This window comes from Rhea pennata, chromosome 2 (assembly GCF_028389875.1).
Source record: "Rhea pennata isolate bPtePen1 chromosome 2, bPtePen1.pri, whole genome shotgun sequence".
Taxonomy (NCBI): Eukaryota; Metazoa; Chordata; class Aves; order Rheiformes; family Rheidae; genus Rhea; species Rhea pennata.
This window is the reverse complement of record NC_084664.1, coordinates 122,752,534-122,896,712: the sequence shown is the minus strand read 5'-3', so window position 1 is coordinate 122,896,712 and position 144,179 is coordinate 122,752,534. Positions and strand designations below refer to the sequence as shown.

The following is a 144,179-nucleotide window of genomic DNA, read 5'->3' as shown; positions in this document are numbered from 1 at the left end:
ATAAGATAAATAATACATACTGGACTATTTCAGTCCTCTGGTCCCTCCACATTTGATGTCATAAGGTAACAGAAACTTTACAGATGTGAAACTGTGTAATGGAAGTGAACAAACCTGCCCCCATGCCAGTAATGTGGAAGTACATGGGACCAAATTTTTGTAACATTCTTTTGTTATCCCCAGCTCATGGGCAAAAATTTCATCTGTTATAAGGTGACACAGTTCCATAAAGTTCCATAATGAGATGCCAGGATAGATCTGTCTTCCTACCCATAAATCATTCCTTTGTTAATAGGAATTATTAATATTAGAAATATTAATATTAAATATTGAGACTTATTAATTCAGGACACAGATTTCACTTATTTTAGTCTTTCCATGAGCACAAGGTCACATTCTCATTGAATTTGCATGTTTTGGAATTATTCAGAGATTAAGGATATCTTTTTTGGGGGGCTTCTAATTTAAAGTAAATATTGTTTCCATTTAGAGAAAGAACTGTTACTTTGAGAGACTGAAAACCAAGGGAAGGAGAAGAGCTCTTTTAATTAGTAGACAGAATTAGCAAGAAATAAATGGACATAAATGGATGACAAAAATTTAGGTTGGAAATTAGATGACTCCTACATGATAGAGAAGTGGGGTTCTTGAGTAATTTTTCAATCAGAGTTTGTGGACAGAAATTCAATATCTTAGAATAGCGTTTCATCAGTTAATGAAAGGGATTATCAGATGTGGTATTCTGGGATTAAAGAGATCCCTTTTAATCTTATGCTTAGTGAATAGGAAAAGGAAAAATGCATTTGGTGGAGTTAACCATCATATCTAGACACCTTCTTATAGAGTTTTCTTTTATATAGGAAGATGCATTGATACAATCTTCAGCTCTTTGAAATAGCAGTTCGGAAAAAATCCATTATGCCTCCCAAAGCACAGGAGCCCCGTCACGTCAGGGGAAAGTCGTCCTTGTAGAAATGAATGAAACATAAAGGCACTTGGTTCATTTTTGCAATTGCTTGGCATTCAGGCATGTAAAGCTCTGTGGTGTCTCTCTGTCATGACTTTTAGACAAAAAAATAAAAAAAAAAGGCAGTTTTGTGGTCACAGGTCTTCCCTCTACGCCTCAGCCAGGAGCTCTTCTCTGGGGCCAAGGAGATGCCGCGCAGGTGTGTCACGTCGCGTCTTGTGTATGTTGCTGGGGCCTCATCCCATGCATCCCCATCGGACGTCCGGGGAAGGCTGGTGGAGAAGAGAAAGACGCATACAGGAGGGCCTCGATGCAGACCAGGCTAATGTCAGTTTTGTTCCTGGGCTGTTTTGGGGACAGAACCGTGTTCCTCATCCTTGTATCAAATCTTAATGTTTGGTCTGAAGTCCAAGGAAGCCCCGGAAGTTCTTTCCTCAACCCCATGGAAGGATTTGTAGCACAGGGACTGAAATTTGCATCTGATCTGGCATCACTGTTATACAGATAAGCATTTGCATGTCATATTTTTAGCCAGTATTGAAAAGTCTCAGAACTTTTGGTGGCGTATGAATCAGTTACTGCCTCAAATTCTACAGAGAAATAAATTAACTTGGATTTTTGAATTGATTTTTTTTTCTTTCCTCTTGTTTATTCTTTTTTAACTCGCCTAATTTCTTTAATTTTATTGGATTAATAAACATGAGAGATTGATATTAGTTGGTAATAAACTACATTTTCTTAAGCACAGCCAGACAAATAAATCTAGTGGTAAAACAGAATTTAACTTAAGGCTGAGATTGTAAGTGCATAAGTAAGTGGTCTGCAGATAACTTAAAACAGTACTGTCTGGATATATTAAATTACTCTTGCAGTGGATGAATTGAAGAAAATCCAATGTAAAAGACAAAGGCAATACTAGCATTTTTGCAAGAAATATGTTTACAGATGACCTCAAATTGTAGTAAAAAAACCATATAGTTGCAACAACAAAGACATTAAAACTACTCATTAATCCCCATTAAAGAGTATCTTTCATTAAGAATTGTTAAATTTGATGATATCTATTGGAATTAAAGTTGGCAGTAAAATTATCGATGCTTTTCATTATTTCAGAGTTAGCCTTACAAGTCCTAAAGCTCCAAGAATTGTTAAGAACCTTCTCCAGAGTCAAAAAAAAAAAAAAAAAAAAAAGATAACTATCGAACAAAATCTTTGAATTATTTCAAAATTCCAGGAAAGATGTGAAATAACAGAGTAGTTTGAGATAAATTTGTTTTTGTTCTTCATAATCCTGATAAAGCATATAAAGCTCCTTCTTCCTGATTTCAACAAAGAATTCAACATAGGCAAAAATGCTCAGCTGAGTAAAAAGTGATTTTAATATACAGGGAAACAGCCAAAGAAAGAAGGGAGAAAATATTTTTTAATAAATAAAATATAATATCCTAAAATATAATATCCATATAAGAATAATATCTAATAAAATATAATACCTAAAAAAAACCTTCATAAATTATTGTAGTCAGTCTGGAGAAAAGGAAAAAAAGTTTAAAAAATATATTTTTCATAACTTTTGCATCAGAGAATCAAAACACTTACTGCTAGTTTCCTGCTTTGAAAACATCTCCAAAGTGTAGAGAAGAATATGGGATTAAATTCAGTGACATGAAGCCCTGGCACGCTCCCTGTTTAAGGATCATCGATCGTATAAGGAGGAGGTGCACAACAGTGCAATAACAAAGAGTATCTCAAGGGAAGTGGAACATTTGTCTTTGATGGGAAAAGGAAGAAAATAACATGAAATTTTGACAGGTAACAGAGAAGGCAGTGCTTTTAAAAACCTGCCTGGAGAGCAGACTCACTCTTCCATTTTCTCTGTGACTTGTGAAAGAGGTCTGATACTTTAGGAGGCTGAAAGTCCTGCTGCCTCTGACGCTGCTGAGCCCAGGGAATTAGTGGCCCCCTATGAACCTATTAAGATCACAAGCGAAGGTAAATAAAGCAACACACATTTATGCGGTGGAAAAAAAAGTAATGAAGGCAGCATTAGGTGTTAGTGCGTTCGGCATGGATTCCTGCAAAACAGCTAGCTGGAGTGAGCTGGTGCCAGGGGTTATCGATGCAGCACGGGCCGTCTCAAGGACAAGGCTTGTCAAGTGGGAGCTGCAGTGGGGTAGCAAAGTCTGTGTTGTGGATAAAATAGATCACGCCACAGGACTGACTGTTAGAAAATTATCAGAATCCCTTCCCGAGAATACAGAAAAAGCTGGAATAGAGAATTCCCTATATCTCACTTGTTCCGGGGACTTCATAGTGAACTTCAGGCTGTCTTTACAAAGGGAGCACAGCTGTTTGATGCACAGGTACTGTTACAGGAAGCTCCAGGGCAAAATAGCAAATAGGGCAAAATAGATCAGATTAATTTAAGCCCTTGTGACCCCTCTGCACCACACATCAGATGAAGTGTAGCAGTGTGTTAGCCACGACAGGGGCTGTAGGCTGCAGAGGGATGGCTACTAGGCACGTTCTCATCCCTGCAGTCCCTTGTGGGGTCATGGACCACTGGGAATATGTACGATTACCAGGTAAAATCTCATTTGCCCAGAAATGTCTATGTGATAGCAATTGCTTTCTTCTGCTGAAAACAATGTAGGAAATGTGCCAAAGCATTTGCATGATGCAGTGATGAGTGATTTAGCATCATGTGTGGAACTGGGCTGTGTTTCCTACTACTGACTGGCTGTCTCGGCTGCCCGTCCTGCCCTTGGCTGTGTCTGGAGGGTGCCTTGAAGACAGGAAGGCTCACTGTGCAGCCCACAGCTGGCATGACGGTCATCGCACTTCTCCCACGAAGTCAGCAAAAGGCAGCTCTGAGAAGGGAGTCTATTGCCAGTAGATTTAAATTTGTGAGATCAGGGCCCACACTTCCATTGGGCAAAGAGTTGCGTCAGGCAAATTGAAAAGGTCTGAAAATTGAATCTAATGAATCTAATTAACCATTCAGGTGAAATGCAAGAATGCGCTTTGAGCATGGATACCAGCTATATTTTGATGTAGCCAATGCTCTGGTTTACAAATTTTGCCCTCCTATGTTATCTATAGGTTGGCCTCAGTTGCCTGAAGCTGTAAATAACCCTTGTGGAGCCTGCACTACACACTTGCAGACTTTCTTTTAATGTGCTTTCTCCTTCCTTTTCTCTGGGACTTGCTCACTGCCCTGCTCCTGACTTGACTATCTACATGTAAATGTAATTACTCTACAATAAATATATGCAACAGAAATTACTACAGTTTTGTTTCTTTCCCCCTCCTTTTCCCCTTCCTTCTTTCCTAGTGTTGTTTGTGGGTTCCCTATACATGTTACGTGTGGTTTTCTGGCTGTTGTTAACTTAGTTGTCCATGCTTCTTGCAAATCCTTGGCAAGATGTGAACCTCAACATTTAAGTGCTTTGAAATAAATTTTATAATATACCAAATACTGTTTTTAAAGTATTTCATTTGAAACATATACACAAATATTTGTGCTTTTGGCACTGACAAGGTGATACTCTCAGATTTTGCAGAATAGACTGAAACAATGCTACTGGCTTAGAAGAAGCGACATCATTTTCCTGTATCTCATTACCTGGTTAAAAAAAAGCAAAAAATCCCTCCCTGAAACCAGCTTCATGTTTTGGCTTTGCTGTCACTGGGTGCTTATTCTGAAAGCACCCTTGCAGGATGTTCTTAAATAAGATTAAGAACAAATGTTACTATCTGGTCTACACTATGATTTGCAGTGGTGCGTGGTAACCAACAGCTGCTAAAACATGACCAGACTTATCAAGATGATCACATTCACTCTAGTGAAAGGGTGCTCTTGAAAATACCAAGCTTTACCTGAAGCTAAGATTGAAACTAAAGTAGAAGCACAGGCCTGAACAAATACTGGAACAAAAATGAGCTCTGGAACCAGCTTTAAAAGTCTTGTAGGCTAGGAAGCTCTCGCAATGTTCTAGCTGCTTGCTTTTAGCAATAAAAGCTGCAAGATTTTTTTTAGCAAAAAAAGGCTTTTATTAGAAAATACGCATAGATCTTATCCTCAGTACTGCCTCCTCCCCCCTTTTTTTTTTGAGTAAGAAAAGAAAGGGAAAACACATTTTTAAAATGTCTATTTTAAAATATTTAGCCAAGAGGTTTCAAACCAGTGTATGTTCGCTACAGCCCTTTAAAAATATTAAGGACATACATTTTAAGATCATGCAATTAATAAAAGATCTTCACTACTCATAGCTATGATTTTATGCTTGCCTTTCAGATTTAGAAAAAGACCCTCTGTGTGTCTGGGATTTGAGGGATAAAGCCACATTTTGCAGGAGTTCCAGAAGACAAAGTCTCTTTCTCAGAAGAAGTCCTGAGTGTGGTCCTGCCTGTCCGTCATTTCTAATTGCTTTTGTTGGCAACCAAGAGAGATAAGAGCAACCCAGCCGGCTCAGCCCTGCAACGGTCCCCAAGTAAAGGACCCTGCAAGCTGCGTATTCAGAGGAGGTTTGTTGTGACTAATGCAAACTGATAGTCCTTGCAATGGGATGTCACAGCCTGGAGGCCATTTGAGGCCTGTTGTTTCGAGTGAGTCTGTGGAAAGCTGCATGGAGATCTGTTAATATTCCCTTTCTGGAAGAGAAAATACACGCTGGCAATAATGAGTGTGGAAAAATTCTGTCACAGTGTCCATGTGTATTTCAAACACATAGATCAGGGTTGAAAATAATCTGTGCTTTTCTCTCTCTCTCTCTCTCTCTCTTTTTTTTTTTTTTTTTTTTTTTGAGTTTGTTTAGGTAGCTAAATAATAAATAAGACTGCAGACCTCGAGCTTTTGTGTTAGGACACGCGGAGTGCTTTCAGTGACACTGCTTGCTACAGCAGAGGCTGGAATAGTGTGAACTTCCCTTCTGCTGTATGCCTCATGTTTTTTAGGGTGGTTATTTATTCATCGCCGTCTCCTTTATCTCATACCTAACTTTTCCTCTGACTTGCCCTTGGTATTTCTTCTGATGCCTTTTTTCCTCCCTTGATATTGTTCTTCCTAAAGAACTCGTAATATGAAAAATAAACCATTACCAAATGTATAACCTCCTCATGAATTAATGACCTTTCCATTAGATGCTGCCCGCAGTTTTCATGCCTGTTGTCCTGATTTGTTCCAAACATTATCCTGAGATTCCCAGCTGGGAATTGAAGGAGGAGACTTTCCTTTGCTTGCTCCCTCCCTCTCCCCGCTCCTCCTTCTCCACTTTTCAAATGTCAGATGTGATTACGTTGTCCTAAGAAAAAAAAATCGAGCTCCACTAGACACCACAGAAGTGACAGTTGTGTGGGGGTGGTGGGAAGCAGTCGCATTGAGAGTGACCTAGTGGCTTTTGTGTGCCCAGAGACCCGAGCAGGCTCATAGCCCACGCCGCAAGTGCTGGTGGTAAGAGGATGCTGACAATAATAAATCTCCACTGTGCGTGATGGCGATCTTGCTGCGGAGCAGCCAGGGGATCTGCGGCATTGCTCGAGGGCCAGCAGCACCTCGGGAGTCCTGCTGCAGTGAAGTGCTTCGTTGGCAATAGGAAGCCTAACATTTACCAGCCTGAAAATACAATTTGAAAGAAGAAGAAGACCATAGGTGGATATACGAGACTGAGGGGACAAGGAGAGGAAGCTACAGAGAAGGAATCAGGCTCTGTCTAGTGAGACTTTGCAGGCATACCCATGAATAGGGATACTTAGTAAAAATATCATATCCAATATGGGTTTTTAGCAGAGTGGGAGAAATGATAAGGTACTGAAGTATTCTTGTAGACCAGCACTGTGTTTCTACAACAAAGTTGGTAATGGACACGTGGTTATCAAGAGAAAACCTTCCTAGAGCCCCAGCCCTAGACCTTCCCAGCTTGGAGCGCTCTGCGAGAAGACATGCTAGAGACGTAGGGGACTCGGGGAACTTGGACTCTGCGTCCTCCTCCCGCCCCTCCGTTGGACTGGGCGCTGCTATGTTCGCTCAAGCGCACAAGCACCTGGGAACGAAACAGTCTGGGAAGTCCGGCCCTCTTGAAATGGCTGAAATGGCTCTTAAATATGGGCTTTTGAACTTATATTTAGTCATCCAAATGTGTTTGTTCGAATATAAATAAAAAGAAAATACAAGTTGAATTTGCAGTCAAAATGGTGGTTGTTTGGAAAATGCTATATACAAATATAATATTAACTCTCCCATAAATCAAACTAGCTTCTTTTCATGTCCTCACTTCCTCCAAAAAAAAAAATCCTAGTTTTCAAAGGAGTTTTCTCACAAGAGTTGGTAAAATCAGTGGAAGAGGGAGGTACTTAATTCACTTGGAAATAGGTCGGTATGTATATTATAAAAATAAATTCAGTGAATGTTTATGGATTTACATCCTTTGCGGTTTCCTTGCTACATTTGCCTTTCAGAAGTCTCCATTGTTCTTGCTGATGTAAACAACGCCAGGTCACGCAGGTCTTCGTCTCCGCAAGAGAAGTAGAGCTGATAGTTTGGAAAATCTTAGACTGTCAAAAATTGGAATAATAATATGTGGCTGGGGAATAACTAAATGATCTAGGAAATAAATGTACAGATAGAATAACTTAAGTTGAAATGATGTTTGTATTTCAAAAAAAAGCTTTCTTTAAAGATCTTAGAAACAAGATTTGGCAATTTCAACTACTGGGCAGAGTTAGCTGATCCTTGACTTTGTTTTAATTTAGTTTGCTAAATTAGTGATCACGCTACTAGAAAGCAGAGTTCATAATTGAATAAAGATTCTTAGACTAGAGGATTTAGGGTAGAGGAAGGTATGTTGGTGACTATTTCAGTGTTAAATCTCTTTAAAACCTTTCTTTGGTAAATGGCCATGGAGAGAAGCAATGCTTTTTAGAAATTTTTATCTGAAATTGTCAGTGGAAGAGTTAGCCTTTTAAGCAAAAATATAAAAAAGAGAGAGAACTGAAACTTTATGGCTAAAGATAAAGAAGGGAAATGGCAATGCTGCCATGACACTTCAGGGGAATTACAGCCCCTGCCTCAGGTGCATGGTCTCAGCAACGGGCTGAGGTCCCCGGTGGGACAGGGTCTCCTGGGGTACCTTGGGGTACTTGCTGGCTGAGCTCTGAGGCTGGAAACTCGCCTGCACAGCACCGCAGTGATATTTCAGGTAAAATCATCCATCCAAGGCCCTATTTACTGATTTATTTTCCTTGGTTTTGCCCTGCAAGAATGGAATGCACAAAAAGTGGCAGAAATGAAGTGAGTTAAGAAGATGTGCACATGTGTTAATGAGCAAATAAAGATCATGCAAATAGCGATGCATTTAGGTTACAATTGTATTTTACCATTCCGCAATATTTATCTTCCAAATTCATAGTTTCAGAATAAGTCTTACGTTACGCAGAATGAACTAAACCATCACTCATTATAGAAGTATTTCTCTTAAACATTCAGTAAGAAGCTACCAATTTGGCTGTGATGGTTATTACATAGATACAAAAAGAAGCCGGGTTATAAATTCATCTCTATGAATAATCACTTATTTCCTATATTTTCTTTCAAAATAAATGTTTTGCCACTTAACTGTGAATGACACATACTTTTTTTTTTCAGTAATTTGCTATTTTGGTTAAGTGTTACTTACCCAGTGTTTCTCAAAAGTGTTTTGGTATGACTGTATTTGTTACAGATGCTAAGAATATAAGTAATTCAAGATGATTGAATTACGGAGTTATTGTAACCATACTGTAAATGTCACTGTGACAGAATAACAAATTTTAAATTAATGAGCCATAGACATCTGTTAGTTTCTGAACTGTTACCATTATTTTATTGCAATGAAGTGATTCTCATTTTTCCATACCATTTTTAGGTTGTTTCTGTGCCATATGGGCATCTTTTTAGATACTTGGGGAAAAGTTAGAATAGAGTCACTTTCACGCACAAAATCTGAATTTGAATGAATTCTTTGATCTCCTTTTACTCTTAATGTGCATTAGGTATGGTCCATGCACACTGCGGCAGGGCCGAAACTGGGCAAGACTTTTATCTGTATGTTATGTAAGGCACCGATTCTTGTTATATGCTTGTGAAAATGTTTTATGTCTCCCTCTGTAACTCATTTGCTCACAAAATGTCAACAGTGTCTGCTTCAGATGTAACAGAGACTGTATTTTAGCGCCAGGTCATGGTGCCTTCATGTTGGAGTTGGCTGGGCCAGCTCCTCCTTCAATACAGGACAGAAGAGGAAGTCGACAAAATAAGTGAATATCCCTTTCACCTTTGCAGGAGGTCAGTGTTGTAGTTAGGATTAATGCTGCCAGGAGTGCTCTTACCCTCCAGTTTTTAACAGCACATTAGCACTGGTTTAGATTATGCTGAAAGTAACTGCTGCAGCCCAGCAGCCCAGTGCCATGAAGAGGTGAGTACAAGAAGCTCCTTCTTTTTTGATTGATGGAAAACTGTAGAAAAGATGCTCCTAGCCAGAGTCTCAGCTGCTCTTAGGAAGCATGGACTGACATGGGTCTACCTACACCAGCTGAGCTCTCACTTCTTGTCCTCACTGATTAGCTCTTCCAATGGAAATCTCCTCCTCTCAGTAAAGGCGGATGATGTGGCAGTGGTTCATTGCCACCTTTGCTGTGATGGCAGCGGCAGTGACTGCATGTGGGACTGGAGAGGGGCTCAAGGCAGAAAGGGCCGTCACCCACCAGGTGCTCCCTGTGCGCCAGAATCATAGAATTCGTAAGGTTAGAAGGGACCTCTGGAAGTCATCTAGTCCAACCCTCAAATGAGTGGCCCATATAGGGATCGAATCTACAACCTTGGCATTATTAGCACCATGCTCTAACCAGCTGAGCTAAACCTAACCCCAGGCTGTGAGGGTACTGATCAGGGTGCTGCTTCAGCGCAAACGCAGGGGCATCCTGCTTGCCTGGCAGCCCCGCAGGTCAGTGTCAGTGGGGCAGGTGCACACGAGGGTCTCAGCTTTTCTCCTGGGCTGTGCAATGGTCACACAAGATGTGCAAGCCAGGCTTGCCGTTGTACTTGTGTTTTTCTTGAATTTATTGGATTCGCATGAAGACATTTTCTCTTACTTCTCCTATATTTTTAGCCTAAGTAGACCATACTTACTTTTTCTCATGCAGAAATGTACTTGTTAGAATGCTAATTTAATACATTCAGCTCATCAATGATTTCCAGCTCTCTGATTCATATGATGGAATCAAATTCCGCTGGAGTAAGTGAACTGCGAAGCATAACCTTCTCTCTGCAGCATGTATCTTTAGGCATTAGAATGATACTGAAACAAAAACAAGTGTAAGCCCCCACTGTGAAAGGGGAGGAAGCCAAGCATGTTTTTGCTGAACTGACAAGCTTGGGAAGTCAAGAGACAACTTAATTGAACAATTGGTTCACGGACTGGGTGAAGTCTTAAGTTACACAAAAGGCAAAGCTATCAATTATTTTTTAAAAAAGAATGGTATTTCTTGCAGCAGAAACAGCATGTAGTAATTAGGGGTTGGGTTTTCGTGCTTTCACAGTTCAAGGGAAGGACTAGACTCTAATTCCAATTGACACGGCATAAATTAATTGTACGTTCTCACAATATAGCTTCAGAAATTTTTTGTAGCTTACATTTCACTTTGTGTTTTTCATAGTTTATAAAGAACAGTTAAAAAATGGCTGTCTCACATTAGGCAAATAAAATTTTTAATTCCTCCACCCCTTTCCTCCCTGTGGTTGTTTTTCTTCTGTTTGCTTCTCATTGGCCTCCTTCATGGCTTGTAGGCAGGTTGCGAACGAACAGAGCAGATAAGCCTCCGACAGAGCTAACATGAAGCAGCTGTAGTCAAATGATTAGCACTGCTGCAGGAGTGACACTGCCTTGAAAAACAAGGCAGTAAGACCCCACAGAAAAAGGCAGGGAATAAAAGAGGAGGAAGGTATGGAAAGGGAAATGGAAACTTGACTTCTGCTCTTCCACTGGTCCTCTGAGCTTTTGCAAATTACTTCATTTCTCTCTGTCTCTCCTATATGTTTATCTATCTCTTGTCTTTCTACTGGCTTTACAAACTGGGCAATTTGAGTGTTAAATCTTACGAACTATGAACTTGCCTTCCAAACTACAGGAAAGCCTCCATTTTTCCTGAAACTTATCTACTCTCTGTCTGCTCTGAGCTATAGCCAACAGTGTCTAAGGTTGAAAAGAAATCCTATCATTCTACTCTGCTTAGCTCTATTTATGCCTCTATTTATAAAGGCGTCAAAGAGGTCTGTTACACTTTTTTTTTTTTTTTTTTTTTTTGATTTTTGCACCCTAGAATTTTCCCAGTGGTAGTGCAGATTCTATAGAGTGAATTTAAATTTACTGAAAATGATCCTGCTTTGGCTATTGCAGACCCCTTGAAAGCCCTTGGTTGTTTGTGTACAAGCTAAAAAGTGAGCACTCTTAGGGGAGTTCACAGCCTTGCTAATACCAGGAGCCCCACACTGAAGGGGAAACTCAAGGTTTGCCTCTTTACATCTTGCCATAAATACAAAGTGAGATATCGTTCCTCTTTCTCCTTTGGACTGTACTCTGATGATGCTATCTAAATAGTAATATTTGCAAGTTTGTGAACTTAAATGAGACAGAGCAGAAATATATATACATATAACTGAAGTCTTGATATTTACAGCAAATCCAAAATCTACTTTTCTATTGTTACATTCTTCTGTGTTTCAAAACTTCACCAGTTACCAGGAATGATGAGAGGAGACAGAAAGACCAAATAGAGCTTGACACGTTTGTCTAATTAATAGCAGGTAACTTCTTATCAGTTAGTCAAAAAACATTTTGAATTTGGGATGTAGAGACTCCATAAACAATCAATTTATGCTGTAAAGGGAGCTTGCTGGTGAGACCTCACTAGGATGTGTCCCGTTCAATATATTCCTAAATTATGAGGAAATGGAGAAAACAGCAGTGATCTTACAAATGACACAGAATTATCCAGGGTACTCTAAAATTGATTGCAAAGACCTGCAGAAAGCTCTTGCGATAATGAGAGATTAAAAAGGCTCTTGTGCTCAGTGTTGATGAGCACAAAATATACACGTGGAGGAAAAGGATGTATTTCTTTATCTAATCTGTATTACCTGCTAGAAAGACAGATTTGAGGAGCTGCTGTCATCTTGAAAAACATCAGCTCAGGGTTCAGTAGTGATGCGAGAGATATGAACATGAGTGGGAGGATTGGAAGAAGTCTCCAGAGACAAGGTTGTCTTCACTAATAATATTACTATACAGAACTCTTTTTTTTCTTTTTTTTTTTTTTTTGCTTGCATCTGTGAAAGTTTTTTTTTTTTTTAAAAGTGGAAATCATTTGTATATTCTTCAGCTCAGGAGTTCTGAAATCAGAAGACTAAAGTAAAACATTATTGTGATTGCCCCCTGAAATGTTACTAGAAGTTTGATTTTTATTAACATATTGAATCTGAAATCTCTAGATTAAAATAAAGTGGTACTTAATGTTTTGATAAATTTTAAAACAAAAAATATTTCCATGTTGTTTTTTTTAGAATAGAGAGATAGGAGATTTCAGCCTTAAAAGTAAACCATAATCTTTCTCAAAGGTTTTGGGGCAGTTTTTTTGTTGTTGTTGTTTTATCCTCTACATTTTTTCTTAAATGTTGAGCTTGATCTTGAAGCTACTTTGGTTTTTGCTCATTTGCTGACTTTGAGAGTTTTGCTTCATGTCTTGCCAAAAATAAGCCAATGAGACTAAGAAATGAATACAGCATTTGGCATTTTAATTATTGGTAGGAAGTTATCAGACATGAATACAATGCATGGAGAAAGCTGACTCCAGGATGCACTCCTCGTTGTTTATGTGAGAGTTACGCTGGTGTGACAGCAAAATATGAGCTGAGATGTGGTTTCCATCTTTTAGAAACATATTAAATGTTCTTTTTAGCTGTTTAAATTAGCTTTATTCCGGTTATATAGCCTGTGAGCTGAAAGTTTGGATTTACATTGTAGAACTGGCATCTTTAGATATTCAAAATGTGTGAGTTCACGATACTTGGAAGTAGACTAAAATCCTGGGTTTTTTTTTTGCTTTCAGGAATCTCTTGATCTTGAAAAAATGCTACATTTGCTATCTTTTCTCTGCAACTACAGGAGACAAAGGCTTTTCTTTATGCATTTAAATAGCATAGGAGTCGAAGACTTGCTGTCTAGTCGTAGCAGTTATGAGTGAAATAGTTGTAAAGATGAAATATCCCCAGAAGAGGGGATTGGAAGGTTGACATTTAGTTACCGCTAAAGAAAGGGTGAAGTCCAAAGTGTTACCACAAGGCCACAGTTGTGAGGTTGACATGAGGTTTGATGCCTGGACTTCTCCAGCCATCTCCATACAACGTGTGGAGCACAAACTCCCAGAGTCACAGCACTTATTGCTCCATTAGCTGTCATGACTCCGGCACGCTCTCTAGCCATCCTTCTGTAAATTAAAAGCTCATTAGCAGCAAAATCCATGACATATAACTACAGAAAATTATGTAAAATTTATGTGATAAAAATATAATAGTAGTAATCAAGGATGTGGATCTTTCTCCTCAATACTGTTTACTCAGCTGCTGTGCTCAAGAGAAACGCACGCTTTCACTTCACTATGGACTTTTTCAGAGGGATTGACTGGCTTGAAATACAAACATCTGGTCCCAGCTTTGACGTTTGCAAACAGTGAAGGAAAAGAGGCTCATCCAGAGTATTTCAGCCATCCCAAAAGAGGTGCCCTGACTATATGGAGTGAGTTTCTGGTTTCCTCTCTTCTATTGCCTGCATCTCCCAAAGGAGCCCTGACACCATACCTGGCCATGACTTTGTGGGCTGTGGTGCCATGGACAGTCTGGCTGCTACTGAATAGCTACTTCAAGTCAGGGCTGCCTTTCTCTGGTTTTGGGGATGCAAGGATGTGTTATCACCTTGAGAGTCTGGCTTTTGGAAAAAGCCTCCATTTCTGTTGAATGGTACCCATTAGTTCCTAGAAAGCCTGTAACAGGCAGATACTTGTGTCTAATCTTTTTCCTAGTCAACAGAGCTCCACACACAATTTGCAGAGAAAATGTAAATAGACAGAGGTAGTAACTTATGTTACAAAAGTAATTGTAAAATTTAACTCCCACTGCCTTCAGAAATCTTAACTACAGTCGTCTTTCTCAGTAAAGTTTAGTGATGCATACGGTGTGCACCTAGAAATCGACCTGACTTCAGTTCACTTTTCCTAATGTCGTTCACTCTGTAGCCTTTCCTGCTGGCTGGGTGTTGTCTTTGGGATATCTCAAGAGCGTTGTTAGGAGTCTTAATGTGATACTGCCAAACCCAGCGTAGCAGCCAGTGATCGGATGGGTCCCAGAGTGTTAAGGTGACGTATCTGATCACGCTGCTGTAAAGCAGGAGCTTGTATACAGGCTGTCCCACTTATACTGCTCTTTTGATTCAACCATAAAACTTCCAAAATGGCTTTGGAAGAGGGCTGTGGTAAAATGGGCCATTCGATGATTGTGTTCACAGTCACGCTTGTAGGGTGCGACTGTGTTTTCCATAGAGTGTCTGTCTAGTTGGAGTAATTTTGGTAGAGGTTTCACCGTAAATTTCTATTTTAAAACACAGTACTTACAAAGGAAACTAAAAATGTATAGCTTTGAAAAACTTACTTATTTTGAGAATGTGCTGTATCTTTCTTAAAAAAAAAAAATAGTACTGCAGGCCTAGAAAAAGGTTCAATATAAATACTTAGCAGAAGTCTGCCAAACAGGCTACTTTCCCGATGCCGGTTAACAATACTGATGTTAAATTCATTTCTCTGGTGCTATTTTTGCCTGAAAGCACCAGATTTGTGTTACTGAGATTCTGAATCCGCTTAGTTCCATGATTAACTACTGAAACCCCATGGCGTGCTGCTGGATCAGGACTCTGTGTCTTCATGCAGGTTGGCTAAACAGAGAGGAACAGCGTGCTGTGCTTTATGGGAAGAATGCATCTGTGATTTGGACACACAAAAAATAACTCACATTGTGTATTCAGCACTGAATTACTTATGAGACCGATTTATATGAGATTTCTGTCTTTATCTGGCTCTCTCTTACGCCTATCACTTAAATACACCCACTTCTACCATGAAATGCATCAACAGCTTGAAAGCTCGCAGCATCCTACATAACAGTTTATGTCAGAAAGTAAAGAATATCATTCTAAGTTGAAACTGCTGTGAGAATATCACTAATGCTACATAGAGAGAAATTTTGGCTAACACGTTGGAATTAACGCTCCTCATTTTGGGAGAAGCGTCATGAGATCTATATTGATCACAACTGTCAGACTTCAGTTAGGAATGATTGAGACTTCATAACTTCATCATCTGTTTCCCCTTCTTCCTACACAGTATTTTCATTTAAAATAAGATGTGAACATCTGAAATATTTTGTTGAGTTTTTGACTTTTTGAATTGCGTAGAATAATTTAAGGAAGATAGAAAGTGTTAAGCTCATTAGGGGAAAGAAAATTTCTAAAAGCACAAGCTCAGAATTCTGGATCAACATTTTGCCAAATTTATTTAACACGGTTCTGGCACAAGGACCAGAATAGGTGATATACGTGATCTTTCACTGAGGACTTCCTTTCTACAGTACCGTGCAACCTGTTGAAAAAGCATCATTCTAAAATCAGCCCCTTTGTAAACCTGACTTTAGCACAGGCCTGCTTATTAGACTATGTCTAATCTCTCCTTAATCATGGAGAGAATCATTTTGAAACTTGCATTGCTTGAGTGTTTGTTTCAGTGAATTTGAAGCAATTCCATCTGAAATGTGAGAATATTCACGCATTTTTAACATGACCAACGTCTTTCAGGCAAGACTCTTTGAACAGCATGCCTATTGAGGTACAGGAATTTTTATCACTGGAGAGTTTTGGGGCTCAGCAGGCCTCTGCTGGGAGCAGCACAGGCACTGCTGATACAGCACATGTGGACCTCTTGAGCTTACCCCTAGAGATCCTTTGCAAACTGTTTTTTATATCTTTTTTTATAAGGTACCATGATGGCATGACTTTGCTTAGCTTGCAGATAGTAGCTTTGAACTGAACCTATCCAGAATTTCTGGAAGAAATCTCTGTTTGTGTACAGGGGAGCTAGATGTGAAAACAGCCAGTGCCAGGAGTTTGATTATGTTCAACCCTTTTAGAGGATGGGGCTTGGGGGAGCATATTAGGTTATGACAAAAACTCATAATCCTCCAGGATAATATCATGTGGAATGGATAAAAGCAATATCCTCAGAAAGAGCTTACCTTGGAGATGGTCATTCATATAGCTAAAATTTGCTACTTTATTAATGTAGCAGTACTTTTGTTTACTGCACGTCAATACAAATGACTTCCTACTAAATAATTAATGTATAGAGAGATTGTACTTCTTGAGCTGACACTGGAACATCCTAAATTACATTCAGATTGGTTAGCCTGGTTCTCATTTAGGAGGAGATCAGATGGATATTAACTTAGATGTGAATATATATTTGATGAGATGGTCATCATGAAAATGGTAAGATTTTTTCTTTTTTAAAAAAAGCCCTCTGCTCTTAGGATGTACGTTACAGGCAGTGTAGTCAGTTATAAAGATTGGATCAATTCTGAAGGAAGTGAATCTGTATATTTGTTACAGAGTGATTCTGTGCGGTTTTTTTTTATGCCGTCACTTGCTAAATACTACTTGGTTAAACCAGACTGATCATCACTCTCTTTTATGCTTGCAGAATAAACTGAGATACATGCTTCTTTCCTACTGAATATATATTTGGAATGGCCTATGGAATTTCTCATTTTAAATTATGCTAATATATTGGAAACATATAACCCTGAGACATCAGAAAATAGCCTGTACTTTACACACTTTTGTGGTCATCATCTGAATCATTCAAAGCTATGCAGGTATATTTTAAGAACCAGAATATAGAGTATACAAGTTGGTCTTTGAATGTTAAACTTGGCTCAAGCAGTTACAGTATTTTTTGTGTGTTCTAAACCTGTACTGGTTATTCGCAAGTAGACTTAAGATCTTTTAGGATTCTCTTGTCACTTTGGATCAGCCAATGATGCAATTTCTCATCTCAGTAATGGAGGTGCAACTTCTCTGAAGTCCTTAATAGCCTTAGGAGAGCTATCTGGGGTGTTCAGTATTAATGAAGGAATGAATTAGTGGTTTTAGTGAACAGATTTTTCCCAGTACTGGACAATTATTTTGCTGAAGGCTATCAGACTGCATCATTTTCTTTTCTTTCTTGCCATACCTATGTTGGTGCTAATGAAGTCTAAGTCATTATAACTCTGCATAAGCAGAAGCAATTGTCAGAACATACAAGCAGATCACTCGAGCAAAAAAACTACTCATACAATACTCGAATTATAGCTTCAGTGAGCCAATAAAATTTATGATCTCCTTAACTTGCTTTTTTTTTTTTTTTTTTTTTAAAGGTTCTTGTTAACTACTCAGTTAATATAAAACATAGCCTTAAGCAAATGAGTTTTGGCTTCCAGCTCTCAAGTCAAACATCTGTCCATACCTTCAAAAGATGTTAGCTGCTTATCTACTGTTCTTCATAGTAAGATTGCAAGTATGTCAATCCTAAAATACCTTTGTAATACACGACTAAAATTTACCATTATGAAGTTCTGTTGTAATACTAGGATAAAGATGTATGTACAAAATATCTAAATGGGAAACCATCTTGAGGCAACCTTAACAGAACATGTTGACAAAAGCGCAACGGGCACGCTGGTCTTTTCAAAGGCCTTCCTCAGTAAAGCTCTTTAGCTTAATATTAGTTCTTGTGATTGATGTGGTTTGTGTGTGTGTTTTGATAGTAAGAGTGGAACAGGATATAAGACCTGCTCTTTGCAGGAGTCAACATGACAGTTATTTGGAAAAACCACTCTGAGGAGGTAAGGGGCTCTCTGGGAAGAGGGCCTTTGGAAAGGAGCTCCAGTACCTTTCTGTAATGTAGGACTTGTTTACTGGCAAGTTTTTGTGTTCAGAGTGGCATAAAGGAAGTGTCTGAACGAGAGGTGGGGAACATAAAACATCTGTATGGATACCTTGTCATCCTGAAGTGGTCAGGTGGACTTCAGGTGGACATTGCTTTTGATGTTCCCACCGTGTCTGCTCAGGGAATGAATTCAGTCAATTTACTTGCATCTGAACTAAAGACTTGGAAAGATTTGACCTTAAATTGTTCTTGCCTGGCAAGCTGGACTTGGAGGTTAGCTGGAGGGCTCCATTAACACTACAGCATCTGCTAAATTAAATTTAACTTCACTGAAAAATGTTGAGGTCTAGGAGGGGGGAAAAAAAAGTCTGAAACAGGATCAAGAGGAAAACTCTTTTTGTGAGGGGAAAGTGGAAATTTCCACAGCCTGTTACATCAGAAATGCCAAACAGGTCCTGGAGTGGGAACAGGGTGGGTGTTTCTGAAGTGACTGCTCACTCCTCAGCATGGCCCCACGTGCGCACCGAGGGGGCTGCAGACACTCGTCTGCTTTCTGCTCCTACACCGTGCTTTGGCTTTGCTCGGTAACCTTTTTACAACAGAAAATCTAGCAAGGGTCTCCTACCACCACCGTTACTTCTGAGGTGGGAAGCTGTGTTACCAGAATGCTTGGGGATACCTCTTGGTGCAGAGACCTGAGCGATTTCATGACACCAATGAGTTCAGCTGCTTTCTGTAGTCTTTCCGGCAGAAGATGCTTGGGTTTGGAAACAACAATGCCAGTTTGCTTAGCTCACCAGCTTTGCTCCGTTCCCTGTCCCTGTCTTGGGACTCCATCTGCCTCCCTAATTTCCTGTTTGTGTGCTCTTCGGAGCTGATCGTTCAACCTGCCCCAGCCATCCCCACTGGGAATGTTCCTCCGCGTCATGGCCTTGCTTTCCTTCCTTGCTGCAGCTTTCCAAGACGTGCAGATTTGGGGACTGTTTCCTGCGAGTCTCCCATCCTTCTTGCTCTAGAGATAACGTCTGAAACGCAGACAAACTGGCAAAGTTTCTTAACCAGAAAGGAATAAAGTAAATTCACATTTGAAAGAAAAAGTTGCTTCTCCAAATAGACCAACGACAATAACAAAGAAATAAATATCATTTACTTGTATGCTCTACAGGTGAGGCATATGCTGTACAAAATGAAAGTCTGGCTGCCTGCTTAGCAGAGCTTCCAACAGTAGTGAACTTCCAGTATGGTCTTCCCACCAAAGCTCTGCATCTGCAAATCCATGTTTTATGTATGGTTCGGCAGCTTAGCAAGCAACTGGGCGTTTTTTTTGCCGTATTTTCTTTCTTTTTTTAATTATATTTTGTGCTAGCTGTAAGCATGCAGCTTGTCACATTTCATGAGAACTATACTGCTTTGTATCAAAAATTATGCATTTTTGATACCCAAATTTTATTTTCAAAAGCTGGTTAAGTACACAAATGATTGTATCTACACTCCAAAAGCTAGCCTTTAACATAGAGGGAGTTAATGAGTCAAATAAGAGGCATTTCTATCTACCAATATTCATCCTTCTCTTTTTAAAATTCGTGCAAGGCTGTTATGAGGGTAAAAATTTACTGTTGTTTGAATGTTGGTTAGTAATAGCTGACAGCACCTCATTTTAGGTGTCTTATCATTATTAATACACCAGATAGTCACTGTAATGGCATTGATCAAAATAAATTCATCAAGTGTTCCTATCTTACATGCTTTAACTGGAATTTCATTGTGATTTAGCACAGCCAATGTATTCATTTGAGCCAAAGTACTGCTAATACCAGAGTTAAAATAATTCTCTTTATGCCTGAGCTCTGGGATATTAGTTGCACCGGTCTCTTCAAAGTTGCACAGTCCTGAACTAAATATCCCAAAATGTTGAAGAACTTCAAAGGAGCATAATACTCATGTAATCCAACAAGTATTAAGTCTCCTCTCCCTGAAAAGAGAATCATTTACGTAACTAATTAATTTGCCATAGTAAATAATCCGCTGACATTTACAATAAGCATCCCTATTGGAGGTTAAAATAAATATTATATTGCACATAAAACTATAAATAGCAAGAATTTTGATGCCAGGCGCAGTTTCAGAATACTATGGAAAATAGATGAGTGCTGGCTGCGTGGAATAAATTTGTACGTCTCAGAAACATGAGCATGTGAGCAGCGCAGCCACCTCCAAAAGTAACTGCAAACCAGAACTGCTTAGTGCATTCCCGTTATTCAGACGGGGCCACAGGTCAGTGTATCCTATGTCTAGGTCAAGTGAAGCGGCTAATCTAAATATATATATATACATATTTATATATGTATAAAATAATATATATTTTGTTAGCTGTAGCTTGTCTCACCTGGAGGGTGTCTCAGTGTGACATCTAAATGGAAAGGCTGAAGAACAGGGTGGGTGTCTGGAGCCACCCCTTGCTCCGCGGAAGGGGTTGGAGAGCTCTCCAGGGGGATGGAGGCACGGATGGGGAATGGGGTAGTTTGGGCCTTTCCAGGCAGGGCTGTTGTGTAATTTTGGTTGCTGTCACATGTGCTGATCTAGCTGGCCTGTGCACCCAAAGCTGCCCATCATTCCCCCTTCCCCCAGCAAAGGTTATGAAAACCCTCGCTTGACTGGTTGAATTGCTCAGATATAATCTCATCAATTATGTTCATGTTCTCTGTGCCCAAATTCCAAATATTTGAATGTTCAAGTGTAACATAGCTTTGTGTGTGTGTGTATAAGAAAATGTATATATATGAATACATTTATTTATTAAGCCACAAGTACCGATCATGCATGTGAGTCCAAACTTGCTGTAGCCCTGAGTGTGGACACAGTGTCCCACATGGCGCAAGAAATATCCCCCCCACTGCTGCTCTTCCACCTCACTATCATGTGTGGCAGTGATCTGAGGATTTAGGGCTATTGCTTTTATATTCTGCTCATGAAACAAGGAAACTTGCAATTTATCTTGCACATCATCATCTTACTCTTTTTTCAGACTCGTACTTCTTGTTATGGAATATACCATTTCTTTAATGCTGGTTTTACACTGCTTAAACAGGTAATTCGTTCTTTGTTTCATCTGTGGATTTAATTAATGCTATCATGATTACACTGGTTTTGCACAAAATCCATAGAAATGATGGAATTTCATTTTATGATTACTCACAGTGGCTGAAGAGCTCCTACACATAAAATCAAATGATCCTTCCACTAAAACTCTTTGGCCACATGCAATGAGTGAAGGAAGGGAAATGGAAGGATAAAGATTGTTGTCTTGGCACATGGGAGGTTGTTCATCTTTTACTTTTTGCAAGAAGATACCTTTGCTTAGTTGAAACGGTTATAGTAGCAAACCGTTTGGGGACTGAGATACGGATTTTGGATAGCTGAGTAATGAATAGAAATCCTTGTGTTTTCCTTTCTTCTACACAACTATCTGGTACAATTTATTATCTTGCAAGGCTAAATATCTCAATGGAGTTAAAAAAAAAAAAATTTGGAATAGTCTATGCGCCGGTGGCCCTGACCCACCATGTGTGCGTGACGATGCATTCCCCGCACTCATCAGAAACATTAGGCACCCCTCTCCTTCAGGGAGGGGGAAGAATCCGTGAGTTAGATCTGGTCTGACAGCACAACATGCCCCAAGCTGCCAGGATCTACCCATCGGTGGGCAACACCTGCTTCCAGGCACCTCTTCTCGGCAGTCTTTAGGCCTCTCCTTTCAGTGGAATATAGGTCCTTTTGCAAATGCTTTCCCAGATTTGTAATCAGGATGGCTTTGGTTTCTACTTCAAAGATGAGCAGCCCGGCGCTTACTGCGGTGCTGGCCCAGGATCAGGGGTCCTACAAAAGCCTACCTGCATCCTGCTGAGTATTTAGGAACAGGTTTATTAGAGGCAAATGTATTCAGGCACAGGTCCAAAGGCAGTGAAATAGCAACATTTGAGAAATTTCACTCCACTGCTATTAATATTTCATACCTCATGTATGATCTTACTCTAATGCTGCATGTTAATAAAATGAATGTACATACATCTGTAAATGCCACTTGAAATATTTCATGGGCTCAGAGAGAAGCTTTTGTTTAGCCCCCGGTTATAATAAGATGGTCTAAAGAACAGGAAGCACTAACGCAGCCTGGAGGTTCATGCCATGCTAGCTATTTCAAGCCAAATGTTGTTCTCAAGCACCTGGCAAGTACAATTCATTCATTTTCCCAACGTCAGTGGCCAGCCAGCTCCTCAGGACGTTCCCTCCCAACACAGGGATACTCGATAGGCGCAATCAGGCCGATTCTGGCCGCCAGCCTTGTTCCCAATCACGTGGGCAGACCGTAAGGATGGAAGAGCATCTTGCTTCCGGTTTTTGTCTTGCCAGTGGTGACTTTTTCTCATCTCCTTGATGTTTATTTTATTTTGCTATTAGTATTTCACGGTATTTCAACAGGGCTTTGATCGCTGCATGTTTGGAATACTGAAAATGCTCCGTAGGTAGTCAGACACAACTGTCTTCTGCTATAATATGCAGAATATTAACGGTATGCTATAGTCACCTAGCTTCTAAGGGGGCTGGGGAGAGAGAGCGCGCGCACGGGTATGCACAGCTGTGGGAAACTGGTATGCGTGCGCATCTGACGCGTGCGCCGTTATTCACCCCTGCCTGTTCCAGGACAAAGTGCTGCAAATCTGCGCGTTCGCGGAGGGAGCGTCGGCGCGAGGAGCCCTCGCCTGGGAGCGGCTCAGCGAGAAAGGCAGCTCTGCTTTACCACCTCGCCGGGCCGCAGTCTCCTGCTTCTGAGATGCGGGTCACAAACTCTGCACCGTGAAGCTCGTATGCGCAGTTGGCCGAGAGCCGTATTTTCACTGGAATACTGACCTGAAAGAAGCGTTGTCAGCCACACAGAGGGTGTTTGATGATTTTCAGTAGGTTATTTGTGTGGAGCCTGTCTAGACAGTCCTTTAGTGCAAGCCTGGCTTCAGGGGATGTAATATGACCATTTACAAATAATTTTTGAAGTTTTTCCATTAATAAATGCAGTCTAAGGGCTCTTGTCACTTCCACTAAAAATAAATTCAAATAATGATTCTTTTTATGCCCTGAAATACTTTTTCTTCACTGTTTTCAGTACCTCTCATTTTAGCTTGAAGAATGTTGAGATGAACGAACTCAGGGTTTTCACATGTCAGATGATTTACTAATACTTATATGACGAAAGTGCTCTTTTCCTTTTTCTGTTTTTTTTGTTTACTTGTTTACAAGATGGCATCTCCCATATTTGTATGCTAAAGAACAGTTCATATCCATGCAGCTGTCCACTCTGGATTTGCATGAGTCACTCCAGACTTTCAATTTAAACAATTATTAAAAACTTTCTGATGCCTAAGAGAAACGAATGTTTGTAGAAAGTGTCCATTAGTGGTAGACTTTGCAGTTGGATGTATGCTCTACGCATCCAATGTTTTCACCTATCTGCCAGCAATGGAAGAGGGAAGTGCTCAGTCTTCTGGCAGAGGCGAAGCTCCCACGTCCATGCTGCTTCTCTGAAATGTCTCCAGGCTGCTGGCTGAGAGAAATGGCCACGCTTACTGTGTGGCAGGATACGGTAGAATTGCAGCATCTTTCTGCCCAAGGAGAAAGGAAGCTGGACAACATTAGGGGTGGGGGTATGTGCGTAAACAACCCCCACTTCCACATAGTTTAATAGATGATTTTTGTCTGCATGTACGGGGAGCACAGGCTCACACATGAAACTTAGTTGACACACTGGACTATGCTTTTGAAGAGGAGCCACAAATTTTGTAGTGTAGTGTGTATTTGCAGTTGGCTGGAACGTGGAACTGGAAAGGGTGGTTTTCAGTCAGTTTGTATCTCCAATCGTTTGAAAAAAAAATAAGGTAACAAGTCTCCAGGAGCATCTTGGATGGAAAAACGAATTCTCAAATGTGTGTGGCTGCTCACACAGCATTTTGGGGTCCTGGCATAAACTGAGCAGCACTCAGGTAAGTCAGAGGAGAGTGAGAAGTCTGGTTTATTTGGAAGGAGTCCTTGGCTAAGAGCTATCCTTGATCCTGGATTTGTTCATCTTTAGGGAAAAGCTCATCTTCTCTCAGCTTTGCCAGGCAGGAGACAGGCTGAAAGGTGCATGGTCTGAGAAAGGATGCTAATGTTTTGGACAACTGGGCGGTATATAATCACATGTTTTACCGATGATGTGTTATGTATTGTAGCCACTTACTTTGTCTGTGTTAACATTTGTACTACTATACAGTGTGGAGTAGCATTCTGCATGTAAAAATCCCCCCATGAAATAGATGGCTTCATCATAAGGGGACCACAATGATTACCAGTGTATATGGCCATTAGGTGCTGATAGAGCATTCGAGTTTACTCTTTGGCTGTGAGTCATCTCCCCCTGAGGAAGCTGCATGGAAATAACACTTAACGAGGATGATAAAGACAGTAGAGATAAGAGTGAAGAATCTGAAGGCAATATTTTTGTAGCAAGCAGATGATAGAATGTATTTCCAAATGTTACATAATCTTTCGTGTGACTCACAACAACACAGTCTATAGAGCATATGTAACATTTGGTACAGAAGGGACTAGTAAATACCAACAGCATTTTTTTGTAGTCTTAGATGTTCACAGAGAAGCAAATCTGTGGCTTTGCGTTAATGTTCTCTCAGATGAGGAGCTTGATTATATGATGATGATTATACAATTAATTCTTACTTGTGTGTTTTATCATATCTTTATTAAATAGCAAGAAAATCTCATTGTATGTTTTCCTTACAGCAGTTCTCTGCAATCAGTCAATAAAATCTACCGCTGCTGTGTGTTTGCATTATTGACTTCTTTCTGAGTGCAACTCAAGTTAAAGCCTGCTATAACAGCAAGATGTTATTTTCTGCGGGTTCTGGAAACATATTTTCCTGAGCGTATAATAAAGAGAGGCTTCCTGACAACTTCAGTTATTCTCACAATTTAAAAATTGTATCAAATTCCATTGAATATCTTCAGCTGAGAAAATGAAGGAGATGGACATGCATGATGACTTTGAAAACCTGGAACTTGGTGTTGCTTCTTGTACTCTTCTGGCTCCTAAGTCATCTCTGTTGTGCTTCACCGTGGTGTCCTTCAGGACCTCCTGAAGGACTTTCTGTTGCATACCATCCCAGACCCTCTCCTTGTTTGCGCTCCTCCTTGCACTTACTCCTACTTCAGTTTATTATTTGCCATTTTGGTCAATTATTCCCTCTAATATGTACGTTCAATTCCTCATAGTCTTCTTGTCCCTTAACTGCTCAGATTTTCTTCTTGCTACCATATGTCTCGTCCTGACATCCTCCTACCTTATTATTATTTTTGCAGTATGCCCTCCTTTTGGTTTCTCTCCCCTCCTGCCCAATATCTCCATGTTTGCATAAAGAACGCGTCACTCTACAGGCCCTTGGCTGCCTTCCCAGCGCAGCTGCCTGATGTCCATATTCTTCAGAGCTGTCAGAGAATCAGGGAAAACAGGCAGCATGGGACGCTTGGAGACCTTTCAGTCTATAATGTTGTCCTGAGTAAAAACATGCTACACCTGAAATTCTACACTTTCCCTTGTCATCTATTTCAAAACTATTTTCCCTACAGTTAGAAGACTTTTCTTCATGCCTAACTTGGCCCTCAATTTTCATGCAGTTAAGTCCATCTGTTTTTCTTATCCCCTGTGGGCACAGAAAACAGCTTTCTAGAGCAGCTGTTTATGTACTTGAAGATGGTTACTTCCCAATATTCTACCCTCTTAATATTCTTACGTAACAAACTTCCCTAGTTTCTTATGTCGGATATTCTCTATTTTCTTCCAAATTTTCTCTCCACAAATGATCCCCCCCCACCTGTCCAGATCCTCCTCTCCGTTTTCCCTTGCCCTCCCCTTTCCTTGCTCTCCCCTTCTTTTACTTTCAACACGTCCATGCTTCCTTGCCCAAACCACCCTGTTGCAGTCCTTCTGACAATGCCTCCTCTGCTGCACACCATGTGCTGGCTTACTGTAATCAATGTCAGGAATGGATGGAAGTCATCTAGTGCGATGTAAATTTCTTTGGATTACTCTGCTCTTTACATAATGTCTTTTTTAGCCCTAGCCCCTGCAAAATGCCGTTGATGCTCTTCTGTCGTCGCTGTTTCCATGGTAGCGGAGCCCATCCTTTTATCACTTTCTAATCAGTGGCCTAAACAAAATCTAGAACTGCCGTAATTAAAATGTAAGACAGCATACAATATTTTTGAAGACTGGGTGGTATCAGATGATAAAAAGTACTTTGCAGTTAAAATGGGTAAGTAATTAAGCACCATTATCTTAAATTATGACACTTACAAAGGTATGCTGTGGAACATACCCTGAATATAGCAGAATTGCAATGTTAAATACAGTTAACGACACTGTTCCTGAAGTACAGAACGTAATGGTTTAATTAACCCAGAGTCACTGCAGACTGATTTTTAACTTTTCATTTTTTTTTCTTCCTTAAAAACACTTCAAGGATTTTTAGCTTTGTCTTTGGAATCAAATTTGGATTTGGATTCTCAACCGAGATTTCACACTTGGCGCCTGAACCTCTAATAGCTAATCCAAAATCCAGATCTAAATTCTTGCAACCTCTGGCATATTTGCAGGCCAAAATCAACATTTTAATTGGCTGAAGTTTTCATGTAATTCTTGATTTCCTCCTGCCCCTTTCCCTCCCCCCTCCCCAATAGCTTTGACTAGTAACTGTGACTCTAGCTGGAAAATGTTTCAACTTAGATCATTAAGTGTAGACGAAGGACTTGAAATACAGGCACCCTTTTAAAAAGATTTTGGCCAAGATCTGTCTTTTTGGGCCTAACAAAGTCTCTCAGCCAAGCTCCTTTTCAGTGATTTGTACTATTTGTAAATTCAGGAAACGTGTATTTTCTTTCAAATTCATATATTCATCTCAAAGGAATGCAGGTATTATCATGGACTATGATACAAATTATTATTGTGAAATAGAAGATCTGAAATAATACTTTGTGATTATCCTCTGCATTTTCTTCCAATTTGGATAAATCAGCAAAAAGTAACAGCAGTCAAAACTTATAGGTTAAATCCTATAATTCTTTTTTTTTTTTTTGCATTTATTGTTCCCTATTTAATTAACATTGAAGTTACTTTTTATAAAAGTAAAACCTAGCCCTTGTCTACATATTTATGTCTCAATTTTCATAGAGCTGATTAATCTGTATAAAACATGAAAGCAGACATATCAATGATCAAGTCAGCAAGCAAGAATGAATTTGCAGCATCAGATATATTTTATTATTTCCTGCAAAAAAATCACGTTTGCATATTAAGTCTCAAACAATCATTGTAACTATATAGTTGCAACAAATCAAGTCTATCAAGAGGACTCCTTAGTCCTCTGTGCTGAAAATCAGCTTCAGCTCTATGCCCAGTCTTTTTCACAATACTAACACAGATATTTGTAGCGAAGGTCATAACCCAGATGATTTCAGATTTTTATTTTCCTCAAAGATGACATATTATGTTTGCTACTACCAATTACATTAGAAATCTCTGAGTACAGAGGTTTCAGGCATTTTCTTTTCTCTTCAACTGAATTTAAAACACTGACAGTAAGTATACATTTGAAATTAGGATATAGTTGCATAAAACAGCATCAATAATGTGCAGAAAACTAGACCAAATGAAAATTGTGACATGATGTAATTCAATGTAAGAGAAACTGCAACAGAAAAAACTTTCATAGCCATACTGAGATAAACCCATCACTTTTAATTTTATGTGCCTACTAGAAAAAAACATAAGTAACTGCTGGAAATGGCTGGGAGTGTGGGGACAGGTATGTGTGTGTGAAAGGGGACTGAGCTGAATTTCCTAAGGGGGGGGCAGGAGGTAAATGAAAAAAAAAAAAAAAAAAAAGAAAAATAGTGAAAGCACAAAAAAATATACAACCAAATCATTCTGTTGGTGATTAGGCTAATCCTGTTCTTTTCATCACTAAGAAAAAAATTCAAAACTTTCCTCTTGGAGAAATGGCACTCACTATATTGCCAATTTCTACCTACATTCTCCTAGATAACCAGTCTCAAGTTATGTGAAATGTATCAGAGAATGAGGAAACAGTACATTATAAAAGTTTCTCTTCATGTTCTCTTCATTTGCTGTTTACTGAATTATATTCTTACAGGAGAAGAGCACTGTATAAATAATTTTAAAAATTGACATGTATCTGAAAGGCAAGTTTCAATCATATGTCATTGAATCCCTGTTTTCAAACTTAATCTTCCTTTCTTCTTGTTTTGGAACACAAATTCATCAGATTCCATGTTCTTTTTGTTCTTTGCTTTTCTATTTAATGGAAAGGTAAAACAGAGGACTATATATGCTAAAACCCCATGATGGCAGACCTTTTTTTCAGACTTTGGCATCTTCTCATCATTTGTTTGCTGTTCTTCTATGTACATGATATATGCATACTGCTTAATCAGGTAATTGGAATTGCCCAAGAAAGAAGATCTCAAATTAAAAGATGAGAACTCGTTGCCTATTGGCATCTGTGGGCAAATAAAAAGCTGCCCCTGGAGAAAATACTGAGGCTGGAAAACATTTTCTTACACTGAAGTGGGCTAAAATTTTCCATGCTAGAGCAAATCTTGGTGCAAGAAGTTGCACTGTGTGACCATGTTTTGTCTTATATTAGGCATAGCAGGTGCTTTCCCAGGTTAACCCATTTGTATGCTTCCAACTGAAGGAAATGTAAGCCGACAGTAAAAACATTTCACAGGAATAACGTCCATCTGCTTTCATAAAACACTGAAAGATCGTTGTTTTTCTATGTAAATCTTTTGAGACTTATGAGCACTAGTAGGCAGGGAAAGATGTCAAACTTAAATGATTGTAAGATTTTTTTTTTCTTCTATTTCTGGGCAAATCCTTACTTGTTACTTTTAAGATTTATATATGCCTGAATACATTATCACATTCATAGAACTGAAGAAATACTTCTTGTTAACTATAATCTTCTGTCTTCAAGTACGGAATTAATATGGATCAAAAAATGTCAGAGGAAAAAACGTAGCTCAGTGATCTCAATTTTAAATGTTCTGGCATTATAGTTATCTCTACTTATTCTTGAAAAATTATTTTTCTCTATTTGAAACATCAAAAATTTCTTTAGCTACTGGGTTATTGTGCAGGAACAAAAATCCTTAAAATTAAGCTTCATGCTGACAGAATTATTTAAAAATAACTGCTCCTAAAAATCTTAGCACTACTTACATATCAGATAGGAACTACTGGGAACACTTTTCTCCTTTCTAACTAAACATTAGGATTTTAGTACAGTTGGTTAGTAATCTGAGCAGAAGTCATCAAAAATAAAATTCTATTCTGATTTACTAGCTCAGCAAATGGGGTGGCTTTACAACAGTCGTAGTGGTGAATTTTGTGTGTGTAGAATATTGGCTCACAATCTTCATGTTAATTTTGAACCTATGAAGACTTGAGAAGGTCTATAAAAGTTGTTGATTCACTAACAAAAGTGTTCATGGACAAATCACTTAGTGACTGATTAAAAGAAGATTGATGATTAAACCACCCTTTCTGTAGATAATATTTTTAAAAGACGGAAAACCCCTATATAGAAGACACACAAGAAAACTTTATATATTTTATCTTTTTTATACTTCTGTTGAATGCAATAACTCACAATGATTTAAAAGAGGCCAGCACTTCACTAATTCTCTTGGTTTCATTTCTCATTTGTTGAATTTGGTAGATTTGTTTTTCCACGGGGAAAAAATAAACTGGAAAAACTAGTCTGAAACTCTATTAATAACCAACTTATTTTTATTAGAGCAAATACAGTTGTGAAAACTGTACATTATACATTTTGGGTTCAAGAACTATAAATAGAGAAACTTATAGATAAAGAGTTCATTCTTTGACAGCAATAAACTTTAAATAGACAAAATGACATTATTAAGTACATTGGCAGGCTTCATTGTGCTGTCCAAAATGTAGTGTACAGTATAACAACCAATTATAAATAGCCTTTCATGTAAAATACAGCTGTGCACATTTTAGAAAAATACCAACAATTTGTTTGAGCTTTGTTTTTAAAAAAGCTTATAAATCATACATATTTATAAATGGTACTAACATGCTTACTTAAATTTATAAAGATTTTCATAAGCTTTGTTACCCATTATTTCCAGAGCATAAAGTATTTTAAATAAACATTTAGTAGGAATTAAATATGTCAGTTACAAAATTATCTCTCCACGACAAGGAGATGGGGTGATTTCAGTATTGGATGGAACACTTTGTCCATTATGTCAAGGCTTACACAGTTACTTTTAAAATTTTTCTTATTTAAAAATTACTTTCCTATATTTAAAACAGAATTTTAATTTTTTTAAAAATAAATATACAGGTTTTATTTTCATTTGCTCTCTTTCTGCTTTCTTCTTTATCCACACTGGTCAAAACACAGGATTCTCAACATACTTCTGTAAAAAACACCATGGCGTTACTGCCCTGCTTGGAGCTGTTTGGCTACACAATATTCAGTCCACACCTATATTACTTCACTATGCTGCATGAAGAGGCAGCTAATGTAGTTATTAAGAATGTTGCCCATTAAACCATGCAAAAACTTACAAAGTTTACAAACAGGTTCAAAAACTATATTGTATGAAATATTTTCTAACAGAGAAAAAAATAACCATAATACAAGCCCTTTGCTTTTCGTAGTTTTAAATTAAAATATTTACTTTCCAAATGATCACACCACATATACTTTAAGTAAATAAGCATGCTTTTGATTAATATAGGGTACATTAATTACAGTGAAATGACACATAAAAGAAACATGATCACATCATCTTAACAAAGGGCTGTGAAACTACTTAAGACAAACTTTCTAAATGAAAACTTTTGAGGCTTTTTTAATGCTGAGGTAAAATTATAAATGGACTTTAAAGACACTGAAGGCATAAAATTGATAAACAGTCACTTAACAGTTCTAAATGCTCTACCTGAATGTATTCAACACAAATCTAGTATTTTAATATTATGATAATTTATTATGAGCATTAGCTAGCTTAGCTGTCATGGCATTAATTTGCACTCAGACAAGACTTTATTTTAACTGCTGGCAAAATATCTCAGTGATGAAACATAGTAATTCAAATCACCAATTACCACAGCACCAGACTTTTGGAAAAACAAACAAACAAAAAAACAAACCCCAACCAAACATGCAAACCCTGTATCTTGTCTGTCCTAGATTATTCTGGTATTACACTTCCTCTTTATAATGTGCTGATCCTGCCTTATGATCCTTATTCTTTTATTACAAAAAATTTTGATGCCAATGGCACAAGCATTTGAGGGCTTTTAGGAAGGTATCAATTGTTTTAAATTTTGCGGTCACAGTGTATTACTTACTAAACCTTAAATTTAAAAGACTCTTGAGATTTAGGAAAATGAATTTAAGAACTGTATCTTTGAATGAAAAATATAGAGCAATGACTTTATTTTCTGCTTCTGCTGTGAGGCAGAACCAGTACTTTCTCCAGGTTGGCCTACATACTATGTTACGGCTATACATCAAATTTCATAAACAGCGAATGAACAGAATCATGCACAGGCAAATGAAATTCAATCTCCCCGAACACTGCAGGAGATGTTAAAAGCAGCAGGTAATGGAATAAGACTGGTGACTGATGCTACTAACTATTTCTTCTAATGAGATAGGAGTGAACGCTGGAATCACTTCCACAGCAACAGAATCCTCTGACCACATTCCTCTGGCAGTCGCTTTCCCATCTCCCCACTAAAAACATCAGACGGTAAAATAGTAAGGCAGCTGTTAGCTTCCATCAACAAAAAGTGCAGCTCCGAACATTTCCAGTTTAGTCACACTCTGCTGGAACAGATGGAGAAGCCAACGCACTTCACTGGCGGGGCTGCTTCAGCAGATTACTCTGTGCGTTTTCCAGGGCTGCTTGCTTCAGCTTTCAGAAGACCCCAAAGCCACAAGCCAGCAGCAGAGAACTGAGCAGGCCCCTGGCTGAATTTTCCAAGTTTCATCTTTCTTGCGTCCCATCCTAATTGCAAGCCTCCTTCCCTGTGTCTGAGTCTGACTGGTGCCATTTAAAAGGCGGATGACACAACTGCAGGGAACTGTGGGCTAACACCACTAGTTGTCATGACTTCACTGAAGGGTCAAAACAGTTACATAATTAAATAACTATGTTGAATCACATTCAGGCATAGCTAAAATTAAAGTAGGGAACATTAAAAGTATGCAAATAAATCTTTATAATTTGAGGTGGGGAGTCTTAAACTGAGGTGGATATAGTGACTTTATATGAAACAAGATCTTTCTTACCTTTCCTAATTCCAATCAAGTTAGAAAATGGACAAAAAGAATTGCTAGACCAATATTCAACAGCATTACCAGGGCAATCATAACTGAGTTAGGGCCCTGAAAATGAAATAAAATAAAGATGTCAAAATGAATGCAATCCTCCATACAGTGCACAACAATGAATAGGATCTGACCTTACCATCTTTACTATTTTTGGATCTTGCTCTGAAAGAGTACATAAATATTAAAGATACAAATTCTGCTCCTGATAAACAAGAAACTTAGCCATTATTCTTTGTGTGCTGGTGTGCCAAATATCATCTCTGCAAAAAATGAGTTGGATAAATACAGGTGTGAGCATATTATTGTGCTGTTCTTAATCACATTGAGATAAACTGTTTGATAAATACAACTGTACGAATGAAAACCAACCATCAAAATATAAACATCAGCTTAAACCCAACCATAACAAAAAAAAAAGAACTACTTTTAGAAAGCTGGAGGGCTGCTCATCATCGTTACATAGGTTCCTTCTCTGCTTCCACCATCTTTCAAAACAGAATAAGGATTTTGCCCGATCATATCTTGTATGCAGCTAAATTGAAAATTGAACATGCAGTTGTCAGTGTTCTCACTGGAAAGCCATCTTTTGATAACCAAAGGGTTATCTGATAGTTACTTCTACACTAATATCCACAGAAATGTTTCCATTAAAGATTAAAAACTTGTTTTGATTTACTTTCAAACCTGCTGGTAATAAATCCTTACCTTACAGAGCTAATTTGTCAAGAAATGAAAAGTCATAGTATTCATTCCCTTCCTAGCTAGAGCTAAATTTAGAGAACTAGCTCTTAATCATTACTTAATTTTTAGTCTTTCTGTGAAGCCAGAGAACAAACATTTTAATTTTTTAAGTCCTTTTGGAATTTTTTATAACATGGATGCTTCCTGATGAATGACTTGAAATAAGGCACTGAACCGATAGGAATTCTCAATTCTTCTGCCCTCTTTTAACATCTTTGATTTATTATGACATATTTCCACAGAGATTTGTATATGCTTATATATTGAAGTGCATATTTACTGTAAGTTGAAAAGAAGAACTCCACACTTAGGCAATACTTTTCTAAATCATAAAAAATAACCACGAAAAATCTATGCAGAAAACTATACTCTGAGCTAGTTAAAGATGACTAGTTTCTGTAAGAAGGAATATATTTTATTAGAAATTATACACTGTTTTTTCACTTTCTGTAAGAGGCATACTTTGTAAAAGTTCATTATGCTTAATGAGATTGGTATATTAGCTATATAATTACTGGAATGAGAAAATACAAGAACTTGCTATTATGAATTTTAAGAGTATTTTAATGGGGAAGCTACTGAATAGTATTTGTCATTATTATATCACATGATCTAATCCAGAAACAGCCCCATGAAACACTTTCTTCCAAAACATGCCTTTACACAGCAATTAAGATGATGAGCTGCTAAGTTCTTGATTAAGTCTCAAAATATGTTCTGTTCAAGAACCAGTCACAAAATATGCTCTGTCAAGCACTGCTTAAAACTTAGGGGAGTCTAAATCCAATTGCTACCTCTATTTCAGGCCACAGAGTTTCCCTGGCATCTCTTCAGAGATACCTGTAAATATTCTGAGGAACTAGATGTTGAAGTTCAAACAGTAAGATTATCAGGATGCTACTCAAACTTTGACATAGTGGTAATGGTATTAGCAGCAACATTTGCTTTTGTTTAGTAGTAGCATGTCTAAAATATTCACTGGGTAATTGAGGACTAGGACTTCATGTCACCTTAGTCAGAGGGACTGTGAATGCCAGTTCCCATTTACTAGTGCTATGTTTTAACCACCAGGTCACAGAAGTGAAGTAGAACCATATTCCTTCCTTCCTTATTGCATGCAAGCTGCTATGCACCAAGAGATATGAGGCACTTGGGGAAAGATAGAGGCATACAAAAGAGAGCATAGTTCCACGTATGGTTACGCTTCTGACCACAGAATGGGAAGTAACTCAGCTGTAGTAGTGCGTCTGTTTCTTTTTGCTACAGTTGTAATTTTGCTAGCTTGAATACCTCTATGCTTTTCTATCGTGAAGGAAATCTAAATTCCCATCAACAAATTCAGAACTCATGATTCTCACCAACTTAATTTGAAAACTATGAGATCTATGCATGACACCCATACAGAAGACTTTGAGTAACAAATATGTTTTACTTGGAACAACAGGTAATTCGAGAATCTCTAAGTTTTTCAATCTTGGAATGTCAGCATTAAATTTATACCCTTACAATGTATTCCATTTAATCACTTTTTCTTTTGCAATCCCTCTGCCCTAAACTCGCATGATAAACATCAATAGTACATACATATCAATATTACATATCTTTTAACAGAGAGGATAGTACTGTGATTAAAGTATTGAGATCTGGATCCAACATCTGTTTCTGTGTGACCACAACCAGGTCAATAGATCCTTATAGTTTAGCATCCCACCTACGGATCTGACAAGTACATTGGGCCAGGATTTGCAAGGAACTATAAGGGAGATCAGTTCTTTACACTAGTATAATTCAGTTGGATTTGGGTGTCTAATGCTAGTATAATTCAGCTGGATTTGGGTGTCTAATGTCTCATATCTTCGAAAATAATCATGGAAATCAAGTTGGTTTACTCCTATTGGATGAAAATTTGGAGCTAGTGGGAGTTACTCCACAGAGTTCAGCTGAGCCAGGAACTTATTAATTATCTGAAATACATCCTAGCAGCATCCTGATAGTTGCGACTCAGCTTTTGGCTGAATGGCAAATTGGGACTACAACTCAAACAGCTCAAAATAGAACCTTCTGATATACTAAAAAATGATCCAACAACATTTGTAGAACACATGGTTATTAGACTATGAACCATTACCTATTCTGTAGACACCTATGAAATGAATATTTAATGCTTTAAGACAAATTACGATAAGTAAGACTTTAGTGTCCTGCAAGGGCTTAAAATAGCAAAAGCCAAATTTAGTCCAAACAGTCCAAGAGTGACCAGAGCAGGTGCAGTAAAAAGCTGTAGCAGAAAAACTCTAGTCTTAAAAACTATTCTTCCAACCTCTAGTAAACCAACCCCATATGTAGCTAAAATATAAACATATGATCAGGTTTTAATTTGGGAGGGAAAAAAGTTATTTCCTAAAATGTAGTGCCAGGAAATATGATGACTAGTCTCACAGAAATATGATGACTAGTCTTATAATCCCCTTGCATTAGGAATGTTCACCAAGTTTAGCATAAAGTTTTTGCACAGAGGTTTTGCAGGATCAGACTAATACTGATCTATTTTTCTAGCATCATGGTAATAATATCCCATACTAACTGGAAAGAGATGATAGTAGAAGCATACTACATGCAACAGTACTAGAAGCACAATGCAACAATTTTAGACACAGGCAGAAAACCGGCTAAACATTCTGTATGGCTTAATGCTTGACCTGCAAAAAAAACCCTGATGATATAACATAACACCAGTGCCTGTGCAGTACCTGACCTAAGGCAAGACATCAGACAAGTAAATGTGTACTTATGGACATATGCTACAACATTATTTTTTCAGCTGCGATTCAATCCTACTTTTTACTCTAATCCAAGATAACCTCAAATTATCTCCCATTCACGATGGAACATGCAAGTTGCCAGTGGGGTCTAGAGGCTGCTAACAAGCAAATAGAAATAGTTAGTACTGGATTGTGCTAAGTGTCTCTATGCATTCCTTATATTGCAGTAAATACAAGATAATTTGAAGATGCCTAATGCTAAGTGAAAAAAGGATGATTTATCTCACATTTACTAGGGTAACTGCCTACGTGCAAAGAGCTATTTTGGAGCAGCTGACAAACAGCGACTGTTATACTGCCTTTATGCATGTTTTCACCTTCATGAAACTATGACAGGTCCCTATGGATCTTTCTTACGAACACTGAAATGATTCCAAACTTTTTATTTTTGAACAGTTGTTTGTGTATGCATTATAGCAAATAAGAGAAATACATATATTTTCTGTGCAGTGTAGGCTTAAGTATTTGCTGATGCTTTTCAAGTATAATGACAGAAATAGGGATACTTAGACAATGAATACTCTTATCACTAACTTATTGTGTGAACATTTTTCAACTACATTCTTATGGATGTAGAAGACTTACAGAAAATACGAAACCTCCATTTTATTACTGTAATAGCTGTTGAAGACTTTTCCACAATTAAAGTTGTTCAATGTTCCTAATGTAAATTCAAATATAAGGGTGCGTTTCATTCAGACGTGAGAAATAGTTTTGAATTAGAAGAAAGAACTAAAAATAATATGTTATGTATCTGTTTTCTTAATGTATTCTCACTGGAAATCAAGAAAAAGCACAGCACAGTTTTATACAGCAGTTTCAGATAATCTAATGAAATGCTCATAGATGTTATATATCAATTTTTTGCATTCCAAAATTATGCTCTCTTACTCCCTTTCCATGCTTTTTCCTAACATTTTTTTTTAATTTTAAACCTCTATGAAAGATCAGACAGATTTACTTTCAAAACTACAATAAAAATATTTTTCAGGATGAATATAAAGCAATTAAAATTAGAGGCTAAAACAATAGAATTCCTTAATATAGCCCTAGAATTCTGAAATCTCCTAACACTCAGTACTGTTTAGGATAAAAAAAAAAAAAATACATTAAATAGATTTCTCTTCAATTATTGTGCAGTCTTAACTTAGTCACGGGGTAACTCCAACTTCCTATTGACCTCAGTCCAGGAGTATTTCAGAACATGCTACTGTTTTTCTGAATTTGAAAGGCGATACTGAAAATTAAAAAGAATAATCTTCAGGCAGTGTTAACAGTCATTCTGTACGAAGTCCTTCCTTCTATGTGCTAGGCCAGTAGGCCACTCTTTAATGCTTTAATCATTTTAGGATGTTAAATACGCAAGCATGTAGAAAATTTATTCTATCAGAAAAATATACAGACATCTAGAGAAAAAATATATGAAAAAAATACATACATCTACATATCTCTTAAAATGCCCTTATAGTAAGAATGAGTTTCTAAGATCTAACTTCCTTCCTTCTGATGTGCTGATAAAAAGAGAATGCAATTAGCGTGCTCCAAAGGAAGCACAGGGACCATTCCAGATGACCTGTCATAGCAGTAAACAAGCAGTAGCTGACGTACAGTTACTTATTACTCCTCTACCTATCCTGAAAAGAGGCTACAAGCTCAGGGTTCATACTGATTGTTCTGGAAGGCCAGTTCACTGCTGTTTAGGTGCCCTACCTGGTTTGTTAAGACACAGACTCCCCTGCTCCCAACCACGATTCAGTTTGGATGGAATGTAGGAATAACAGGGAAAGTTTCTCCCCACTTACTTCCATCAGAGCTGAATAAAAATTCCAATTTAGACCAAAATTATGTGTGTGATCACTTGACATTTACAAGCCTGGCAGCTTTGTGTTACCCAAGGTAGAATTAACTTATATCTGTGAGGTTTGAAAGGTTAAAGGGCTGATATCAGCTGTAATACAGATCTGCAGATTTGAAAACTATTGTCAACAATAGTCTGATCTGCACATAAAACTTCCCTGAGTATATTCCTGCTGAACTACAGGGTACCATTTTGGAAAAATGTTCATTATCAAACTACTCCGGAATGGCTCCTATAAAAACTGATGTTACATTAACCGATCTCATTATAACAGCTTCAAACAAGACTTTTAACCTAAAGTTATCCAACTTTAACTTTCAGTTACTAGTTCTTCTTATACATTTGCCTGTTAGCTTGAGAAATTATTTTATCAAGTGTATTTACAGAATGTGTTTTAATGTGTCAAACAGATTTTGTGTGTTGAACCTCCGTTGAACCTGAAGATACATTCTAGTCCTTCTTGTAGCTCTTTGGAACTTTCTCTTAAGGTTTTTTTTTTTTCTCTTTAAATGTCCTATTCGATTTATGGACATTATATTTTATTCCAGAAGTGGTAGCACCAGTGCCAAAAACAGATAAAATAGATTACCATGCACTCCTGGCAAATCTAAGTTTTATATTAACTCTTCTGCTGGCAGCAGCAGACTGGGAACCCACGTTCAGTCGCCTCTCTTGTCTCTTGATCCACCATCCTCTTCCGGTTCCCATCCTGCATGTTCAGGGTGCATTAACTGTGTTTCAGTATATGAGCTTAATTTAGCTGTGCTGAAACATGGATAATTATACTTCCATGCTTCTTAACAAGTGACTTGGATCAGTCTGTATTGGTGATCTGTTGTCTTCATTATTTATCAATCTCCGTGTTTCTCTGTCTTTCTGCAAACTTTATGGGTAACACTTTTAAGTCTTTTTCCATGTGACTAATAAGCATGTCAGTAACATAGCACTATAGAATTAGTCTAAAAGGACCACATCGGAATAATACCAAATTACTGATGTTTTTCCTTTTATTTTTGAGCATGATGGGTCAGCCTTTAACAATGATTTTAATGTGACATCTGGCCTTTGCATTACTCTAGATCCCTTGTCAAAATAAATAGCTATGTATAAGCAAATAAAATAACCTTCTTCACCTGATTTCCTCTGTCATCTAAAGATGCAAAGCTAGTTTGACAAGATTTATCTTTTATAACACACATTGGATGGAACTTTTTATAGTTCTTTATTTTTAAATTCTTTATTAATGAAGTTTGGTATCAGTTGTTCAACTGTTTCACTTGAGGTCAGTGCTACAGGGATTAGAGCTAGTGGGATCTCATTAATAGGGTCATATTTTTATTCCATCTAAATAATAACACATTATTATTTTTTTCCTGGAGTACCAAAAATGTTTCAGAGAAACAATGCTTATTAAAAAAAGAAACATTATCAAATTATCTAGACCTCCTGATTTGCTAGAGGTTAACTCTAGGATCTACAACTAATATTTTCCTGAGTTTCTCTTGGCCTGGAAGTAATTTTGACATCATCAGACCTGGCTTTTTTTCTAGCATAGAAGAGGAATGCTTATTAGTTGTTTCTCCTTTTTTTCCAAGACTACTGATAATTCTGATATTTCTAAGTAATAACGAGATTGAGATTCACAGTGATCTGAATGAACAGCTTTAAATTTCCTTCTCTATTTCCTGACAAAAAAGGAAAACATTTTTTCCCTGCTATTGTAACAACCTAACATTCTTAGAAGTAAATATTCTAAATCAGTATATATTTTGATGCAAAAACACTTGCTTTCAAAGCCCAATGTTAATACAGAGAAGTAGAAAATGAAAATAGGAGAATATTTGGATTAGGTCAGACTAAAGGCCAGAGTCCTGCCTCCAGCAGCAGTCAAATATAGACATTCAGGGAAGAGAATGAGATCAGAGTAAGTGTATACAGTGATACTTCTCTCTGAATACTCTTCAGCCTCCAAAAATTATTGCTTAAGAACTTCCTGAGCTGTAGAGGTGGTATCTTTGTATTCATAGCTCTGAAAGGACTTTTTTACTTAAATACATCTTTTCACCTCTGCAGTCCAAACACACTTCTGGCATTCACAACATTTGTGGATAGGCTCTCCACAGGTATTTGTTTTCCCTTTGGTATTTTTGGTTTGAATCTGATGCTTGCTAGCTTCATTTGATGTTCCCTAGTTCTTGTATTGGGAAAAAGAGAGAACAGCCACCCCCTGGTCATGCTTTCTGGGCTGCTCAGTTTTAGAGAGCTCTGTCACATGTTCATGCAGTTGTCTCTGTTGCAGAGAGAAGGCTCTTTACTAACTAAATTACTTCTTTTTCAGAGTCTGCTCTTTGACCTTGCTTAACCTTCAAGTGACCTTGGAAAAGGCTTTTAATTAATTTTAATATACATTTAAACAACCAGAAATATAAATGGCATTTCCTCGGTGAATCAGAAGATAACTAGAGGACAACACATTACATTTAAAGCTAATCTTTAATAAAAACTTGTATAAAGTCTGTATTGATGTCATCTTACAGCTCCTCCCCCAGTACATATCTACAACATAACTCATGTGTCAAGCCAGGGTGTTTGGCCTGTGACATTCACTGGCCTAAAGTTCTAAAAATGCCATGCATGCTGATTGGGCTAGAATATACTATATCATTTTAACTGAATCACTCATCGTTATCAGCAATTTTCATGCTTTTCAAAATTATCTTTCCTTAGGCACATGAATAATAGTCCCTGCGTTGATTCCATTTACATTCAAGTTGTACTTGTTATGTATATGCAAGTTATAAAGCTCCTGATGACAGCTATCAGGGAATCCCTATGGCCCTTTAAACAGCAATGGGGAAAAAACTTAAATTTTATTTTTAATTGGATTTTTGGAAGGAAAATAATGATAACTTCTATTTTGGATGGAAATAACTGCAGTTATTTCTATATCATTACATCACTTCTGTATCATTACAGGAGCCTAGCTGTTAAACTACTATTATTGCCCACTTATCCACTGAAGTACAACAAACATTGTTTTGAGGAAAAAACGAGCATGTGTGTGTATGTATATGTATACATATATACATATATTTTTATATATTATATATAAATATATATACGCATATATATTTATATATTCATATCTACACACACACATATATATACATATGCTAATACACTTCGGAGGGGTGTATAATAGTCTTGTCCTTATAGATACAATAAGGATTTGTATTTCAAAAGTCTGACAATATCTGGCTACCAACGTCCCTTCCTCATATTAAGAAAGGATAATACTAAAGACAGGAATGTTTGTTTTTCGCTCCAGTTCAGTGAAGTGGGTTCTCTCTAGCAGACCACAATCAGATGAAATTTGGATGGAGGTATGAGCTGTGCCTTTCTATCGGTTGCAAAGCTTGACAATAGGAGGCAAAAAGGCATTGAAAGTGAAAAGGTTTCTTGTAGTACTTACCGAGCTGTTTTCCACTTCATTTTCCACTGGTGAAAGAGATGTATTATTAGCTGGGTTCTTTGGTGCAGTAAATTCTGTTTTCTTAATTTTTGTGTCAGATTTGTTTTCTTTGGCATCTGGCTTACCCCCAGATCTGGCAGGACTTGGCTTCTGTGAGGGTGGTATTCGTGCAAGTGCTGATGGTGATGGGTTGGCATATTCATCTTCTTCCCTGAGCTCCTGTGGAAGCACTGCTGGATTCATTTTTACATAATAACCATGGTAGTGATCATGCAGCTCCCCATTTTCTGGGCTGATGGGATTGTGATGGGCTGAAAACTTTGGCTGATGTTTCACAGCTATTTCCTCCTTCACTGGTGCTTTTGAATATAAAGGCTTGTTAATGGTGGGTGTTACACTCTCAGTGGCTAAAAGCTTTTTTTCTTGACTAAGTCTTGCCCCAGAAGTGGAGCTTTGCCTTTTCAGATGTTTTGAAGGGGAAGGCTCAGAAGAAAGAGGAGGACTATGCCTTGGACTTGCTTCTGGGGTCCGGGGGGGTGTAGTACCTTTTCGATAAAAGTGAGGTGACTCTTTTGGGGTAGGTGGTTTTTCCTGGACTTTTTCTTCAGATTTTTCTTTCATCTCCACTCCTTCTTGAAATTTTTGTTTGATATAATCAGGGCCTGAAAATAGTGTAATAAAAAAATTATAATTAAAAATAAGTAAGATTTAACAGTAAAATTATTGCATTAGGATGTCAGACTGGTCCAGCCTGCTAACATGGCGAGAGAGGGTAACAAAAATTCACGAACATTATGCTGATTTTTTTCAAATTCACTCAATAGTTGAAGTAACTTTAATTTTTAGTATTTGTTGGCACGCTTACTTTGGTTTGATTGCTTTGTCTTTCTCAGCTTTGCAAAGGGTCATAGTATAAAAATTGTCTCTGAATGAAGTATGAGTGAATGAAGACTCATTTAGCATAAGTATGTCATTATTTTTTCTTCTGAGAGGTGTGCTCTGCTTAATCATTGCATTTTATTTAACTTCCACCATCTGATTGGCAAAGAATTATTTAATAATCAGAATGAAATCTCACTTCTGCCCTTATAATCTGCAGGGAATAGGCCTTGAATCACTTTTTTTACTCCTAAATGCATGGTCAGCCTGTCTTATATGCATACTTGCAAGCCTTATATTCTCAGATGCTGACTTTGTCTTTCTAATTCAAACACTTGGCATACAAAAACTTAAGTTAACTACTCTCATCTATAATGCAATCCTGCTTAGAAACTGGAAAGACAGACATATTCTCTCACATTCACTAGGGAAATACTTATAGAGAAACAACAGTATGAAGACCATCTTTCCCAAAATCCTGGCTAGACACCCGGGAGCACATTGACAATTACTGAGGACTCAGTTACCAGGATGCATTTTAACACAGTTCTTCACAGCAAGACAAGTTGACTGAGATGCTTTGCTCCAGGTTTTTGTTTGATTTAACAGTTCAATGCTAAGATGCGAGAGAATACTCTGTTGAAGAAACAAAATTACTGTAAAACTGCCTGTATCATGTACAGCATTTTCTACATTTCTTACTAGAATCTACATCCCAGATTCCAAGATGAGCTTCTGTGAGAAGTTAGAAGCAAGAGACAAAAAAAAGGTCAACTCTTTCTACATGTCTTTTTCAACAATGACTTCTGCCAAATACACAGCAACTGTTCCACATTTCTAACTTTGCTAATCCTGCTATTTTCCTTTGATTTTTCATCTTCTGTAACTGAGGCTTATTTGTGTTTTATGTTACGGAGAAATTTTGTGCCCAGAGAAGAGTGACTGTACTCCTTTTTCTGCTTTTCAGTTTAGGCAGCTCTAGCTGTGTTAGGTAGATACAGTGTTTTTACAGATGTCAGAAATACATCATTACGCAGTGCTGAGATGAGAGGAAGGAAGAAGGAGCAGCATGAAGTTTTGGGAAGCTATTGAGTCATCCGATAAGCAAGTATTGCTGAGAATGAGAATTACTTGGCATGGAATCTGTTCTGGGCAAAAATCACAAGGTTTTTAGTATCTTTGAAAGCCAGGAATGGAAATAGGGAGTTGTTGAGACAGAAGACTGCATCATTTCAGACAAGCCTGGATTTGTTCTTCATGTGATGTTTGAGGAGCTAAGCCTAAAGCACTAAAGCATTGGTTCTTATAGCATTTTATAACTTTTCCAGTAAAAGGGAGAAGCAAAACAACACGAACTGGAAGTTGTCGTATATGAAGTTACAGTAATAATGCTTAAAATTCTCCATTATGTAGGGAATTTTCTTTCCTCTCCTCTAACATGCATAGGATAATGCTGAGGTTTTTTTAAAGGCTGAAATATTTTTAATCCATAGAAACTTTAGGTTTCTACTCTTTTTTTTTCCCCACATAGGACAAATGAGGGCTGTAAACAGAAAAAGGTAGCTAAAAGAGCCCAGACTAACCATTAAGAGCAAGCCATGAAGCTCTTAAATTGCAGTAACTCTTTATTATGGACACATCTACCTTCATCTGTTAGAGTACTCATTATGACTGTTGCAGTGAGAGCGCCCCTATTTGAAATACCTTCTCTTCAGCCTTGTAATGCCTCTAGGCTGCTCAGATGGCACCCAAACTGCATGGACTCTCTGTAGCAAGGCATTCTTAAAACAAAACAAAACAAGAAACAAAACAAAACAAAACAAAAAATCTCTAACTGCAGCAGAAATTAATTGTTGGCAGGTTAATAGTGCCATATTTGTACTGGGTATTTGGCAATACTCGACACTGAACCACACCATGGAACGCCATAGCCATCTGCTCTAAGTCAAGTCTGAGGATGTCTGTTCAGATATTCAGCAATTGCCTTAATGTAACACAGAAATTCCATCAAAAAAAACAGACCACATATAGCTAATAGAGATATATCCCTTGCCTCCAATCTTGCCAGGCAGGTCTTTCCAACACTTCAATTCTTGGCTCTATGCTGAAGTTAGCTTTGGAGATTGTCCAAGGTATTTCTTAGTATTTGTTCACTGTATTCAGTACAATCAGCTTATTCACCTGTCTGAATCACTGATTCCAAGCAGAAACACAGTTCCCATAGCTTTCTGAGGACGAAGAACCCTTGTCAGGATTTACCACACCCCTTTCATTAGAGGCATTGTCCAAGAAAGGGAGACATGGCAACAGACTTTCTTTTTCTTTAGCATAAGACTACCCTACTGCATGAAGATAAAGGAAACAGGGCTACAGGAATTTGCAAAGGGAGTCACTAACATTTGATCCTAGAAGATGGCTCAGCTAACAGTTCTTAATGAGGGACAGAACAGGGTCTGAGGGTGGGAAGAAAGGTCAGATATCTGTCTCAGTAATAAATATGGAGTTCTGTTAACTAGTTTCTAGTCCAAGCAATCGGCAGATATACTCCTCCTATACATGATATTTCTGAGAATGCCTAAAAACTCAGTCTGGAAGGCAGGCCCAAGAAATGTTTTATAAACAAGTAAAGATAAGCTTTCTTTGCAGATGAACTCGTGTTTTTTTTATGCTGACTTCTGGCCTTGCTACTGACTCCTCAAAGATGATCGCTTCTGCTAGCTAAAGGTTAGATATGGGCCAGTTTTGGTCCCTACAGTCATCATGACGTCTGTAGTGGGATGGCACCATTAAAGTGTGAGCTAACTAGCAGTTAGGGAAATAGTCTCTGAAAGCCAAAGGACTCTGTACATGTGTGTGAATATGTGTGTGTGGAGTTGGATACTGTAGTGAGTTGGCGTGTCTGAGCACACTCATAGTTCTTCCAAAGCTACAATTTACTTCATGTGGAGTTCTTGTGCAACATGTCCTTCCTACTGGAAGGTCTCCAGTAAGTGAGCTGACAGCATGGTCAAACCTGTAAATGAGAAGAGAAGGGTGCCTTGGTTCTGCCACAGCATTTTTTGAGAGGTGACAGCTGCATGCTTTTCCCCATGGCCTAGTGAGGTATATATATTGTCAGCATGGGGCCATTTCAGGATTGTGACTGAAGCAGTGTCCCAAAATGTCATCTTACAAGGTAGTATAAATGCAGCCTGAGTCCCGAGAAAGCTGAGAAGAGACCTTCTGCCTTATCAGCTTGGGACTGAAAGTCTGAAGCTCAAGAGGGATGGCAGAATGCATCTAGCATAGTGAGGGAAAAGGTATACATATACATATTTATTAATACTTGCAGTGAGTGGTACTCTTGCCTATTCAAACCAGCTGGTTTCACTGTTTTTGGCCTTTTCCAGAGGTGCCTAAGGCACCTTACAGTAGGACTAGTGATCCTTACAGGAGCAATTCTGAATTCCTCAGTAACTCACCATAAATCTCATTTCCCCAATTTAAAAGAGTTCTTCCTCATTTTAATATACTGATTCCTATACTCTCAAAATTATTAAGGTAATACTACTTTTAACTGGCAAAACAGACTTATACAATAACATAATAACCAAATAAAAAATCCTGATGTTTTGTAGTAGGCTGCAAGACAATGCATTTTCAAGTAATCCAAGAAAACTCAAGTAATCCACTTCTATAGTTTTCTGTTTCTGTTCAGTAATATGGTAGTTCTGTAGTACTCTACGGAATTAAAATATTATACTAGTGTATTGAAAATCATACTATATAAAGTAAAATGTACTAGAATATAGTACATTTTCAATACAACAATACTATTTTCAGTTATTCTTGAAGTGTTAATCCACTGTAAGCTAGTCTCTTGTGACTTTCCACGCACTCCTGCACAACTATGAACTTCTTATTTGGCCCACTTGCAAGAAGATATTATGTAGCAGATACTCATGTTTAGAAGTTCCCTGAACTAAAACTATTTAACACAGTTGAATTCTGCTGATATCAAGAAACAATTTCCATGGAAAAATTTTTACAGTGCCAAATGCATTCCTTCTTAGAGGGACTACTGGGAGAAACTTCATTAAGTCATGAGGTCTCGGGCTGGGAGTGGCAAAAGGTTTTTCTGACAACAGGTTTTTCTGAACTAAGCCTGGGCTCCAGCCAGCTGAAGTAGGTTCCTGTAAGACCCTGTAGGTAAACACAGGGTATAGCACAGCCCTTTCACCTGAGTACCTCCAGTTCCTTTGGTGAAATGGCACTCTCAGCTGTAAACTAGTTGGCTCTTGCACAAGAGATGAGGGCCTTCCTTTCCCCTTTCCTTCTTCTGTTTGGGAAGGCCTACTCATAATCTTTAAATCACTAAAAAGTGGTTTGGATGCAAGCTGTTGTGATTATGTGCAAAAGTTCTAATTTGGGAATTAACTAGCATTTCCTAAGAGATTTTGTTTAATTATATCACAATAACTTGCATAATTCTATTTAAAATGTAGAGGTTGATGTGCTCTTTACCCTAGAGACTAACTTTGTTTTTCTTCTATCTGTTTTTCAGAGGAAAATGAAAAACATGGCAAAGAAAATACACCTTCTTAATACATTGAAATACATTCTCTTCCTCTGTGCAATTTTACATTACATTAAAAAAATCATCTATGCAATTTTTATGATGTTAAAAAAAGCTTCTCTTTAAGAAAAAAATAAATACTTCATCAATAATGTCATAAATGTTTTATAATTTATTTATAATATTTTTCCACTCCTTTCTCCCCCGAATTGTACCACTCTAAATATTCAAGAAAAACTCGCATTGCCTAATGGAAGTGTTAGCAAAGGTCTTAAGGCAAAAAATGGCAATACCATACAGCAGGCTCCGGAATATAATATTTAAAGCACAGTCAAGGCTGAAAGTATGCAATTCAATTTCAAGGAACATAAGAAGTAATTATTAGGTAAGCATGCACCTATTTCTGTCTTTTAAACTAGAGTGCGCATTATGTGATGTAACTAAGCTAAATTTAGTGCTATATAAAAAGTTTACTGATAACAATAGCTGTGTCTTGACCTAACACATTTAATTCCTAGGTAATGAACGTCATTATGATTAAATTTCATGCCAACAAGAAAATTTATGTCATACTAATAGATACATTCTGTCCTGAAAGCAGGTACTTCACTCCCTAGTTTTGTTTCCAATTATACCTTTTTAGTAGAAAAAAAATCAGTCTTCACTGCAAAATTTACCTGATCACCTGCTGGGTAACGGTGACATGATCTAAACTAGGTGCTTAGTCAGGATAGTGCAGTCTATAGGCAAACTTCAGTACAAATCATCAATGGTATTCATGTTAACAAATGCCTCAGCTACAAAAAGACGAAAGTCCCATTTTACTAAGCTCCTGAATACCACTTCTATAAAAGACAGAGAATTCCTGATCTGAAAACTTCGCAATTTAGAAGTGCAAGACCAAAGACAATGAAAAGATTAGACCAATAGCCCATTTCACAGATGGGGGAATTAAAACAAAGGGAATCATACCCCAAAGCACATATTTCTTCTCAGTAATCCCCCTGAATTCAGTGGTGAGTTGTCAATAAAGTACTGTTATGTTTAAAACTCTGCGAAACCCTTGGTAAAGTGATAGCCTAAAATTGCACAAGATGTCTTTGTCAAAACTAGGAATGGAATGCAAGTTTTCTGAGTAACCAGAAGCCAACATAGCAGTTTGGCCTTAGGTTTGTCATGTGCTTTCATAAATGTCACCTTCCTGGAGTAACTGAAAACTGTTTACCGAAGTAGAACTCAATCATTACTTTCCTTTGGGTTTGAGAGATGGAAATAGTAAAGACTGAATAGGGTAGCACATGTTTCTTGTTGCATTTCATATCCTAGCACAAAACAAGGATATGATATTGTTGAAGCACTGACTGAAGGCTGTACTGAAAAAAGGAAAATAATTTAGTGTTGGTACTACAGATTGCTAAATACTGCTTGAGAAATAAGCAAGTAAAAACCACATGGTTTTTTATGTTGTGATGTGATCAATGGTTTTCTTAAGTACCACAGCTGGCAATAATACCTATGCTCACAGTAAGATTTATTTGCTACTCTGATGAACATTTATAAAACACTGAAAGTCTGGCAACATGTTTGAGGGTATTGAAGGATCTATTTTCCTGCAAGCATCCAAAATACTTGAGTATTTTGGATTTTCACTGACTTGAAAATGAATTTCTTATGTTACGGCTTTTCAGGATAGGATATCCAGTATATAATTATTCCTCAGCATTGAGGATGGTAACTACAGGTGAAAGAAATAAAAATAATTGTTCATCAGTCTGTTAGAAGAAGCACTTAAATGAGTCATTATGAAACTGTAAATAACTATATTGAGTAAACCTTAGAAGGATTTTTTTTTGTTATTACTTCATTGTGGATGCGAGTGTGCAGGGAGGGGAAGAGCTATAATTAACATTGCTAGGACCTCCTTTGTTTTATTGTTTTTCCAAAGGTTACATTGGTAACAGGAAAAAAAGCTTTTAACTGCTAGGCTGCTGGCCTGAATTCAGCCCAAATGAATGGATGGCTGTGCAATGTCATGTGTAAAATGTGTTGATGAACTCAGCGAAGCATAACTATGGCTACGGTTTTAGTAACTTTTGGCAGCCCTGTCAGCCATCTTGGCAGACTGAACAGGGACTGAATGGAGCTGGATATTAATGGGCTAGGCTATAGCTATAGAAAAATTTATGAATATAATCCAATGTGATTAAAGAGGCAAGAGCTCTGAGAGAGAGGTTCTGTCTGTTTTAGATATGGTAGTTTAATATGTGATCACTTCAGATGTCTACAGTACCCTTCTGATGGATATACTGCCCCATTAAACTGGACATGAATCAGTGCAGCTGTTTCATGGTTGGGTCAGCGTGCAGCAAGGTAGCTAAGATTTCTGAAGCCAGACAGCAAGACAGCCAGAACTGACTTGTTAGCCAAGTTGGCGGTGGGATTCCCCTAGTAAGTGATGTTCTACTCCCAGTAATGCATAAATTTGTTATTTAATAATTCTTTAATTCAAAATGACATATGTAGGCCATGTTGCCCTGTTTTGGCAGCATCTAGAGTTGGTTATGCCAGCTGGAATCATGGTTTTCCTTCATGGTACTTGAGAATGCTTTACAGAATTAAATCATACATTTGCTGAAGTTTAAAAATAAAGCAGAACACAAAAGAGAGGAGAACTGAAATGGAAGGGATGGTTGAGATGACCTGTTGAGGTTTACAGGAAACTCAGGTTTAGATGATTCCTGTTTTAATTTTCAGTCTCTGATGGCAACTGCATTTTGGTGAGGTACAATCAGCATTTTAAATGCTAGTAAGCAGCTTCCCTAGTGAGTGGCAAATTAAAATCTTGTCTGGATTAGTTTTAAAATTCTACTTGGCTGCCTTACAATACTCCCCCCCTCCCGACTTACTAACACTAGCATGGAAGTACCGTGGTTACCTACGAAAGCAAACTACAAGGAAAAGATGAAGGAGAAGAGCATGTTTCACATAATGTAAAATATACCCTGAAACAATGTCTACTATTTGGAATACTTTGCAACCTTTCTGGGTTTCCCTTCAATCCCAGCTCACTTCCTCCTCCTCCCTTGAAAATGCCTTCCTTTTGATGAAAATTTCTCCAGGTTAGATTGTGAGGGATTCTAAATCTGTTGCTAACACTGATGCTTCTTTAAGCACTGCTTTGGTAGGCTTTCTTCTCCTATTGCATTGGAAGCAACAGGGAAATTAGTATGTGCCAACAGTTACTCACTCACTGGACCCATGAACGTCATGTAGGATGATGCCTACATGTATTTATTTTATGAGACTGTTGTGATTTGACCTGGCAGCCTGCTGTCCTTCAAACCATGTATTACTGAAGTGACTAAAAATATAATACAAAGATAGCACACAATGTGATCTTATGCTATTGCTACAATCTGATAAAGCCACAATATTCAGCAGTGTAAATGTCAAAATACACAAATCTTGCACCTAGAGCTAACTTTGAAAGGTAGCCCCACTAAATACAAGCAGATTTTAATGCAGCCTTAAATGCAGCTTTCACTTCTCATTAAAGATAAGCTCGTACAACAGTTAATTACAGGGAGAAATTGATTACTGCGTGTCTCATATAAGAACCCTAAGTATAAGTATTTCACCACATTTAGTTCCTAATAAGAATTCCTGTGAATCAAGGTTGCCCACTCAACTACCTTCTCCACCTCTGTCTAGGAAACAGTTTTGTGCAGTATCATAAACAACTTCCAAGTAATATCGCTAATGTATATAGCATCTTTAAAATGCCAGTACATTATTTTTCTGTTTTAACTCAGCGTAAACAATGGGCCTTTCAGCAAACCCACATCAAACACCTGCTGTCACAGACTAGTCAAAGACCTAGAGTGCTCAGTTACTTATTTACTGGCACACACCCACACTTACTTGACCAAATCCAAAGCCAGTCCTTAAGCCTCTCTCCTTATTCTGCTCTGATGTTTACACTGCTCAACAGAGCTATTGGTATAGCCTGTGAACAGACTACTTTACTGTTAGTCTTTCTGTATTTCATGAAGAGAACATGATTCTAAAATTAAACAGACATTTGTTGAAAAGCGTATGACATGTTAACTCACAAAACTGGAAGAACTTCTTGAAAATAGTGAAAGCTCTGCCCAAGCACAAGGACTTGATAGACACACGAATGTTAACAAAAATGGAAATGGACTTCCACAAAATGCAAAATCACAAACTTGGCGTTCTAACAGTAGGATGAAAACCCAAAAGCTTTAATGCAATTCTTTTTCATTTTGTATTTCGTATTTTCAACAATTTTGCATAAATAATAAAAAAAATTACAGGTCCAAAGAATCCTTAAAAATTAAGCTTTCTTCCTCAAAAGTTTCTAAATGCATCTTTATGGGGCAGATGTATACACACTGAAAGATCTGAGGAAAGAATAGACTAGTGAAGCACAAAAATCCTGCAGTCAACATTAAGTAAGAACATTTTACTTATTCTGAATTGACTGGGAATTTATTCTGACTCTGAGTTCAATCTTTGCTCTATTTCTGTGATTCTTTTTGTAGGTGACTGAAGTACAGACCTGGACAGGCTGGAGAGTTGGGTGGAGAGGAACCTCATGAGGTTCAACAAGAGCAAGTGGAGAGTCCTGCGCCTAGGGGAAAATAACCCTAGGCACCAGTCCCCCAGCTGGGAGTTGACCTTCTGGACAGCAGCTCTGCAGAGAAGGACCTGGGAGTGCTGGTGGGTGACAAGTTGACCATGAGCCTGCAATGTGCCCTTGTGGCCAGGAAGGCCAATGGTATCCTGGGCTGCATTAGGAAGAGTGTTGCCAGCAGGTCGAGCGAGGTGATCCTGCCCCTCTACACAGTCCTGGGGAGGCCTCATCTTGAGTACTGTGTCCAGTTCTGGGCTCCCCAGGACAAGAGAGACATGGAGCTGCTGGAGAGAGTCCAGCGTAGGGCTATGAAGATGATCAGAGGGCTGGAGCACCTGCCCTATGAGGAAGGGCTGCGGGAGCTGGGCCTCTTCAGCCTGGGGAAGAGAAGACTGAGGGGGGATCTTATCAATGTGTACAAGTACCTGAAGGGAGGGTGTCAGGGGGACAGGGACAAACAGCCTGAACATGAGGGGGAATTTCTTCACTGTGAGAGTGACAGAGCACTGGAACAGGTGCCCAGAGAGTCTCCTTCTCTGGAGATCTTCAAGGCCCGCCTGGATGCAACCCTGTCTAACATGCTTTAGGTGACCCTGCTGAGCAGGGAGGTTGGAGTAGATGATCTCCAGAGGTCCCTTCCAACCTTACTGATTCTATGATTCATAATTTTATTTGCATACTAAATTAGGATGTATAGGCCCTTATAATTTTGGATTCATTACCAATAGAAAAATTAAACAGATTTATCCCATCTAAGTGACAATACTGAGCGTGACATGACTCTCCATAACACTTCACTGGGACATCAGCTTATGGACAAAGAAATAGTTTATGAGTAGCAATCTTAATTACTGCACTGCTTTCTTTACTTACGTTAGCTCTGATGAATATGACCTTGATAAGATTATATGGTGTTGGCATATGGCTGTTGTATTTAGGATAGGCTTCATTTTTCCAGGCTAAGTAATATACTGACGTTGCACTTAATTTAACCACTCCCAGCTAAATAACATGCATGTACTGTAAACTACTTGAATGTTTCTGAGCCTGCAGGCTGCTTAATATCAGATAACTCAGAGAAGTTTTCAGGATCCATAAAACGTTGGAAGCCTTTATAGGAAAAAATATCTCCCTTTACTTCAGATGGTCTGCACCGGGGAATGAGGGAGACTCTCAAGTATAAGGTCAGTGTACCTTTTATTGTTGTTCTTAAGAAGACTACATGAACCTTTGTTCATGTTTACCTCTCTCTGAAGAACTGGAAAAAATCCACTGGACAATTTAGCAAATGCTAACTGCAGCATTGCTGTTCTTTAAGCTCCTTTATATCAACCACACAGAGGATGGGCAGAAGCGAAAGGCTGTAATTCTACATTCATTACAACTGCATACCCTCTGAGCAGATGAATTATATATACACCTTAAGAGTCTGTTAACATGGTGTATTATCCACCTTTACGCAGAATAATCACATTTCTTAACATTTCTCCCAGCACATCCATATCTTTCTTGTTAGAAGATGCCCCAAGTTATACATAGCATTTCAGGTTCAGTGTCACTGAGGTCATGCAGACAAGGGCCCGTTACCTTCCTTGTCCATGCTCGTCCTTGCTGCTTCTGTGTACATAGCCTGAAATAGTATTAACTACTGCTGCCATATCACATTTCAAGTGGCTGGTTATGATCCTACTCCATGGGATTTTGGCGACTGACCTCCATAGGAGCCTGTCCACATCTCTTCTCCAGCTGGCTGAGTTCTGTAAGCCCTAAGGCCTTCTTGTAGCACTCCTAAGGAGCAAGTCACAGCTTTCCATTATAAACTAAGTCTGATGATTCCCTTTCACTCTTGTGAACTACCTTGCATTTGCTGAGCAATCATTGGTGTAAATGATAGCACTGGCTTTCTATGTGGAATTATATGTGGTGACTTTACTGGGGACTTTGTTTTTCTGCGTTCCAACTTCTGTTTGCGACAAACCATGTCACTAATACCCGCTAGTGTAAATAATATACTGTTTGCTGTAATATAGAAGTATTCAACATATCATCAATAATATTTGGTTATTCATTAGTGAAGACTTCGATGACTACTAATTTCCATATCATTTCATTAGGCTTCTCCTTCCTTGCTATTTTTCAATTACCACTTATTATTTTTTTCCATCAGCAACCTCAGATAAGAATATTGGTACAGACAGGAAAACTATCTAAACACACTCGATTCTCTTTTTTCTAAAACATTATAAATTATTAGCTGTCATGTCTTTTAGCATAACAGGAGAAAACATGACATTTCATTAAATTTAGGATCAAAACCGAAATTGATTTGGCTATCATGCTCTATGCAAAAAACAAAATATTAATGACTTGTGATATTTATTGCTTTTTAATATATTCCTCTTGAAAAGAGTCATGAATTTCCCTTTCCATCTCATGTCAAAACTTTTAATATAAGTACCTCATTGCACAGTGAGACACTGGTAGTAGACTATCAAAGTTATATACACTGTCTTTTGGGCTACAAACAAGTTTTCCTTCCTTGCATTTGACTGTTTTTACAGGACTTCATATCATATACTGAAAACATTTTTACATAAAATTTCTTATGCAAATCAACCCTCAAGCTCCTAGTCTATCTGTCCACATATGCAGATTTAGTAGATATTAAAATCAATGAAATTACAGTAGTGCTCTACTGTTTTGGATTAATCAATTTCAGACTAAAACTGCAATCATTTCCACTAAACAACTTTAAACAATCACAAAGTTACAGGATTTAGAAATTTTAGGACAAGAAAAATACTATCATTCACAGCTGTCAAGTGCTTTTCTTGCTAAATGCATCCTCAATAGTATTGTTCTTTAGTGAATTTAATAACCAAGTGACATTTTTTGCCACAGCTCTTATAACTTTTGGCTCTTTTAAAATCCTTATCAGAAAAAGAAATAAAGCCTATGCTGTTTCTCTCTGAACATTTTTCCACTAATAAAAAAGCTCAGCCTATGATATGAACACAGGTCTTGCATTCTAGACCTCAGCATTTCTTCTGCCTGCAGAATGCCAGTAAAATTCTAAACAGAGAAGATGCACAATATATGTATTTTACCAAACAACTGATTTTACCTTTGTGTGATTTATATCTGCATGACATACATGTGCAAAATTTGTAATATGGATATAACTAGATGGAATTTTGGACTGATTCTGGTCACAGATTTACATATGCATTACTGTTTTTACTTAAATCCTATTTATTTTAAAGGGGGAATTACTTGCAACATGTCATTATATGATAATCTTAACATTTCATTTTTATAAGGCTTCCTCCTTCTCATTCAGTTTGTAGAAAAAAACACTTCAAAACATGAATTTTAAAGATGCAAAAAACAGCAGTCAAAAAATAAATCTAAAATGCATTGTTCTTAAAATATGTGGTCTAATGAGCTTATCTGGAGGGGAGAGAGTTAATTCAATACTTTTCAGTATTCATTAAGTTGCATCACTCTTCTAGCAGAACTGATTCCTTATCTCTAGCAATGGCATCATTTAAGAAGATTAAGAGTCTGAAGTGGGCTAACAGAACAGACTGCTGCACAGCAAATGCCAGAACTAGATAAATATGACAATCAATCAATTTAATTTTGGTAAAACGAGGGCATGTTACCTGCTTAGTCTTCCATCCTGTTCTGGTTTCTTCCCCAGCATATTCATATTGATCTTTTGTTTTTTTAAGAGAAACCCCAACCATGATACCATTTACCATTCCGACCTTGTACTGTGCCATTTCTCCCCTTAACCTATAAGTTTTAATCTTTGACCTCTTACATTTGCGATATCCATTTAGTGTTGCTCTTCTCCAAATCTATCTCGTACTCTTCAAAGTTTGGCATTTGCTCCTGACAAATACCCTTCTCTGCTCATCTGATAACCTTTTGTGGAGCCTCTGCTGACTTCTTAGTCATATTTCAATGTCAATTGACCACACTCATCTTCAGGAACACTTTTCCTCTGTCAACTTCCATGATTCACCCTCTTATTTTTCCATAAGTTCCTTTTACTTTTTAACTATATTTTCAAGGAAGAGAATCTCTGATTACTCTGCTATTGACCCGTCTTCCTTACCACACAAAAAAAATTAAACTACCAATTCCATGCTGTTTCAGTTCCAGATTTGACTCCTGTTCAGATTAAAATCAGTGACTACCTGTCACAAGACCATGTAGAAATCTCCATCCCCTTTGAATTCTCACCATGACCTTCTACATCATTGTGAACAATACTTTATTATTTTACATTATTCGGGTCTATATTTGAATACTATTTTTTTCCAGATTTCTCACTACATCTGACTTCTGAGTTAGGTTTAAGTCTTGCAGACTTCCTGTGAAAAAAATGCTGTGCATACTAGCCATTCATTTCTCTATCCTCGACAATGCAGCTGCAAAGATTTCCTCCAGCACGATCACTTTTACTTTGAACTGATCCCTGGTTCTCCCTTGTTTATAAAAACAACAGCAAAGAAGCACACAGACCAGGAACAAGCATTAATTGCTTATGGTCAAGTAGTAGGAGACATTGTAACCAGTACAGCTGTGGAGATGTGCTTGTGTAAGCTGTATCACCTTTTAAAAATAACAATATGAACCTTTTTCAACCATTCTGGTCTTCATGAGTTTAACAGAATCCTTTAAAAGTAAATCACCATATTTCAGTAAGAACGAGCAGTGTAAGAAAGTTTTCACAGTACAGATTATATTAGCTGAATTTCAGCATGGAGCAAATATTTATGATAAAACTGTAAATAGGATTTACAATATTAATGTTGACATGCTGTGATAACACTCCCATGTGATAGACTTTAATTCATCCTGTCCTTGGCTGATGGATGCTGCAACAGACTAATACAGAGATGTACTGGAGCAGGCCACAGTTGCTTGGTTCTGCGTACCAGAATTAATTGTTCTTTTCGGGAGCAAAGTAATAATATTGAACAGGAAAAAGAAAGCAATTAAAACTATAAAATAGCATTGAGTTCTTTCTCTCAGCTCATAATTGTAATCATCACATCCATGATTGAAGTTTGGATGGGTAGCCTTTGAAAAGCTATCTCAGAATAGCAACACAACCAGGTTAGCACAGATTATTTGACTATTTAGCCAGCTCAGTAGTCAAATTCTTTGTCCTTAACTAGGTAACTAGAAGTTCAATCTAGATATAAATTAACGAGCTCAGTACTTAATGCAAACCTGTGCAAATTACAGTGATTTTAGCAGTTTTACTTGTCTGCAGGAAACTGGTTCTCCATTATTAGTTTTAGATGTTAATTTGTTCAAAACAAATTACACCAATTTTTTTCCTATTTTTTATATTATAAGAAGAAAAGGGAGAAAGAGAATAAAGCTTGAAATTGATATTTTTTCTTTTAACTCACCTTCTTTCTTTGAGTAACAGATACAACATAAGTGCCTTAGGATAGTTTTATAGGTTCTGGCTTCCTTAAATGTGTTTAGAAAGAGGATGGAAGTGATAAAATGTAGATAAAAGATGCCACAGAAAGAATCTAGATAACAGTTGTATGAGATGAGGAAGTCATATGCTGAATAATTTCAGAAAAAGAATAGGCTCTTGTATGACTAAGAATAACTAGTGAGCTTCTGTATGCTTTAAGGCACAAACTAATGGCCTGGGTGCAATCATAACTGTCATCGGGCAAAATGCTCTGTATAATTGGCTTTTTGAAAAAAAAAATATCTGGCCTGGTCCACACATGTTTAGCCAGTACATTCCAGTTAATTAGCATCAGGCAGAAATCTCTCTTTCCTAACCATAAGGAGTTTGTATTTTGTGGACAGGAGAAGGTAGGGATAGTGGAGAGGAGGAAGATGGGGCAGATGCATTTCTTTCTGAGGCTACAGACATAATCCACCAGTCAAAAGAGAATGTGTAACACAGTTGCTCTTTATGGCATGAGAGATCATTAGAGATTTCCTTATCATAAGCTTAAAATAATTCAGTTATTTTGAAAGTAGCAATGATTACGTTAGTTAGGTTAATACTGATGTTGCAACAGAATCTGAACATTATAGGAAAAAAACTGGAAAAAACTGTGCAAATTGTTATTCTTTCTAGTAGAATATCTGTTCTCCGTACATCTATTTCAACTAAACAGATTTTATTCATCTCTTCAGAGAGGATTAACTGATAGGGAAAATCAGTTATAAAATGTTATATGAATTTAATTTCATTTATTTCCAGGTACATTTCTGTTCAACTCTGTGTTTTTGTAATGGATAATGTTTGGCTACTTGGATCATAACTTGACATCTTTGGTGCCCAGAACCAGATTACTTCTTGATGGAAGAACTGACAAGCTACTGTCCTATTCTAGTAAGATACCAAATATATGTTTCCTGTCTGTCCTTTACGCCAGGCAATCTGAATACTTCAGGATCAACAGCAACATAAATACTCACATTGTAAGGAAAAATATAAGAAGTGTAAGGAATAGCAGTGACACAATCAGCAAAAGTCAGACCCTGGTGGGTATAAAATACTTTCCCTTTTGTGTCTTACTTCTAGTACTGGTTTTTGCCAAGCAGCACTGACAGCCCGGGTATGTCAACACACATAAAGTTTTGATTGTTTTTTGAGTTGCTCAGGATAGTACTAATGTTTTCTAGAATAGAAATGTAACTGTACCAAGCAAAAGAGGAATCTGCGGCAATGGTTTTGTGTGCTCTGGTATTATTCTGAAGTAAACAGCAAAACTCTGAACTGGGTGATGTTGCAGGCAAAATTATTATTTACCTTAGTGAAGAGAAGTTTGTTGCAATGAGGCTCAAGTTCCTCCATTAATTAAATGTAGGAAAAATAGTTTTGGTTAAATCTTTTTCCTTAGTCTCCATTTCTTAATGTTGTGTGAATATAAGGAAAGAAAATAATTAACATAAAATGAAACAAGGCAGAACAGAAAATTTAAATAGATGAGTAATAAGTACTGCTTTTAAAATTCTTTTAATTTTAATCATCTTTGTTGTTGATAAAGGAAAAGTGCATTATTTAATAGTGAACTGTATTGTCAGAGGTAAGAGATATTGTGTCTGCAGAACTCTCTCAATATGAAGCAATCGCTTCCCCTGCTGATGATCAGACTGGCTATTGCCTAAAGACCTTTCCTGAGTGAAGTGTAATAATGCTTAAAATGAGCCCAAAAGAATCCTGTCTCCTAGACTCAGATTTATTAATGCAGGAGTATCCCAGAACTCCTTTACTCTATGTCTCAATCCATTTATTCCAAATGCTAATAGACATTTCTTAAGGCAGTGATATCCAATTTTATAGGTCATTGCCCAGCATAAATTACCCTTTTGGCAATGGAGATCCATGCACTATGGTCCACTTCTTACCATTACAGTGGACTCACTGCATTTGAACATAAAATCCACTACTTCCATGTGCTCTTCTGCCCCATAAAAACAGGCAGTGAAAGCAGACTACAGTGACCAAAACAAGTCCATGCAGCTGCCTTCTCTCCCAGCCGCAGGTCAAGAGTAAAGTTATTATCCAGGTGAACTGTTCTGTGAGCAGCACGCCACTCCTGCTGTTGTCTTTTCTGGGAGTCTCAGCCCTCCCTGTCACATGAAGTTACAATACTGGAAGGGCACACGTTGCTTAAGCCATTCAATTGGCCTGCAACCCGTTTCTTGATTCGTCTCATGTCTTGTTCAGCAGGTTAAAGGCCAAATGAATTGTTCTGGTAAGCCGCATATGTTCTTCAGGCTGCTGGCTGGCCTAACAAATAATCTGCCGTTAAACAATTTAGATTTGAATTTCTAGATCTCAGCTCCTTCATGGTAAAGTGCCCGGACTGTTCCTACCCTGCAGCAAAGTTACTGTAGCCCTCTTTAATTTTATCAAATTTTGTTTATTCAAACTGAAAGAGCATTATACATTTGCTGCAACACATATATATGCACACTGACAACTATGGCATAGCTGTCCAGCCTGTGCAAGTTCATACTTTAGGCTTTCCTCATGGTAGTGAGTAAACATAAGACTATATCCTAGAGACAGACAGCTTGTAGAATTCAGAATGAGTAAGTCAAAGCCTCCAATAATCTTATGGGAGACTAGAGCAATCTTCCTCCTTTATATTGGGTGTCAAAAACCTTTCCTTAGAGTTACACCTTTGATACAGCACTTCTATTAGTCATTTACCTTTCTTGAGGCTTTACAAAGCAGTTGCTATTGTTTTTCTCTAAGCAAAGAAATTCTCAAGCTGACCTTGGATGACTCCCCTCAATGAAAAAATGACTCTGCTTTCATTTATTTTCTGACCTAGAATGCTCTTTTGTCATCTACAAGCTTAGTGATGCCTGGAGGAAACAACAGGTCAGAGCTGGGATTTCTCAGAATTCATTTTATCTGATGATAAAAAGGTCTCTGTAAAGTCTGGCTTACACTGCCACAAAGACTGCCAGATTTGTTACACCTATCAAAGGTATAGCCACGGTACACTCTTGTGCATAGGGCTCTGTAAAGAAATGTCATCCTCGTGGCTGTTAATCACTAGTCAAATCTTTTCTGTACAGCGTAAGTAGAAGCCAGGTCTTGCCTGAGCCTAGCATGAACAAACTTAGAGAAAACGGCTCCTCTCCTGTAACCTTCTAAACACTTACACCATAGTATTGAACTTTTCAACCATACTTGCTTCCTTATATGCAAATATTAAGGTAATTATTTATTGGGAAAATTAAATCTTAGGACTTCTATGGTATCTCAGTACTCATGATTCAGACTGACATTATTATTCTTACCTAGTGAATGCTTCTTTGCTTCCTACAGCTTTGTTCTCCTTTCAATCTCCTTTCAAACTATATTACAAAGCCAGAATCTCTTGGCAGCTCCTGATGAATGTCTTAATGAGCAAAAAAATTAAATGTGAGAGAAAGTAATTGGGAAGTGAGAACTGTCATGGTACAGTGAGTTATGAATATTCACTGTCATTATGAATTGTGTATAATACAAGGATATATGGCATTGGAAGGAAGAGTACTAAGAATCTGGAATTTAAGAGTTTTATCATAAGATTATCAAATATTTAAATGGACTGACACTTGAGGTAGTGCAGCTATCACCCATTAAAAAAGAACTGTTTAACTACTGTTTACAGAGGGGTTTCTGTATTTCGTATGGTTCAGATTTTTTCTTCTCTCTGTCTTTAAACAGACTTGATACGTTACATGCATTTATTCCTTGCTGACAACATGCTTACTTACTAAGCAATTCAAGTAAAGAGAGAAAAATATACTTTCCCATAATAACTTATTTTCAAGACAATTTAGCACAATTTAGCTTTTTCTTAACTACAGTTACAGAGACTAAGATATCATGTGTGTCATTACCTCTCAGTAGCACTAATAGAAATCTGTACAGGTACTATAAAAATAAAAAGCTCAACAACATAAGAAAACTGAGAAGTTGCTATTGTCAGGCAAAAATGGTTAGCTTGTTTTCATTCAAACATATGAATAATGGTATTTGAAGAATAGATCTTTCCTGCTATTTGTATGAAGGAACATAAATATTACCCCCCCCCCCCTTTTATCATAAAAAAGTCAATGCTAATGTTGTCCAATCACTCATGGTATGACATGTGGGAAATATTAAACAAGCAACACATGAGTATTGGAGTTAATTAGGTCCAGCAGGGAATAAGATATTTGAAGAAGATAACATGAACACTGAGCATGAAAGCTATCTCAGACATAATAGCATTTGAAAACTTCACAATGATGTGTAAATCTAGTGTTTTCCTGCTGCTTATTTGGGACAACTGAAATTTAGTCAACATTCTGGTGTCTTCAAGTTACTTATCAAAGATAGTATCATTTTTTTTCAAATACATTCAAATAGTAGCTAGTACGCTGGCTAATATTCAAACATCACTTCCTCCAAGCTCAAGAGTGGTGAATCCCTATGAGTAAGAAGTCCAGCAAAAGGGGCAGGAGACCTGCATGGGTGAGCAAGGAGCTCATGGCCAAATTCAGGCAGAAGAAGAAAGTACACAGAATGTGGAAGAGGGGACAGACCACTTGGGAGAATTATAGGAATGCAGTCAGAGTATGTACAGAAGCGGTGAGGAAAGCCAAGGCCCAGTTGGAATTGGGTCTTGCAAGGGATGTCAAGGACAATAGGAAGGGATTCTTCAAATACATCAGCAGCAAGAGGAGGACTAGGGAAAATGCGGGCCCACTGCTGAATGGGGCGGGGGCCCTGGTGACAAGGGATACAGAGAAGGCAGAATTACTGAATGCCTTCTTTGCTTCAGTCTTCACTGCTAAGGGCAGTCCCCATGAATCCCAGAGCCTGGACATGAGGGAGAAAGTCTAGAGAAGGGAAGACTTTCCTTTGGTTGAGGAGGAAAAGATTAGAGACCTTCAGGGCAGGCTAGACATCCACAAATCCATGGGCCCAGCTGGGATGCACCCACAGGTACTGAGGGAGCTGGCGGATGTTGTTGCCAAGCCGTTCTCCATCATCTTTGAGAGGTCCTGGAGAACTGGAGAGGTGCCTGAGAACTGAAAGAAAGCCAATGTCACTGCAGTCTTCAGAAAGGGCAAGAAGGAGGACCCAGGCAATTATACACCGGTCAGCCTCACCTCCATCCCTGGAAAGGAGAACAGCTCATTCTGGATGTCATCTCCAGACATATGGAGGAAAAGAAGGTGATCGGGAGTAGCCAGCATGGATTCACCAATGGGAAATCCTGCTTACCAATCTGATAGCCTTCTAGGATGGAGTGACTGGCTGGGCAGATGAGGGGAGAGCAATGGACGTTGTCTACCTTGACTTCAGCAAGGCTTTTGACACTGTCTTCCATAACATCCTCCCAGATAAGCTCAGGAAGCCTGGGTTAGACAAGTGGACAGTGAGGTGGATCAAGAACTGGCTGAAAGGCAGAGCTCAGAGGGTCGTCATCAGTGGTGTGGAGTCTAGTTGGAGGTCTGTGGCTAGTGGCGTCCCCCAGGGCTCAGTGCTGGGTCCCATCCTGTTCAACTTCTCCATCAATGACCTGGATGAGGGGACAGAGTGCCTCCTCAGCAAGTTTGCTGATGATACCAAACTGGGAGGAGTGGCTGATACACCTGAGGGCTGTGCTGCCATTCAGAGAGACCTGGACAGGCTGGAGAGCTGGCAGAGAGGAACCTCCTGAGGTTCAATAAAAGCAAGTGGAGAGTCCTGCACCTAGGGGAAAATAACCCTAGGCACCAGTCCCCCAGCTGGGGGCTGACCTGCTGGACAGCAGCTCTGCAGAGAAGGACCTGGGAATGCTGGTGGGTGACAAGTTGACCATGAGCCAGCAATGTGCCCTTGTGGCCAGGAAGGCCAATGGTCTCCCGGGCTGCATTAGGAAGACTGTTGCCAGCAGGTCGAGCGAGGTGATCCTGCCCCTCTACACAGTCCTGGGGAGGCCTCATCTCGAGTACTGTGTCCAGTTGTGGGCTCCACAGGACAAGAGACAATGTCTCCATGGAGCTGCTGGAGAGAGTCCAGCGTAGGGCTATGAAGATGATCAGAGGGCTGGAGCACCTGCCCTATGAGGAACAGCTGCGGGAGCTGGGTCTCTTCAGCCTGGGGAAGAGAAGAATGAGGGGGGATCTTATCAATGTGTACAAGTATCTGAAGGGAGGGTGTTAGGGGGACAGGGACAAACTGTTTTCAGTTGTCCCGTGTGACAGGACAAGAGGTAATGGGCAGAAACTGAAGCACAAGAAGTTCTGCCTGAACGTGAGGGGGAATTTCTTCCCTGTGAGAGTGACGGAGCACTGGACCAGGTTGCCCAGAGAGGCTATGGAGTCTCCTTCTCTGGAGATCTTCAAGGCCCGCCTGGATGCAACCCTGTCTAACATGCTCTAGGTGACCCTGCTGAGCAGGGAGGTTGGAGTAGATGATCTCCAGAGGTCCCTTCCAACCTTACTGATTCTATGATTCTATGATTCTATGGTTCTAAATATCCTGTATTTGGATATATACCTTAAAATAATGAGAAAATTTGAAACTTAGACTCCAAAAGAGATACTTAACTGCTCTTGTGATAGCTGGCTCACTAACTGGTAGATACTTGTACATAAAGAGTGGAGTCAGTAGACTGGGTTTTGTTACATCAGTATACACATATACACCTGAATTTTTGGAAGGGATACAACTTTTCCATTCTGTAAGTGGAATAAAAGTTTTAAATGAGAGGAAAATGAGAATGCCACACCTCTTCTCCCCAAATCTCAGCCAATTTGTCTGCAACGTTACATTGTATTTAGCAGTGGGAAGTAAAAAAGTTAACTGACAGACTCTTTATCTGAGGGATTTCTTGGTGTTAGATTTCACACTAATACATGTGCATGTTTTTTCTTGGGTACTCTAGATATTTCCTCATTTAAAAGGTTTGGCAGCTTTGAAATTCTTTAATTCTAAGTGCTTTAATTCCCTACCATTTCTATTATCAAGTTTTTCTTTGACAGGATCACAGTTATTATTTAGTTGGATTTAACATGGCTTCTTAACTTATTAATTCTTAATTTATCATTAATTCCTTATGCTAAGTTCCTGCTATACATTAGGAGTTCATTAGCTGATGAAAGAAGAAAATAATGAAAGAAGAAAAAGACTATGGGCCACAAATATGATGAGTCCACAGAAGAGGGCATAATGAAAGTTATGTATTTCCAACAGTGAAAGGTACACAGTAATATCATTTAAAAGCTAATAAATTCTTACTACTGGAAGGACTTTCCCAGAGAATGACATACAGTACTGGTCACCTGTTCAAGAATCAGGATGAGTGCAAAGAAAAGTTGCAAGATTGGTAAGGGGAACGGGGAGCTTAACACACATGAGGCAACCAGAGCTTGGCTGAAAAAAATGAAGGAAAAAAAAAAGTTCCAGTCTCTCCAAACCAAAAACACACAGACTGCCTTCTAAAATATAATATTTAGGAATAATAAAAAATAAGTAAACAAGAATGTTTGAGCTATAATTTACATCAGCATACAAGTGCAGATAAGTTCTTGAAAGGTATAACAAGCTATTACTCGACTCATCTGATAGGGAAAAGAAAGGACAGACTTATGAAAATACAGTAACATTGTATAAATTAAGTTCCATTTTACCTATTCAACTCTAAGCTACAAAGAAGTATACAAAAGTAGTAACCTCATGGAAAGACATCAGAGAAACAAAGTGGAAATTACACTGCTTCTTTTTTTAAACACTTTCCAAACAATGTGACTGGTGAAAATGGGTTGCAGTGTTGAAAGAGTGATGCAGAGGTAATTCTGCAAGTATGGACCAATGTTCCACTGAGCTTCACAGATAACTGTAACAGAAGAGGATTCCTCCCTCCCTGCTTGTCCTCCCTCCCTGTAAGGCACAGTATTATCCAGCACTCCGACACTTCTTAACCAAGGCTGTTGAGATTTCCAAGGGACATTAAAAAGCTACTGATCTTTCCCCTAATAAACATGCCACAGAAACAACCAGCACTTTTATTGATTTATGTTCTTAAAAACGTATTTCTTATGTTCAAAGTCTCACTTTGACACAATTCTGAAGAAGCTATTGATTTGAGGCATAGCTATATTTGATACAGAATCTTCAACACTTAAATGTTTTACAGAAAGCAATATTATCACCAAATAATTATAAAATTAAGACAAAATCTTGAGCAACAAATACTCCTCACATGACTATTGATTCTGTATAAATGACAACATTCCAAATGGAATAAACTTTTTAATTTAAAAAGGAACATTTTCACTCCAAGAAAAAAGGAGAATAGCTACAAAAAAAGCAATCTAAATTTACCTGGTTGATAGAAGTTTGGTGAAAGTTCTCTGGCAACTGCTCTTGCAATATCACATTCCTGGCGAGCAGCCTGAGCAGCCTGATCCGCAGCATCAGCTTTAGCTCTTGCATGTGCAGTTCTGTACAGGGTAGAAAACAGTTTATATGCATGGAGTCTTTTACAAATTGCATTAATTATGTGAGAACAAAGTAATGCTGTCCTTAGATACAATATATTATACTGTATAGTACACTTTTATGTCCATTTGCTGCAAATAACTGCAAATCGGCCAAAGTATTTCAGAATCAATGCATTATTCTTCTTGGTTCTTCAGTGCTGTTCATCCTTGTGTTACATTTACCTTAAGCTGCACAATTTGCAGCCTAGCTTTGCATAAAATTTCTAAATACAAAAAACTGATACACTTGAAACCTGAGATTATGATCACTCAGTCAAATTTTCATACACAGTATTGGAATTCAAAGTCTACACACTGGGCCTCTACAGCGACTCCCAAGCAGCGGCCAGTGAGAGCAGGACTCATGGTGTCCAAAGGGACTGTGGAAGGCTATCACCTTGACAACATTCCAAAGTTCATGTTCAATGGTGGGTACTACATGAAATTTTTGAAGGGATAAATTTAGGTATATGAATCCAAAAATATGAGAAGTATGTCTTTTACAATCAGATCGTGTTGGAAAGGAATGGGATGGAAAATATGTGCCAGACACTTCCACAGGTATTTGTATAAATGGAGACTTACTACCTTCCAGTTCTCATAACTCACTTCATTTCCAATCCAAAACAATCTAAAAAGGCAACGTTTCTTAAGCTATGACACAGTTTGAAATACTTTCATAAAGTAATCTGCCCTCTGCTTCTACTTTCTCACTTTCACTATTGCTTAGAGACTCAAGAACAGCTCATGCAAGTGCCTCTGACTTTGCATTGTGCAAATCGCTAACTGTTACTACATGTTTGTCCCATCTTCCCTCCTCACCTCATTTTTTTTTAAATAGTCATCTGTTTAAAACAGCCTGATGGTAGTGAACTCTGTGTGGCTATACACCACTAGCACATAGCCTGGAGCTGTAAAATAGTTCATTAGAATTGAAGGGAAGCTAAACATGGCAAAATGGCAGAAAGCTTTTTGGAGCCTCCAAAGATACTGAGAGACTTTCTAAAATACATACATTAAATTTCATGACTTCAGAAATTTTCTTAGAGAATCCTAGTAGAAAACTGGCACTTCTGTAAGAATAAATCAGGACGGCTTTAATTGCACATGCATAACAATACTAATCAACAAGGAATTAAATAAAAACTAAAAAATTTTAGTGATCTCTATATAAAAATTCAGTCTTATTTTCATGGAATAAAGAAGAGATCAACATGTTTCAGAACATGTTTGAGAATTAAATGTTAGCATTAACCGGATTGGGCACCAAGAGATTAACTATAATGCACACTTAGCACTTCTAAAAAGATTTTTAATTCCATACGGTACCAGTACAAACACAGATATAAAAAAACCCTAACCAACCAACCAAAAAAAAAAAAAACATTCTGTTTCATCTATGGTGCCTGGAAAAGATTCATTTAAGTTACACCCTCCCTAAAAAGTGTGTGGGGATAAATGTTGAATGTTATTTCAAAACTCAGCTTGTCATAGTTTATTGGATAATTATCAGCTCATGTTGCTTTCTCATCAATCCCTCTTGGTTTTTGAGAAAGAAGATTATGATGAACAAATAAGCAATAACAACTTCCACTTGTACTCAAGATGAGGGAAAGAAACTATGAAACAAAATGAATATACCTTACTATCACATATATGTTCTGTGTAATGTAATGTTCATGAATGGTTGTACGATATGTGCTTGCTTAGTACCAATAGCCCAAACTGTTCTTTCTCTATAATCATTATTTTCAATTAGATGAGCTATTATTAGCTCCTGCATAATTGTGTCAATGCAGCATGAACTTAATGAAGCAATCATAGTCCTGGGACATTGTTTTATGAGGCAATAATGTAGTCTGCACATAGATAAACTAGACACTGATCATCCTTTTGTAATGATAGAATAACCAGACTATTCTCATATAAAAATAGTCTAATACTATTGTCACAGCTGCAATAGACATTTTAAAAGCCTAGCAATATACTAAATGACCAGAGTCAGGAAAATGTACAGCCAGGGTAGTACAGATATTTTGTTGATGCTTGTGAATTTTTATATTATTATATCCAGGAAGCAAATGACACATCCTGTCTAAACATACAGGATCAAAGGAGCAAAGGAATTAAATGATGCCGTAAGCAATAAGCTAGTGAGACTTATCAACATGAAAGGGGGCAGAAGGGAGTCACAGCAGGAAAAAGCCAATAGAACAGAAGGTAAACGAACACTTCTTTGCTTGGCTGCCTTATCTTACATCCTCTTTTATTTAATTGCCCTTCCCGCTCTTCTGTCCCTCTTGTACTTGCAGGTGGGCATTCCAATGGATCCAAACAGGAGTGACTGTTTGTATGCGAAAGGTGCCAAAGTCCATCTTGTTTCATGATGTGCCTCAGCCCTGTCTCAACACAGGTATTTCATGGAGACGACACAGCAAGAGCAACTGAATAGGCACAAGAGACGAAGGCACAAAAACAGTGCTGATGTTCCCGAGCAGGCTTTCGACCAGACACCCAGAAATGTGTGCATGTGGTCGTACTGAGACATTTTCCTGACAGCCTCTGCAGTAAGCATCATCAATGACACTCGGCAAACGTATACAAATGGGCAGAGCCAGTGCCAGTATGCTTTTGTAACAGATGTCAAAATAGGATAGCTCCCTCAAATATAATCCATTTGCTCCATTTACTGCTTACAGAGTTTGATAAAGGCTACTTAATTTTCTTTAGCTTTTGTCCTGGAATAATTTTGTCACTGTCAGGTCTTGCACTTTGTTTATTATCAATAAGTAATCATGACCTTTAAGTCTAATACACACTGACTTAAAATTACCACATCTGAATGGTCACCATCGACTTGGAAACTGCTTTTTTTTTTTCCAAAAAAACCCTACATCTGTTGCTGTAGCAAGAAACTGAAAGAAAAAACTAAAAAAAAAAAAAATAAATTCTCTCCTCTCCTGTCCCCAAACCAAGAAAAAGATTTCTATAGGCTTTGAATGCTACATTCCCCAGGACAGGTTAATCAGAAGTTTCAGGAACAGAAAAAAATTATGAAGCAAGGAAGCAACTAGGCAGCAATCCACAGTAAGTAAAAGGTTGCAGGCTGTAACCAACAACAAAGAACCTCTAAAGATTTTCTGTTTAAATTAACAGACACTTGTTTGTAAAAATTCTTTCTCAGAAAATGTAACACATAATACTCACTACTAACTATTAAAATGCCATTTGTTTTTATACATGTACCTGCTTGAAAACATTCTCTTGCTGTTAATATTTTAAGTGGTATCTCAAATGTGCTCAATAGCTTTCAAATCAATATAAACCTTAAGTATTTAAAACAAAAAATCCCAAACACATGTAGTGGGACATTCTCTCACTTAACTAATGAGCCACAATGGTGTTAAGCGCAATCATGAGAAGAATCAAATCAAGTTATATCAATGGTAGGAATCAAATTGTAGTTCCATTACAGAATGAATCGATAGCTTGAACTACAAGCACATACAGGGTGTTCATACTAGGTGACTATAAATGGAGCCCCTAAAATTTACTAGCGTATGGCATGAGTGAAAGGGGGCTGGAAAACCAATAGTTAACTGAATAATTTTGCCATTAGAAATTTTATCTGGATCCAAGGTCTGATTTTGAAAGAAGGCTAAGCTTTCCAGACTGTGTGACAACTGATATCACTATTGATATCTTTTTTTTTGTGTGTGTGTGTGTTTAGTTGGGTTTACATGACCTTAGCTGCACCCACGAGATTATAGGCACAGTCATGGGCTTCTCACAAGCAGACTCCCCTTCTAGCAATCCTACAATCAGATTTCCATCTGCTTACGCCTGAAAAGTGACTTGAAGGAGGAGTCCTGAGGGCTGAAGAGCTTAAACAATATTATTTGCCATTCTGTAGCAACAATGCTTATATATTATGCCATGTCCCTTGAACGCATTATGTAACATTCATCTATATTTAAACCCCACTTAAAATTGTCCATTATCCTACAGATTATTCTGTATTTCCATTATATACTTCATCATACGTATAATGTCTGTTCATTCAGTCATCTGAAAATGTAAGCAACATATGTTTACTTTGTTTCATTTTTCAGTTTTTGTTAAACCCATGGATTCCATCATAAATCTTTCCAGTAGCTTGCTTAGTGCTTCTTAAAATAATACAGATAATTATCTCAGACTTCTATTTGTCAAGTATATCTAAAAACAATTATGTTCCTAACATTAAATTATTCTAAATTAATAACTTGAATAATGTTACTTATTAATAGCTTTCTATATTGCCAGAAATGTCAGTGAAGACTCCAAGAAATTCTCAAAAACATATTGAATTCATGACAACTACTGGGTTTGTCTGAGTAACATTACATATTGTATGTAGGTTACTACCCATATCATCCTTTTTGAAATTAGAATTCTATAAAAATAAATACCATCTTCCTAAGTTCTAAAATTCACTGATTTTTCTAGAAAGCAGAGAATATTCTCTGTAGTTTCTTTTTTCCAGGTATGATTTTTTCTAACATTTCAGCATTTTCTTCTATCTACTGAAGGCTCAGTTCTGCAAAAATAAGCTCCGATAAAATTCCTACAGAGATCAATAGTATTTCCAGGAAAGAAGAAACTGGTGAGAAAGAGGGAAACTTTAAGGAGTGATTCTTCAGCAATTTAATTTTCTTCTTATTCCCCTTTTATTTCTAGATTTTTCTGGTATTATAAATCCATAATGAACGCTAGGTAAGTATCTAGCATCTATGAATTTCTCTAATGTAGCATGTCAGTGACTGGCATTTGTTAAGTGTGCTAGTTATCTTACTCATCCTCTTTCAGTGATAAAACTGTATGCAAAGCAATATTCTGGCATGATAGGGTTAAGAATACACATATGCAGAGCTATGTAGACTAATGTAGGAACTCTAGGCTTCGTTACCCTTCACAACTCATTGCTGTAATTGGAAGTGAGGTTAGGTCACTGTCTACCAGCTGTCCACCACTGCTTACCAATGGGAGTCTTGGAGAGGAACAGAAAAAGAATTATAGATATCACAATATGAGACATTCATGTCAGCGAGAAACTTGAAGTGTTTCTACAGATTGAACTGGTCAAATGAGGTCTATATCTTCAACTAAGACAGTTTGAACTTATAACTTGAAAACTCCTCAAAGTGCTTTAAAACTCTATCAATCTTGTTTTGCCTAGCTAGATTTTACTTTTAATCAGCTGTTTCTTCTCCATGAACTGACTTCCCTCAGGAACTGGATCACCTTGGCAGCGCTCGTACAGTCTTAGGTAGTAAAGTATAAGCAGAGCTATTATGTACACATTGCTGGCATATCAATCCACACTATCTTACCTAATAGATTTTGTTTCTCAATACTCCTCTTTTCCAGCCTAAATCAATTCTTACATTTTTGTAGTCCTAATCCATGATAGAAGAACTGAAAATATACCAGCTTTTATTTAATAACTCATGAATAACTGAGGAAATTCCACAGAACTGTCACACAGACAAATTTACTTCTATATTTGGAAAGATAACCTAGAGATAACGACTAGTTAGCCAGAGGTCAGTCCTGGGCTTACATAATAGCACAAATAAACTAGGTCTACATCCATAAAGATTTATAGGCTAATAATACAGTGCCAGACATAATGCTTTCATAGAAAGTAAATTTTGCCAAAGACTTTATACATCTGTAAGAATTAAAGGTCCTATACTGTATCAAGAATGCCTTGATTTAATATATTTGGACTTTTTCTGAGGTATCTGACTTTGTAGCCCATGGCCACATAATTAAACAACAGCATAAATTACATGGAATTAATAGGACACACCAAAACAGATTAAAAGCTAACTCATTTACACATCCATGCACGTCACCTTGTGGACTGTTTTTTGGTCCAGAGCTATTAATGTTTTACATTTATAATGTCTGGATACAATCTAAAATACACTACGGTAGAGCTGACAGATTATACACCTTCTGGATTCCAAACCAACTGCATAAGAGTACTACATTGTACTGCAACCTAAAGTTCAATGGTATCAACGCAAGAAAACACTGCATTCAACTGTAGTGAAACAGTACAATAGAAAACAAAAATTCCAGCCAATATGGGAGACTGTCACGGGAAGTAAGCTCAGAAGGCGTACAAGATCACTCTGGTCAGCTGCTCCACACTGCAGAAATAGAAAGAATTGTGGTCTTCAGATGTGTAGGAGATGAAAATCAGTTATGAACAGGATTTTGCTCTTGCTATACACAGAATCTACCACTGCTAATGGAACAATGCTCACCTCCTCTACATCTCAAGTAGGAAAAAGAAATGCCAGGGCCACAGAATTACCCAGGATTGGAGAAGAAAAGCCTTTTGAGTTAAACTTCTTAAACCTCGTATTTACTCAGATTATTGGAGAAACACTGAGAAGACACACCACAGTGTACGCACAGATATCTGACAGTGGAAAATGCTGAATACAAAATGAGACTTCAGTTTTTGAGATAAAGGCATAACTGATCCAGTGATTGAATATGGGCATATTCAGGCTTGAAATATTTTGGGAATATTTTACAGAGAAAAAGGTGGATCTTTCTGAGTCTTTAAAATGAGATTACATGGTGTACTGAAGGTGATCTTTAATTCATTCTCTAAGAAAAATGACACGGTCTGTGTTCACAGGAAGTGAGATTAGATGAATTAGGAGTAATTTACATTACCTATTTCAGACATGAACAGACTTCTGATTGAAGTGCTCTGATTGTCTCATTGGAGGCACCCTTTTCCACTAAAAATAGGGAATAGGTAATACTTGTATTTTGCCACTCTGAACCACATGGACTCTAAGACTCCTGCAGGGGTCAATAGAAAACCCCCTGCTGTGCCTACAGCTATGTAAGTAGCCCTAAGGCAAACACCAATCTGTGCTTTAGTAGTGGAATCAGCCTTTCCCCTGCTTTTACTAACTTTCAGGACAAGTTTCTGTTCACCTTCAGGCTCCCATTGTCCACACAAATAACTGCTTAGAAATTCAGGGGTGCTGAGCTACGCTCTTCTACAACTTCTAAGTCACACATGTGGTCAGCAGGTCCACAAAGAGATTTCAGATGAATGAAGGACAGCATCTCAAAAAAGAAGGTACTTCTCAAACATACTTTTAACACTGAGCTGTTAGTTCAATTTCCCTAATCTTTCTTTCAGCTCAGTGCTCTCACTCCCCTGTTCAGAAAAAGACCCACAAACACATGTCTGAATTTAAAAAGTGCTTTTAGGTTGCTGCTAAGCATTACTAGACAGAGTTGCATTCACCTGGAACTTCTCCTGAGCTTAGGTACCTTGCTAGCTCTGGCATTATTTATGTGCACACCAGATAATCTACTCCTGGATAATGGAGCTGGCTGCTCATATAATGTATTCACTTCTATCCATTATTCTGTCAGGAGCTTGAATGACTGAAGTTTTGCTTTCATATTGATCGTACTTCATCTTAGCATTAGCACAGAAATCTTGAAAATGCCACAGTCTTCAATTTCAGCAAGCTTAGTAACTTAATTTCAAATGAAAAGTAAACTTCCCTGTAGGGCAACTTATAACTCAGCAGGCAAAAAGCACTTTTGTGCATTATACTCTCTGGCCTTTTTCCCCATTTTTGCCAATGGTGATTCAGTGCTAGTATCTTTGCATGTCACTAATACCAATTAAATACAGAGAAGAGAAGAAATCTTGATAAGCATTGTCTATCCTACCATTAACTAATTTTATTAAAAACTCTCCTTAGTGAGCAACATTTCTTCCAGCTTCCTGGCACCATAATGTTAACTCCAACAGATAGAAATGTTTTTGGAAAGGCACAAAGAACTATCTACAAATATAAGAATATCTCTATACAGTCTGTTGTTTCCTATCACCACAAAGAATTATATTGGCAGACTGAGGAGAGCTACTGAATCAAGGTAGAAACATAAAAACAGACATATCCTGAGCTTTAGTTCCTCTTTATGACATATTTAAATAAAGAAAAAAGTGGGGGATAAGTATGTTTCTCTTTGCTTCATCAAAGCATACAAGTTTCAAGGAAAAGGGATCCCATGTAATGATCCTGCCCAGAGAAGACAAGCCTGCTTGAGGAATCTTTAAGGTAACACCAGGTATATTGTACTTTCTCCCGCCAGGTGTCTTGTTAAAACTGTAGTATCCTCTCCCTGCGACAAACAAAATAAAATAGTAGATATCACAAGAACACTATCATCACCACCAGTATCTGACAGCTCTTCAAGACTCTGCTCATAAGAAAACAACAATAAATCATTATCTCAGGGATACAGCTAGATGAAAAAAGAGAAGAGCTTACAGAAAAAGGAAGAGAATAGGAATTATTTTTGTTTCAAAATCAATTATTCTTTTAAATTCTTTTAAAACAAGCTCAGCTCATCAGTAAACTCATGCATGAAAAACATCTCAAACAGTCCTTGAAAATGTATGTGTTTTTAAATCTTTCTTCTACGCAGATTTTACAGGCTTTTTTAAGGATGAGCTTTTTAAAGTATAAGGACAAAAAAAAGCCCACAATGTTACAGAGATCTTAGCAAAGAATACAAAGTATTTTTAGAGAAAAATACCTAATATGAAACCAATATCTGATCTCTCTTCGCATCAATCTAATATACATAACTTTGAACACACTGACTATGTGAAAATTACATTATACAAAGTTACAGGAAAAATATCTGAACTATTAAATGTCAAAATTTATTTAAAATTCTAGTTTTTTTGCTAGCTTCAAAAATAACATATTTTCATTATTACTTATTAGATTATAATTCTAATATCTGAATTCAAAGACTTCATTACTGTGCTTGATGAAGGAAAATATAGTAAGATAAAGTCACATTAGAAGTTTAGTAGCTTAGTGCTTATTTGCTTTTCTCTCTTCCAAAAGCTATTGTGCACACATTTATTTCTGCCTTTTTCTCAGAATAGTATTAGTGTGTAAATGAAATCTTTTCAGCAAATGAGAACGGAAAGGTTACATTGACCATGGAATATAATTTTAATCAAATAGTTTTGAGATTGGTTGAAAAAATCCAGAACATAATGGCAAATAAAATAGTTCTTTATGGGCCATAATGGTGCAATTTAGGCATGTGTGTATTTAAAACTCTAAAAGAAATGTGGTAATTGGTATGCTTGAATAACAAACATACTGACATGAATTCAAATAATCTGTGGTCATTTTTTTTGGAACAGTCCTTTAGTTTCTCTGAGCTTTAAAATCTAATATGGAAACAAAACTGCAATATTTTCATCCTTTTAAAGGTATTACATGTATATGTTTAAATTCATCCCCTGCGCCTTTAGCAGTCTGCCAGCCAGAAGTGAATTGGGCTTGTTCTTGTGCTGTTCATTTCTGTTCCTGTAATCAGAGGTGAGATGTGTAGAAAAAAGTATTGATTAAAATAAAATGCCCAGTAAACCATTCTGAAATTAGTTTTTCTATTTTCGGTAATTTAAAATTCTTTGATATGCTTAAAGATAACTATTCCAAAAAAAAAAAAAAAATCAGGAAAATACTTGAATAATACATAACACTGATGTGTTTATAGCTGAACAGCTTAATTAACAAAAGGCCTTCAATCTCTGTGAAAGATGAGCTCAAGTGTAGGGATGGTTGTATGTGATTTGCCTTTTCTCCAGGCTAGCACATATGTATCAAGCTGCTCGTATTATACAGTAAACATCAAGAGATTGAACAGTATAAATGAGCAAAATAAAGAGACTTTGATGATTATATCTGTAAACATGTAATTCCTCCTAACTGAAAAGTGATGTAGATTGGTGTTTCAAAATAACGTCAGATCATTTCAGACACAAAGCATGTTACACAAACAACTACTGTGAAATAGCTGAGCTTTTGACAAATGCAGCTAACAACTTTAAAATAATCTTCTGTCACATATATAACAAATAACATGTATATATTTACATTTTGTAACTACCTACAGTGTTACCAATAACACATATTGTTCCACTTCAATAAATGACCACTTTATATGATCTGTGCCAGCTACTAGATAATTTGAGAAAGAGGAATGCTGCTTTCTGCTCATTCCCAGGAGGGCTGATACTCTTGCCTAGATGCATAAAAGGTTTTTGTGGTGTCCAGAGACTGTAGAAAGATAGTTCACAGTGCTATTTATTCCTGCTTAGAGCTGTCCTTGACAGCTTTGCTCAGTTGAAGTCATGCAGATCAGCACCATAAGGGTTGAGGATTCATTACTGTACTCTAATATATTTAGCAGCAACCACACATACAAGTAACAGTCTGCTGCAGACTCATGAACTCAGTTGCTTTGAGCCCCTATAAACAAAACTAGTGAGGGCCTATTTGCTCCTTTTTGTTTCTCCTTACCATAGTCCTCATTTGTAGTCCTGACATTCTCCCCTACCCTCTTCTAGGAAGGAAGTATTCTCTTTTCTAAGTCTAATATCAGAATTTTAGTGTAAACACCACCGCGTGTCACCAGGAAGCAAATCCTAATATTATCAGTCCTTATTTCTTGCCGTCTTCTCTTCACCTAAACATAGATTTATCATACTTGTCAGATCTATTAAGGGGTTGATGGCTTTCATGATTCTCACGACCATGATGCTGGAGCAGCTGGAAGGCAAGAATCTCCTATAAGGCAATACTTTGCCTCTCCCCCAACCCAAAAACCTTTCCTATTAAGGCCTGATCTTGAAATCTAGTGACCTCTTAGGCAATTCCTGAGCCTCAAAAATACTTTCCTGGTAAAGTATCTTAACTAAGAGTTACTTTTCAAATTTGAAGACCCTGTGAGCTATCAGAGAAGGGCCACATGCTGGATCTGCTCCCTTTTGCATACCAGGACTACTATTCCTTTGTGAGCTTGCCAAAAGCACTGGATTTGCTGTGCCTGCACAGAATGATGGTTCTGCTTGCAGAAGGAAGTCTTTTCCTGAAGTGCTGGGTATTACTGCATACTTGCAGAACTACATGCTGTAAACTCCATGTCTTCAATAAATAACCCTACAGGAGTAACTGCTGATACTACAAAAATTCATTTAGCTGACTGCCAGTGGCAACAGCTCATGTCAGAGCTCTATGAATGGCAGCAGAATATTTTTGCCTGCTGTTTTTCTTGAGGATGTTAAGGGAGCCTCATCATGTCAAGGACACGCACCATGACAGGAAAAGGGCTGATAAATCCTGGGAAAGGTAGTGTCCAGGAACAAGCTTATGGGCTGCATATTTCATGAAACATGAAAGCCAGCAAGACAGAACACATTGATCTTGCCTTAGTTCTTCTGTCAAAGTCTAAATTGCTGAGGGCTTACAGAAAGAATGAAGGACATTCTTCAAGAGCATTGGAAGAGTAAAGAAATTAACACATGCTCCCTTGCAGAATCTGAAAATTCAAGATTATCAATGCAAGACAATTCAAGGATTACCATATTTTAAATAATTAGTGAAAATAACAAGAACACAACACCAAACGATAGTTCAGAATTTCAGCTGTATGTATTAAACAACGAAGTGTACGTCTACTGAATAGGGAATCTGACCTCACTGTTAGGCCTAGTTGATAATATTTAATAAAATGTGAATGTCTGTTTCATATACAAATCTTGCCATTCTGGTAACAATCGGATGCATATGGAACATGCCTTCACATTTGAAAGAAGTTACTTGATAGCAAGTAGAGACTTACTCTGCAATCCTACTAAATAAATAAAAATTTAACTTTCTATGAGACAGCTGCGGTGAAAGGCTTGCTGAGATAAAGAAAACTTTTGCTACTAAGTACAGCACTGTAAAGATGACTGGTAAATACTGTAATGGGTTAGTCTGCAACAAATTCTGTGGATTTTCTTCAAGATAAAATGCAGTGTGCTTTTGGTAGTGACTCGTTCTTACACTTTTGCAAATGAGTTCAGCTATAAAATCTTGCAATTTTCTTTTTCTTTGATGGGCTAGCCTGCTTTGATAACAAAGCATAAAAATACAAAGTTTTGAGTATTCAAATTATTGTTGAAAATATCATATATGCTATAAAACAATCTCTTTTTTGCAGGATCAACATATAGACTGGATTCTAACAGGCTGTGAAAGTGGAATTCTACAGAACAGCCAGAAATACTACACAGGTATTTAAGGAGTCTTTAAACCTAGGACTTTCATGTACTTTCATCAGAGTTCATATATGAACCTTTAAGTTTGCCGTAAGGGTCATCACTGAGGAAAAGAACTACACCCTTTCTCATGTGTAACAGGCCTGAAGAGCAACTGAAACTGCATGGCTGTTCAATTCCATAATATCTGGACAGAAAGCATACAGGTCACAACATGAATATAGTTCTCTCTCATCACCAAGGGGTATAAGTAAAAACAGAAATATATTTCCTTGTCTTAAACACATTATTCATTTTACAAAGAGTGACAGTATTATGGAAAGGTTCAAGGAGCAGCATCCTTTCTTGATAAATTCAGGTACTTCCTGTGCACCTCTGTGCAACTGCCAGAAGAACTATGAATCAGTCTGATGCTTTGAACATGAAATGATAAAATCAAGTGTTAAGAGCCTGCAAATGAGATAGCATATGGACAACTATGCATTTTCTTAGGCTTAGGAGAAGAAAGAGGCAGCCTTCTTATTCACCCTAAGAAAATATAAGCAGCTTCCAGTTTAAGGACAACAGAAGCCTCATTTATAAGTCCTAGATGAACTAAGGCCAATTTTGCTTGAAGAAAGCTCTACAGAGAAAAACTTTTGGAGATGGAATGAAAAAAAAGGGCTGTCTCTAGCACAGAACACTAAAACTGAATGTGTTAATCAGCAACTATCTTTTAAGGACTCAGCCATCTGAGGTTCTAACTATTACGTTTGAGGGAATATGACAAGATAGGATCTGAAGAGCTGTATTTTCTAAAGTGGGTTTAACGAAGATCCCTGCAGTCTTGTTAAAGCTATCAGGTTGTCTCAGAAGAAAGCCTGTTACCTAAGAAAAGGAAGGCTGACTCCCATGGCAGTATTTCAGTAGCAGTTGCCTGGCATGGGAGTGCACATCTCTTTGCTGGGGCAGGCAAGTGTACAGTCTGCACCGGAGAGATGATGTGTCAGTCTCCCATATGTCCAAGGTAAGAGGCCCCAATTCCTTTATCAGATACACAGCACTGTATCCAGTTGCTGAACTATGTCGAGTCTTCAAAAGGTCCCTGCACTTCCTCTAGAACATCTGAAGCCTAGAGCTACACACTCCAGGACGCAGGTGGTCAGGATTTCCAGGGTGTCTATTTCTTCTTGCAAAGCCACTTGACTAACACTAGACCTTTTATTTTGTTAAAATTAAGTTCCTCTTTGTTGTCCTGAGAGAATGGCATCACTGTACTCAGTATGAAAATATGATTCCTGGCCAGTGAGAGTTGGCAGTTAGCCAAATAGCTGAAGCAAAGCTGAGGCATATTGCCTTCTCACAGAAAGGTCAAGTCATTCGGGGTCTTTGTCCTCAGTTGTGCTTTTGCTTGAAAGGATCCTGTTGTACAACTAGTACAAACTTCACAGACTTCAGATTGGAGTTACTGTAAAAGTACTCAAGCTCTTCTCTTTGCCTCTTTCTAAATAGTCACATGTTTTAGTTTGGCTGTTGTCCACTACAGTGTTTTGATTGAATTTAGCAGTCATTCATTCATGCAGAAGATGATCCTGCCGGAATTAGAAGCTGACATGACATGACTTCCCAGATGTGATCCATGCCTCTGTCTTTTGAGTTTCCAGACACATAGATCTGTCATGGGATCTGACTCTTCCACATCATGCTTATCAATGGTAAAGCCTCAGGTCATAATGGGAAGACTCTCTTCTACAATTGGCACAGACCAAAATCTAAAATATAGTATCTGAAAAAAATATGATACAGCTCATAGGACAGCTGAAGTGCCAGATATTGGTCAATCCGAATTTTACTCATTATGCTACTGCCACAAGATGCCAGATGGCAGGTGTTGGGCCGACAGCACTCCATGAAGAGGGCAGAGACAAGAGAATTAAACCTCTTCTGGGAACAGCACATAGAAGGTACTTGGTACCAGTATTTGGGCTAATCACTGTCTCAAAACCAGTGACAGTCCAGAGTGAAGTGGTTTCATTATCTATTACTGGGATAAATATTAAGACCAATTCTGGAGTAATAGTGGCTACTGATGTCCATGTTGTGAGCATTAATGGCACTGTCAGCTATCAAATTTTGATCTGAGCAGGGTACAAGAGCATCAATATGTTGCTAACTCTCGTTACTCTGTGACATTTGGTTATGACAGTTGGGCATTAGTCTGCCTCGTGGTATATTTAATGAACACTAATTGCTCACAATAGAGATGCTGGAGCTTGCTTCAAAGTTTGATGAGACCATGGACTGCAGCAGAAGATAAAGTTTCCATCTTAAATCTCCCACCTTGTGCATTCCAGCAAAAAATGCCAAGAATATGAAGTATTTACTTATATGAAGTATTTATTTAGAACATATAGTTTCCCTGGCAAAAGAGTCACTGACTTTTTTGTCTTGTACAGAGAAGAGTATGTTAGTTGCAGGATGAACTAAACTTGAAGCATGGAGATTCTTATATGCTCAGGTCAGGGATCTCTGGTCAGGCGCATCTGAACAGAGTAGGGTAAATTAGGATAGATCACAGAATTTTGGATATTCTGGAAGATTTTGGAAATGTTTGAGCTAAGAACATGTATTTTAATACCCACAGCATTCTTTCTCATTGTCACCAGCAGTGAGAAGGGTAGTAAGAAAGCCCCTTCTACACCATCCTTATGTCACAACTTGGAAGTATGAGAAGGCTGAGCTAGGTCAAGAAAGGATGCTGTTATTAAAAACAAACTTGTCTGAAGCACATACCCAGAGTGACAGATACCTGAAGAAGAAATGCCATCTGGTGAGACTAGAGTGTGATGTACTGCAGTGCTGCAACTAAATGTTGCTTCTGTGTGAATGAGATTTTTGCCAGTGTATGTCAGAGCTGAATTTAGTCCTGTTGGAGATGGCATAATTAAGGAACGAGGAGTACACCTCCAGTTAATTACTTTTCCTCCTACAATATCTGCACATTAAAGCATATCTAACAAACTTTTAATATTTTGAAGATCTCAAGCTAGGAATTCAGAAGCTTAAATATCCCCTTTAATTTTTATTTTTAATTAAAGAGATGTCTGGTATCTATCTCTTCCTGCAGCAAATTGCAAGCAAAAAGGTTTGTTATTTGGATGAATTAATGTGATGTAACACCTAATAATCAGTGTAAACTTCATTACTTCTTTTCTTATGGTAATGACACAGCTGAAATTATCCCCAAAAGATTTCTTTGCAGGTTATTCCTTCTTCCACACAGTATCCTTTACAGTAAATCAACATATTACCTCTAAACCTTTCCATAGCCAAATGTTACAAGTAACTACAGCACTAATGCTATCCATTTATTCTCTTCAGCTATTTTTTTTCTTACACATTAAAAAAATTCCAGAATAAGCTTTGTTTTATATGTGAAATATAACTTATTTTGGAGTCAATCCATGAATGGCCAATCTTATTCTGCACTAAGTACCTTTTCCAGTTTAGCAAAAGGCACTATGATTCTAAAATAGATTCTAAAAATGCATATGCATTAGAGAATAATAGAATGTTTAATTCATAAAACTTTATGTATATAAAAGCTTACATAACTAACATGTAATTTAGCATACCATGTAAAACTATTTCTACTCTATATCAATGTTGTCTGATCTACTTACCACATATCAAGTTTTATTTATTTATTTTTATTTTTTAAAAAACACCAACCTTCTTTCTCTCTCCCTTATTATAATGCTTTTTGGATGGACGAAAGCATGTTTCTCTCTTAAAATTTGGTTTTTGTATTTCCTGGGATGAAAGGCTGTGGGACACACAAGCATCGTAACTAATCTCAGGGGATAATATTTATGAAAGGTCTGACAGTTTTCTCTGTTATGCTTTGGATGACATTTATTTAGAGTGCATGAGAGGAACAAAGCACATGTTGTTTAAGCAAGTTCCCAAAACAATGGTTTTGCCTCTTAACAGTGGCAGGCTTATGTCAGAGAACAGAAATGTTAAGAGGCAAGAAGCCAAACAGGTTAGTAAGAAAATAAAATACGTTCAGCAGCAATTAAGCTGTGAAAGTAGCAGCTACACAATGGAAAGACAAAGAAGAAATGAAAGTATCTGAGAGTATCTCTAGGGAATTGAGTCGAAGTGAAGAAAATAAAAATTGCAAGTGGGAAAAATGCACTTTCCTATTAATTTTAACAATAAAAACCTAAAAAATACAGCTTAGAAAATACCTCAAGTCAAGGATTTGATCTTTCATATGGAACATGTTAATCTTTCTCTTTGTGAATTATAGAGGCAAGAAAAGCACAAAAGATGGTCCCTGATGGAACTAAATTCACTCAGACAAAACACTGAAGCCTTGGTACTTATGGCAGAGACTGTAAGAGGTAAATACAATTCTTGACCAAGTCCAAAGGAATCCTGAAGAGCATAGGAATTTTGTTTATTTTCAAAGAACTAATCATTTCTAGTTTAAACTGTATTTGAAGTTATACATTTCAATTTATGGCAACAGATATTCTTTGGCAGGCACCAACAGCTTTGTCTGTCTTTCTCCATATAAGTGGCAAAAAGCAAGCACTAAATCTTCTCACTAACATATTCATACTTAAGATGATCAAAACTATAAATTTAAAATGTTTTGTACCTTTTTCCATAAATAATTGATTCAAATATGGAACTTGTGTGACTCTAGTCACATTTTCTAATCTGTTTCAACATCACTAAAGAATAGGTCAGAACTTTTTCTTTCTTTTTTTTTAATCATAGTCTAACCACAAAATCTATTTACTATTACATGCAAGAGAATTTGCAATTAGCTATTTGAATTACTGGCAAAATAAACAAAATATGGGCTACAGAAAACAAATAGAATTTTCCAAGACTAAACAGAGCAACCTGCACACAACTTTGCACACTCAAATGAGAAGACCACCAGTTATCTTCTGGCCTTTTGTGTGGCAGATCTTTTTTTGTTTGGATTTAAAACTGAAACAGTTTTGCACTGTATAAAATTGGATACAGTTTCAGAAATAATAGCAACAGAAACATTAAAAAAGAAAACAAATACTAGATCCCATGTGCACTGTCCTACTGTTGAGAGGATTCTCTTCTCTGGCTGGCATTTTGCCTGGATACATTTTTTCCAGGTCATCAAATTCCCAATTACACTCATACAACAAAGGAATGTGTTAGACCCCTTTAATAGCCTGTGTAGGAGAGAAAGTCCAGACAAAGCATGACTATACTTTCATATATGTTATATCTGAAAAAGAACACAGTTGAAAGGAACATCCCCTCTTCCCCCATTCTCAGCCACTTATTTTTGAACTCCGATTGTTCTCTATCTCAGGTTTGCAGCTGATCCCAGTAAAAGCTAATTTGCGTACATGTGCAGGGGAATGGGTACTAATTGATTTTAAGTTTGATCATTTCATTGTGTGGCCTCACAAACACTGTGTCTGTACCACGGAAGTGGACGGTAGGGAGGCAGGAAGAAGAGACTGGAAGGAGAACAAGACTTAATTTCACAGTACAGGGGGCATAAAAAGTACTTGGATTTATGGATCTTTTCAGGGAAGAAAACCCAACTTACTTTGCCTGTTATTAACCTCTGAAAGCAGCGAGGTATTGACAAGATTGAGCCAGCTTCCAAAGAGCTTGATGAAAAGACCATTGGTACTAGTGTCTACTGAGACTCGGATCACTCTCTGCCTCTGTTCACTGCTCCTGGTTACACAGAAAATGCCAGAACAGCAATTGGGAGAATGTGACAACGAAACATGGAACAGCTGCCTCTGTTTCACAAACCCAGTTTTTGCTCTGTAAGCTAGGATTATTTGTACTTTCCTCAATAAAAAAGGGTAAGTACAAAACACATCAAAGTCTGCTTTTGATATATTCATGTGATTGGGAGACGCACTCAAGGACTTCATGCCTCATATGCTTTGGTATAGTCTTTCGCAGAGGTTCAGTTTGCACTTTCATAAAGATTTGGTGATGGGAAGATAAGCAACAAGATGGCTCATGAAACTAAGGTGATGCAGATTATCAAACTAAAACACCATACTTAAAGCTGGCTTGAGCACGTGTGTCCTACAAGAGCACTATAACAGCTCTTTCAGCTTATGCAACTTTACAATATGCTTTCTTAAGAACGTCCTTCTCGTCCTCTGCAGATGGAACTGAGTTTGGCATCCTCCGTTTTCATAGATTGCTTTGTATTGGCCAAAATGTTTAAACCTCTCAACTTTCAAAAGATTTAAGCCATTCAAGATATCTTACTCTAGGCTTAATTTGTTCAACAATTCCTTTCTTTCTTAGTATGCAAACTTTATTCTTATTTTTTTTCTATAGCTAATATGCCTAGAGTTTTTACTATAACTTAATATATCCTGACTGAGAGATAATCATTTATTCAGCACATTATTTAGCAAAACATCCCTCAATGCAGCTAGTGGTCTACAGCATTTAATGGGAAACCTGCCTATGCCAACACAATATTTCAGACATATTTTATATAAGGAACTCAAAAGACTCTTAAAAAAAGAAAACAAGATTCTTATTCACTTCTTCATATGGGGTTGGACTAGATGATCTCCAGATGTCCCTTCCAACCTTACTGATTCTATGATTCTGTATGATAACTAGGATGCTTCTAGAAATTATAGAACCAAATATAGTCTTTGAGAACACTGATCTCTTGTCCAGGTAACACTTCTGGATCACAAAACCAGAGAAAACAGTTAATTTGAGACAGATATGATCTTGCTCCTTTATCATCATAAAAAGCATCGTCATGATCATGACTGGCCATTATAAAGATAAAATGGAGGGGAAAAAATTCCCTACAGAAAAATTAAAATAATTTAAATCAAGTGCTATACCAGTGTCCCACGTATGGCTCAAAAGCTTACTGTATATCCACTTCCTGAGAAAACATAGTGGTAAAAGAGGGTATGTGGCTTCAGGGAATTATTTTGGTTGCCCGCATTCTCTTTCTATTCTTTTTCCCAACACAAATCTGTTGTAGACGTGTATAAGACCATATCCAGCAATAGGTATTTTCCCCTTTGGTGACTCTATGATAGAGCTCACATGGCTTACTCTAGCCACAGTTCAGGTGTCACTTTGCACTCTAGCTATGCCTACTGACTGGTATTGCAAGAAAATAAAGCTGTTCTATGAAATTTTACTACAGCTATCCTTTTATCATCACTTCAGCTAACAGACAACAAATCACTTAACTGAGACCTTTATCAGCGACTCACCAAGTTTTTCGTATATTTACTACAAGAGCTTACAGACTTTCAAATAAAAAAAGAAGATTAACTGTACACACCAAAAATAAGGTTGCTTTAAAAAAGAATCCACTGTAAGTTCCTGGCAGTTAGGATTTAACATGAAGATTATTTTAATGAGCGCACAGATTTATGTACTGCAGAATTAGAACCATCTTGCTTACATTCATTATATCTCAATGTGTACATCCCAAAACAATAACTATGTAGTAAAACAATGTTAACTGATATAAAAAAAATTAATAAAGATCATGCTTTGCTTGCAGCTATTCAGTTGATGTGGAAAACCAGGTTATAGCTGATGAGATGGAAAGAACGATCACCATAGCAACAATTTACCACTTAACAACGAAGGGGGAAGGGTACATCATCTTTTGCTACTTGCACATGTAAACAGTTCAAAATTCAAGTTCAGCTATGCTTTTGGTTCTTCCACACAGTAAGAAATGCAATGAAAAAGCTGCACAAGTTACTACTACAACATTACATTTGGCATCATATGTTATTCCTATTGACAATAGCAAGAAATCTAGTATTAAAAAAATAAAATAATCATGATTTTAATCAAAAATCCTCGTTGGTAGTACAAGCTATCACAAAAAAGGTTGCCTTACTGAGGAATACAATATTCCATTGAAGTTGCAATGAATCAAAGGTATAAGTTGTTTGTTTTCAGCACCTAATTTTTGTATTAAAAGAAATCCAACTGATATTAATTCTTTCTTTGTTTGTTTAAAAGAAATAAAGATTACATATGTAGCATCAAAATGTTGTCTATTATTGCTCTGGCCAATTTAAAAGTATAATTAAACGTGCTCTTGTAATCTTCTCTCCAGTTATCCTTTGTCACAGAAACCATGTGTACACTTAAAACACACGTTAACTGTTTGTAGTGCATCTGTCCCCCTGTGCACGCAGAAATCTCTCAGACATCTTTAACTTACATCACCTTCAAGTTTATTTCAATCATCTTCAATTTTGTCCATGCTGTTCAGACACATTAAGACGAAGACTGCACACTCAGGCACCATTCAGCAGCCACTAAAGTAAATTGAATGACACAGGAGATTTCAATAGCTGTTTTGGGTACTTAGCTTTTGAGGTAGGCACTTAAATTCATCCACCTACTTATTAGTTTACATGGGTACTTCCACCCTATCTCTGCAGTATGCAAGAGCTTTATCACCACAACATCTCTGTAGCTGCTCCCAGTGATCATGAAGCTCAGCACTATGGTGTTTAGACATGAAGAACAGATTTCCTAACGCTCAGGAAACCAAGTTCCTTAGTGAATGGGGGAGAGGTTCTCCTAGTGAGTGAGAGAGAAACTGATGTATAATTTAGACACTGGACAGCCTACTGGAAACACCAAGAGATTTATCCAAAATACTTTCTTTCATCTGGACTTATGTGACTCTGTGATGACAAGTTTCAGGACCTAAAAAGTCTTCTACAATGTAAGAATTTAACTTGTGCATTTAAATATGAAGGAGTGGCTCATAATCTCTATACAGAAAATATTGCCAAAGAAAGAATTTGCAGTACTACCTTTTGTATCTTCACTGGAAATTAGAACTCTGAACCAGAAAGTGAAACCTGAATTGTGGTTGCCTGTCTCTGGCTTGAATCAGTGCCATTTCCATGCTGGAAGAATGAGCTAAGCTGCCAAACTGAAGAGTTCTTCTGTGGAAATCAGACACTACCTTTTCAGTTGAATGTAGGCCACTCTGCTGCCAGGATTTCAAAATTTTTGAGTCCAAGAAAAGAAAAAAGGAGAAGAATATGACTTGATTTTATATTAACACACAAATTTGGGAACAATTGTGGAAGCTTTTTCAGCAAACACTGCACCGCATACTATATCTATAGCATATGACTAAACTAAGAGTAGTGAAAGAAACTTTTGCAACACTGTCCTTAATGTACGGGTGCTTCAACTGAATGAATGGCTTTGGGTAAATCATTGGTGTAAAAAGATATGCTTTTTACATAGGAAAAGTGTTTAGAACACTAGATCTTATGAGAGAAGTGAAATTAATTAGTGATGGTTATACCTAATAATGAACACAAAATAGCAAAAAGTCTCAACATTATCTATGAAATGCATGGAGTACAAATCAAAATTCAATTACAGCAGAACACAAATCTTTGTAAAGCTAGTTAATTATTTTGAATACAGCTCAGAAGAGTCAGGAATGATGCAATCAAGTACAGTAAAAATGGTAAAAGAGTTTCAAAATTTCCCCAAAAGAAGGGGGTGCCAGACTTGCCCCAGTGATCAAAGTGACTTAAGAAGAAAAAAAGACAGCAGTACTATGGCAGAAACATGAAGAGGTTTTTCAAAGTACAAAGGGTGTAACCATCCTCAAAAGCCAAAAAAACACTATGAAGACCCAAAAGAGGAAACATAAAGCATTCATAACTGTCAGTAGCATGGCTGCACAAAAACACCCCATGGGTTTAGGGATCAATGGTGCTCATGTTGTCACGTGAAAATTATATGAGAATAAAGAATTATCTGTCATGATATTGGATATCCAAACCCTATCACTAGAGATATGGCTGCTGAATAATAGTTGAGATCTTCTAGAATAAACACAGCCACACTTGTTATGCCTGAAGCCTGTTTTTCTTTTCAGCCAAATCAGTAGAGCCACACGAGAGGCATTGCACTGACTTAAGAAACACTGCTGCACCTAATTTATGTATGTAAATGTGATTCTTTCTTGCCTGGCAACAACATGCTGCTGATTACTCTATAGTCTGGATGATGGAGATGGAAAGACAGATAAAAATGCTTTTCCAGCTCTTGTTCTGCTGTTAAATGACCATTTCTGCCATATAGTAACGGTGTCTAAAGGTCCTGATGTGGCAGGGCAAGGAACCCATTACGCAGGCACTTGGGAATGATGGGCCCTCACTCCATGAGATACACAAGTATAGACCATGAACTCTACACATTCTCATCTTGTCTGATGTTTCCTCACTACACGTCTGCATTACTCCTATCCAGCAAATGCCAGCCTACTCTCAGCAGTGTTTGTCAACCCTTGGGAGTAAGGAGTGGGCTGCTGTCATCAAGACACTTCACCCAGTGTATTCCCAGGTTCTCTTGCTCAAGGACACTCAGAGCCAGCTGCAGACTGGCTGAATTGTGACCCCCCCACTCTCGAGTATATTCTTAACATCTTCTAGCTTTTGCACCGCCAAGACTTTGGCACATGATCTTAGAGCAACAAAGGTAAAACTTGAAGTGAAATACAATCCTGAAAGAGAAATTCCTGTGGCAGATCTTCTTTCTCTCACCCCTTCTCACCCTGCACTTTCATGAAAGGACAAGATGCAAAAGAAGAGAAAGATGTAGAGGAACAGGTGCACATCAAAGTATAAATCTTATCAGGGTCTACAAATAAGCAAACAGAAATAGTGATAAAAATGTATGCAACAAATTCTTAGAAATGAACAAATTTATAACAGCATGAACAAGCCTCCTCAATTCTCTTGATTATCTAATATCTCTAAAATGGAGAGAACTTGTAAAATACCCAATCACAGCCTGCCAAGGTTGACTGGAATGGACTATAACTGACAGGTTAGGAAACAGGCTCTTAAAAGACATGAGGCCCTCAAAAATATTAACGTAATCTTATCTAGAAAAAGCACTGGATTGGACAAAGAGGAAACAATTAGAAAGACTTGCATTTGTGCAAAACAACAGGAGAGAGTGACAAAAAAACCTACAGTAATTTGCAATATAGGTAGCAGACGCTGGCAGCAATTAACACAGCCACAAGCATTATTACTGGATGGTGCTACAGCTGTTTAAGTGCTAAGAAAAAATTGCTCAAAGATACTGGGTAGGAATCAGAGCCAAGAAATAGATTGATTCTAATGCTCCTCCTACTCAGCAGAAGCATCAGTACCTTTCATTTTGGTTTACTTGTTGGGGATGGAAGGAAGGAGGGAATGTACTGTGTTCATAAACAATTAGACAACTAATGCGTTATTTGAGAGAGAAACAGGAAGCAACTAAGCATCCTTGTTACTCAGTTACGTGTTGAGTGCACTTGCTGACATTGCACTGCATCTGAAAGATCTGTTAATAAATATTTGCTTAGTATATTGTAACTTGAGCACCAGATAGGAAAAGTATCCCACTATATTATCACACTATAGACATCCTTCACAAATGTATTCTTCCTAGTGAAGAAAAGGACTTCTTTCCTCCTCATTTTCTTAGGAGGAATTGTTTTTTTTTCCATAGAGAATACCTGTATGAATACAATTAAAAATACATTTCAATAAAATACATTTAAAAGACCTACCAATTTTTTTTTAAACAATCTTCCCTAATAGCCATTATGAAAAATATCAGAAGGCTTGCCTAATGGCATAAACTACTCCAAAGAAATAAATTATTTGTGTAAGTTTATGCTTTTTAGCACAAAGAGCAATGGAATTTCTTCTGGTTAATTTAGCATTACCAGAAAAAGAGGAAATATTTCAGATTAAGCCAGTTTACGAGAGAGGAAAAAAAAAATAAGCAGGTTGCTTTTCAAATCCAGAATTTCATCTTAAGAAAAATACAGATTTATGCTAAGAAAACAGAACTTGGCCTCCTTACACAGCCTAAGCATTCTTTTTACACCGAATCCCAGGCACTGCCCTCTAATTTACTGAGACAGTTTGCAATCTATGCAACAGGATATTCCAGATTAAAAGAGTTCAGGTTTCAAATCTAGTTACACAAACTAATATTTAGGCATCTACTAGAAATAATCTGGTGCTCAAACCCGGGATTTATATACCGTGTACAACCTAAGCATGCATCAAAAACTTGCAAAGATTAAAGCTGTTGTTGCCATATGGTATGACAACGACGGCTAGAGAGATACTTCAGCAGGTGGTAAAATGTACTGAGAGAGATGTTTTCTGTCAAATTCCTTCTCCTTATGTACTGCGCAAAGAGATAAAGGGCTATGACCTACACTTTTGAAAATAAAAATCTGTTTTTACATAGATTTTAGTAGGAAAGCTTTCAATAAGTTTTACTTTAAGAAATTGAAATCATACATGTACATCATAAAGCTGCAACAAAAGCATAAACTATAATAGTAAACAATGGAACCTGGTGAATAAAATTTTGAATAGGTAACTATTCACACAGTTCTTGGACTTTATTAACATAAAATTATATATATTAACATATAATAAGGTACAAAAGATTATCATAATGAATTGTAACGTTAAGACCACCTAACAAAAGTTTGAATTCAGAAATAAATAGAAGTATAAAGTACATAAAAGCATAGAATAAACTTTTAGGAGATGTTGAAAATGCAGCCTCTTTAATAGGAACATTAGTTTCCTCAATCTGAGCATAAAAATGTCTTGCCATGATTAATGTATGCTCATTTTTTTCTTCTTCTTGTTGATATTATACTCCACTAATAACTTTCAAATTCTCGTCTTCTAGTCTTCTTCCTAGTAGAAAACCTCGAAGTCTTTTTCTGAACACTAAAAGTATCCAAGAATGAGGTGTGTGTGTGGGGGGGAGTTGTTTTCTGTTTTTTGGGGGGTTTTATTCTTTTTAAATTCATTCTTTTTAATAGCTGTTTCAGAATTAAATGTGAAGTATGATGGTCTCCGTTGAGGCAGGCAGGCATCTCACATGACAAAATTTCCTTCTAAGAAGTATTTTCAGCTACTGTTCAATTCAAAACTAGAGTGACCACATTTTTAAAACACACTAGTGTCTAAAATTAAGCTTTCTGTATCAGTCTTGATGTATGCCTAGCACACCTGCTTCAAGTTGAAAATTGACACAGAATAAAAATTTCTAAGTAATTATAGCTCCTAAACCAAGATTCTACTTCATTTAAACTTAATAATATTGATGTGATTACTCAAACTTTTACGAAAGCTAATCACTGTTTTATTCAGCAATTAAAAAGACAGATATTGGATGGAATAGTTCAAGCACTATTGAATAAGACTAACTTCCACGATACTACACAGCTTTCCAAACTATTGCTATTATATATGAACAGATATTCAGGTGCTACAAGGCATATTTTGCAGAAACCTGATCTGTGTCGAGTAATTTTTTCTTTCTTTTCTTTCCTTTTCTTTTTCTTTCTTTTTTTTTTTTTTTTTTTTTTTTGAGACAGGCCTTCATTAAAAAGCTGCCAAATTTGTGCGCTGTAAAAATAATCCATGGTTTATAAAAAAAATAAATTTATCTTTTAAAAAGACCCTAAAATATGAAATTATGTCTGCATAGGTTAGGCCATGCTTGCCTGGATAGTCACGACACCTAAATTCAGGGCAATCCACTTAAGTTCAGGGCTATATATTCTATACTTCTATAGACACACAGTATTGCTTCCCACGCAGGTCATGCATGTGTACGATATTGTACACAGTTTAATACTGAGGTTTGTAGACAGATTTCAAAAAAACAACAGAATGTTTTGAGCCCAGTACAGAAGTGCAACCAGAAAGATTGCCCTTATTTGCTTTGTAAAGGTGCTTTTATAATAGAGGTGAGTTGGATGTAAAAGTTTGTTACAAGAGCTATTATGCACAAAGCAGTCTATGACACTGTGCTTCTACTGTGAACCCTTTAAATGTGCTCTCTACAATGAAGAATCCCAATCAGCAGCCAATTCTTTTGGTACCATTATCATAGGTATCTTTCTGTCCTCTGAATTCATCTCTGTTACATATACAGCATTCAACAAATTTACTGAATTGAGAATTCCTACACAGAAAATTAGCCAGACTACTGAAATGAGAAAAACGAGTATGTTAAGTAAAACCCTGCAATTTTATTTAAGCATTGCATTAAATATGATGAGAAGGCACCCTGAAAACAAGCAGCTTTGGAAAAGGCAGATAGAGCTTGCTGGGCAAACAGGATTACATGATCACCCCAGATCAGACACTGACCACTTAATTCTTTTTGGACCCTAAGCAGTGCATAAGAAACAAACACCTCAAGCAAATACCTAGCTAGAATGTACACAAGTCAGCATTCTTCCCATCACAGATATCTAAGTACCTTCTCTGTCTTGACAGTCACAAAAGTCTTTTTCGAAGGCAAGAAACCTGATTCTTCTTTCCAAGCTTAGAGAATAGATAAAAGGGAAAAAAAGGCCTCATTTTTTTTTCTCTAGATTTATCTGTCCACCCTCCTAAGACTATGACTGATTCAAAGCTGTCAGAAGACTTTTCCCTAAGCTGATTTAGGAGATTTAGTCTTCTTTCTTTGTGTCATTTTGCTTATAGTGTAATGAAGAGTTTTTAAGACCTGAGATTCTTTTATAACTACCTTTGAACTTTCTGAATGCTCTCAGAAGGATGCCAAGCACACTCCATTCCTCAGCTAGCTTCCTGTGTGGAAGAGTGTGAACAGCGGGGTGAACAACTGATAATACAGTTTTGGGAACAGGAAGATAGTAATGATGGGATATGGAAGAATATATATGCAGGACAACAACCTGACAAAGTACCTTATTGTGTGGCAGAAAGTACAGACAAAATATGGTGAAAAAGCAGAAGTACACTACACCTCATTTTCCACTGAGAATTTAGAATGCCTGCTTTGCATTTACTGTAAAGTCAGAATAATGGTAAACTTATCAAGACCATTTTTACTGGCATGTTTACATATAAAAAAAGGGTATATCTTTGAAGTGAAGAAAGATGTATCAACGTAATGAATTAAAAAGAAGATACATCAGCCAGCCAGCCAGCCAGCCAGCTATCACAAATAAGATAGAAGAGGAAGTCAGGAGGAACAAGTAAAGTACACTACAGAGAAGATTTTTAGCTATAGTCTTAAACTCCCATTGGTGTAAAATGTATTCATGTATTTTACATTCTGGCTAACAGAAACTTTTGCTAACAATCCAATATGTTTGGCTTTGCACATAATGACTTGAAATTGCAAGGAAAACAGATTCTCAAAGTATTTATTTGTCTGCATAATAAGAAATGATAAGAATTTTCATCTGACTTTTTTATCCCTTTTTTCATCCCTTAAAAAACTCCACATACGCACGTGATTTACATTAATTCACAAAATTAAAAAATATTTGCAAGTCACAAGTTTAATTGTTTTGGGACATTCTGTAGCAGCCCAGGTACCATCAGGTCTCAAAGATTATGTATTGGATTAATAGCTCTCACTGTAAAATCTTCAAATCTCAGACCCTCATACAACAGAAGACTGGAGCTTGACAACTGAGCTCAATTTAACAGGGAAATTGACGCTACTGAAACACTATTAAGGGTATTTTACTGTAGGGTTTTTTTTCCCCCTAAGGATTACAATTTGCATGTTTGTAGGGTACTGTTCCCAGAAAGGTTACTGGGATCTTAGCCATTGATTTGAACAGGATCAGTATCTCAGAGTATAGAAAGTAAAATCAATCAAGACTTACTTTTGTAATATTATGAGTATGTTTTTTTTTGTGTGTTTTTCGGTTTTTAGTGTAATGTTGTAGCATAAGGACACCCATTGAAATATAACTGTCAATTTATACGATCAAACTTAATATTCACCTACTCTAGGTTATTTAGTGGGAGAAAAGACAAAAAGGACTGTACACTTCTTCCCTAAATTTTGCAAGTTGACCACTCCACATATATTTTTACACACATATACACATGGCTTTTTAATGGGTTCAAGCTCACTTGCCTGACATCATGAATAAAAGAAAAAAAAAGCAGAGTGCTAAATTTTGAGCACAATCAGCAAGAGAGCAGATGATAAACATACATCTGTGTGCAAAACAGAGTCCATAATAGCACAGAAAAGATGGGCTACTCTATCAGCTGTTAGTGGACTATATTCCTGTCAAATGCTGATAAGCTCTACTCATGCATTGCCTTATTTAGTCAGACTTCTCTGCTGACACACCAGCGCACAGTAACAACTGCGTATGATGTTTCCAGTCCAGAGAGGCTCCAGCTCCTTCTTTTAGTAATACCCTAACAACTATTAAGTTGCTGTAAGTCATTTCCTAAGGTGTACTGAAAAAGTCTCATTTGCTCATTTAAGAGGATACAGCCAGTAATTTAACTGAGTTACTAATAAAAATGAACACAGAAACACACTGTAGGCCAAAATAACTATTCATAAGAAGTGCAGATATATGGAGATACTTATTCTGTATTTTGAAGATTTACTGGAATGCATGAGAAATAGTCAAATAAATCTGTAGCTCAGGAATTATTATTTTAACTGTGAACACTAGTTAGCAGTTTAGATCTCAAAGTAGTACAACCTTCAGATATAACTTCTCACATTTTATATACCTACATAATATATCTATGCCAGGCAGGATAACTCACTTTTCCCAAGTAGCTTTGGAGTGTTATATTTATTGTTTGGTAAGATATATTTGAAAAGAGAAAATTTTTACTAATACTAAAATACAGTATCTACTACCTATAGAATCACTTGACTACTCCCACAGCATGACAAGAAGACTCACACTGTTTCTTTGAAGACTTCGAATAATAGGCTGCTGTACTGAAATGTCTTTTCAGGAGATCACTGTTGCTTTCATTAACTTGTATTTTGTTAATATATTTACAACTAAACTGCTACCATCAAGATAAATTAGAAAAGAACATACTGCCAAAGTGTATGTATCTGAAGTTTTGTTATCATGTTTCACGTACTCGCTAAGTTGTAAAATCAAGTAATCCATGATGGGTCTCTTAGTCATTAGCATGAATTAACAAGATTCTGCTGTATATTATTTCACAGACACTGCCAAAAGGTCAGCTCTTGAATACAGGAGATCCATAGTGTCACATATTTAGCTTCCTTGGAACTATGATAATATAACCTACTAAACTTCACTCTATATTGTATGATGCCATTAATTAGGATTGCTAAAGCATTCATTCCATACTCTGCTTTTTAAAATAGAGGTATGTGGTCTTCACTGTGCAGAAGTACACTAGTATTCACCAGATTTTATTTTTCATAGTAGTCCAGTAAGAGTAGGCAGTATTTCCCTTTGTACATTTGGAAAGTCAGGGCACAACAAAATTAACTAAAGAGTATGCACACCATACAAGGAAACACTGAACAAGTTTGCTCCAGATCTGAAAGCTGTAGAGTTGTATCAGCCTGGTCCTGAGCCTGTGCTGGTTAGAGCCATGAGAAGTAAGGCCTGGTCTACCACCATACTGTGGAAATGCAGTGGACTGACAGGGCCACAGACTTGGACAGAACTGGAGCCTGTACATTCACTGCATGCTCTTGCACTATATTATACAGAGATTACACAGTGATCACAGCCAGCTCACATAGCTTTAACGTTGTACCTCACCATAACTAATTTACTCAAAGGTCACAACAGAAGTTTGTGGCATGCTTGGAAAGTAAACTCACGTGATCAAGCTCTGCTGTGCACCAGATCCATTGGACTACTGTCCAGCCTGCGGACCAACAGTGTGTGCAGCTCAGTAGAGCAATTCACTCAGCCCAAGATCTGTTTTTGGCTGGATAAATACCCAAGGGCAGACTGCAGGGCACAGGCAGACTGCTGACTGAATTATTCTGGAAGTAATAGCAGCCTACTGCTGATCATCTTTCCCAGGCTGCTGCCTCTGTCACACGGCTGTCTGGCTGTTGCTACCAGAATTTCACAGTACATTCCATGCCCATTCCTAAAGATCCTTTGGGAAAAGCACAGCTGGGAACCAGCTGTCTGAATGGCTCCAACACCCTCTTTTTCCTTAGAAGACTATCCCATTGCACATGCAATAGCCACCTAGCATTCCCTGCCTCTAGGTAAGCAGTGCATGCACCTAACCAGGGAAGATTGGCACCACTGTCTAGCTGGCCTTCCAGAAACATGCATTGAACTACCAAAGCTGAACAAAACAAATAGTGGTTAATAGAATAATTTTTCTGGCGAACTAGTACACGGAGGATCTTCACAAGATAAAAGTAACTGCATTCCAAAAAGAATTAAGAAGTAGTAATCTATATAATCAGCTACTTCTATTGCAAACCCATGTAATTTATTAATCATTTTTTCTCATATATATGCAAATTCAGAGACCAGATTCTCTATTAGACCAATGAAACACAGAACAGTGCTCTCTGTTAATCTTATCAAAACAAACAAACAACAAAAAAACCAATTTCAACAAATATGGACTTCCTCAACACCTGCACTAACCTCTTCTAGGATAAATTGTCACCCTTACTTATATTGAGCACTATCATACTTAAATCACAGAATTTTGGGGGACAGTCTGCAGAATAGCATATCATTAAGCATCAGTAACAGCAGAGAGAAAATGACATTCTGATTCATTACGGAGGCTTCATTGTTTGGAAAGAAAAAGGATTAAATATAAGAAAGTTTTCTTAGTTGCTTTGCAATTCATAAAGTAAGTCCAGAATTTTAATCTTTTGGGGAGAGATAAAGAGTGGACACCTAAGATAGCATGCTGGGAATTTGCAGGTTTTTTTCCATTGGTAACTGGACGGTCTCTGTACTTGATCCACCCTCATGATCTAGATGGGAACTTCTAATACCTTGTCTTTGGTCTTTCTAACTGCATGTTACTCCAACAAAACATGCAACTCGAAGAACACTGTTCCCTCAGTGATATCACAGTATCACTGAAATCAGTGAGAGTTTTGCTATTGATGTCAGCAGGGCCAACATATAATATTTTCACCAACAGAATATATGGAGAATAAATTAAAGCCTTGCCAGTTTCAGTTCACTCTTTCATCCTTCAAAGTCATACATAAATGGACTATATGCCATTTATCTGTGTTTTTTCTTTTGATTATGACTTTAAAAAGTGATGTTTTCTCCTCTCAAAGTTGGTAACATCACAAGAAGTATTTTAAGAATAAGATGATTTTTTAAATATTCTTTTGACCAATTTTATTTTTCCTACATCTGCTGAGCAGCAAACTGCTTGCTGCTTTCCAGCTTCTCTTCACCTCAGAATTAACTGAGTAACAACAATTATGAGGTGTTGATGACAGCATGTAAAGTCAATGCAGTCTTTCAGAATAAAAGGTATAACAAAAAGCAGCAAAACAAACAACTTATATTACTATCATAGTCGATCGATTTTTTTTGCATAAACGACATCTAGAATTATTAAAGGACACTTCAAGTGTCCTGAAAGGTCATAGAAGGATGCATTATTTTGAGTTACAATATGGGAACATTTGAGTTGTGTTAAATTTCAAAGTTCTCTCTGTTCTGATGGTACTTTTAAATTTCAGATTAATTCAGTAAGAAGAGAACTTTCCCATATTAATATATTCCTATGCATGACAAAGATCCTCTCTATTGAAAAAGTTATCTACTTTCTCTTAGAGCTACTACAATCTGAATAAAGCTAGTCTTCCCATATATTTGGTATTAAAGTATGTATGGTTGCTTCTTCAAAATGCTGGTGCTTAAATTCACTGCTTTAGTTACTAGGTCTAATATCACACTCATATCTGAAGTTTTTATTAAATTATAAAAATCCATGACTATTTTCTTTGGCATAAATATTTAGCTACGTTTCAGCAGTAGAAACGTAAAGGAGACTGCCACAATGCCTTGATAGCGTTCTCTCTAGTGGCTAGCAGTATTTACATAAGTCCCCAACATTCACTGACAAAGGCTAGTTATTTCCTTGTGAGAAGAAAATAGAGATTTTAAGACTAAAAGCCTGTCATTTCTTTCCTAGTAAACAAGGAAAACAATGAAGAGAAAATATTATGTTCATTCTTAACTGAATAGTGCTTTTCAAGACCGTATTCTTGGATTCCAACAAAATGTCAAAGATCTAAAAAAAGCTGAGGAAATCTCACTGCTCCTGTTATCAATGGGTATATTATGCTATCATTTGCAAGATGACAATCAGACTAGGTACATCATTTGTTTTACATATATATAGTAAACAGGCTCCAAAGACTGTGTAACTTCAAAGATGGAATGTAAGGTGTTGAGAAAAATATGCCAGACAGGATGGACTGAGAGCAGTAAAGCAATTGATAGAATGTTCAATCAGGAACAAATAGTAGGAACTGCAGCTCTCGACTCTTTCCTCGGCACATGACTACAGAGATGAACTCTGAGAAGGGTCTAAAGGAGGTAATGGCTTCTCCCACTCACTTGTAAGGAGCTCCCTGGTTAAAAGCACAAAAAAAAGTTTGCTGAGCAAAGCTTGAACTCTAACTTTACATACTCTTACAGAAGCACCATGTAAACAGTGCTAGCTAAAAGATGATGCTATATGCTATGATAACAGCATTTTTTTGGCACTGACAAAAGAGAAAATGATCTCTTTTCCCCTGTTTGTAGGCATTATTTCTAAGCAACACCAAGAAGCTAATGGGATATATCAGACTACTTCAACAAAAGAGACCCAATTACTTTTCAGGATGTTCTCATGCCCTTTAACCAGCTGGCTTTAAGTAAACTCTTTTCCCTTACTTGTAAGAGGTTGCTCTGATTACATCATTTCCTTTTTTCATACTTTCAGGTTTTCTTTTTCATTTCAGCTACACAGTAAAAAAAACAAATAGCAGGAAAGGATGCAACTGTTGACGGAGGCGACACTTTGTTGACCTTAGGATGTGAGTTGACTTGTCTTGCCACATTCACAGAGAACTAAATCTTGCAGCCCTGTCTTAGGCAATCTAATCACAGGCTACAGTGCCAATGCAACACAAAACATTGTCTTTTTGGGGGCTTGGGGGGTGGAGAGGGCAATCACTATGTTATAAACTCATATAAACTTATCACAAGCATTTTTGATGAGCATTTCTTTTTTTTTCACATTTATCAATATAAAAAGAATTCTTTGTGTAACTATCAACTTACTTCTAGTAGTTCTGTTCATGCAGTGATGGACTGGAAAAGAGAAGAGTACTGACTGATAAAACCTTTACTGATAAAACCTTGATCTTAAAGAGTAATTTAAAGAAATACTTCAGAGAAACATCTTGAAATGACAAAGATTTAATTAAACCTAGGGAAGCCTTTTCCTCCTGTGCTCTCCTTCCAGGTCTCTCGAGCAGATTAACTCTAGAAAATCCTTCAATTCATATAATACAGAAACTGCAAAACAAAGAAGACACTTAGCTGGTTACTGCAATCAAATCTTCTTTTGAATATATAAAGATTGTTTTAGTAAAATGGCTCATCTTATTTCAGACTTCTGTGGCCTTTGGCCACAAATCTGATCTAAACTACTATTCATTAAAAACTACCCTTGCCCTCCACACCATAAGCCCGAAGAAAACATCAGAAGTACTGCTTCAGGATGATCAAATAAGGACTATAATGTATAAAAGAAGCAGCACTTTCAAATTTGAAATAATGTTTATCTGAGGCCTTCAGTAAATTCTGTGTTTAACCTTTTGGATTTTCATCCAAAATTAAATGTTTTCAATTAACAACATTTTTGAAAATCTGGAAGAAGATTTGATATAAACTGCATTTTTTTTCGCCAGATATGATATAAAATGCAGATTTCTAAAATGTACCACAGCATGAGGCCAGCAGCCAACAGAAAACGGATGGTTATATAATTTGGTGGTTAAGCAAAGATATTTTTAGTGCTTTGCTAATCCATGTAATGCATTTCTTTCCAAGAGAAGAAAACACATTACACTGATAGCAATAACAGAGTCAAAATGTAGGGCTATTGACTATAAATTTACATTTTCTAGAAAATAATAATAAAAAAAAGTCTGAAACTCCTCATAACAATACCCCTTCCTAAGGAAGGCTTATTAGTGATTGGGAAGTGGATGACTTTTATACATAAACAATTGAATAAAGACTTAAACCAAAGTACGAAAGCTTTCACAAAAATTCTTCAAACAGCAATCCATGCAAAGCAATAAGACATCTCAAGATATAAATCAAAGAAGAAATGAACTGTGTAGATTATTTCAAAGAAGCACATGAATTTCAAGGCATGTGGAAATCATGAATCAATTTCTACTTTTTCTGAAAAACAGTACTTTTTCTGAAGTACTGACAGTAAAGTAACCATAAAGAGATACTAATAGATTTTAGAGGTATTTTTAAATTGTAAGACTTTTATTTTTCCTCTAAACTCCATTTTACTGCACTATAGCTGCACTAATGTTAAATGTTTATTATAGTAAATAACAAATACATTACACTCAAAATCTTTCACAGATCAATATGATAATGAAAACTTAGTAAAGGTAAGTTTCTAATGCTTAAAATTGATGATACTAAAGGAATCAAGCTATTCATTTTCCTTTATATTCTACTTTACATTCATTTTATAAGGAAAAAACGTCTTTAAAACCGAAAATAGGAGAGTAGGAGGGGCAAAACACACTGAAAATGCTGTCCTTAACAGTAAATATTCTTGAAAATAATGATATGAGTAAAAACATTCCTTACTGTGAAACAACTATCTGAACTATCTGAAACAAAATACAGTGGACTTAACTCTTAAAGGTTTTATTTAGTGTATTCTAAGGTTTCATTTATTGGATGGAAACAATTTCTTGTTTCCTCAACTCAGCCTAAGCACATTCATTCTCCCTCCCCCTTTGAACTTCTGCTTGCAAAATGAGATGACCTAGTGTCAAAGAATAGAGGAAAAGGAGCTCAGAACATCTTGAATACACAAGTTACTTTTACTCAGGAAGAGACAATAAAACATTTCAAGGTCAAGCAGATAAGATCAAATGGTTTTAAATTTAACAGTGAGTGTGTAAAAGTAGATAATCTAAGAGGAAATTGTCGCTGTAATTCTGACAAAATGAATATCTATGTAAAACCAGAACTATTTCACCACGGAATTAAGCAATGCTAGGTTATACATCAACTTGGATATACATTTGAATGTATCAGGAAAAATATTTTCCAGGTAAGTTCTTATTCTCACTCTCTCTCATTCTCTCTATTACTTTTTGTTTTAGATGTCTTTTTCATGCTTGGATACACTGAAAGCAGAAATAGGTTCCTTCAATTGTCAGCGGCCTTGAAGAGGAAGCAAGACTGGCAACACTGTGAATCATCTTTTCATAGTTTAAGCCGACTTTTCTAAGAGTGGCCTACGAAGATTCAGTTAGAATGTTCTTTGAACTGTAGGCCAAAAATGCTGCACTAGTACAAACAGCTGGCTGAGGATGTTGTGCAACACCAAATAAATGGAAAATCTTCTGCTATGAAGAAGCCAGCCCATAGGTTTAGTCAAACCAAGACAGGGACAACGCCTACTCAATCACCAGGTCATCATTCAGCATTTCTGAGAACTTTTTCTTTCTTTTTTTTTTTTCTTAATACTCATTCAAAATTTAACAGTGTGTTCTATATCCAAAGATTTCAGTTTGGCTATATCTTTCCCGAAGCAGAAAATACCTAGCTATATAAGAAAGTTTCAGAGATTTCTGAAAGCTTATCTGTATGTCCTGAATTCTGAGATTCTTGAGAGAGATTGCATCATTCTTACTATTCACACACTACTAAGGTCCATGGTCAAAAGTCATCTTGACATACAGAGACTACATCTGTCAGCAGTTACTAACTCACAGCATCACTATTATACAGACCTTGAGACCACTTTTGTAGTGTTTCAATTATCATAAACACAAGGAGCAGGTGAATCCACATCAAATATCTATTATATCTCAAAGTTGAAACTGAGAGTGAACTGTTCATATATATTCTGATCCACTAAAATTTGAAGAAAACATCAAATGAAATTTAGGACAAATTCCTTAGTGAACTTATTCAGAACTATCATTTTGACTAATCACTATCTGCATTCGTTGTCTAGAGACCCAGAAAGGCTAAAAGCTAAATGCTATCTCCTTTTCTAATCCTTCTGCTAACAAAGGTTGATCCCAGGAGCACCACTAAGCAGTTTTTCCATCTCAAATGCACAACATCAGGGCATATAGCAGACATGGATTTTGAAAAGAAAATGCTCAGTGTCTTTTCTTAATAACAAAAATAGCAAATGGTATTTTTTAAGTTAAATTATAAACAAGTAAAATGACCGTATCTACTACAGATGAGTGAGCTATGTGCTATATTTTGAATAATCTAAATTGTGATCATATGAAATACACACCAGTCTTGCTTTGTCCCCTTTTAATCTCTAAACAAAATCTGTTTCTGAAACAGGTATAAACCCTACATTAGAAAAAACAAAACAAAACAAAAAAAAAAAAAACCCAGACTTGCCGTTGATATTGCATATCCTAATAAACATGAGTTGTTTACTCGTGGACTGTGAAACAACCAGCACGAATTTTTCTGATAATTCAATGAGAATATAAAACAATGTTCCTATTTACACATTCCACTGTCAAGAAACTCTATGCACTAGCAACTTTAGACACAGTTTTGCACAAGGAATTTAGACATGAGAAGAAAAGGAAAGCCTCTTCAATGAAAACTGCTATTACTTCAGCAGATCAGACAAATCAAACTGAGTACCACAAAAGGTACCCAGCTTATCAATTCTGTTGGGAGACAGATATGATAAATGCCATTCCCACTTTCTTTGCTAATCTCTAATTTCCAAAAACACACTCTTTTCTGAATCACAAAATAAAGCTATGAACGGCATTACCTATATGAATAGAATATACATAATTACTAGATTTTTAGTTCAACTGAAATTAAATCCCTGGTCAAGACATGTTAAGGTAAAAACAGGACTACAAACAGCGGAGGTATGAAGAAGTCATCTACAGGTTTAGGGTAGGCTCCCCACTGTATCTTCAAAAAGTATTCTGACAACTAGCATTGACATTTACTTGGACTCCTTACTCACAACCTCTGGCTCACATATTATTCCTAATACATATTTTGTATTTTGTTGCTAGACAATATTCAATGCACTTTGTTGTCTTCAAGATATTCCTAAAGTGTTCGTACAACTGACATTAAAAATTTCTGTAGGTGATGCAGCCTGAAATGTCAACTTATGCTGTATACACAGAGATAGTTCTATGAAGGTAGATCAACTTTTGCCATAACTAAGGTTTATTGGTTTTATTTCTTTTCCTCTATGGAAACTGTTTCTAACCACGCCAGCTGTGAAAGCTGAGCTCCAAGTAACAGCTAAGAGTGAATCAGTACATTGATGCATGTCTTTATCTGCCAAAAGATCACTTTGAGTCTTACCTGCTTCCATGTTTGTAAGTCCTTCTGAACAGCTGTAAAACTGACTCAATGTATTCAAAAATGATCTGAGAAAAGGCATGAACAGCTAAGCAACAGAATTTGTGAATGCTATTGTGTTAAGGAATAGAAATGTGAGGGACAACTGCAAAGAAGAATTGAACAAAACTCACTAACTACTGTTAAATGGCAAATGAATTCAACATAGGCAAGTGTCAAGTGATGGGCATGGCAAAAGAACCCTAACTTCATCATACATTGTGATGGGCTTTGAGGTGACCTCAGGAACAAGCTCTTGGAAGACTATATATAGCAGAGCTGGAAAGATGTCTAAAGAGGACAGCAAGAATAATCAATAGGTTGTTGCAGATACTAGTTTACATGAGTTTGAGGGAAGACAAGCTCACATAGGAAAAATCTACTGCTGGCTACTATCCACTAACAAGCAAGCTCTGCCTCCCTGGACTTTGTGAATGAGAGCAGAGAACTGGAGAAGAACAAAGAAGTAGAAAACATGACAAGGTACCAATAGCACAGTAAGAAAAATGGAAAATAAAAGGTAGGTGAGAAAAAGGAAATTAATATAGGAAAATAATACTAGTGTTTGTTGGACACTTACAATAGGAGAAAGAACTAAGAGCCAGGAAAAAAAAAAGGACAGAAGTCATAAAATGTACCACTGATCAACTCATATTTAAACAAAAAACATTACTCATTTTACTATACCAATTTTCATGAAATTATTTGGGAAATATTATTAGATCAACATAAGAGACACTAGCTATATCATCAAACTGACTTTTTCTGCTGTAATTGTTTATTGGAAAATATGCTACTCCAAAACACTGAATAATAGTGTGAGATATCAGCATTTTTTTTTATTATTTCTTTACAGAAAGAAGGTAGGAAGGTTCTGTATTAATTGGCTTAGTCTTTGAACAAAATATCAAGTACACTTCTCAGGCTCCAATTACTAGCCATACATAGCTCTACCTGTAAAGAATTTGTTTTTATATACATTTTGTTATATATGTGAACATTTTAAAGTTTTGAATCAACCAATAATATAAGTCTAATGGCTTTTCACTCTGGTTTGTATGTGACTGACCAATACAAATCATACTTAAAAAACCCCCGAAGATTTATTTCCATCACATAAACTTTCCCCTAAGTCAGAAGAGGCAAATGTCACTTGAGACTTAGCTTTAGAATAACTGATGAAAACTGGGACGCCATGTAGAACCTGAAAATGACACTCATCTCATCAGCTATATATATATATATATATATATATATATATATATATATATATATATATATATATAAAATATATAAAATATGTATATGTCTTTTGCTAGTATAAACTCAGTATTATCAAAAAAAGTGTTGAAGTTTTCATGCACATCAGCTGGGCTACCACTGTAAGGATTCTTTATTCCCAATTCCTAAATTAGTTATTCTGGAATTTAAACATAAAATTCTTATTCCTCTGAACAAAGAATTATTTCAAAATAGTTTCTATATTAGTTTCTTACATGGTTATTTTGAAAGAAATAGTGCACAAAGGACTGGTTCATTTCTTTTTTTTTAAGAACAGAATTTACTTTCAATCCTGAACTAGAAAATTGCCTGATTTAAGCATATTAGGACAGCAATTCTGGGATAACAAATTCTATATGTAATTCAAATATAAAGTGAGATGGGCTGTACTCCAGAACTGGTTGCACTCCAATTTCTGTTCTAAATGTAGGTATTAGAAATGATTATTTTCTTTCACAAATATCCCTGTACAGATTTACAGGTATAAGTAGGTATATTTGGCTATAGATAATCTGATCAGAAAGTTAAATACTTGAGGCTTTCTTAAATATACAACTGTGGGACAGCACAAGAGTAATTTTATTTTCAGTCATGTGATCTTACATAAAATACTAAAAAAAATCAAATCTGTGTAGTAGCTAGTGATATCTGTACAACTTGTCACTACTTCAAATAGATGCATTATTCATATGCCAGCAAACCACAGAGGAATGGGCCAAGACTTTATTCTTTTACCAATGATTTATTCATTTGGGAAATCTGAGTGAAAATACGGCCCCATTAAAGTCACTGGTATAGCTCCCACCAGCTTCAACAAACACGGTTTCCTCTACAGAATGCAGAATTATCATTGCTACCCATAGTAGATGAGCACTTAAGTTTTACCACAACAATATTTTATTTGTTATTTTCAAATAAACTATGGAGTAAAATGATTAAAACTAATTTTGTTCTGAACCTAAAACAGCTTTGTACTAAAGCAAGCAGACTTATATAAATACTTTTGGTATCTGTTGGATCCTATTCCTAAACACAATGTTCATATTTCAGCTATAATAAGCAAAGCATTTCAAAGATGTATGAGGCACTAGTCTTGCAAGTGTCCAGTTTAGTTTCTTGAGTAAAGTGAGATTGGTAGAGTCAGCTTAATCCGTCATGGAAAGCTGTGCACAGTGCTCATAATTCAACACAGTTTGGAATGATTGACAGCTGCCATCTAGTGTGGACACAAACTATACTACCATATGCATTTAATTCCAGCTCTCCCTAGAAATCACAGCGTGTTCAGGCCAAGCTGAGAGTACCACTCTCATAAGGTAATTAACACCATGCAGGAACTAGCTACAAAGTATTCAGTACTCATGTCTGACAATTCCATACACTTCCAAATAAACCCATCATATCACAGAAAAGATTGGAAGCGACCTCTGGAGATCATCTAGTCCAACCTCTGAAAGATTTCCTGGTGCTGATTCCTCTGGGGCTTGAACCCAGGACCTTCAGTGTGTATGCAGCATAGTATACTGAAACTTACTCTTTATTAAGGTTATGAAAAATATAAGTACTAATTTCTTGTGCAACTGCTCTGCAGTAAATACTAGGGCTCTGAAGCAGACTACTCAGGAGTGCAGTTAAGGAATGGCACTGCCCAGTTACTCTAAGCCAGCATCAAGCTACCAGGCCAGACTGGTGCAGTGCCAGGCCCGGTCCGGCCCCAGGGTAAGTCAGAGCTGTCAGAATCATCCACAGCACTCTAAATTACACAAGCTAGCTACAGGCTCCAGGAGGCAATTACAACAATAAGGGAAAGCAGGTCTCAAGAAAGCTTAGGTCATGGTAGGGTGCTCACTCCCAAATGTAACTGGAATAAAAATAATTATATTGTGTCTCTCCTACCAAAGCAATCTTCCAGCATGGTCTTCCTGTGGCCCTTCCACCAACTGAATGCTGCTTTGCAGCAACAGCGCAAAACAGAATAGACCGCACATCATGTAGCACCAGAATTGGAGTTTTAATAGGTGCATGACTCAGTTTACATAAGAAAGTAAAGGATGAAACTAAGCTAGAGCATCTGTTAGCTTAGATACAAACTTGTTAAATTTTGATTTATATCAAAATATATTGATATATAAATTGAGTAATCAAAAAAATTTACTTTGAAAAAGAAATCATTGAAGATAAGACACTTCCTGATGCTACGTCAGAGCTCCCCTTAAAAGCTATTACTGACTACATGCTTGCAAGTCACTACCGTCTAAGTACAGACAGTCAACTAATAAGGAGGAAGAGCTGTATATTATTAGTTGCAAGATATTAAGTTTACTATTATCTTGATCTCAGGTCCTTTCACAATCTTTTGCCAGTTTATTTTCATTTGTAGGGCTCTGCCATTTACCCAGACTGCAAGGTCTCCAAGAGAGGGTAATTAATTTGTACAGTGCATAACACAATGGCACCATTATCCTTGGCTGAAACTTCAGGTGGTTATGTAACGAAATGCCATTACAATGTATCTTTTAAGGTGGTGAAAAATTCTCACAGCATATTATGACAGCACACCTTACTGAAACTTACTCACAGTTCTTCTCTGGAATACATAACACAAAAGGATATAATTCTTTAACCTCCTTGTTCTACAGCCTGGAAGACCAGTAGAGTATAAAGAAAAGATCAATAGCGGAAACATTTTATTTCATTTGATTTCTTTCAACCTTTCTCAACAAGCACTGTATCCCTATTTGTATTTCTTGCTGTTATTTTATCTTGCCCCTCTACGTCCTTATAAAGTTACTTTTTCTTCAGAGAGTCAACAATAAAAGCAGAATTTGTAGTTAAGCATTAGCTAGAAAAAAATGTGAAGGGAGAAAAAAAATTTGGCCTGGCTCAGAGAGCTCATTTCTGAACCTTTATTACAGATTTTTCTAGAAAGAATCTGGTATATGAAACATCATCTGTAAGCAAGCATCATGCCTGCTGCTTCCAATGGTATGTATTTACTTATAGTACTGTTATTTTTAAAAAATCCAAAATACTAATACAAAATAGAATTTTTAGAATACCTAAAATACTGATTATTAGAAAATAAATTTATATTAAGATTCCAAAAATGCTAGCGTTTATACCATCATTAGTAGTAGTGAAGGCAAAGTTAACGTAACATACTAAATAATAAGAATTTAAGTGATTTTCATACTAGGAAAAAAGTGCTCTAATATAATTCCAATAAACTAAATTAATGCTTAAAAACATCCAAACCACTTTGATACTGAACTGCAGAGGTGAATCTCCCTTTCACTAAGGCAAACTACATCATTGAAAAGAAAGTTCACAGATCTAGTGAGAAGTATTTGATATCCCCAACACAAATTTCTGCTCAATTCTTGCTTCAGTGGATTTTTGAGGCTTTTTAACATCTCCCAAAAGACAATATACATATTCCAGCATTTGACCTGCATTTTGCTTTTCCTTTCAGAAACAGTCCCCAAAAAGGCATGTAGAATAAACCTGACTGCTTTGACCACAGAAGAGTTAAAGATGAATTTGACCTAGTTATTGTCTACAGTGATAAAAAATTCTTTTTATTATTATTAAAGGGGAAAACATCCAACATATTTCTGAAATTCCTAAACTTATAAGATTTATATATCTATGTCTTGCTATTTTGTCTTAAAATAAAGCTAATGAAACTATAAATTACAATCAAGACTCCTAAGCTGCACTACTATTTACAAGTATTTTTATTTATTGATAATGTATGACCTGTTTTGGACATAGATCTGTATAGTGAAGACCAATTACTGTTTCCCTGATGCGCTGATTTCTATATATCACACAATTTTGTAAATCTTCCTCTTTACAGGTAATGCTAAAATCATATCTAAAACACCTCACTACAAATGCCTCAAAAGCCCGAAGGCTAAGTCCAGACAGTCAATGTAAATTCAGGCACAGAGAAGCTATGTTTAACCGAACCGATACGTTTTTCTTTGTACAAACTGTCACGATAGATAAATGAAGACTACACAGATCATTAAGGAAGATTTTTTAGACGTTTTTCCTCCAACAGACATAAATGAATAAAATGACACCAAAAACAGAAAGCAAATCAGTGGTTGGTTTTTCTGATGACTGTGTGGACATCTGTCACAGGTCAAACTATCAGCCAAACCTGCCATAACCAGTAGGGAGCTATGAAGAGGAATATGGTCTGCTTCCACTTGGCTCAGAATGTATTTTGGGAATAAACAACACAGGATGAACAGCATACAACTCAAATTGCATTGAGAAAAAGGCTATCTGACTGTAAGTCGGGATTTCTAGCTCTTTGCAATAGAAGCATGGACATAGACTTTTGTTCAACAAAGTCGTATCTACAGAGACTTTCCACCAATAGGTACAAATCTACAACAAGCATGCATTTCTGGCGATATCTGTCAGGTCTGAAACAAAGGTGGTTTTACAGGCAAAGCTCATTTTGATGTTTCGCCAAAGGTAGGACCATCTTTGTAACTTAAACATCAGAGAAATGAAGAAAGGGCACTCAGGCTGAACTTTTTTCTGTAATAGTAATAATTAACAATCAGAGAAGACTACCATTCTCCCATTAATCTAGGACATGCCAAGAACTCTACTGTCTAAAGGACTAAAAAGCTGCTTGTCTAATTCAATAGAGAGGGTGCAGCTGAAGTTTTTCTGAAGGTCCTAATACAGTCATTTCATAATCAGTAATGATATAAGTGTTATTCCTGTCAGTAAGCTAACAGTATAGTGAAGTTTTTCAACAGTTGTGTACAGGATTAGTTCCCACAGACAATACTGTACACTAATTGGTTAATTCCACTAAAAATCAAAGGTACTTCTTGTATATCAGGTATATACCAACTTCTAAGTCTGATAAACCAGTACTCACAAAGCAATATTGGGATTCAAGTTAGAGCACGATAGAAGCAAATTCTCTCATCCTGAAACAACACCACTCCAGTCAGTCTAGAATTTGGGAAATGGTGGAAGTAGAAGTTTTTTTCTTAATACTCTCACAGAGTCTCTCTAGATGATCTAGCTCTTAGATGGTCCATAGAAAATCACAGACTCATACCTATCTCTTTGCAAAAACCCTTGCAAAACACATGCCAGAGAAAAGCAAATGGAACAGACCAAGTGAAAGGAAAAATTATTTTTATGAACATGGGAATCTGAAATATATACTTCTCAATTTTAACCTCTATGTCTACTAGAAGAGGACAAAACAATCAGTTCTGAAATTGTTTTGGGATGCTCTTAATTCCTTTATCAAACTTCCTGCTGTCAGCAAGAAGCCTTGGAGACAAAGGTGCATTCAAGCAGAAATGTATTATGAGCACTGCATGTGTCATGTTACCCCCGGTAGGTAACACTATGCACTCACAAGTGAACTTAATGTAGTCTGCTTGCCTGAGGTTGCCTGATTAGGTGTAAGGTCTCTTTGCCTTTAATTCAGTGCCAGCACACTTGATGAAAAGGCTACTAAAAGAAAGGAAACTCGTATTTGCAAACTTCATACTGGTAGTCATGGTGCTTTTAGAGAGATTCTCAGCTGAAAATACAGAGGAATGAACTATGGTTGCAGGTGCATTAACCACAGATACCTTCTGTTGTTCCAATTTCAAGAACATCTTTTTTTTTTTCCAGAAATTAATACTATTATTAACTGCTCTAAAATGGAAGGACTCCGTCCTTCACCCAGGATTTAAGACAAGAACGAACAGCAAACAAAAACTTCAGAAACTTATCCTTTCTCCAAGAGGAAAACGCACACACTGTACCTCGTAACTTAAGGGTCTCAGACTGCAGTTTTTATTAGCTTTATAGTGACTTAAAGTGGTGACTCCCTCCATTCACATATCCCATCATCTTCATTAAACAGAACCAGGGCTCACATACTGACAAAACTTGAATGGAATACAGGAACATTAAAGTCAGCACATTAGCAAAACAAACAGTAACGGCTATACTGTCAAATAATACTTGGAGGGGTTAGGTTTAGCTCAATGGGTTAGAGCATGGTGCTAATAATGCACCCCATGGTTTGATCCCCATATGGGCTACTCATTTGGGGTTGGACTAGATGACCTCCAGAGGTCCCTTCCAACCTTACCATTTCTGTGATTCATTTATTTGTAGAAGTAATCAGGTATATGCTACCTTTTAGTTACTTGGGTGATCACGGCTCATAAAAGTTCTTTAAAAGAACACTAAACTCTCATATTTACTTCTCAACTATTTTTTTGCTATGAGCCATGCATATATTCTGGTTTTCCCATTCATTCAGTTCTCAGCCTTTTCAGTATTATGGCTATTAGAAGCACAGAATATGCACTAGTGATTACACTAAGTCAAGAATCAGTTGTTCAGTGTATCGTGCAAGTAAGGGGACATCCTTTTTCTAGTACAGCGTGAACATTTTCCACTTTGGGGGGCTTTTTTTTTCTTGGTCTACAGCGTATTTCAAGAAAAGTCTGCCTGAGGAAATCAAAAGAAACAGAGGAACGGCCACAAAAACTTACTTGAAGGCATTTTAAAAAATATTTTTTTTAAAAGTAGCCTCCAACTTTACAGTGAAGCCTACTAAAATTGTCTATATTGATTTAATTTGTAAAAAATTCCAATTCAGATAACTATGGTTACTGGTTAGGAGTTAGAAGTGGAAACTACCTTTCTCTTTCCACTATTTATACCTTAGCACTTCCCCCTTCCATATCAAACATCTGGTAGTGGACTAGAGAGAAAATGACTGCTACCATCTGAAATGGTGGTCACAAGACCCAGATAAAATGAGATGAAGCAAGAGGAGATTAAGCATAGTCCGAAATTAAAGACTCCTTATACAGAACACTTTCTGCAGACATTGTCCTCGGCAACTCAGTCAGGATTCTCAAAGCATAAGACCTCAACCAGTTTTCTTACACCTCATACCACTACTCTCAGATGAATAGATACATCTTTAGGTGCTCAGTGTCAAATAGGCAGTATAAGAGATTTTCAGATGCTACCCAAAAAGTCATCGACAAATAAGCATAACTAGGGAATGCCTAATGCCTATATTAACCTCACTCCACATACCCCAAATCACTAGCTAGATTTCCTCACCACTTTTATTTTCCATGTAGGTTTAAAGATATAATGCAGTAGTTCTTGAATTTAGGCAGAAATACCCAACCTGTGGAAGTTTACTTTCCTAGTATATTATGAAACGTATATGAGTATTTCTACCGAAATCAGGGGCTCAATAATTCCAAATTTTATAAGCTTGATTTCATTAAAGTCAAAAAGATACACACAGGAAACAGAAAGGTGAGCAAGCATTCACTGAAGACAATGTCTACACACTTGCACTTTTGAGTTATTGTCAATAATAAGAGCCCACATACTACAATACTATTTTTGTTTCTGAAAATTCAGTGGTGAACAAATGTATTTGCCAATTACGTACCTTGAAGTTGCAATTTCCACTTTGGTTCTTGCCATGGCAGCTGCTCGCTGTGCTCCCTCAATTGCTCTATCCACTTTTTCTCTAGTTTTTGTGTTTCGTATTGGTATAAGTTGCTTTCTTATTCCACGGACCAAAACATTATTTTTATATTTTCCCTCTTCTTTGGTGCCATCTGGAAACATGGTACATCCATATCCATGCCTCCGGTTATTTAGCCATTCTCCTTCATATTTCATACCATTTGAACGCTCACTAATACCAAAACCATTGCGCTTGTCATTCTTCCATTCACCCATATAGGTTTCTGTAGTGGTAGCATCAACATGGTCTTCCATAGGGCAATAATCACAGTCACCATCTCCAAAACTAATTGTAGAGTTGGCATCACTAGAACTAATCCTGCTCATAGCAGCATCACTCCTGACGGAGCTCCGTTTGCTAGATATCGATGATCTAGATTCAGATTTTCTAAGTTTTATACTACCAAGAAGGGATCCTCTTCTGAATAAGCCTCCCTTTTTCTTAATGCCCATGGCTTCTGGATCACTGTGAAAATTCAGCACAAAACCTCCTCTTGTTCCAGCTGGACTGTCTGAAGTGATGTCATGCAGAACTGTGCCATTGCTCTGCTCACTTCGAAGTGAAGCTAGAGACGTTCGGAGGGGTGAACGGATCACAGTTGCCATGCCATAGGGTACACTCTGACGTACACCATATCCATGTCGCATCCCTCCTGTCCACTGCCCCTGGTAGGTACCTTTTGAAGTAATAAACAGAAATTTAAATTTGGAAGTTGTAGAATATCTAGAAGGCTACATACAGTATGCCACTGACAATACCAAGTTATCAACTCTTTTTTCTGGTAAGCAGAAATGTGGAAAAAACAAACTCACAGCATGTGATACAGCATACATTTTTTTTTTTTTTTTTTGCAAATGGTTTTGCTTTGTATTGGTTTTGCTTTTATTTGTCCACTGCAAAAATCAAAGGATTTTTGAATTATTACCTTGAAGATGCAATAATGTATTTTGGCAAGTAAAACACAGCGGTTATCATGAGTGGTTTTTGAATGGGTCTGTCCACGGAAGAAACTTCTAAAGCAGGCCTCTTTCAACATTTCTTTAAGGTGGTTACATGGGAAGGGGATAAGCAAAAACACAGCCGTGTTAAATGTGGTCAGACAGGAAAGGACAAGTTACTCATGACTCTTGCCTTCAGCCACTCACAGATCCTGCTGTGTGTGTGTGTGCAAGAGTGGAAGAAGCAGCCCGTGGGGGCATTAAACACCCTGCTGTCCAGGTTTAAGATGACTGTAGACCTCTCCATTTCACAGCATGTTTGACAAGCCACTAAATTGTCTTAATCTACTGGCCAATCTGAAGACTACTGTCATAATATTTTATTGTACAATCAAGTGTTTCAAAGTTTTTTGAATATATTTGAGTAGAAGTACAAAATACTTATACCAAACCCTCTGGATACCTTACTTGATATCAACTCTTGATATCAGCATTTCTTGCTGTTTCCAGTATCATAAATTAGGTATACTGGAGTCACAAAATACTGGTTCTATAACACAACCTCTGTCTTATTCTACCTATCATATCTGAAACAAATATTACAGGAAAGTAGCATACTATCTTTACTGCCACCTTACCCTGTGAAAAACTCCCGGGGAGTAAGTGCCCTTCTTGTGAAACAGCTGAGCTCAAGTTTAAAGAAAGAACAAGATATTCAAGCTATTTGACAGTCATCAAAAATTTGGAAGGCTAATGGACATAAAAATACAGTAAGTGATACTATTTTTCTATTTACATATTGCAGCATGTTGTGACAGAAAGACCAAAAGCATGAAGCTTTAGCACTGTTTCTCTTAAATCTAAAGTGGTCTTTCATTTGTGCTGCTGTAAGAAAGAAAGACAAGGTAACGATAAATAGAGAATAATATATACCATTCTATCTCTAACTATATTTCATTGTTTACATTACAATCATAGCAACTTTTGTATTCCTTTTAAAATAGCAACGTATAGAAGAACAACATGGTATTTAATATAAGGAGTCACAGATATCCATGTAACGGACCTTAAGCAAAGCTACATTAGAGCCAAAAACCTGAATTATCTGATAACTACTGCAGGCAATTATTTTCTTGCATTCTCAAAAGGCATTGTAATTTCAGGTCAGATAGGCACTTTATTAAGTCTCTAAAGCCAGATGATCCAAAGAAAAGTGCCAGGAACCTCACAACTGGCAAATACACGGTAATTTGCTTTCTAAGATAATTTCATGCCAATCTCCACTAAATTGTTTTAAGCTCCCCAAAAGAAGGTCTCTCTCCCACCATTTTTTTAAAAGAACTATTTTGACTCTGAATATTCTTACAGAAGTGTGAATAAGCAATCTTTAAAATATCTTTGTTTGGTTTTATTCTGCTTTAATTGGATTACATATTAAAAATTGTTTTTCAGAGAACCGTATCAAACATCAAATACAGTGACTGACTAAAAAATGTTCACATTTGTCAAATACCTCAAGTTTTAGACGTAGCTCTAAGCTTCCTTTGCTTTGAAATTACATCTCCTTTATGTAAGCATACTATTTCAATTGTGTACGTGTCAATTATCTATCAATTACAGTTATACTGCATTATGTATTCTGCTAAGTTATATTTTAGTGTTAGCAGGCAGTTAAATTTGTCAAGTGTGCTTTCTTTGTTATATAATACTAAATACGTTCAACAATATAACTATTTCATGTTGACAGAAAATTCTACCAAGTGGATGGTTTTTGTTTTAACAGATGGCTGCTGACATCAACAACAAACAACTTTCTTAGTTTCTCTCTCATTCTCTGTATCCTGGATACCTGCTGATGCACTGGATGTAAGGGTGCTGAATCTAGAAACATGATTATTAAAAAACTCAAGCATATGGAGAAGAACAAATAGAAACAGGAGCACAAAACACTGATATGGCATATTCTTTAAATGCTGTAAAAATACAGCCATCTTATAAAATATTAATGTATTCCTGGGAGATTTCTGTTTAATAAAGAAAAATTATAAGCATAAATTACTACATTTTGTCCCTACTTATATCTGGGTTTGCCCTAGTATCGTAAAGATGTACTAGAACTAACAATCTGGTTATGTATATTTTACTGCCACATATTATGATCTAACATCCTATAACAGTTAATTAGTTATTTAAAATAATATATCTAATTCTAATTTTGATTACATCATAGTCTTACATTAGAATAACAATATGGAGGCTGTAATTATGAGTTGCTATTCTAGTGTTAGATGAAGTAGAGCAAACATATTTCAATATAGAATTTTATAAAACTACTAAAAGTCAACATCAGCTGCATTTTTTGTTGATAATGCTTGGTTTTAATGAGTAAATGCATAAAATTTGAAAATATTTAATCTAGTATGACTTTTGTTTTTCCATATTCCACAGCCAGAAATGGAAGTGTCTGCTGTTGCCCATGAGAGCACTCAAACCAGAACAACTAATGCACTGCTACTTATCTCCAGATTTTTTTTTCTACTGGGGCAATAAAATCAAGGCTAGTTCTTTTAAAGAGGAAACAGCTAATGATGAAATGGAAGATTCATATTGAAAAAATAGTACTTAAAAAGGACCAAAGATGTTTTGCTGGAATTCTGCGCAGTCCTGCAGCTAACAATTGTCTTTATTATAATTAGAAATCCATTAAAGGAAAGATCTCCAGAGCTAATGCTGAAAAGTTGTCTCTTTATCCTTGATTTCTCAAATAGGATTTTAAAGGTAAAATATTTTAAAGGCATATGGAGGGAAGTTTACAGAATGTAGATACAATGGCATTATGGAACGGAGATCTCACTAATTTGATTTACAGCAAACTACAGCTGTATCATCACCTTCGACAGAAGACATTTTAGAAAGCTTTAAATGAGCAAGATAAGGTATATCAATATTATTACATAATGAAATGCTACAGCACATGATACAAGACGTGATTAAAAAATCTTCTCCAATATATGTACACACATCTGATATATTACATATCATTCATCATTTTTCATCCAAATAGTTATGATGGATAGTATCAACAAATATCTGTTCTCTCCTTAATTGATGGTTCCAGTAAGAGTCAATTTAAGACTATAATTACTAAGCTATCTGAAAACTGTACTTAGCCATAAAACAATAACATTGGTCAGCTTTATTTTTTTATTTATTTTTTAAAAGGTTGGCATCCTCTGTAACAATGAAGAAATATTCAGCTACAGCTTCCACTGACCATCCACCTGCGCTTAATCAGTTCCCCTGAAAAGATGTTCATATTTTGAGCCTGAAGGCTAATAGAAAGTATATTTTTCTTTCCTTTCTGTTGGCAAGTTGCTGTCTCTTTAGGGTTATGCTGCACCATCCTTCTCCCCTTTAAAAACAAAGCAAGAAAACTTTCAGTTGTATTTACAATACATTTACAGCTGTAAATGTTATTGTCTACTCGCTAATAAAATTTGAAATAATGCTGCATGAAAAAGCTGAAAGGCCAAGGCTGTAATAACTTTTTCACATACTCTTGGTCTTTTACTTCCAGGAGTTTAACAAATTAGGTATTACATCAAGGTTTTTGCATGCTCTGCAGACTTAAAGGCTAGATAAGCAGATATCTAGAAAGAAGAGTACTTAGAAGTCTATGAACACATGTACTACTGATAAACTTTTCTTAGGGTGTATTTCTCACTGATCTCTACAGAAGGACATTCTTACTGAAAAACTCTTTATTGCTATTGTTTTCAGGGTCATACACTGTTAACCATTTGATTTGTACATACCAAAGCCTGAAATTAAGCCTTGATCCTTCTATAAGAACTTCTCAGGCAGACTTATGGACTCACACAGGTGCGGCAAAATCGAGAGAATTTAAAGGAGGTACAGAAGTCCAGATTACTGTAGGAAACAATCTGATGGACCATCTGAAGGTCCAATATGTATAATGAATGAAGGATCACAAATCACAATTCACAATGTTTTACTTAAAGATTTGTCTAAGCAGCAATTCTAAAGCATTTAAACACAGCAGGCTATGTGTTGCTGATGCTGTGCAGTCTTATGTGCAGAAACATTGAGGAATACTGTCAGTGTTTGCTATGTGTTCCATTTCCCTCCCTCAGCTACATCTCCTAATAATACCAATGCATTTTAAAACAACATATTGCAAAAATAAACAAACACAAAACAGCATAAAGGCCTAGATTTTAAAACAAACTGCAATTGGTATAGTCTAAACATAGTTATTTCCTTACACTAATATTCTCAGATCATAATAAAGAAAGAGTTTTACTATAAATATTTGACAATATGTTTTTTTAAAAAAGTCTGATCTCTGTGTAAAAAGATTTCAGGTATTTTTGTAGATGTACAAACATTGCAATTCCTCCTAGAGTGTGAAAACAAAAGCTCTCAGCGGCAAACATCTATATGATGTATTACTTAACTTCATTCAGAGACTTCACATCCTCTGCTTATATGAATTGAAACACATAAAAGACTAGGGCTTTGGTAATAGATTAAAGTTAATAAAATTAAAAATCTTATGATTTAAACTATATGCTTCATATGTTGTTTTGGACAATGAATTTCTGGCTGGGCTTAAGTTTAAAACAAATTAGGAAATTTACCTCTGAATTATCATTACTATACAGAAATTAATAAAAAAAAATCCACAACAAGCCTAAAGAAAAAGTACAATGCACTTTAGTTACTGAGAAACTCCTAAAAAAATATGAATGCCAATTTACCTTTCTAAAAAGAAAGAAAAAAGGGGTAACTGCAGCAAATTCAGCTTTTAATTCACTAGCTAAAATAATGATGATGATAATAATCTACTGTGCAGTGAATGTGAAACAAAATTTCTGATTTATGTTTCATGTTTTCTTTTTAAACCCCCCCAACACGTATAGGCTGAATGTGAGAATCCGAAATTTCCACACTAGAAATGCCTCTTCTGCTTAATACAAAAAAAATCTATTATCTGACGCAATCCTTTAAGCTTGATCACAAACCTCTTAACAAAATCCTTGAAGAACCAGCAACAGCATCAATTAACAGGTCTCATAAAAGAGTTGGTCCTTTAGTCAGATAAAGTGAAACTGATTTTCATAAATTCTATTTCATGCACGTTACTTGTGCAGTTTGATCATTGCTGAAGTGAGCAATATTTCTATAAAAGAGCCCTAGTTCTAAAACCAAGACCAATGTTTTCCCCCTCTTTTGCTGCGACAAATCAAATTCAAGAGTAACTGCATTAAAGTCCCAGGTAGTACCTCCACTGATGCCAGTGGCATTACTGCAGCAAAAGTTAAATTTTAAAGGACCTGCCTTTCACGCAGTGCTTGAACTGACATAGGTATACTAAGATTAAGCAGAACTAGCTATTTAGGTAAGCTTTTCTCCTAAGAGGCCTTACCAAACCTTGGCTTCATATCCCTGACATTAAATAAAACAGCCGAATTTCCTAAAAGTTTCCGAGGAGGTTACAGTATACATTTACGGAGTGTCCTGCAACCTCTCAGTACACATACGGCACGCTCACTTGTATTTTGTGGAGATAGCCATAGAGACTAGCCTGTTTGATTTCACAGCATGGCTCGTACTTACAACAGTATGCTGAAGTTGCACCGTATTTTAATAAAATATGAGTTGTTAAATGAAGGCGGAGCTAAGTTTCACAGGTTTTGCCCAAGTTGTGTGCTTATTTCATTACCGTTGGTGTCCTGTTTATGAGCTTAGCAGTCTAAAGAATGAATAAAGATACACTGAACTGACCGGGAAGCAACAACGACTTGCTTAAGTTCTTGGTATTTTTGCGGACAGCGAAGGGGTGCTCCGCGGAGAGCTTGTTTGCCTGTTTTCTCTCTGATATAGGCGCTGCTGAGCGCAGCTATCGTTATCACCCAGCAGCTGCCGCACCACAGAAAGAGGGAAAATGTTTTCGGGCAGTCGTAATCCATTCCTCAAGTTCAGGGACCTAGGCATGCTTCCCCCAGCTGGCTGAGGGAAAACGATAAGCCTGGGAATACAGACCGCACCGGGGGAAGGGGAGGGGAGCACTGGACGAGCCGGGATCACCCGCGCGCCGCGGCCGTTAGCGCCCAGCACGCCGCGGCCGTTAGCGGCCGGCCCGCGCGCCGCGGCCGTTAGCGCCCGGCACGCCGCGCCTCGCGGGCGGGGCCAGGGGGCGCCGGGCACCTGTGGCGCTCCCCGGGCCGGCGGGGAGCGGCGCTTCGCTGCGTGCGCCGCCGGGAAGCAGCGAAGCGGGAGAGGAAACTTCAGAGCCCCCGCGAGAGCCCTGGCGCCCGGCACCGCGGCGGCGAGGGCGGCGGCCGGGGCTGCCCGCGCCGCGCGCCCCCCGCTCTGCCCCGCGCCGGCGCTGCCGCGGCCCGCGCGCGGCCGGGGCGCCCCCCGCAGGGCACCCACCTCCGTCCCCGTAGGTCTCGACGCCGTAGCCGTCCTGCAGCCCGTTGCTCCAGGTGCCCTCGTAGCGGGCCGGCGTGCTGAGGCTCTGCCGCACGCCGTAGCGCCCCTTGAAGCCGTGGGACCACTCGCCGCGGTACATCCATTTGCCCTTCGTCTCCACGCCCAGCCCGTGGCGCTTGCCCTGCGCCCAGTAGCCCAGGTAGGTGTTGCCGCTGGGCCAGGTGTAGCCGCCCACCACCTCGAAGCCGTGGGACCAGGAGCCGGCGTACTCGCCCTGCCCCTTGGGCCCGGTGCAGATGCCGTGCCCGTGGGCTTTGCCGTCCTCCCAGCCGCCGCAGTAGGTGCCGCCATCGTCGAAGTCGAACCGGCCGCCCGTCATCCAGGGCAGCGGGGCGAGCGCGGCGCCGCCGCCGTCTCCCTCCCGCCTTCCCGCCTGCCTCCCGGCCGCGCCGCCGCCGCCCCCCGCGACTGCCAGCGCGCCGCCGGCCGCCCGCGCCCAGCCCAGCCCAGCCGCAGCCCCGCTGCGGCGGCGAGCGGCGCCCGCCCCGCGCCGCTCCGCCCCGCGCCGCGCCTCCCGCCCCGCCCCGGCCCCGGCCCGGCCCGGCTCGGCTCGGCTCCCCGGAGCCGAGTTCGGCCGCTGAGTCCTGCCCGCGGGCGGCCGCACCGCCCCCACGAAAGCTGCCCGTGCCTCGGGCTGCGGGGCGCGTCGCTGCCTCCGCACACCTGCGAGCGCCCGCAAGGCAACGCCCCAAGGGGGAGCGTTTCCCAGGGGCGTCTCTGCTTTGGGGGGCTCTCTGAGGCTCGCTTTGTGCTGCAGTTGCTGCGGGAGGGCACGGCGGAGCTGCAGTGCTGCGTCCCTGCTCCAGAGCGCACGCCAAGCCCGCCTTCGCGGAGGGGCTAACGGAGCTCTAGGAATCAGGGGGCACGAGGAAGTGCAAGCTGTATCAATAGCCTTTCAAGGGCAGTGCTGCCGGGAGCTTTGTGAGGCCGCTCGCGTTCTGCCACCAGCCCCATGGCCTTTGGATGACTGAATGGCCTTAAGGACTGCCAAGTGCTCCTTTGCCAGATATTTGATAATCAAATAAAAATACAATGGCAAACAACACGAGACAGAAAGAAGCATAGAAATACTAGAGGAAAACATAGCAGAAAGAAATTGAAAGCTCCTGGTCACCTCTCAGGGTGTCTTTTCTGAAGACAGCTTTTTCGTTCTTTTGTGGTTGTAGAGCAGGACTGGAAGAAAATCTGAAGCAAATGTTTCTCTTCAACAGGCATTTTGTAAAAAGCATGAATCATAAGTTATAAGGAGTGGTACTATCTGGATGCAGAAGACTTGGAAAAGTGGGGAAAGAGCAAAAGCTATTTAGTAACTGTTGATAGGAACCACTGGTGAAGACAAGCAGAAACTTAATTGCAAGTCAAAGATTTGAATGCTAACCATTAGAAGTTAAAATAGTTAAGCCTCAGAAATTTTTTGCTAATTTCAGCCCAATAAGAAGCAGTTTTGACTTAAACAGCAATTAAAGGAAAATTTTGTGCATATTAAACATAGCCATTTAACTTGAGTAAGTTCACACAAATAACACGTTTGTGCACATACCCACAAAAAGAAAAATACAAGATCAAAGGAACGTACCTTGTCCTTGAGAAGACAGAGGAGCGTTTGATACCCTTTTTCTGCCTTGGGAATTTCATTCCATAGTTTTGGAACATGGAAAATTAATATTGTGTCTCTAGCACAGTCATTGGGCAGTCTTTCATGTGTCTTTGGACAAGGCTGTAGAGTGTGCTCAAGTTATGTACTGAGAACTTTACGTTGATGTGAGCTTTTATGGAAAGCCATTATTGAAACTGGAGGAGAAATCTGAAAAAGCTGCAGTAGGCGGTGGTGTTGAAGAAGATGCAATCCAGTATCCTGTGAGTATTTCCTGAGCTCATCAGATTTTATGCCCTACATATCCTGTATTTGTCCAGTCAGGGACAAGTTTGGAAACAATGGTGGTGATGGCCCATGTGATTTAAGGAGTTCATTATTTTCATTCTATCTGTATCGGTCTCTTCTATTTTTTCTCCCCTGACATACAAGGGAAAGCCCTGTTGTGTTTCAGTACAGAATATCAGAAGACTGAAATGATTTAGATGTGAGTGGGGGGCTACCTGTAGTCAGCATGCCTGTAGTCGATATTGGTATACCATTAAAGTAATAATTGAGGTTTGTAATTCTGTGCATTATTCTATAAGCAGATTTTGGATTTATGAGTGAAGTTCATTAGTTGTCATAGTTGAATTTCAGTTGTATTTTTGAATTGATTTTTTTTTTTACCTGTGCATTGAAAGATATTGGACCATTGCATTAATGAAATAAGAATCTGTCCAAGGGCTGTCTGTCACTTTACTTCCTTGATTTAGGTTATATAGGTTTAATATCAGATCCAGACGTAATCAGCAAGATTGGATGGGCCACAGGTGAGCTATCAACATTATATGAAGGAATTATATCTGTTCTGTTATCACAGTGGTGTTAGTGGGTGCCTTACTGGCCTGCAAATGAGCCTAAATTGTATGGTAATTTTGCATGTGGTATATATTTCCAGGTCTATTTAAATTAAGTTATCTTGGATTTGATGATGACAAGATACATTTATTAAATGCTAGCCTTCTCTTATTAGATTTTTAATAGGGGATAAATTTTGATAAATTTGAGGATAAAGGTGGTTTGCATGGCATTACAGCATCACTCAACCAGGTCTCGATGATATAAGAAGTCTTGAGTGTCTCATTGCTGATGAGGTTGTAGATTTTTTTAATGACAGATTTTGCACTGATGAGCCTCAGCTTGAGTTCCTGTTTGCTCTTGCCAGTATGCAACTAATGATTGTATGCAATGTGTAGTGTGTGTACATTAATACCTTAGATCTGCCTATTTTGTTTCCTTGGACACTTCCCCCCAGTGTCAAGTTGCCAAATATTTTGAAAACTCCACAGTATGCAGGTAGCAAGCAGTTATAAGTAGAAAAATGTGTTTACCTTTTATGTCCAAAATAAATATAACTACTTCTACTATTTTTTTTTAATCTGCCTTACAGGAGTTCTTTTCTGAGGACTTTGATAAAGGTAACATTCAGAAAATACAAAGTCCAGGTACATTTTATTTATCTCTTACAATGAAGAGGTGTTTTGTCGTATATTGATCAAATAGAGAATGTAGTTCTGTTACTATGTAAGTTTTCACAGCATTGGGTCTGATGACATGCTTATACTGTATGTATACAAAAACTGTGCTGCAGGGATATAAAGGTCTTTGATCTAGGGAGGGTAGCTGCAGCAGGTAAAAATACTAAACTCTAGTGATTGAATATTAAATAGATACAGAACTGCTGAGTTTAAACTATTAGTCTGATAGATATCTGATGCATGAATAAAAATTAGGCACATTTATTCTTACCCTTAAAAGCCTGATTCAGCAGGGAATTACTTTAAGTACTTAAGTAATCCCATTTGCTTCAGTGGGACTACACATGAGCTTTAAATTAAAATCTGCAAGATATCTGTGCTCAAATAAAGCAAAGCTCTGACGAATGTTCTTAAGTGCTCTAAAGAACAGAGGCAAGATGTTTAACTGATGAGCTCCATGAGCTACACACATTGTACTGGAGGAGTTCACACACAGGACTATAGTGTGGGAGGCAGAAATAGGGAGGTAAAGGTAGTACAAAAGCTACAGCATAGACATTCAAAAGCAGGTAGAAAATTCCACCTTGGTTCCATGTGAACAGTGACAACATTTATGTCAACTTTGATGTCTAGAATCTAAATTAACAAATTCATAGATGTCTTTCTGATCCTATTTTTATACAAATTATGTTGTCTTATGTTGTCTTATAGGCAGAAGCTTTTCTCTACTAAACTGTCAATTCAAAGAACTTGCTGTGAATACTGCAATTCTACAAGATTTTTTGCAAAAGAAATTCCTGCTATTATTTTGAGAAACATTGTATTATGAAACTAGTGTTCCTAGCTGCTTAGGCAAATGTGAGTTTTACCTTGCACTAGGAACTGGGATCTAGCCAGAAAGATAGCATATTTAATTCCAAACACCCTATGCTTACTCAGTGAATACAAAGTTATTATTTGCTTAGTAGAAGTGCTGCTTAAGCTTGTAAAAACAAAAACATCAATTCTTTTCCAGCTTTAAAATGAGATGAATATATTCTGTACTCAGATTTCTATTTTCTTTAGTGTTCTATGTGAATTAGATTTTGAATGAAGATGAGGTTTTAAAGAAATGCATTTACAGTGATCCTAGTTTCTGAAGTGATTTTAATAGTGACAGAACTGTCCATGCAAATTCATTGTATTGTGATGAGTTTTTACATGTATAAAGATACAAGGTTGCCTTGTAATTATGGCATGCAGTAGTATTTTAATTATGAATATTTATAAAATTATGAGAAAATATGAAATATTGTTTCTGGTCCTTCTTAAGTTCTAGGTTTTTAAAGATCTTTATCTGTAGGACAAAAATAAGCATGCCGCATTCTACCTTAATCCACTCTTCTTATTATTTAATTCCGAATATGTTTGGTTTATAATGCCTGATTTGAGGAAGAGTGCACTGTCACTGCAGTGTGTTTTATCCTAAATTACCATACAGAGAATTTTAAAGGTGAAAAAGACCTTCAGAAATCAGATTTATCACTGGCAAGTTTTTTTCTAAATGTTAATTTGAATCCTGCAACTGCTGCAGTTTAAGTCTATGGCTTCCTCAGGGAACATAGGAAACAATTTATTGCTCTCCTCTTTCTAGCAGACTCATGAGTGTTTGAAGCTGTTGTATCATTTCTTCCTTTAGCGTTTCTCTTTAGACTAACCAGTCTAGATCTTTCATTTTTTCTTCCTAGACCTCTGACTGTCACTGTTGCTCTTCTCTGGACTTTCTCGAGTTACTTCGTATATTTGTTGAGGTATGATTTTGAAAACAAAATACACTATTCTAGCTAATATTTGACAATATAAGAGTAACATAATTCCACGTGCCTCCCAAATGATGCTTTTCTTTTATGCCAATGATGTTTTGACTAGTTATGAGTTTGTTCTGCTGTTGTCCTAATCCTTTCCCACAGAATACTGCTTAATCAGTTGCTTATCTTTTTAGTGGAGTTGAGTTGCACTCAATACATTCACTTGCACCTTTTTGTTTGTTTGTTTGTTTGTTTTAAGATAACTCCTCCAGGTTGTCAAGTCCATTTTGAATTCTAATCCTCTATTGCAGCTCCTCCCTTTGTTATGCAGGTAGTGAACCTTTTTCCAATGTAAAAGTTATTAAAGGAAGTATTGAATGTTATAGGGTTCAGTACAGATTTAACGTTTGTTATATCTTTCAGGTGTGGGAATGAATAATTAATGGTTACTGTTTAGTAACTGTAAACAAAATGTATTCTCTCACCATGGTTTTACCTAGATCACGTTTAACTAACTTCAAAAGTTTCACTGAAGTCAAAATATATGACATCTCTTTTCCATGTGCACCAGCTCCTGGTAAATGTACCAGCTGTGTAATCACAGTTAAACTTTTCAGTGAAGGCTGAAATAAAAAAAAGTATTTAACATTTTGAGTTATCTCAGCGTCACATCGAAAGCTTTCCCTCCCCACGGAGTAGTGAAACAGCTCTTTCCTTGACCCTCCCCTGCTACTATCAGACTGTCTTGTTTTCTTCTCTGAGTGTTACTAGCTGTATTTCATTCTGTGCTTTGGCCTTTCTGATTTTGTCCCTACATACTTGCACTATTCTCTAATATTTTTCCTTTAGCAATTTGACCTACTTTTTACTTGCATATACTTCCTTTAGTGTTTCAGGATCATTGAAGAGCTCTTGATTTAGCCAAGCTTGTCTCACGCTACATGCCTTATTTTTCATGCACGTTGAGATAGTTTGTGTTTATGCCCGTCACATGATTTCTTCGAGAACATGTCACTCTTTGGAGTTTGGTGTAAAATAAAATCTAGTGGCGAGCACCTCTAAGATCATGGTTTTTACGAGGCAGTCTTGGCTGACACTGGCTTGAAATACTGTCATGCCCCCCAGCCCTCCATGCTGCCAGCACAACTGTTTCTTCAGTGAGCTGTGATTTGGATCAGGGAACAAATCCAGTTTAAAAATAATCCATCAAAAAGATTTTTTTTTTGTTCTTAAAGCTGAATCATTTTATTTTACTGTTCACAGAGCAGTTATACAAACAGTGGTCCTAATACAATTGAGAGTCCAGAAAAACTGGCAGCTTTACAGTAAGTTCATTGGTTCTATTTTAATTCTATTCTCTCTTTCCTGGGAATTACAAATGATATTTTTCTATGACTTGTCACCCAAGTTGCCGTCTACTCTTGCATTCTCAGATTTTTTTGTTGCTCAGAAGGAAAGGCTGTTCCAAATTTGATATAGTCACTTCTTTGATGGATAAAAAAGCTGTCCTCAAAATATTGCATCGTAATCTTGGTGTAGCATCCCTCCTTGGTTGTCAAAGTCCACCGTTTTCAACATACTCTGTGCTTTGGGCAATTAGGAGGAGTACCCAAAGCTCTTGAGTCCTGTGATGTGTCCTAAAGATTTTGCAGTGGCCTGAGGAGATCTGAGGTCTGACAGAAGATTTTCTACAGTTGAGAGTGTTTGTATTGCTTTCTGACACAGTGTCATGTCCAATGAGATTTAGGATTGTTTCATATTTTCTTAGTGACATGAAGAGCATCTCTCTCTGCTACCTGGATGTGTTTTGGTAAAATTTGTGTAGCATTTTTGAGATCTTAATTCCTCTGATAATTTTGGTGTAAACTGGCTAGTGAGTTAAATAATTGTTGCTTTTAGTACCCTGATTCATAAATAAATGGTGAGTAGCAGGTCAGGCTGCTAAACATATTGTCATTCTTCTGATCATCTATTGAGATCCCCATAGATCTTCCCCAAGATCTAATCCTTTTGCTGTGTTTGAGGCCACCTATTGATTCCAGCTTGAAAACCGTCCTCCTCAGTTAGCTGTTTTGTAACCAGTGATTACAGATCTTCTCAGAAGTTTTGGTAAGAAGGATTTTTTCATTAGACAGACAGTCTCTTTTCTGTAGTTTCTATTTCCTGCAACATGACTCTGTGGTTGAGGAAACCAGAACTTTCCTCCTGATCACACCATCTGTGCAACCATGAGCGCATCTCCAGAAGGCAGCTGTCCCAGTATCCCGAAACTGTAGGGACTACACACATCACTGATCTGGTTTGATTTTTTCTGGTAATATTGTTAGTGACCAATTGGATAAGGCCCTCTCTTGTCTTTATTATGAATTTCTTTTTTTTCTCCTTATAAATATTGAAATGTTTTGTTTCTTTCTTTTTTAAAGTAGTAAGTTAATGTTAAGATAAATACTATTAAAATACTTTATGTTCACAGCCATGTGTATTGACATGCAGTCTGGTTTGTGCTATCCTGGAGCAGATCAGAACAGCTACTGTATGCTACCAATGAACTTATGTTTGTGCTTCTTATTCCTTTGCTAGTTGATAATGTTATGTAAAAAAATATTCTTCTGGTTTTGAATAAATTGCTTTGTGAAATCATCATCATTCTGGCAATGAGTTATAGGTAGAAGTGTGGGCTTTTTTTAATGAGAAAACAAAGAATGCAAATGCTACCAGAGAGGCAAGGGCTGATTTTTTTTTGCTTTGATGATTGATATAACATAGATATTTCTATGCATTGTGTAGTTGGTTTTAAGAGTTATTTCTATTAACAAAGTCTCCAATAAGAGAACTGAGCTTAAGTATTCTGAGGATCTGAACAGCACATACTTAACAGAAAGCCACTCCCTCAATCTGCTTAAATTTTGATGAGGATAATATGGCATAGTCTAACTCATTTTTTATTAAAATAGTCTAAAGAGATATAGATGCCTGTTAGGCCTGAATTTGTAAATGCATCCTCCTGGTATTTTCCTGGAGTTTATCTGCTAATGTTTCTGTAGGGAAAAAGAATTGTTCTCAGAGCAGCTAACATGTAAATTAGATATTTAAACATGTTTTGATTTTTAACTTTTTTTGAAAAAAATATAGCAAAGGTTATATATGTATGCATACATACACACATGTGTGTACATATAAATGTATATATACACACACATGCATAGAATTGTAGAATCATAGAACCAGTAAGGTTGGAAGGGACCTCTGGAGATCATTTAGTCCAACCCCCCTATACGCATGTGTGTATGAATGTATATCATCATAATCAGTAAAAGCAGTGAATCAAAAATCCTAGCTGGGATGAGATTCAATTTATTTTTGGTTTGCTTCTAATCTGTTGGCTTTTTTATTGCTTATAGTTGTATCATAATGTCATGATGTTCTGTGTGATGAAAAAACCTGTTCACCATGTGGATGATATCAGTAGCCCATTTTGCAACATAAGAACTGGAATTCTTAGCAGATATACTTTATATAATATTGCATGTCTGCCAAATATTTTTTTATTTGTCCACTGAAGTTTGGGTGTAAAGATTAGATTCTGCTCTTTGAAAATTGGAACCACCAAATAACATTGATAGTTTTTTTATATTTTAAGTGCAGTACAATTTTTATGCTGTTCCTTTGGTGAAGTCACATGAATCTCTGTTTGCAGCTCTGCTTATGAATAGGTTGTATAAATTTGTGTTTCTCGCGAGTATGATTTAAGATATAATTGGTATTTGTCTTTTTGCTAAAGACCAAATATATGTTTGGGAGGGTTTTGAGTCTTAATTTTGTCTCAAATTAGACATTTTATGTGTAGAAAACACCTCATGCTAGGTGCACAAGCTAAAACAAGATTCCTCATGTTCTTTATCAAAGCAGTATCCTTTATTAACTGAAGCTGTCGTAGTAAACATAGTAACCTTTTATGTAAAAGGTTATGAACTTGCAATAATAGGTTCTTTGTAAGAAATAATCCATTATTTGAAGTTTTGTAACCCAGCTGTGCTCTGTATTCAGCATATAAGGAGAAATATAATCTAAGTTTCACATGGAAGATAAAAATATCACTTCTCTGATGATGTCTGTTCTAATCATGGAATTTATATTTTTCCTATAATACGATATGTTTGAGAAACAATTATATAGCGTTCTATTATGTTTTAAAGTGGTCTGAATGCATAATAAATATGTAATTGGCTTATAGAGCAATCAGATGTATTAAATAAGGCAGGTATTTGCCATTAAATCTGTCACTCGTAGGTATGGCTACAACCAGTTTTATTATATAGTCCATGGAAGGAATCATCTTAGTACAGGTTTTCATTTATTAATTCTCAAAATTGCCAGTATCATTAAGCTGAACAGTATTTGGGTATGCTAAGTATGAAGTTTTGATGACTGATTTAGATTAAAGATGTATCATATGATAAAGAAAGAGGTTCAAGTAGGAGTTACTTCCACTGAATTGAGAACTAAAATTATTTTTGAAATTCACTTGCTCCACATTACAACTTCATGAAGTGTTATGTTAATTTTGCCCACATTTAAAAAGGTGGTATTTTTGCTTACATGAGGTTCTGCCATAAAACCCACAAATCTAATAGATATGAGGACTGGGATTTAGAGATAAGCACAAGAAGCAAGCCAAGGTTAGAAGTAGGAAGATATATTTTGCTTTTTGTATATAAAGGACTGTTAAGTTTGAGACTGCAATTTTTGCTTGTCTAACTAAAGAATGTTGTAATAGGATTTGATTTTTAACTGCTGAGTGTTCAACATATTTGGAAAATCAGACTAAATGAAATATTTTTAAAATGTTAGCTATTTTTGAAAATCTTTGTCAGTTATTTCCTATGCAAAATTTTGCAATCTCTAGCAAGTGGATGAATTAGACACTAAGTAATTTTGTGATTCTTCAGCTTTAGTGGTGAAAATGTATTTGGATAGGATTAAGAGAAGAAAAAAATTGCTATACTTTATGTGCCATATAGTCTCAATGCCATATTTTTTTTTTTTTTTTGGTTAAAATATATTAACATTGGCAAAATAATAATATTTGAAGTTTGAAAAGTGTTTGTATCATTTTAATGTTTTGTGTAGTTGTTTATTTCTCCATTACAAATGCAGTGTAGATCCTGTGCTGTGCTGTGCTGAATCACTCACTGGAAGAGCCTGTCTCTCTCTATAGGCTACAATGGAAGTTTTGATTCATATGTCTAAAAGATACTTGCCGTAAATTGGGAGAGAGAATCGTGCTTGCACTATCACTTCCAGGAAGACAGTATTTTTTTTTTGTCCTCTGTTCCTACAATTTCTGGGAGACAGAGCTGCCATCCAGGTTTTAGGGTGGTGGGCAGAGCTGGAGCTACTGTGCTGTTTCTGCCAAGCATACCCTGGTAAAATTACTCAGTGGAGTCCGTGGTAACAGTTGACTAGCCTTACATAATGTGACAATAATTTGTCGTTGCCACCAACCCATGTTAAGTTTTAATTTGTAGTGACAGATAGGCTTGTGCCTTCATACTGATCTTAATTATTTTATATAGCTGTGCCTTTCTTAAAATGATTCTTACAATGACTTATTTTATCTTTTTAATGTTACCTAAGTGCCAAATCTACTTACACTAAAAATATTCAATGTTGTTATGGAACTAAGCATGTTTGTGAGTGTATAATGAAGTTGTTAAAATATAAATCTTCAACAAGCAAATAATTTTGCTACCAGTAAAATTTGTTTGTTTTATTTCATCCTATCATGCTTGGAGTGAGTGTTGAAAGATGAACAGGCAAGCATTGCTCAGCCAGAGGGGAGAAGAACGTCATACGGCCCCCAGAATAGCATCAGCAATAAATATGGTCATGCTTTTCTTCCCCTGAGATAGACCAAGATCATATTTGTAGCACCCCACAGGTCTGCTGCTTACCAGACATTCAGGGCCTTTGACGAAACATATACAAATGCAGCTGCAGTTAGGGGAGATCTTTTTCCAGCAAGGAAGAAGCTGACATCAAGAAAAAAGGAGGAAATAGAATCACCAGCCAGACTGTTTAAACAATACAAGATTTATGGGGAATACAGACTTAATCACAGTATGAAATACTGCTCCAAGATTTGAATAATGTTCCCGTTAGACTCTCTTTTCATGTTAACTTGATTGTGTTTGCAGGTAACTTAGAACCACTGAAGCGTGAAGCTTTTGTAAAGGAGGAAAGGTGGACTGAAAAATAGTTCTTTGTTTAACAGTCGTAGGTCATACACAATGTCAAAGTTGGTATCAAGATGTACTGTAAAATGAAGTCAGAGAAAAGCTCAGATTAAAAAGTTGTTTTTGCCCATGGTGTGTTTCCTCCTCCTGTCTTCTTACTTTACAATATAATTAAGTAAAGTAAGATAGCCCTCAAGGTCTGAGGCCTATCTGGCATTCTAGACAGAGCATTTTAATTTTTCAAGCCCACAAGGGAACACTGTTAATTTCTTCATTTTAAAAAGACATATTATCTGCTCTGGACCAAAAGGATGTTCATACTTCAGTGTCTCTAAGTTCTGCTCATACAGACTCTTCTGTTATCCTAGCATCCTTATTTATGCATTTTATGATGAGGACTGTTAACAATCAAGTCAAATTCTGCCTTTGTGTTCAGTCCACTGTTTTTGACAAGATGTTACAGAAATCAAATCTAGGCTTTGCTGCTTTCCTCTCCCTCAACTCCAAATTTATCTGTCTCTAAAATTTGAAAAGCTAGCTTTAGCTTTTGTAGCTTCTTTGCTCTTCTAGCTTTGCCTACCCACCCTCTATATTAGCTAGGGTGTTAGTGGAAAGGGTTTGTTATTTCAGACACATACCATCACCTGCTGCACTCTCTTCCCCCCTGCACTAGCACAGGGCACAGAGACAACTTCATACTTTCATTTGTATCAGTTACACAGGATTTAAATTCATCCCTTTCTCTATATAGCATAATTTGTTTGGTCAAATAACTCAGTAAATGCTAAATAGCAAGTGCATTTTAGTATGCATTCCTTCAACTTGCAGTAATGAACTACATCTATTTTTCCTATGAAAATCTCATTGAGATAAACATGGTGAAGGAAGTGTGTTTGCAGAGCAGTAGCTCTGGTGTTTGTTCTCTATTCCAGAGTGACGTTATGCAGTTAAGAAAAAATCATGCCAGCATGCTTCAGTCAGTGCCAAAAGAACATAGACAGCTATTCAGTGCCCAGAATCTACTGCTGCCCAAAACTGTATCTTGTCCTATTTATACTTTTGCAAATGAGGGTCTGGCTTACAAGAGGAATAAGGCAAATAGTTTTTTGTGTGCTTTTTGATAAAGTATTTGTTCAGCTATGTTTAAATTCTGCTTTTTTGTTTTTTGTTGTTACTGTTGTTGTTTTTTTGATCATGGGAAGTTTGAATTTTAAGTGGCATAGGCAGTTTGTAACAGTCAAGTCACAGAAACCTAATTTTTAAAATTATCATTGCTCACATTGAAGTTAACTTCCCTGGAAATACTTGTTTGCTTATCTCTCCACAAAGCAAAAAGAGCTGACCATTCCTGGCTATGCAGTACACATAAAATGCAGATATTGAGTATTAAATTCAGATATTTGAGAAATAAAATTCATCCACAGACTAAAAGAATAATTTAAGATAAAGTAGAATTTCTTTGGATCAGGACACATAGTAGGGGTTTACTAATTGACACCAACTATCAGCTTGATTTGTTTTTACTTGTTGGTTTGGTTTATTTTTACTTGTTGCACCAATGCTTGTGGGAGAAGCAGATGAAAAACTTGAAGAATAAGTATCAATCAAATAGGAACTAACCGTTGCAGTAGTTCAGTGAAAAACAATAGAAAAAAATATGCAAGTCTATCTGCATGCCTGAAAATATAAGAGTCTAATATTTAGCTGAACAGAATGGAACTTGCATAATAGGATTTTGAATCTCTTCTTGTCAAACACAGAAATGAGAGCTGGTACTTTTAAGTTATGCATGTATAGGGTGCTCCACTGGGAAATATCAGGAATAAAGCTTCTAGCTGGCTAAAATAGGTGTAGTGAGAAAGGGAACATAATGCGAATTTTTTCAGCTTTCAAAATTCAGTAAATATAACAATTTGATATATTATAATGGGTCATTATATTTTCCTTTTAGTTTTTCTTCTACTATAATTGTGAAGGGACTTCATCACTGCAATACTAGAGCATAGTTTATGTGATATTGGTAGAAAATAAATATGTTATTATGATAAACATATTATATCCATGCTTACGGTCCCTGTCCCTAAGACTAAATCATGAATCAGATTACTCAGCTAGCCCTGATGGATTTTCTGCAGCAGTGAGGAATCTATGGATGACACAGAGCTGCTCTTAGAGCAGAATCGCTTCATCCTTGCTGTTGTGCTGGTGTAGGCTGCTGTAGAACAGAGGATGACCTAAGCGTTTAGAAGTACTTTTTGCCCTCTTGCTTCCATCAAACTGTCTTCCTAAGTGAGATTTGAATTATGCTAATAGAAATATTTTAGGCTATTACTGTATGCTTTTTAGTCTAGGCTTGCACAAAGATAATGGACAAACAGCAAGAACAGCTGAAGAAATAATTTCCTTATTTAAATTAGAGAAATTTTTGTGTTGTCTTAGTGATTAATGTTATCATGAGTGATGGCTCTTCCTTGGTGGAAATTACTTTTTTAAATTTGTCAATATATGCTTAGAAGTATAAAAATAGCTTTTACAGTATTTTAAAACCATTTTTGTGGATGATTGGCTGAAAAGGGTCAAATGTTTGGTGTAAATTCATTCTATAAAGTAATTTATAATAGTTTTGCCAGCATTTTCAATAAAAAGTGTAACCAAGATTTTCAGAAATTTGGGCATGTTTCGGGGATGGAAACAATCTGATTTCTACAATTTACAGGAAAGATATTTTAAAATTATTTTCCAATGACAGGATATACTTTGTGAGATTTTAAATCACATTTCACAAAATTGTTTTTAATCTCTCTGATTTCCTGAAATCTTTCTGTATTTGCCTGTCATCATAGCTACTGAATATTTACATTTCACAGTGTCATTGCAGTGGAATTTGAACATAACACCCGTTGAAGTCAATGCAAATCATCCCACTAACTTTAGTGGACATTGTTTCATCATTTAAATAATCCATTTTATTAGCCCAAAGTTCCACACTCTTTTTTCTGACCAAAAACAATAACTGAAAAATGTTTTTTTTTTAACATGTATTGTTTGTGCTGTGGTAGCTTCTTAAATTTTTATATGGCAGCCAAAACCAAATGTGCTAGACAGTGCTGTGCAAACATGTAATACAATGGCTGTCTTTGCTCGGAAAAATTGTCATCACTATGAGGTTAAAAAGCAGTAGATTAATCAACACCTGGATGCTATGTATGGAAGTAGAGAGCATAGGAGAACTTTTTAAGAGAATTTCGACTTGTATGAGTTGTCATGTTTACTCATAAAAGTATTCACGTTTAAGTTAATGTGACTGAAGGTGAACAAGCGAAGAATTTACAGACTTGTTCCTAATATCTTGGTAAAAATCAAGTTGCTTAGCTTGCATATTGAGTATTCACAGAGAGACAACAAACACAAGTGAGTAGATAAAAATATGTTTTAGATCTTCTGAATTTGGTTGATATGTTAGATTTTATAATTTGAAGATACTGTTTGTATAAAAGCTTGATGAGTGATAGGCTGGATAAAACTGGAATGAGAATTTGAAGGATTCTTCTATAGCTAAGAATTTGCCCTTTCTGGAACTCATGTAAATGTATTAAATGTATTTCTATGATAAAAAGCCTGGTATTTTCAGGAAATTAGATTCCAATACTAAAACTCTTTAAGGTTTTATAACATTGGAAGAATGAATGTTTTTATTATATCTCAAGAACTAGAAATGCATACAATCACTACTAATTATTTTAAAGTAGGCTTACTATAAAACTACTAAGAATAATTTTGTGAAGAGGAAATCATTATTAAGGAGTATTTCTGAGGTATTGGTATGTGAATTTCCTTCTATGTGAAACAGGATGGAATATAGTATTTGGACAAAATAGGGCAGAATTTTGTGGTGAAATCTCAGAAGAAAACCTAGTGTGATGTGGTGAGTAGCTTTCAAAGTGAGTAAGTAAGTACTCTTAATAGATGGATTGTTGGATGTAAAATGATAACTCAGTAATTCTATTTCTTCAGAAATATGCAATAGCCATCTAGAATTACTTAGGTTGGCACCCCTCCACAGTTTTATGCACAGTTAAGGTATGGCACAGATAGTTTGAATTGTGACTGTTAATACATAACTTTGCTTTATGGTCTCATTTCTAAATAGTTGCGTATCTAATTCATCAATCATATTAAAAAGATAGCTCTTGTAAGGGTCAATTCCATGCTATGTACTTTTCGACTCATATATCAGCACCAGTAATGCAGAGTTTGCAATGGGAATTTAGCCAATAACTATTGATGACAGAAGGTCCAGAATAGCATCTGTCTTATTTTCCCAGGCAACATCATTAACTCCTGCACCACTGTCAGTTATGTCAGGTCTGCACCTAGCACTGAACTAATGATTCTGCTAATGATGCATAAGTGGAATACAGCTAATTTTCACCTCTAGCTGCATATAAAATAACAAAAGTCTTTTTTTACCCCCCATCAAGTAAACAGGCTTGGTTTTGAATACACACAAAGAACTGATCAATTAAGTAAAAAACTGTCGTTCTTTTACTGGCAGCAATCACTTTTATTACATATCTGGCCTAGATGTTTCTTGACAATATCATAGAGAGAGTGGTAAAGTCAGGAAGAAATGTTAGAAAATGTCATGCATGTTAGAAAACTTGTATAGGTGCATGTATACACATTTTATAAAAACATACAAGATGATAAAAAGAAGGGCCAAGAGAGGCCATACAGAGAAACAAGGCAAGAGTATCAGGATGGTGAGAAATGTGACTTGTCACACAGTATTGACGGTTTGCTTTCAACACCAAAGTGCCAAGATGCCAACTGGATTTGCAGTTTTGTTTTTGTGCCTTGTGCTTCTTTTATATTCATTCTACTTACACATTAAAAAGCACCTTCAAAGACAATAACTTCAAACTGCATAAAATGTTTGAGAACTCTCTGTAAATACATTTGGATTAATGTTTTCCAAGATGTTCGGAGCTTTTTCATAATCTTACACTTTTGTTGCCTTTCTTTGTGCATTAGAAGATAGAGGGACTTAGGGGAAATCATACAGATACAGATAGGTGTTAATTCTGAAGAAAAAAGCATCAGCTATATTTCTTCCTGAGCTGGAGAAAGAGTGCGCTTTATATCATATTTTTAGAAAAGGGAGGCCTCTCGTGGTCGGTTATGAAAACAGCTTTTTGCCAGCCATGAGTGAGGGTGCTTGTGGCCACTCTGAGCATACTGTGCCGTAAGGGCCCAGTCTGAGAGCTGCTCTGCTCGGCTGCCCTGCTCCTAGCCTTCCTCTGCCTTGTGGTCTAGAAAGCCAAACAGTTGCTTATGAAAGCCAGGAGTATAAACATAGATACATGCTGGTGATTTTTCATAACAGTGTTGAGGCAGAGTAATGAATGTGGTTGTAGATGCCTTGTTATCACTGAACAGGTCAGAAGCAGGAAACACTGTTCTTGCTATTCCTCTTTTCTATATTGTGTTAGGATGTATATGTCTTGTGATATGAATTAGTAACTTTTTTTTGGGATTCTTTTCTTTCTCAAATAGGCCAGAACAATAAAAAGTCTAGATTATTTTTTACTTTTCAGATGGATTCTCTTATGGAAAGTCATATGAAAATGCTCAAATTCCAAGTTACAGATGTCAGATAATTGAGAGCACAATAGATATTCTATAGAAAGCTAACCTATAGCTAGCTTCCCATGTCTGCATTCTTTATGAAACATTTTAAAATTGCATATGTCATATGTTTTGGATATGAGAAGACAGAAATATTTTATAAATGTTTAAATATAAAAACCCTTTGCTTTTCTGAATTATTTATTATTATATTGTTTCTTATGAATTAATTTCTCTTTCTCTGTTTAAATGCTATTTATTTAAGAATTTAGGACTCTTAAATACATTTGATTAATGTATATTTTGTTAAAGAGTCCAGATACTTTCTGCCTTATCTAAGCCTTAACGTTCTCACATCAGAAAATCTTGCTAGTTAGATGGGTATGTGAGTTATATTACTTCTGAACTGCTCTCCCAAGAAAGCCCATTGGCTTACAATTGTCCTTTTTGCTAGCTAATAAGATGGGGCTTTTTTACTTCGTGATAAGGAATTCATACTTAACTGCAGACTGCTTCAGTACGGTTGATGTGCTAATTCGAATAAAAAAGAAATAAAATATAGGTCTTACTTTCTGTGAATTTAGGCCTCAATCTTTGTATGACTGGACATTGACAACATTTTTAAACACTCATAAAAGCAACAGTATTCAGCAAAACTGATTTTTTTTAAAGGTGATTCTTTTTTAAATGGGACATTTAGGGGAGTCCATTTATGGGACTACAGAACCATATAATGCATATAATGCTGCTGCTTTTCTTTCCTGTCTCTCACATGGTTCAGAAGAAGGGAACATGGAACAACAGTAAATCTCCCAGTGCCATGTTTGTTATGCTATTTTTTGAGATTAAGAGGAAAGTTCAAAGTTCATGCAGTTGAAACTTCTGAAAAAAGCACTTAAATGCATGTAATGCCAAATCACAGCCTTGTGTGGCTATAAAAATTATGAAGTACTAATAATTGTTTTTCATCTCTAATATACAGATTTGAACATGTACAAACCTCAAGGAATGAATAATTCCCATGCAAGTTATTCATTTCTATAATTTATCTGAAAAGCTGCTGTGGGATCTGATCTAGATCTCATTAAATCAGCAGTCTGATGCTGTTTGAACTTCAGGGATAAATGAATTGCATTTCTTTTATAGTATAGAGAAATGCAGTCCTCAGATTCCTCTCTATATATCATTTTTCTGCTAACACCTCACCCTTACAGTGAAGATATTAGATATATTTTAGTCATCTTGTTAATTTTTCTCTCTTGATTACAGAATAAGCTTAAATCCAAGATGTTCCTTTCAAGCACAGCCATTTTATTCTCTTTAATTACCTTTCTAATCATCTAAAATAGATGACAGAACATAACTCAAACTCAGATGTCCATGTTTGATATAAAATGGATTAGTTGAACAAGAAAATTGAAGTAGAACAGTGATCTGGTAAATTACAGAATGAAAACTCTTTGATTCCAAGGCTAAATTGAAAAATAAATACTTAAAATAGTGTCTAGTGTATGTAAATTTCAAAAAAAAAAAAAATTTCTAATGTTATCCAATACCAATTCTTTGCCGTGAGATGTTTTAAGATCTAGTTTTGAGGAACCATACAGCCACCTAGGTTAGAGACCATGAGAAAACCTGTGCATGAGTGATGGGTTAAATCCCCAGTGTGTGCGGGTGCTCCAACTTTGGAGAAACACTGCATCCTTATTAGCCATTCTAACCAAATTTTCCAACTTTGCAAAGAATTAAAATTAGGTTAAATAATTTTCTCCAAATTTATTGTCAGTAACACGCTGACTGGTATCAAATAGGTATGAGAAGCCACTCATCATGCTGTACAAATAGCCTCACAAAGGCCTTCTGAGGCTATTTGTGAGTGACTGTGAGTAGTCCCTGGGAGGTTGCACGGCTGCGGCTGTGCCCCCTCTTGTGAATGGCTGGGAACTGGCTCTTGATTCCTTCCATTTTGATTTATAATATTTTTGCATTAACTTGTCTCATTCAGTGACCTAAATTCATCCCCATGCCTAATGTTCACAATTTAGTTGATGATATTTAACATCCCAAATCATCCCCAGTGGTGTTTATTGCTGCTTACTATTGCCCACAGGCTTACTATTAGAAGCTTCAAGAGAGTATTGACAAATGTATTGTACAACTGTTAATCATCAGAGATCATATTCAGTTTCATGTATGGTGTTTCCAGACCAAACTCTTGGCTATGATTACAAAGTTTAAGATCTATGAATCCAGATGAAAATTTTGGCTCAGTTGATGCTGATAACAAAGCTCCTTTTGATTACAGGAGTGTCAAAAATTCACTTAAAATCAAATGTAATTGTTACTGGGCTATAGCTTGCAGTGTATTCAGTTCAAGTCTTCTTTCATGCATTCTCCACACAGTGGGGACTGCTAATGGTGGGCTGCATGGGGCATAAAGAAGTGGTATACGTGAGTGAGGTATCTTGGTTCACCTAAAGTAGTCACCTTTATGGTTGATGCAGCACTTGGCATGGGATGAACAATAATCTGGGTTGTGTAAGCTTTGCATGTTTTTCTCTTTGCTCCTCTGATTCAGCACATAGCGCCTGATGGATGAGGCTTGTCCTATCAGCAGCTGCACTTTCTAAGCTATCTCCGTTCTGAGATATAGGGGAAGCGTTTTCTGATGGAAAATACTATTTTTTGTTATCAATACTTTTCAAGGCCATTACTTCATTTAGAAAAAAAATCTGTAAAATTGCTAAATACTTCTACTTTTCATCTATAGAAAAAAATCAAGGTGCCTTGTCTCTGGAGGTTGAAAGAACACAGCTCAAGGAAAAAGATATGTCTATTTTCATAGAGTTTTATCTTTAGTTCTACCTACTGTGGTTATTATAACTTAAGTGCAGCTGGCAATGCTGTTTATACTAATATGGTCCAATTCAGGGTGTTTGCTGGTAACCTTTATTTATTTATTTATTTATTTATTTATTTATTTATTTATTTATTTTCCCTAAGAGCACGACCTCAGTATCCTTTAAATTCATGATGCAAATATTTGTTCCAGGAGGAAAAAAAAATAAATGAAAGCGATCTTTTTTTTTTTTTTTTTTTTTTTTTAAAAAATCTTGCCATGTGATCTCTTTCCGTGCGCATCCATCTTCCTCTGCTGCCCTAGGGACGGCTGCAGACAGCTCCGCGGGCGGATCCTCCTCCTCTTCCTCCTCCTCCTCCTCCTCCTCCTCAGCAGCGCCGGCCTCGGAGCAGCGCGGGGGCAGCGGCGGCGGCCGGGCTGCGCTGCGCGGGGCCGGGCATGGCGCTGGGCGGCGGCGGGGCGGCGGGGCGGCTGGTGCTGTACCACTGGACGCAGTCCTTCTCCTCGCAGAAGGTGAGGGCAGCCGGGCCCCAGGTGCTGGCGGGGGAGAAGCGGCCAAGGATCATTTTTCGGCTGCCTGGGGGGGACAGGAGAGGGCTGCCCACCGCTGGCCCGGCCTCCTCGTGAGGCGGCAGCCCCCGGCCGCCTTTCTGAGGGCCCGGATTCCCCCCCCACCCTGGGGCATGCAGTGCACCTAAAATTAAACTGGGCGCCTGTGAGACCGCAGCCCCCTGCCAGGCCCCATGCTAATGTGCTGCTGCTGCTCGTGTCAGGTAAAGGGACTTATTGCAAAGGGGTACCCTGCGGAGGACGAAGATGCATGTTACACGGATAAGATGGGCTAACGCAGCAGGTGTAATGCAAAGGGACCCCTTGCAAAGGGGTACCCTGTGGAGGGTCATCGTAAAAGATGAAGCAGTTCATCCAGGCCAGCAGTTCGCCCAAAGCGAGCAGCAGAGCCGCGCGTAGAACCCAGTCCCCCAGGCCCGCATGGGGCCACGCTGGGTGGGCTCGCTCAACAGACTACGTGCCTTTCTTCGTGGAATATTTTTCATCAAGTAACTCACTGTCTTTCTAGGTGCGCTTGGCAATTGCTGAAAAAGCCCTAAAATGTGAAGAACATGATGTAAATCTGCCGCTGAGTGAACACAATGAACCTTGGTTTATGCGTTTAAATTCATCTGGAGAAGTACCCGTCCTAATCCATGGGGAAAATATTATTTGTGAGGCAACACAGATTATTGATTATCTTGAAGCAACATTTGTAGATGGTAATCTTACAGACATTTCAACGTGTTTTCTTTCCCCCTCTACTGACAACCCTACTGGGTTACAGTGGGGAACTCTGCTCAGTAGCAGAAGCTTTTTTAGCATGGCTGTGTCGTTTGTGCTGGTTGGATGTAACTGAGGTAACTTTGGGAATATTATTGTTGATAAATTACATGGTTCTTCATTTTAACTTATTTTTTTTTTGATTGTATTGCAGAGGAAGTGCCAAGGTTAATGCCAGAAGAAGGGAGTATGTATTATCCCAGGGTGCAACACTACAGAGAGCTTTTAGACTCCTTGCCTATGGATGCCTACACTCATGGCTGCATCCTACACCCTGAATTAACAGTGGATTCCATGATTCCAGCCTATGCTACAACCAGAATTCGTAGTATGTACTGATAAAGATCTGAACATGTGTCATTTAATGGGATGCTTGATTGCATTAACCTGATATCTTAATTTTAGTAGGCCTTAACCAGAATATGTAGGGCACATATTGCTGATTTTAATTATAGTCCTTGATAATTTTTGCATGTACTTGCTGTTTGTTTTTGCAGCTTATTATGATTTGAAAGTGTGGAAGAGGGAGTGCTATTTTCTAGGTGTATATGGAATTAATTTTGCTAGTAATTGGAAATGTGCTTTCTGTGCATAAAAGAAAATGGCAGCTATGAATTTTTTAACTTCTGATCTTGCTGTTTATGCTTGTAAAACTGTTTCCAAGGCACTGCAGTATTACAGCTCACACCTAACCACTACACTGAAGAAAACCCATTTTTATAAATATAAACTTGTAATAACGGAAGTTTTTCTATTCAATGAGAGTTGGTTTCCTCTCAGTTAAAGTCATACAAATGTAGATTAGCCTCAGTGAAATAGAGTATTTTTATATACTGTTTTCTCAGTGAATCATCAGGCCCCGTTTTTTGGGGAGAATGTACTAGTATAAGCTTAGTACTAAGGGTAGGGAGAAGAAAAAAAAAGTCTAAGGGTGTAAGTAGCCTAGGTTCCTCTGACAGATGAAAATTGTTCCAGCTCAATTTAAACCAGAATCTTGGGTGGAAATAATCCAACATTTAGAATCACAAAAGCTGATGTAAAGATGAAAAAATGAAGCTGTGTTCCTTTCGAATCAGTAGTGAAATGTCCTTTGACTTCCCTGGAATCTGTATTTTGCTTATGGACTTTTCTATAGATAGTAGAAATTATTATAAATAAATATATATATTATAAATATATATTAAGGCCTGGGGCATGAGTTAAAACCTGTCTGGTCTGACAGAGGACTTTCTTAAATTAATTCCTGTTTGAAATCCAGTAGTTTTCAGAAATAATTTTTAATTAAAAAAAAGAAAATTTGTGATATTCAGAAAAACCTTCGGCAAATCATCCTTCCATGCTCATAGTTCTATTTTTGCGGGGTTCGGACACCAGAACTGCACATAGTGTTTCTTTCACTTTGGTGTCAAATAGGGAAGAATATTTAATTCTTTATTTGTCTTGCTTTCTAAATGTATAATATCTGTGGACTGTATTGGTCCTGCTTCTAGCCACTGAATTGCACTGCAAATCCTTATTCAGCTGAATATCCATCATGACTTCAGTCTGGCTTTTCAGAACTGCTTGCAAACTTACAGTTCTCTCTCCAGAAAATGTGGCCTATATTGTTTGTAGCCTATATCATTTGCTTCAGTTTATATTTTATATTGGATTGTATTGAAATATGTATTGGTTGCTGAGACCCAGGTTACCAACCAACTCAGAGCACTGGGTATCAGCTTTTCCCATTATTTACATCCCTCTCAATCTTTGTACTATAGCAAATTTTGATTAATGCATTTGTTTTTCCTTTTAAGTATTATAAAAGAATTAAGTAGGTCAGGAACAAGAATAAAATCCTGCAGACTGTGCTAAATGATGATGCCCTGTTCACAGTTGTGTTTTGAGATCTCTGATTATTTTCAGTATCAACAGTTTATATCATGTTAATTTCTGTATTATAGTTTGAGTATTCTGTAGAACAAGGTCAAACACCACAGGAACTTTGAAATACAATACATATATGTTACTAAATTCATAATGTCATAGAAAATGATGTTATGTTAGTTTGAGAAGATCTATTTCCAACAAATTGTATTAATCGCACCCTTAAATTTTTTAGCAAGTTAATCCTCTACAGCAACACCATGATTTTATTGGAACTGAAATCAGTTAGTTCTCCCTACAGTTACATGAGTTTCCTTTATTAAAAATTAGCACGATACTAGTTTCTGTTCTGTCCAATGGAAAGTTCTTCAAGGTTGCAAAATATTTAGAAGTCAATGTTGATATTGCAATGATCAATGTTTATTAAAAAATTGGATAAAACTGGACTGATTTGGATAGATAATTTCTGTATCAGCAGTTACTATTCTTTTTTACTACAGAAACATGAAGTATTGTCTTACGATTGAGGTGCATCATATTTTTTTCTAAATGTGGATCATAGTTATTTATTAGGCAATTCTACTTTATTCATAGGCATTTTTATGGCTCATTTTACTATGTTATCTTTTGCTCTATGATCATATATATATATTTTTCTTTAATACCTAATTGGTATTAATTGTTGTCGATTGTTGGGTAAAGATAAAATTACTACTTTTAATCAGGATGTTTTCTTATCTTTTGTTTTCATATCCTAAACACAACAAGCTTTCTTGATTTGAGGGTTTTTTTTGGGTAGATCACAAATACTCCTAAACAATTCCTTTGCTTGTTCAAACTTTTCCCAGATAGTTTAATTTTCAGCTTTGAAAAACTGGTCTTTTTCAAAGTGCTAGAAAATAATAACCCCTCAGCAAATTATATATTATTACTACGCATACCAAATGCAATTAAGTAATTAATTGCCTATATAAGATTTTAGTTGTGTGATTACATCCTTCAATTTTTCCATATACTGTGTTGAAAGATGACTTTCACAGCCATTTCACATTGAAACGAGGAATATATAAAACAATGAATTCATTATTCTCTAGCAAGAATTTTTGTATCAGTTTAATTGAAAAGACTTAATTGGAACTAATCTTAATTACCATGTACAAGTAGGAGGTGATTCATGCCATATAAGTATTCTTCTGTTCTCAGTTTATTACTAAAAAAGTTTATTTTTAGAAGATACCTTCTTACTTACTGACTCTCTTTTGATAGTCTAGGTCGATATACAAGGCATTTCAAATGAAGTTTCATTTTAAAGAGGAAATAAAAGGCTATACACATGTAAAAGAAATCTTCATGTAATTCCTTCTTTAAATCATATACTGAATGTTTTTCTAGAACACCAATATACTCTGTGATGAGCATTTCTGGAAAAGTTCACAGATTTTGGTGTCACATTTTAGCTAACTCAAAACACCTTAGTTCTGTATTCGGTGGTATCTAGGCTTTTGCTGTGCAGTTATGCACATGACCTACTGTGACATTACTGAGAGTCTCAGTATAGGCCTTTCTGCACAATAACAGCAGCAAACTGTATTAGGAACCCAGGAACTGAGGCACAAAGCAGTCAGAGATCTAAGGTATTTGTAGCTGCATTTCAGGGATTGAAGATAGTTACTGGTAGCAAAATGGTTTTGTCTAAGTAAGAGAAAAATATCCTAATTCTTTCCTGTAAAATCAGAACTTACAGAGTTCATGGCAAACTGACGAGTAGAAGGTGCAGTGGGGTCAATTTATGCAGCCGTTAACTTTTCCAAACGTAATGTTTTTTAATGCCTCCTTGGTGGGAATA

The 144,179-nt window shown here is 37.2% G+C and overlaps 2 protein-coding genes across 4 annotated transcripts in view; one reads left to right on the top strand and one right to left on the bottom strand.

Annotated features, from left to right (window-relative positions):
• Positions 1-29,751: 29,751 nt before the first annotated feature.
• Positions 29,752-119,906, bottom strand: JPH1 (junctophilin 1). Of its 2 annotated transcripts, none has more exons than XM_062570269.1 (6): positions 119,451-119,906; positions 111,973-112,729; positions 65,378-65,496; positions 41,423-42,084; positions 32,488-32,583; positions 29,752-32,313 (listed from the first exon to the last, which is right to left on the bottom strand). In XM_062570269.1, exons 1-5 carry the CDS (start codon positions 119,827-119,829, stop codon positions 32,503-32,505), a joined length of 1,998 nt encoding a protein of 665 aa, XP_062426253.1. In that variant the 5' UTR covers positions 119,830-119,906; the 3' UTR covers positions 29,752-32,313; positions 32,488-32,502. The 2 variants fall into 2 exon arrangements, with proteins under 2 accessions (XP_062426253.1, XP_062426252.1); XM_062570268.1 differs by having other exon boundaries at positions 29,752-30,601.
• A 20,335-nt stretch (positions 119,907-140,241) lies between these two features.
• The window catches only part of GDAP1 (ganglioside induced differentiation associated protein 1), an 8,774-nt gene continuing 4,836 nt past the window's right edge, over positions 140,242-144,179 (top strand). The window contains exons 1-2 of one of the 2 annotated variants that reach the window (XM_062568178.1): positions 140,242-140,406; positions 140,622-140,795. In XM_062568178.1, coding sequence (XP_062424162.1) covers positions 140,301-140,406; positions 140,622-140,795 — 280 coding nt within the window. In that variant the 5' untranslated portion in view covers positions 140,242-140,300. The remainder of the gene's footprint in view (positions 140,407-140,621; positions 140,796-144,179) is intronic. The other variant, XM_062568179.1, reaches the window with a different exon arrangement.

What these genes read in the sequence shown, in the direction of transcription:
- JPH1 (XM_062570269.1), bottom strand. Translation starts at nt 119,829, where the DNA reads ATGACGGGCGGCCGGTTCGACTTCGACGATGGCGGCACCTACTGCGGC. An exon ending in GTGGAAATTGCAACTTCAAG is followed by an intron (nt 65,497 to 111,972) that starts GTACGTAATTGG and finishes TACCCTGTACAG; the next exon opens with AACTGCACATGCAAGAGCTA. An exon ending in ACCAAACTTCTATCAACCAG is followed by an intron (nt 42,085 to 65,377) that starts GTAAATTTAGAT and finishes CACTATTTTCAG; the next exon opens with GCCCTGATTATATCAAACAA.